Below are 121,896 nucleotides of genomic sequence, written 5' to 3'. Positions count from 1 at the left end.
CGTCATTCTGACTACATAGTACCGTCCTTGAATCGTCACTATGTTGTTGTCACCCATAAATCGCAGTGGATTCATTTCGTTCCCTGCAAATTATAAATCTAATCAGAATGTCTTAGAATTGGGATTTAAAAAATCAGACAAATTTTGTAAATAGTGCAATAATTTAATTTAGGCAAATTTCTTCAATAGATATTGAAGGTCCGAATACTTATGAGACTGACTTTGGGGGTCCCAATGGGCCCGGTTAATCGAAATCCCTCTGTATACAATTCTACCAAGCCAGGATTTTCAACGACTAACCGAAGAATTCTTTTCACAAAAAATGTAATTTCATCTTAAACATTAAGAAAGTTACCAGACTCCAAACCAAACCGTAAAAATCGTCGAAATTCTTTGAAGAAAAACTCCCAAAAGCCGAAGCGACGGAAAAACAGTTTCCCGTGCCACTTACTCGTCGCTCCTAACGAAGTTGAAGGCTACCAAGAGGAGAGAAAAGACGACACCGAAAAATTGGCTTAATTATGGGTCGCGATTAAAGGATGATAATGGCCGGAGGAGGACGCGAAAGCGCCGCTTCGGAGACGGGTAAAAAGGGAGGCCAGGCAGGAGCGTAAACAAGGAGAATGCAACGTGGGAGGGAAGGTGGCAGTGGGTGGTTGAAGGAGCAAAGAGCCAACACACGCTCATGCGCGCCTGGAACCCCGCCCTGTCGCTTCGGACGAAAGCTTGTCCCGTCGAGGACTCTCGGCTGAGGTTCGACGAGTAGTCACGCTTTAACTCGCGATCCGCGAGGCGGATGGTACCGGGAACGCGAGTCGTAGGTGCAGGTACCCGATGTAACAAGGATCGAGACTCTTAAGCTAGGCGAGTTCTAGCTCCTGCACTCTGTGCCGGATCCCGTGGAGCACGGTGGCACGGACGGCATTTTTCGGGGGGGGTTTGAACCTCGAGGAGAGCCAGGTGCAGGTGTCCAGGTGTTTCACGCGGGGGAGAGTCCGTCCTTGCGCGCCCTGTGCCCGAGTGTCGACCGAGAACTGTTAAACGAGAGAGGAATGTCCAGTGTGCGTGGTCTCTAGGTCGAGGGTGTCCGTAGGATCGAGGATTCATCGATCACGGCGTGAACGTGTCTCCAGGTGTCCGAATGTTTGAGGTAAACACGAATGCCGCGACGTGATCGAGCCAGATTCCGAGATCAGAAACAGTAAGCAACCAGTTGCCGTACGGGATTATCCTTGGCGATCGAGACCGACGAAGGATATATTTCTGTTCTTCGTGGGCTGGGAAGAAGGAAGAGGAGATGTTCTTCGCGGTAATCGGACTCGACCAATAGCGGAAGGATTTATCCGAGTCGACGAGGAGCCGCGTCGAGAAGGCGGCCCGTCGTTCGTTAAGATCGTGTCGCGATATCCGATTTCTTCGATTATAGTAATAGTATCGACGCGATAAAGCACCGCGTCCTTCCGCCACGGGGAAAGAAGAAGCCGAGATCGATTTTTGACGCCTGACACGAGCGGCGTTATCCTTCGTTCCCGTCCAGGACGCGGCTCCTGTTGATTATAAGCGCTAATGGCAACGACGGTCGATCGATCATCGACCTCGTTAGCCGCTGGGATACTTGGTCGATGATTGTGCTCGCTTGATCGATTCCTCGAGCCGGAAGAAGAAAACCTTTCTCGATTCTGGAGAAATGCGTTACACGGAATATTGGAGATATGTGGTGCGCGTAACGTCATAGTTTTTAAATCAACCAACCAGGCCTAACTGTGCTTTGTAAAAATTTCTCATGAAAATTGTTGGTTAGCCTAAGTTTCCGACAGTGGGTGAATCTACTAGGCTTAACTTAGCCTCCGATCGACAACGAAAATTCTTCGAGTGTCTTCGATTTCAGCGACAGAGTTCAGTGATAGTTAGCGGGGGAGTCGTACGACGGTGTGTTTAGCGCAAGAAGATAACGACCTTGAAACTTTTCCACACGGATCCGAGAGCTGACTCGAACACCGTCGAGATGCTCCACGCTCGACAACGTGACTACAGCTAAAAGGTCGTGATCGATCGGCTCGCTTCGATGGCCTAAGAGAACTTTAAACGTGCAAGGTCGTTATGCATAGCGAGAAAAGGGGGACGCTCTAAACCGCGTCAAGTTCTCGTCCGACTAGAACGGAATTGACCGTTCCGTAGGGACAATTTGCGAGGCCTACCCGACCTATTTACTACGAAGAGAACACAGTAGCGTCTCAACGGAAAGAGAGCCCTTCTCGAGACAGTCCAGATGACGCGATAGCGGAACCCGCTGATCCGCGCGATGCCGTGTCAAGGACATTCGCAGAAACGGGAACGTACCGGCACTAAGGAAATGTGGCACGCGGATCGCGGAGCCTCCCTCGAATTTTCACAGGGTTATCGACAGACCGCGAAGTCGCGGACGTGTCTCGCCAGGCGACGATAACGGAGGATCTTGTATCGCCTAGTTTCGAAAGCCTAACATACTCAACGAAATCGTAGACCGGGTACATCGTTCACGATACGCTTCAACGACGCCTTCTCATCGGATTTCCACGTGGTCCCGAACGGCTCACGGAAGAAGATTCTCATCCATGGAATCGTCTTAATCCCAAATCGATATCCATCCTAGTTGATAGCCCGACGCGGGGAACGGAGTAGAAGATTTCGGTGCCGCCGTAATCCGCTAAATGAGATCCACTAAGGAAAAAGTCGATCAAGCGGCCCAGAAAGCTACCTCTGTTCCGTGCAAGAGGAACCTCGTCAGTCGACCTCGCAACCGATCCAGCCTCTGACCCCGTCGTCAGCATACAAAGCAGCCCCGCCAGCACTCGATGAGTCCTAGTGGAGATAAGGATCCTCGAGCACTCTCGATCGTTCGCCTCGAAAGCTTGAAGAAGCTCCGGTTGGCACCTCTCTGAGAGCGGTTGGGTGATGCGCGGGAGTAGCTCCGAGCTCCTGCTGGAGGCGAGCTGCGTCCAGTGCCAGAGCGATCATCCAAGCCAGCATAGGCATCAGCAGCATCAGCTGAACGAGAAGCACGACTTCCAGGAGCGAGAGCTACGTCGTCGCAAGCTGTTGGAGCTCGGGTTCGGCGCTTCGCGGCGCCGACCGCCACGGCGTACCTGCCGTCAGCGGTTCAACTTCTACGCCACCTCGGCGTTGGCCTTCGTCGCGACGTCTGGCGGGGCGGCGCTCCTCTTCCTGGTGCCCCTCTACGTCGATCCGGCGATCAGCACCTTGGCAGCAGATTTCTCCCCCGAACCGGTTATCTGCACCACGTCCAGACGCGAGGAGCTTTACGGTTTGTTCAACTGCACGTGGAGCTCGTGCCGCGAGGGATGCACCAGTGACGTTTACAAGTGCACCCATATATACGTCACTTACACACCATGGAGCAACACCAGTATGAACAACGACACCGGAGGTAGAGGGAACAACGCGAACTCTACCGGCGTCGCGCACACCTCGACCACTCCGGGTAAGGATTATCTTCTCGGCTGTGAAAGTTTCTTTAGTGAAATAATAACGTAGAGTATGAGAATGAGTTCGACGAATGCACGGATCACGACAACCTCAGGTGCGAAAGAAGAGCGTTTGGACCGCGCGACAGTTTGAAGTGTGGCTAGAATGTTTAGGCTAAGGATGTCTCTTCTGAGGGGACATCGTAAGTCCTCGGACGAACTTATAGAATTCACGTACCCCAAGAGTTAACATCTTCAAGGATATTCCTATAAACGTGTAGCAACGTGTAACAACTACATACGTGATTGTTAATTTATTTTAAATACTGTCATAATGAAACGACCACCGAGAGTCTGAATAGATATTCATAATTAACTTTCCTTATTATGTTACACGTCAACGTCGTCGCTAAGCTAATAAATGTCATGGGTTAATAACAGTTTGAAGTTTCGTTTGTTTCAAACAATGTAATTCGTCCCTGGAGAGTTTAAGGTGGAAGAACATTATGACCACGTCACGTTGCGCACACATGGATTATCGCTTCGCTTAATTGTGGCTCTATTTTCAACTAAGATTCTGAGAAAATAATCAAATTTGGAGAATTTTTTCCATTTTCTTAACTTTTATTAAGTTTTATTATCTAATAATAATATATTTGGAAATAAATTGTAAGTTAAGAAAGTTGAAAGTATTTTATGAGTCATCACAATAAGTTTCTAACGCGTGGCAGTTTATCAAATATATAAATCTGTATAAACTAATTTTTTTTCCTAACTAAGAAACTCTGGCGACGAGGTCATGTAAATGTCCAATAAATAAACTCCCGTTCGGAGTTTGCTTCACGGTCAATTAGAAGTTTCTACATTCCTAAGCGTACTAGTTAAAAAGTACTTTCAAGTTCGACGTATATATTAAAAGTGTGTAAGACGTAACTATGCTTAACCCTTTGCACTCGAAGCCATTTCGTTACAGAATGTGCAAAGAGGAATTATGTCGCATTACGTAATGTAACTTATAAAGCATGTAATTTACTGTAACTATACTCGCGCTTACATGAATCTTTAGACATCGAGGAAGATATTTATATGTAAAAAATCAACATTTTATACTATTCTAATATGTGATAATTTACCATTTTTTATTTGATTCTTCGTGATATTTGAATAAGAGCCTTTAACGAACCATATACACTTTTACAAATTTTACGCTCCCATAAGTTTATCCTGTGTAATTACTAATAAACGTTGCTTGGACTTACGATGTCCTCTCAGAAGAGACATCCGAGCGCAAAGGATTAATCGGTCATGTTAAGTCAGCTTATCCAATCCTGAGAATCTGTTTGTCGATAGTCGAGGTAAACACCCAATGATCGTCACATCTTTAGATTATTTACTTTATCAATTGCTGTATTAAATGTTACATTATATTAATGAAAATTAGACTGTGAAAAGTGTCGAGGATTGGGTTAGCGTTAGCACACATTATTTACCCTATTCCTTGTGCCTAAAGCTTCAAGACAATACAAGAAAAACGTTTTCAGAATTTTAGATAAAACAACCCCTCTTACGGGTTAAAGACAATTAACTTCAGGTGAGGTCAAGTGACCCCGTGATAACGTGTTTTGGCTGTTACGGTGCGGGTGCTGCTTGGCCGATCCAATCATCGCGCACCCAAAATCAACGCTACCTGATTGTTTTGAAACTCATTAGAAACGTTGTTTGAACAGTGCCAACGCCAGGTGACGTCGAGGCGGCGCTCCTTGTGAACATCAAAGGGTGCGGCTATCCGCCGATCGTCGACTGCGACAACTTCACCCGCGAATTGGGCTACGAGGGCGCCAAGTTCCCTTGCCATTACAGCCGCGTGAACGGCAGCATAGTGATGGCGAACTATAATCGCGAGGCGCAGGTCACCACCATCATACACTTCTTCGCGGCACCATTCGTAGTGACTCTCGCGACCAGCGTCGCTCTGTGTGTGATGCACTGTGACTGTAGGTGCAGTCCGCCGCCTCGACATTCCTCACGCGGGATCAGAGGAGCCAGGGGTAACGATCTCAGGTAACTAACGCTTATTCTTCTCCTTTTTCTTCTTTTGCTTTCGTCCGACACGTCGAAACCGGAGTTCTTAGAGTTAGACAGGTGGTGAGACGAAATCGTAACCACTAGAGAAAAGAATGAATTTACTTTTCAACGTGATCTACGTGTATTTATAGAAAATGATATCTTTTTGCACCTGTTGGTTTGAGTACCACCACCTTCTTTCTATATATTGAATTAAGTAAGATATTCTGTCTATTAATATACTGTATCAAGATATTGTTGCGACCATGGGTTCTACTGTCGCGTACATGGCCAGTTCCCCAACATTAATTCTCAGGTTGTTTGAATAATTATTGTTGTCTCAATCGAGTATTGTATTTTCGACGGTTTCGGAATAGTCGATTAGTTGCCACGAACTAATAGTTTGGAACTCTCGCGTGAGAGTTCACGCATGTATAATTCGTCAAACACAGCTGTGTACACGGTAACAGCAACATGTCGTATAAATTCTTATTTTTATCAGAATGATAAACACTGTGCGGATTTAAACATTTGTTACCCTTTCCTGAAACTTATTACCCATTACAGTTTGCAGTGTTATATAAACACAACATGTTTCATAAGTACTTAAAAAATTGAATTCCTAGAAAGCAAACTATTTTATAATCTCTACAAATCTCAACGAATGAATTTTCAAACTCGATTGTCTCGAAACCTTCGAACGATCATCTCGTGTTTGCTCGTACGTATTATTCATGTATGTTTGTACAACGAGATCGTCCCTTTGTCAACTGTATTACTGTCGCACAAATCACTGTTAGAGCATTAGAAATTGAAACACGTTTACGATGAAACTCTACATTTCGTTTAATCGGGCTACAGTTTCCGTAGGATTGCCTGAAACTGTGTTAGCTTTGATATTATCGTCCTAATAACGAGGGAAATTATTTCCCAACGATACCATCGAACATACCACGTAATTAAATTCCGTTTAAAGTATAATCCTATAAGACGCGATTTAAAAGCTTCTTTAACAGCTTATAAAATAATACCAGGTCGGGACAGATTATTCTGTGCCCCTCTAAAGATCGAAAAATTAAAATAAGAAATATAGAGTGCGTTAATACCGACGTGTTACCTGTCCTCCATCTTGCAGTTGAAATCCGTCCATCGTAAAATACAGCCGTCAAACAGGTCTGCTAGTCTAAACGGGATGTAAAAATAACGAAAAAAAAAGAATAGGAAGTCCCTTTTGAAAGGTATCGATCGGATCGGCCGATGGTGATTGAGTACTTGGCGATAATCTGGAACTTCGTCGATCTGCAGTGCTCGCTACGTGATCGCATCGATCATAGAGTAAAGTATTGGAAAAGGATGTCACAACAGTGCTGCTTATTTCGCGGAGAAAAATACCCAACAGCAGGGGGTTGTCATTTTTTTAACGGTAATTGAGAGGAAAATCAATTTCATTTCTAAATGTCAGGAATAAGCTGAGATTTTTTCTCTACGAGGGGCTACCTGTATGTATACAGTGCAGTTTTCATGTATCTGTTTAGGCTCTTGGAAACTGCAGGAAGAGTCCACAATGGGACTTGAGAGGGCAGGTCATATCCTAAATGTTCTCGTTTCTTATTCTGCAGTGACATAGATACAGGGTGTCTCAGAATTAGTGTAAAAACCGGAAGTGGGGGGTAGCTGAGACGATTCTGAATATTTGATAAGAAAAAGATACGCGTCGTCCGTTTCTCTATTTTTATCATTCCCGCTTGCGGCCGTTGTTATGCAGCATCCGCAAAAAAAAATACCACTCGGAGTTTCTGCTTTAAAACTCGAGCCTACTCCATTACAGGCCACTGCGTCACCGAGGCCACTTCCAGGTATCTTTTGACTTTTTCCGAGTACTTTCATTTGCCCGTTGCCCTTGCCGTGGCCGAAATAATTCAACGAAAATAATTAATACACAACCGAGTCGCGTGCATGCGTGTAAATACGAGAAACATTTACACACAATGGATAAAGCCAGAGCCAAAACCGCGGACACCACAGGAATCGCTGAAACGGGGGTTGGCATACTTTTGATTTTACGCAAAACGGCTAACGCAAAACAACGCTAAAACAACAAAACTGGTAAAGCACACGCTCGTAAAAGAGAGCTTGGAGTTACACCCATGGGCCAATGATGCCAAGATCGTGGAAAGATGGAGAGGTTGCGATTGGAGCCCCATGCAAGGTATACGCTCATTTTAAACGTCGTGATCATTCGTTGGCGCTCTTCACGGGCTCGTAGATTCTTATGTTTCTGTCTTGGACCGTTAGTTATCTTTACAACGGCTGCTGGCACGGTATCGTGTCGCGCTGAGGGGATCAGACTAGTCGTTCTCGAGAGTGGGCGGCTGAGACGAGGAATAACAACCTTGGTCCTCGTACAGGGTGTGATGTTAAGACTGTTGGGGGAGAATCTGCATTCGAGTGAGAGCTATGGAGACAGTTAGACTTCTTTAGAGACTGGGTTTCATCTGGGATTGGTATCTTTTTGAACGAATATTAAGTCTCATATATTTACATTTTGCGTAGCCTTATTGTGAACTGTTATCCTTAGAATTTCACCTTTACAAATGTTTTTCTTACGATATCTTTCGCAAAGTATCAACTACCCCTTACCTTCCTCTATTCAGATAGCGACAATTCTTATCTAAGTCTGGCAGCCTCGAGACTCGAAAGAACCTTTGTCCCGATACATTTCCACCTCCTCCATCGAACACGAGGATCGAATGCAAAGTCCCAGTGGGCAACTTTTATTAGTTTGGAATTGAGTTCTATTTGCCTCGCGTACAGCGATGTTTGGTCGGTCAAGTAATCAAGGTCTTGCTCAGTTCTCCGGCAAACGTGCGCGAACACACTCGACATGCGAACGATGATGGTGGTGGATACCAGAAAAGAGGCGTAAAACACTCTCGAACTTTTAATTGGAATGCCGCTCCAAAGGATCGCGCTACGTTCCACCGACAAGCGGAAGGAAAAAGGAGCGGGGGAGCCAGGAATTCATTTTACGCTAGACCTGTACGTTCGACTTTGTCATCCGCGGTAATGCGGGCGGGTAGGAACTTCAAAGCGGTGCAGCGCGCCGCGTCTCGTCCGATGGTGTTTCTTTGAATGCGTGAGATCGACGTCGTCGCGCGAGATAATATTTTTTCCCCTTCGTATATATTCGAATTTCCGTCCAGTTTTCGCCCCCAGGCTCGTTTGGCTCGTTTGGCTCGTTTGACGCCGTTTAACCCGGATAAACGTGATACTTTTCAGTCTGTTTTTGCCCGTTTTCCATGGTTCGTCGATGAATTTTTTGCACAACGCCAACGGGGATAATTGGGAGCTCAATTTTTGGAGGATTTTGAAATTTAACAGAGGGGATGTTTTTTGGTAATAAATGTAATCTGCGCGTGGTTGAAACATCTTGCTTAAATTCTTAAAAGCATTTTCATTATGTTTAAACGTCCGTGTATACTTCACAGCTTCACAGCTGTGTACTCGTGCATACACCTTGAAACATGTTTCGTACACCGAATACTCCTTGATAATCGCGTTGTAAAATATACCAAGGAAACCACGTCATTTTCTTTCCTTATCGTTATTCGATATTATTCATCCTGTCTATCGATTTATGATAATATGCTTTCTGTTCGCGCCAAGTATTCGGTGTAAAAGACTACGCTTCGAGATCCCATTCTATATCATGAATTTACTTAAGGATTAAGGTGAAATTTGGAGCGTAACAGACACAATTACCAATTGTTTTCAACAAACTTGGCTGTCTCTGTAAATATGAAGTTTACCTGTTTGTAACTCTGAAACGCTCGCAATAAAGATGTAATAACTATGAAATACAATACTGGAATACTGGCACACAGACTGGCAAAGTGTTGTTGCGAATTTAACTTCGTAACCGCTCCCATTCTGCTCTGTTTTGCAGTGCTTACTCTGTTTTTCATTAACATTATCTCCGACGTAAACTGTCTGTTTTCAACCTGTTAGGAAGAAGAGTATTGAACATCGTGAACAGCGTTACACAGATGTTTAAACATAATGAAAATTATTTCAAATATCATTCTTTCTATTTTTATATTTAGTATTCACGTGTATTTTACAATTTATTCTAATTATATAAATATTTCTATGCTTTTAAACGTAATCGCATTCTTGTAAAATTTAGCTACTCAAAATCACATTCGTATAGCTCCACTTTGAAATACGAAGAAATAACGAAGACGTAGAACGTCTTCGAGAGCTTGCAGGATTGCTCAAGCTCGTCTGGCAGGTTTCATCGCGTTTCTCTCAAAACCATATTTCTCGACGAGAGTGTCTATATGATATCTCGGTTATTACCGAACCGATCGATTTGAAATTGCGTGTGCACGTAAAGTAGATATCTGTTTATATCTCTTACGAGACTCAAATTGATATCTCGGAACGTTCCACCTTTTCATTCTTTTAAAAGGTCAACAAAATCAGGACGATATCGCGATTCTTCCTAAATCCATCATTTGGTTGAAGAGTTTCAACCAAACCTAACCAAACCCTCAATTATATTTTTCACTCTGTATCGTAGGGGCGACCGTGCAAGTTACGTTGCTTTATAGCCGTGCCATTGTCGACTGCTGCAACCAACTCGACGGCCACGTATACCGACGAAATATGCGCTTGAAATCGGTTGCATTTTCAATGCAGTCTTAACGTAATCTCCAAGGGAAAAGCTCCTTCGGCGGAAAACACGAAACTCCGTTCAGGGTGCTTTAAGAAACGTTGCACTGGCTTCAAGCGTTCTATTTCCTACGCCTGCCCGTATTCACGTTACACGTTACAATACGAGCCACTCGATATCGTTCATGTATACCTCTCAGCTTATGCCCGACCCGCGGAATTACGGTTTCGATCAAACTGAATCAGTCTCATGGCGCGGTTTCGAGGCCGCGCGCGTTTCCACATGCACACGGGAAAACGCGGGCCAACATTCCGCCCACACGACGTCGAAACGCAGTTACAGACGGTGCGGCGTGGCTCGATACGAAACGTTATGGTACCGATTATCTAGCCCGCCATTAGTCACGATTGTAGTTTAATTACTTTTGCGAAGCGCAGTTTCGTTCGAATAAGACAAACGCGTTCGCTTATTTAAGGGGAAAGTCACCTGGATGCGTGAAAATCATAATTATATTCAAGAATTTTTTCAAAAAAACCAAGACAAATAAACGTATCGTTTCAATTTTCCAAAGCAACAAGGAGATCGACTGAAAATAGGCCAAATTTGATTTACACCGACAGGATGGAATTCAGTTTCAGACCATGTCTTCTTCTCTAGTTAGAATCGAGCGTTTCCGCTCGTACGAACATCGAGACTTCTTGTTACACGATGCATAATACGAGTCGAGTCAGAAGGATGAATTATGTGGGTTAACGAGTCTCTATTGAGATTTCCGCGACACCCACTCATTGTCCTCGCCGCGTGCAGCGCGCGTTGTTGTTGTCTACCCTCTGAGAAAACATTTCCGCGATATTGCAACGCAACCCCCTCGGTAAGTCCGTTGTCGATCGACCTGTAATGAAGAACGGCACCCGTGCCGGAGACAATACGAGACTCGAAATGCGGATCACGGCTCCGTCTTTCTCGGAGAGCACAGTTTCTTCTCCCAAGCTCGTTTCGTCGTGTTTTAAAATTGTCTATCACGGAGAAGGTTCGCTTCGCGTGAGTTACATCAGTCGTTCCTTTCATGAGGTGACGTAATGCTCGGAAGATTTCTGCGCCATCTTGAACGAAGCGAGGTAAGAAGAAAGAATAAATGTTAGTTGTGGGAAACTCTCAATAAATCTGGAGAAGTGATCCATTGACCTATTTTGCCCTGATGAATAGTATGTTGGAGGTACGGGGGTAACAACTGGTAGACACTTGAACACTTAATGGATAGACACTTGGCCTTTCAAAATGAAACGATGGTTCTAGAGCGGTCTGAAAGATGGTATCTCTAATTATTTAGTTTGTTGGCCAACCTACAAAGTCCCGGTTATTAATTCTTTGCTCACTGCTTTTGATCTACACGTGCCTACCACAAAAGTTTTGACGATTGACATTTACGTAATTTGAGTGTTACGACGATTGGAAGAGAGGAGATGTGCTGAAGAGAGAATTATCAGTTCATTATCGTTATTAGGGTGCACGAGATGAGTAATTCAGGCAGAAAGTCAAGTGTTCGTTTGTGAACACGAGGAGGATGAAAATGCAGGTCTGCTTACACGTGTGCCGATGCACACAAGGTCATAAGAAGCTAGTGCCTCCATTCGATAAATGAAACTTTAATCTCCGTGGAAATAAGGTCAAACTTCAAGTGCCAACGTAAAGTGGATTCATCTCTGCTTTGGTTAAACAGTCGAGCGCTTTTAATAATTACAAGCTGTGACATATTGGCCGCCTTTAATCATTCCTTGAAATATACGTCTTCCGCTTTGTGCAGTAATTGTATACGGAATATTAGTTCGTTTCCTTCGAGTCACATATTTTTACCAATTTCTTTTGCAATAATTCGTGACTCAAAAGTAAAAATTAACATTCGTAGTAAATCAAATTAATAACCTCGATGTTAAATTTTAATCCTCCAATAGTGTTAATTGAACCTAGTTTTACATGAATGCGATTTACTCTGCGATGTACCAGGAATCCTTTTCTGCACGCGACGGTTAATATTTGAGAAAAAGAAGCTTCCATCATTCTTCATTATAGAGTCGAGCAGCTGCAGAAGTAAAGTGCGCCGGTGAAGTGTCTTGGATGTCGTCCAAGAAACTAGCGAAAACGCCGTCATTAGTATAATACACGAAGATATCGGACAAACAGGCCCGGAACAGAGTATCAGCTCGAAACGATTAATCTTCGGCTAATATATCGATTGCCTGTAACCACGCACAGGCTAATTATCGTCGCTCCATTAGTTCATCGTTGCCTCGAAACTTCCGTTTTGTCGCTGTCAGCAGCGTATTTTTTCAATTAATCAAACTGACAGACGCGAACTGTTTCATTGATAAATATCCCTGAAATTGTTGCCGAATGAGTCGACAAAGGTGTTTTCGTTGTTTTCTATTAAGGGGTTACTCCACTCTGGTTGTTTCAAAGTATCAAATTTTTGAAAAGTTGATGTCTGCTTTGGTATTTTTATAACAAATTAGTATGTTCAATTCGAGATCCTTGAATTATTTTACTCGTGGTAAAACTGTACTGTCTGTAGGCCTTTTAGTTCTACAAAGGTTTCGGAGGAAGAATCTCTTGTATCGTGCACGCTTATAGTTAGCTTTACACTCTTCCAATTACAAATAACGTCTATTACCGTTTTGTTGTAAAGACAGCTATGAACATAGGATTTCACTGAAACGTAGAAAGTTGGAATAGCTGGTTAGTTAGAAACATTCGTGATTTCATATGCAAAATTACCAAAGTTAGGCGAATTATAAATTCAATCGCTGACAGTAATATACTTTCTTGATCGAAAGTTACTAAACGGAGTCTCAGTGGAATATTTCAAATGCTTCCGGGTTGAATACTTTTGTTGTCACTTCTCTGTCTTCCATGTTTAATGTTCAAGGTCCATCGTTTATATTTTCAGAGAGTTATTAATCGAGAGAAGAATTATTAGTCGGATGAAATAAATCGAGCCAAGACGTGTTATTCTGCAAAACCAGGAAAGAAATCGCCCTTACTTTGCACGCGAATGAAATCCATCTGCCAACTTCTCTAATTATTCGACATTTATTCATGCCGTTCTGCTCGCCGTTTTAGCATGAAACATTTTGCATCATCGATCACCGTGGCGGGGCGCAACGGGTAAATGAAATTTTCTCTCACAAGCAGGCGCGTCGTTCGATTTCCTTGAATTGCGTTGATGGAAAAACATATTTTCCCGGATTTTATTAAGGTATCTCTCGACGACGGACACCATCTGGCCTACATTCCCAGAAAAACAATGTTGGCTGAGAGCTTACAAGAAAACAAGCTTCTTGACTTTCAATTTTCAGATAATACTCGTCTCTTGCAGTCATTTTGCGATGTCACTGTTAACGGCACAAGGCAATTTCATGCGATAAAATCGTTTCTCTTGCAATAAAGAACTCCCGAAAATAACTTTCTTTCGGGGCCTGTTACAGTGTTGTACTTCTTTGAGAGGTTACTGTAATTGGCGGGACATCCCGTGTATTAGCGATGCGAGCAGATCGAGTTAACAAGTCGACGCTTCCACCTCTTTTGCATTTCGCCTCCGTAAATCTCGCGTAGCCGGCTGGGTGTAAAAACGCTTCTAATGCAGTTCGCGGACTGGGCCGAGTAAGTTATGCGCCGAGCATGGAACGGTGAATCGAGTTTCGAAGTAGTTCAAGAGAACAGATGGCGAAACGAGACTCATCGATCGTCTCGCTTGTCGTCTTACCGCCTACTCGCAAACGGTAGGTACGATTGACAGAGGGGAAAGTATCGCTGAACTTCGGTCCGAAGCTGCAAATCGCTTGTACCCATGCTGTACGTGAGCCCTCAACATCGAACCATTGTCGAACCACGTGAAATTATCCCCAGGGTTTGATCACGTATCGAAGAACTGTCCGTCGAGGCTTGAAACTTCCAGATATCCGGGGTATAGCTTTAGAATTGCGGGATTGTGGTTTTCGAATATTGCAAGCTGAATTCGAGAATACATTCGACACGAAGGAGCCATGATCTCACGTCTACTCTAGGATTACGAAACATGATTATGTTGACCCTCAATATTAGATTGAGAGTTAAAGATATTGTTCACATTTTTTACCGTTTATTAATGTTGACTAGTATAAATGTAAAGAGACAAGAATGTATCCAAAATTCATTTTTGTTTAGGGTTTCTAATTAATTTTGGTAAATTGACTTGAGAAAGCATCACTTCAGTAATAGAAGTGATCAGGGATGTAAGCATCCCTGCTGTTCATACGATCGCATTCATCAAAGGCAGCACGTTTGAAAACCATAGAGAAAAAGAAACGTGCTCACGCAAATTGGGTCGTTCGTTCAGCAATTAAAGTTTTCGTCATTGGTCAGCGGGAATAATTACAAAGGTGTACACGGCCGCGGATGGCTAAAAACCGCTGTTAACCACTCGCTGCTGCGTCTAACTGCCTTTAACAACTCGTAACTACTAGCATGAGGGACGTGGTGCGACCCGCCTTGCGGTCTAAAAAGCGCGGAACTGCTCTAAACGAGTTTAACAGTTGTGTCGGTACAAAAAAAACTTTCGGTGGTGGATATAATATGGTGAAAATGTCGGCTCTGTTAGCGTCGCGACGGTGTGTTAAGTAGACATTAATGTACGTTTCATTTATTTTTTTTCTCGAATAGAGCCTCGCATTTTTCACTTTATAAAGTCACGGCCATTTCTAAGATGAATTCTAGAAACCATGCCAGAAGGACATTCCAGGGTGTCGTGAGGATTTAATGAAGTGTTTAATTGAGCGTAGAACAATCCTCGATTACAATTATGTTCAGAGAACATTTCATTTTTGTACAAGCAGCTTTTTACCGTATATATTAAAAAAAGAGAGAAATGATTGTTTCTAAATAATAGATAAAAAGGTGGTAGCAATAACTTTGAATGAAACTCCAGTTCTAACACGCGCTCGTGAAACGTGGCCAAATCTAACGGTGTAACATGTAGAATGAAAAGTTCCCAAGCAGAAGAATCTCTTCCACGCGTAAGAGACGGAATAAAGTTGAATAAAATTCGCGTGAAAGTGAAAAGATCACGATCTCAGACACGGTGTTTCTTCGGCAAAAGCTACAGAGTAACCATTTTTCCGACGTCTCGCTGATAACCGAATTAGAGCGGATGTCCTCGACCTTAGCGCTTTTTCCTGCTCCGTGCCAAAGTACCCGAAGAATAAAGACGAAGTGTACGCGGTCGTGGATATTTAAGGGTGCTGAAAAACACCAAGTGGCGAGCTACGATGGCGACGGCAAATAATATTCCCAACACTAGGTAGACATACAGTGGTTGGAAATTCCAAAACGTTTATCAAAATTGTAATCTTACTATTTCTAAGTTAAATAAAAGAATGTTTCTTTTGTGACATTAATTGGTAGTTTACTGTTAAGTACATCAAAAGCAACTTGGTCTTCTACAAACAATCAAAAACGATTTAATACAAATGTCAAGTAATTGCTGTTTTATTATAAATGTATATTTTACTCTCAATTATTTTATTTATTTTATTTATACATTATTTTTATATAAATATATTTATGTGCACACCAGCTACGCTGTAAAATCGGAATATGAAGTTTAGAAATGTGCGTTTGGCCAGCTTTCTGAGATCCCTGACTACTGTGAAACGAAGAAAGTTTTCAAAGGAAGATATCCGCCGCTTCACGATTAAGTCTTGGATAGCGACGAGGGTCGTCGATTTTGATAACGCCGAATTAGCTTAACCTGTTTTTTCTCGCGAGACGAAACTTTTAATGAAGGAACAATTAGTAAACCCTAAGCCCACCAATGATTATCGTTGGATAAGCGAGAAGTTCGCTGTAACTCGAGTGCTTTTCACAGAGTTGCGAAGAAACGCAATCTACTCGACTGCACCATCCACGAAATTCGCAGGTTGCAACGGTTTCCATGGTACAAACACGTACAGCGCAACCCCTCGTGTTAAAATCAATAGAAATTCTAGAGTTTGTTGCAAATCCATTGTTGACAAAAAATGTCAGCATTCGAAAACTGTTTTTTAACCTCTTCAAAATCTAGTAAATCAGTTTCATATTGAAATACTTCAATTTATGATTCAAGACATTCATTAAATATTCACAAACGAACTTGTTATACGAGATTTCATTTCGTTGAGGTGACTGCGAAAAAACAACAGTGTTTAACGATTTGATCGGTCACTAATACAATTTCTTCTGAAAGCGAAGTATATTTTATTTCGACAGGTTCTCGTTGAGAAATTTCACGATCGTCGACGCCGATTACGTTTTTATTCCACGGGCACTTTGGCACGAAGCGAAAAGAGGCACGAGAGCCCAGTAGAAGTCTTTCTAATTCGATTACGAGAATTGTTATGTTCATTGCACAGTTAAATTGGCGCGCTTACTGCTGTTGGTTTTCTTTTACGCTTGCAATGCATTGTGCAACCTTACAGTGAAAGTATCGGTCTCCTTATTGATTTAACAGACTCTAACTGTTTGGGTTTCCATAAATTATGATTGCAATGCAAATGAAAAGAACGTTTATATTTTACTTAACTACGCCTCCCTTATCGTCTCAATTTAGGGTTAGAAACAGTTTTATTACTCGTATTATCAACGAATTAATCGAAACTTGTCTATTTCCCCAAAAAGAACATCCCTCAACGTGATAATGAAATAATGCTCATTTAAAACGATTCGCTGCTACTCCGTTAGCGGTTCCCCCTTTTTCGTTCCGCTCGACGGAACAAGAATACCACCTTTTTCCAGTCTTTTGGATAAGCTGCTGGTTGTTCATTCAATGACTTTAGACGTTCACCGGCACGCGCACTTCGTTTTTATACGACGGCTACTTTGGCACCGAGTGCAAGAGGGGTCTTGTGGAACAGAGGATTTCTCGTTAATGTCGACTATCAAAAGGTCGTTAGAGAAATTGTCTCTTTACTTTTCGTTTTTTCCTTCCTTTTATTTTTTTTTTTTTCGTTAACAGAAAGCGCTCGTAGATTATAATAGCAGGCCAGAGGCCCAAGCCAGAAATTCCTGGCATAAAGGGAACAATGGAATTTTTTAAGCTTGTCTAGACTTCCGATGTAATATTTAATCTTGCGATACCGCACGGAACCGAGGAATTTGTACGATTAAAAGACGGCTCCAGAGAATACGAAATGTTATTTCATGCTCTACAGACATTTCATGGTTCGTTTCGTTACGAAAGATCCTCTTTCCAGATTCCTTTATAACGTTGTACTTGAGCAATTTACGTGTTACTTAAGATTATCCTTTTAAAGGGATGTTTGGAGGGAAACAATTGTTTTTATGGTGGATACATTATTCATAAGGAATGATTTATCAGTCGTTAATGCTAAAAAGTGAATATTCTTTTGTTGTTTTTGGATATCAGAATAAGAGTGGGAATTTATTTTAATTTTTACTGCCACGATATTTTAGTCTTTTGTATGAGGCCTTCTTCAGGCCAGACTCAGTAATCTCATAAAACTGTATAATATAAAGCAACTCGATTGCTTCTCATATAAATTCGACAATTGGATCTTTGATGCGAAACTTTTTATTCGTATTCCGCCTCTTCATAGTTTAATATATTTATTCCCAACGCAGACACTCTCGAGAACAAAGGAAATAGGTCAAAATCTTGCTCTCACACGTGGCTTCAAACGGACGTCTCCTTCCCTCGAACAGAAATACGTTTCTCTGTTCTACCAGACCTAGCGCGAAGACTAACGCGTTTCGCGCGACCATTCTTTTGTTGTAAATTTTAATAATCACGATCATACGAGGGAATAAATATCGTTCATCGCCAGCAGTCGCTTTAATATGTTCCAGGGAATCCGTAAGAGTTCGCGTATGCTTTATTCGGAACAGTCTTTGGCTCATTTCGCCTTCTTTTCGCGTCTTTTTAAAGAAATAACGACACGCGTTCGCTTATACGTTTTCTGGGTCACTTTGAATACAAAAGACAGGTGCAGAATGCATTACTTCCTCTTTTTTCACCTTCCTTTGTAAAAAGAACGCCATAAATTTTACGTCTTCCCTCTGTTTCCGTGAAAATGCAGTTTTATTACCATCTAGTATTACCTACTTCCGGATAAAATGTCTTTAAACTGAAGAAACTGTTTCCATAGCACCTTTTTGTCTTCGAGACGATGGTAAAATGTTTGTCGTGATTGATGCATTTTTTCCTTCCTAAATTCGTTAAAATTATTTATATTATTCTACATTTTTCAAAAATCTACTACTGTATACAGACAAACGAATAGTATATGCTTGAAGAAAGTAGCGGCGAAACTTTGATTACTGTCAAATTGAATACGTAATATTATACACAGTGGTCAAGTTTCAACGTGTCAAACAACAGGAAACTGTTGTTCGTTAATTAGTTTCGTTTCCGTAGGTTCCGTCCGATGGAAATGTTCCACCTTTGTACACATTTTATAGGCATCGTCTACCGGTCTCCGTTAAACGAAAATATCTACACGTCGTTGGTGGACGGTTTTATACCTCTATAATTGCATCCGCTTCCATTTTAATTTCGCGTAAAGTGAAGGAAGATATAGAACGCTGGCGGATTCAATCTAATCTAACTGAGAGGCTGCAAAACAAATTACATCCATATTTTTGTTCCCTTTCGCCAATTTCTCTTCCCGTTCATTAACAAAATTTACAGACATCTCTCACGGCGTCGTTACTATTCCTTACTTCGAAAATGAAAGCGGCTGAAAAACAGTGCCAGTATACTTTCCAATCTCGAGAGTAGGTACGTTTGGTAAAAGGTGTTTCTTTAGGGACATTGGAGTTTCTTTCAAACAGCGTCTCTGAAATTTCTTAATCACTTCTCCTATTTTAATTTTGCATTGTTTACAAGAGGAATGTAATCGTTTTTTAGAGATGAAACTAACACACTTCAACCACAGGCCTTACCGATGAGTTTGCTATAGAAAGCTCAACACAAAACCACTCTATTCGTCATAACTTCCTTTTTTCTCTTCTCCACCTCCCTCGATCCCATAAAAACCTCAAGAAATTCTACATCGAAGTGTGCATCGTTATTATCTTAACATCTATTCAACTTCGTCTTTACCCCTGGGAGTAGTGACTTTTCCTCGCTGATTCTCATTGCCTCGCCATTTTTGCTGAAAGCTTCCAAGAGTTAGCACAAAGGCATCCGAGCTTTAATTCGATCACGGTCAGGTCGGGTCACGAGCTTTTCTTCAAGGAAGTTGGAGCGCACTCGGAAAACCACTTGCTACCGCCACCCTTCGCGACATTTTATTCTACGTTGGAGGGAATCTGTTGCGTCCTCGGCGACGAATGCGTCTGCAACGTTGAAGCCCTCCTACGCTTGGTATGCCCGCGGCACACGAGCATCGACAGAAGGATATTCCCAGTCCGTGGGTGGAGCGCGTGGGCGGCGAGAAAGGGCCAGGAAAAATCGGCCAACCGGAGTTTCGCAACATCTGCTGCGATCCAGTAATTTCAAGCCGCGCTGCCCGAAGGAACGCGAGCTTTCCGTGTATATAGAGTATCTCCAAAGAGGATCGGAAACTTTTTGTATCGTATCATGCTGATTAAAGTAAGCAAAAACTTTTAATGATAATTCTCCGCGAATGCGTTACCAAAGCTTGAGCAATTATACATACATGCCGTCAGCTTCGGCAGGTCCAAATGTTTTTTCTACTTTTGATTGTTGAATACTTTGACCCAATTCTTTGTAGCTGGAAAACTTATTTAAATTTTGAGAATGATGAAGTTCTTGTAGAAAGATAAAGCGCGAAGAATTTCTTTATATAAATCGTTGATGCAAATAGATCCTTTTGTGATCTCGAAATCCAAAGATTAAAATAATACCTTTACGTCATACGATGGTTCTAAATAGATTAAGTGAAGAATTCCCCCATATGGTCGATTATTTCGACTATCATGCATTTATCGTTCTTTTTTCGTTTATCTTTATTATTATTATTATAGACTCTCAAAATTGACGATGCTCCTTCAAGGTAAGACCCTGTATAAACCATCGGAATAAAGCTCACGATAAAGAGAATAGCTAGGTACCGCGGGTTCCCTTCTTACGTTGTTTTCGCGTAAACCTCTTACATTTTGGTATCACGAAGGCTTCCTTGAATGGTCGATGATTTTTCTAAAATTTTTCTCGTGAATTTCTTTGAAAGCTCCTTTCAAACTTGTTCTTTGAAGAGGAAGTCTATAGAGGACTAATAATAAAAGACTTTTTGAAGGATGGAGTCTCATTGATAAGGATTTTCACTGTCGTTTTGCGTAATTTCGAATGAGCGATTGAAATTTAATGCATTTAGATCGATTGCAATATGAAGTTGATGATCGTTATGAAGCTCATTTGCTGTAACAGTTATAAATGGTAATTCTGCTTTTCATTAAATTAATCGATATCTCCCTTTGATTCTAACATGTGTTCAGATCAATATTTATTTCAATTCCAAATGTATTATTTAAAAAATTTGAGGATCTTTAAATACGAATTTGCGTAAACATCGCGGTATAACAATTACATTAATATAGTAATATTAAAATAAGTATACTGCTCAATTATACTCGTGACTATAACTTACCCCAATCTCAAACTATTCGGAAATGTAGAGGTATAATTTATGTTCCACTTTTCCAGAAGTACATCTAGCTATATCGTTCAATTGTAGACACACAACATCCATCATTCTAAGAAATTAATTATTTAGTTCGAAAGTATTACCTGAAAATCCACGTGGATTATAATGTACAGGAGGTCTGAATAAGTTAATCAACGTAATAGCTATTTCGGTCGACGAACAATGGAGGAGTAACTCGCGCAGACGTCACGACTTTTGTTTCATTTTACGGAAAACCGACGAAGGGAACAAAGAGTGGAATATTCATTAATTTCGACGTAACTGCTTTCGAGTGGCGCGAACCGATGAGAACTTATTAACGAAGGGGACAGAAACGAACGGGAAACGTGCGTTGTTTTTAATCGGTCACTGTTTGTTTGCGTTTAGGAAGCTTTTCGACGTGTTTCACGGAATCGATTTCGTCCTACGAAGAAAATTCGTTTTCTTTGGTAGTTAAAGGTAGAACCACGCCGAAACTTTTCGATGATATTCAAGCTGGACCCTTTAACATTATATCTCTGTGACACGTGACTGGAAAAGAGCCCTCAGGGTCTTTGGTCTTTGTACTCCACTGGCCGGAAATATTGGCAAGGAAGCATTTTAAAGGGCAGCCTTTGACACCGCTCGTAGGTCGCAGGTCTCGAAAGGTAGTCTGCAAGTCGGGGAAAATGAACAAAGCGGAATTTGCAACTAAAATTGTGCCTGTAATTCGATAACCGTAAATATTCGCGGGGAAAATCGTGCTTTCCTTGCTTCTCGTATCACAGTGTTTCCCGTTTCTGTTTCTGCTTCGTGTGCATTACAGACCTACTTTAAAAATTTATGAAAACGTCGCCGTTTAATCTGATTAACTCTGCGTGAAGACGTTTCACTCAATCTTTCGTTAATGATAAATCATGCTTTCTTGGTTTTATAGCTTCGTTTAGATTTATTTCTTTTAATAGCACTTTTCGGTATCTTCACCTTGCATTGTTATTACGTATTCCACTTTCCTCTCAGGTAGCTCCATTCCATCGATTTTATTGCGGTATCACGTCACTCGTATAGCGCTGGGCACTTACGTCGAGCGTAAGGGCGTATCGTTATCCTGGCCTGAAGCCTCCACTCGGTCCAGGATACCGGCCAGTTTCGCTGCTAATAATCGCTGAGCAGCGTTTCGAGTTTCTGGGCGATGTCCAGCTGGTGTAAGCGACGTTTCGTCAACAATCCAATGTTGCCTCTATCGAGCTACTTCGCGGACGTGTTCTGGCCGTTTATTACACTCGGGACGTCTCAGACTCTGGCCTGTAACGTTGGAAACTCTGCTGGATGTATCAGCGCGTAGGAGCTGGATATTGGAAACGCTCCTGACGTTTCTAACGTTGAAATTGTCGGTCGATATCGCGTATCGTGCGAGAAAAATCGCAAAGATTCACCGTGTGACGTAAAAATTTTCGAAAAATTCTACTCCTGTAACGGAATACATTTCCGAGGATTACTGAGAGATCCTTTGGACGTATAGGTCAGGGATTCTTTTGAGTAAAAAGTGTAGTGCGTAGTGTGTAGTTTATTAGTAAATATAATTTTGGATGACTTTAATACGAAGCTCTACTAAGAACTGCATTTTCTTGACAACTTTTCTATTATGATCATGAAACAAAATGTAAACATTTGTAATCTAAAATTGGTAATTTCATCCCCTTAACCATGATTGTATCTTCGATTATACAAGTACACATTCATTTGGAAAATGTTATATTGAAAATCAAACGGACCATGAAATCGACTGGTGATTCCATTTTACGATAAACCGAGACTAGCAATTCTCACCAGAGTGTCCCTTTGGGACCTATCAACCCTTTACCAATTTATTTCCAAAGGTATCTCCACTGGCGTAAGTTTTGCAGCAGGTTTTACAACGAATCGCATAGCTCGCGTTCCTTTCTTCTTAACCAACAGTCCATTTTCTCTCGTCCTTTCCTCGTCTACCCCTGCAGTATTCTATACTCTTTATTCATTTCTTCGAGTTTCTGCATCCTTCGCTGAAAACACGACTTCTGTATTCTCATTTGTCTTTGTCCCTCCGTGAATTTATTTCCCATTGTTTCCATCTGCTACTTTTTATGGACCTACATTTCTGAACTCTTTCCACTCTTTCCCACGAATATCCAGTTTCCGCGGTTCCATTTCCTCGCGTAAACTGTGTTAGTTTTCTACAATTATGTTGTGTTTAGAGGCGTACCGCATGCTCCTCTTGCTTAGGGTATCTTTACGTAAGGGTGACGCGTGAAAAATGTAGAGTAATTTTTCGAGACTCTGGCTCCGGAGATAGAGTTTCGAAACAGCAGCCAGGATATACGCGAAACGTCTCCCGTATATAAATTACTATTTTCTCAGGAATGTAACTAATGTAGCAAGTTACGTAACAGTTTCGGTTCTCGGCATCCAATTACACGTAGTTGATGCGTAATTCCCTAATGACGATTTTGTTCGTGAGATGTACTCGAAATTATATTGGCAACATAATTTTACATCTTCAAACACTATCAATGTCTAATTTCGCCATCAAATTATTCTGTATTCCTAAACAGAATTGTTAGAAGGTAAAATATCCTACTTACCAGATTGCTAGAAAATCATCTCAGCCTCGAGGAACTTCCATCACCTTCGCGGACGTCCTTCGCAGGGACTGGTATTACTCGAGTCGTAAAAACAAGCTGAGAAATTTAATTCCGCTACGACTGATGCAGGGAAAAGGGTCTTACTTAAAGCTCAGACAGTTACGACTCCTTGGAAATCCAGGACAGCAGGGTTCAACGCTGAGTCGTATTGCAGGATTGAATCCATCGGAAATTACGGCTGCAGGTTTCAAGAAAATGTGATATAATGCCGATAATCATCGGGTACATTTCTCTTGGGACACCGTTCATTCGTTACAGACGTTTCTTTGCAGAGCTGCCTTGCCTCTTCCATTTTCCAGAAATAATCTCCTCTCCCTTGTCAACGTAAGCGTTCCAAGGCACGACGGAGGCATGAATATCGTAGTTACGCGAACAAAATAGAAACGTTTTCCCTTCTTCGATGCAAAATCATACATTCCAAACAAACTTTTCAGCATGCAGACATTCTGGATGCACTATTGTCGGGAGTCGTATCGAAATGATGATCGATTGCATAAATACTGCGCTCGAAGCTACGAGGAAGTCGTGCTTGTGGAATCTCTGGAGTCTTTTATTTACTTATTCGTATTCTTCGGAATCAGTCTTGTGTGTTTAATGTCGTGATCTTCTTGTCGACCACGTAACTTGTGCTGTATTCAGTTTTCAAGTACTGGTTACATCATACATGCTTTAACGACTCTTTAATCATAGTATTGTTAACGTAATAATATACTCCTTATCTATTTGGAAGTTTCGTGCATCACAGTTGGGTGAAGCTTTCAAATAATAAATTGCATTACGTTAACAAAGTTTCAAACAGTTGATTGACGTCGATATCTAAGGAACTGATAAATCTGAACCTGAGCTATTTCAGTCCTAATTTTAATTTTGTATAAATTGTGTATTTTTGGACTGTTTAATATTATTTAATAATACATTAATTATTCTAGTAAACTAAATATGTTGTCGATAAAAATATAAACCTTTGTAAGATACTTTTGCAAATAACTAGTTCGAGTGTTCCATTTCATTACCACGGTTATCTCTAACTATTCTAAATCCAATTGCATTTAGCTGAAAGGTATATGCAACAATTTCTTATGACTTCAATTACCTAATTTTTCTTTCTGTTTTTAATATCTTAAGTGAATCTGGTTCTAACGAAATTAGCAGATACACCTTCAATCTTTTCATCGACGAGTTTACCGCGTTGTCCCATTTGCAAGAGATCGTTTCAAAGATTTCAATTGAGCTTACATAACGTCGTCGTAATATAGCCGAGCTAATGGATTACGTGTACTCAAGAAAGGAACTATAAGGAAACCTTTGCAAAATGAACAATGTCGAGCATGTACGTAACCTCGATACAGTTTTTCATATTTTAGGAAATTTCTTCAACAGCCTTTTATCTTCACCTTAACGATACAAAGTGATGTCCAGTTTCAGAATTTTATTATTTTCGTCAGTACTCGGCATTAGAAAGGTAAAATATCTACCGGTCGCGAATGTGTTAAAAAAGGCTATTAGTAGACTGCGGATTTTATGCTTTTGGGATGTATAGTAATATAAATGTGATGTATGGTATTGACGTTATACTTGATATTAAGATTTAATCGTCGAAGCATACTGTTATATTTTTTTAATTTATTCACTCCCAACGCAAATATTCCACCTCGCTCTCACTCCGTGCCTTTTTTCTTTAACACACGTTTCACTTTCCCAATCGACGTTCCTTTTTTTATTTCAACACTTTCCACTCGGCGAGAAACATATAACTGTCGAGGAGGGCCAAGTTTCGTACTCGATGAATAATGCATCGAGGGAAGATAAGCTGTTGCCCGGGAGACAACAGCGTCGAAGGGAAACAAATTTTCGCTGAACGATTTCGCGAATAAAAAAAAATGAGGGAGAATAAAAAAGGGAGAGAAGCCGATCACAGTTTACCCATGGCACAGGTTTCCTTGAATCACGCTCGCCTTAGGCTTCATTAAATCTTCGTGACAGAATGGATGTCCCAGATTGTTCTTATCCTATGAAATCGCGATTTCATTCATGCAGTTTGCATGCAGCAACGTAACGATGTCCGAAACTGTCGCATTCAGAGTCCGCCTACGGCAGATTGAAAATCATTTCCAGCCGGTTGGACCGTAATTTTCCAAACGAGAATTCAATATCTACACGTCACTGATCGCGTTATGTTCGGCAAATTATTAAATATCGTTCTGGCAATTCGGCGAATTAATCGACGACGAATAACGCTGCTAATTTACCACTGCGAACGTTGTTTCGTGTAACAAACCACGTGGAAAGCGTGCTTAGGTGAATTGTGCGTGGGATGGTCCGATAAATGAGCTGTTCGTTGCAAAATACAAGTCCATTTATCTTTACAAAAGGTGGTAATTTTCAATCGAATGAGAAATATTGATGAACTGTACCCGAAAATGTGTTAATTTTAAAAGTAGAATTTAGCAACAACAATTTGCAAGGTGGTCAGACGATAATGCAATATTAAACAAAACGCTGATGAAATTCTGAACTTTGTCCCAAGAGGGGCATCAATGATTTCGACAACGTCGAGAGTTCAGCTTGTACGTAAATTTTTTACCATGTTTTCGACGAGGCACGTCCTTGCTCAAGTTAACTCTGGTCTTTCATCGTTGTCCATTCGAGGACTAAACAAAGAATTTAAAGAAAAGAAATTTTAAATACATTGCAAGGCGTAGTTGAACAAACGTGTATTCGTTATTTGTGGAAAACTTGTTGAAACAAATGTTTCTATCGGGTTCACGTTCGTCTTGTTATCAAACGGGAACGGTTTATGTCGTAGTGCGCGTGAATGCACACGAAATAAGTGAAAAATTAATCGGTTGGCTAGAGTTAGCAACGTTGAAATTATTGATGAGCACGAGACTTCCTTCTGCGTGCGAGGAGTTAAGCGACAGGAAATGGAGTTATTCCTTTCTTGTTTGCTGTTCGTGCAAGTTTCACTGTGCTATTAGAAAATTCACTAGGATTCTCAGAGTTTTTACTCTATTGTCAATTCTTTTTTATGAGTATTATTGTTACATCTTGAATAATAGTTTAAAGAATTCAACAGTTAAATTATTATGAACTGTTCCACTAAAAATGTATATCAAAATGCATATTCCAAAGCATTGTATTCTTGTAATTGATTAGAGTCGATCGATCGAAGTCACCCTCTCAATGTTCATCCAAATCGAATGAAAAATAAATGATTGTTTTTATCGGTTGCGCATACGACAACGAGAAACAATCGTCGTTCGCGTACCTATCCCACACACAACGATCGTAGATAGTAACGTATAGATAGTAACTTTGACGTAATATAGACTCATTTAGAATTGCATACCCTTATAGTCAGACTAGAAAGTTCAAGTACTTGAATAAAGCAACAGTACAAGTAAAATAGGATAAGCGTATAGACGTCGACAACGGACACACGTTATTTCCGGAAGACGACCTCTACGATGAATCACATTGATCGAACTGTACGGAAACCTGTAAACACTTTCACACTCCAAGACGGGTGATCGTTAGAATGCCGTGGCCTTAGTCCATATCATTTCCTTCAGACATAAAATGTCAGACACGAAAAGAATAATCAGATAAAGACTATATCATTTTTGCACAGATTATATGTATCCAAGTTTTTTATTCGTCAACGTCATTTTTATTCACGCGATTTTTCATATTGTAATATTTTAGCGTGTCATACGAAGACTGCTGAAACGGTCGACACGCGTAACGCAATTCAGTCGTTAGTCGAGCAATGAAACCTCAGACTAAGCCCGACGTTGATAAACAATCGATGTACCACTTCCAAACACTATATCGCGGAACGTTTCATCAAGTTGCTGTCCCAACGACGTCACACGATAAACCGTTAGCTCTGGTACGGCTCTCGCATGGCTTTGCCGAATCTATCACTTAAGCGCGCGAAATTTGGCGAATACGTCGAGATGATCGACCGATCGGCTCGGTTTACACATGATTTTCCCATTATCACGATTACGAAGCCTGGTATTTGCAGAATTCATGCACTAATGTGGAACTGATTCGATCATCGGCGGCCCTGTTTGCCCAGAACGATGACGATCGTTAAACAAAATTATTGCAACAAATATAATCGAAGCTAGGACAGCTTAATTGATATAAATTTTTAATTTAGACGATCATTAATCCTCGTCCTCTTCGATAGAAAAATGTTGATTCGTAATATCTAAAGATTGCATAGAATAAGTTTGTACGTTTCTAAAATTTACTTTATTTTAAAGCGAGGGATTATTTATCCAATTCCTTGAACAATTTTTTTTCAACTTTTCTCAAAATTCTCATGAATAAATATGAATATGAATAAACGCCAATCTGAAATGCACGTTTAATTTATGTTTCATACTGAGAAAATGTTTAATTGAATAAATCCTACAAAAAATTATTATTCTTCATCTATTATTCCAATAAAATTCGCCCCATCTCTGCTCTTCACCAAGGCTATATATTTTAATTTTCCTTAAACTATCCTTCTCGTTTTTAACACTGAATATAACTAATGTTAGAAACGACAGAAATATGTATGAGGCCGTTTTCAAAGTGGGGCAGTGGAGTTTCGCGAAACTCAGGCTATTCCTAAATGAAATTCTGCGGTTTGTCTGCTAGATTAATTGTGCTATCTGCCTTGTCTCGGAGTAAGCATCGGTTGTAATGAAAGGAATAACCGTTGAGTGTTGCGCGTCATCCAGCCACTCTTGTTTTCATTTAATTATGTTGTGTTGCCAGCGAGCGAACCAATTGTGGATTTTGCCATTGTTCCTTGGGCGGTGGTAAGTTCCTTGGCGAACGGATGCGGTACGTATCTGTCCGCTGTTTCTTTAAACCAGTGCGTTCCGTCGTACTTGAATTAATTGAATTTCTTGCGACCGAACTGGTTTCTTGATTACACGCTCCTACGTAAACAGAAATCGGAGCATGCAGCGTTAGCGGATGTTAACACTTCGAGTCAGACGTTGATCTGGTGCTCTCTTTATCTATATTTACTATTTTCAGATGAATTTAACAATTTCTCCTTTAATTTTCGCCTTTCGCAACCAAGTGGTTAAAAGAAACCAATATCCATGCAAACAAAAATGAATAAATTCAGAATAAAAATTACGTACGAATAATTTAATGAATAATTTGTCGCGTGAAAAGGTTGACATTGATCGATTCAAGAGCGTGTCGATCGATCTCGAGAGAGCCAGAAATTTAAACCCGTCGAAATACGTTTTCAATAGTGCGAACAACGGCATTCGCGACGATATTTCCCGATCTTCGTCGTTCGCCTCGCTTTACGACGCCGTTAATTTCAGCCGAACGACGACTCGTGAGCGTCGTAAGTCTCCCAAAAGATATTTATGTAAGTCCATAGTGGTTCGAGGCTCCTAGATTTCGTCCTGAGTGTTTTTCGTGATTCCACGGGTGATACGAGTATTTGCCGTTGTAAAGACATTTCTTGCGGCGTTTATCATCTGCCAGACAATTTTATCTCTAATTTTCGTCCTACAATCGACGATACGATCCTGTGGGACGCATAGTGCGGGACTATGGACATTTACCACGTCTTACAGCTTATTTAGTACCGTTTGATATTTTGATTATTCAGTAGTCACAATGAAAACCCGTGAATGAATACGATTGAAACAACTTACTGGTTAATCAACGATTCCAGCACCATATAACAATCCTGTTTCTTCTTCATATCCTTCGTTTTGAGTTTGAAACTCTTCTGTTCGGGCTCTATGAGCCTAAACCTATTTTCTCCTTTAAACGACGAACGAAACCGATTGCATCTTCAGCGGTCAAGACGGGAAAATTACTCCCGCTGATGAAATAAACTCCGATTGGCAGCCAAAGGTCTTCCCAGCAGTTGTTATTAGCCGAAAGTTCCTGGACAGGTTCCAATTTAGGATCAGCGTCGTTTGAGATCCAACTTCTTGTTACGTTTGCGGTCCGATGTCGGGACGCGAGCCACTCCGGAACACGTAATTATCTCAAGTTTTTCGCCGATCTCTTTTTCCCCGTTCGCTTCCATTCCACGGTTCTACGTGCATCGCATTATCACAGAAAATTTCTGGGGGAGCGGAGCACGGCCGCGGAGAGTGATATTACGTGGAAGAATTTAACAAGACCGATTCCAGTTTCCTCTGGCAGCCTTGCTTCTTCTTTTTTTCTTCTTTCCTCTTGGAGGGAAAAAAACGGCTCATTATTGAATGGAAACGGTTCTTGCGGTGGGATTGTTTAATATATTTTTCTTATTTTCGGTCTTGTCTGCAGAAGCTACATGGAACTTTGATTTCTTTTACTTTCACTTGCCCTCGTAATTGAGTTCAGGCGTCATGTCTGACGAGATTACTTGGAATAAAGTGAGAATTCAGAAAAGATTCAGGAAAAAATCTCATTATTTATTGATTTGTTAGTACAGTTGTTTTTAACCTTCAAAATAATGAAACGGTAAAATTAACTGAAGAATAAACATATATATTTCCTTTCAAAGGAGTACGTGTCTCCTATCGAGTTCGGTTCGTCAAATTCACCACGAATAGAAAATGTGAGATCTCATTTCGTGGCATATTAGCAATGGGCAAAAATTAAACGCGAATTCCGACTAGGAAGTTTCAGTCAACGTCTTCGTGAAAGCATCAAGAACGCTCATAAGTGAGCCAAATTGCCGTTGTTGAGCTGGGATTAAGCTTCCACGGAGTACGACTTAACTGCAGCCCCTTAAAAGCACCGCTTACTAAGCCACGAAAACGAACGCCAAATAGAGAAGAAAAAGGCGCGCGCGAACGTTCCCACAGCTGATTCTAATTCCTCTCATCAGGCCACGGAGGATACGGAACATTTCTACAGAAATGGAACCCGCGAACGCGGCTGAAATCGATTTTTGGTATCAGGTTTCACCGCGAGAGCAGTAAACATTTTTAATCAGGGAAACCCCGAAAGGAACGAATAGCCACGATTACATTACGTGCAAAGTGAATAGACTAGCCTTAACTCGTCATTGTATGTCAAGGGGTTAATTATTATCTAGGCACATAAATGTAACGTTTGTTAAATTTTTATTATTCATCTTACACGCGCGTGAAAAATAGAATTAAAAATTAATTTTTGTGGCTGAGAAAAATACCAACCGCAAATCAAGTTTCTCAGAGGTCGTGACATCAAAGTATAAGGATCTGCTTTTGTAGTATGCCAGCCACGAACTTTTTCAGCTGGACTTTTATCGAATTTCACCGGTGGCCTAGCCGTCTTTCCGCGGCGGAAGTCCCCTTATCCGTAAAGGAAACGAGACTTCTTTACGACGAAGCGCGATTTCGATGAACTGTCCTCCGAGATACCAACCACACACACATAAACGAGGGTGAATCTGATAGTAAACGATAAATTATTATTAACAAACGTTAACGCAATAGAAATCCAACCACTCTAGAGTTAACTCTATAATAAATGTTTTATTTACATTTGAACAATTACCCTGTCTCTTTTTTTCTATGCACACGCGTGTGCAAGGCCCACGTAATGGCGATATGATGTTTTAAGGGATATAGGTCAGGGATTCGTCGGATCCTCCGTGTGAAGGCTTTGAGACTGTTGCTCTATATCAGCGGTTAACCTAAATTTTCTCGAATCTCACACCCTTCGTCCACTATCGAAATCTCGTTGCAAATAAAGAGGTTATTTTGAAACCAACCCTAATCCACTTTTTGGAAAAATAGAGATTATGAGCTCGAGAGATTTACATAGCTTCCCTGAACGTATGGGGTTGTCATCGACAAGTTTCACCCATAAACATAGTTAACGGAAAAGATTAAACGTGAATAATAATACATCTACATTTATGTACCCACACTTTCCTACAGAATCCTCTCCGTCTCTAATATCCGTAACTGGATAGAATTTACTTACACGCCGTATTTATGTGATTTCAGCACGCAAAAGGCGGCGGGTGTATTCCTCGGTGAATCGATTAAATGTTCCGTCTATTTCTAACGTCGAAGAATGACGAAGGTTATATTCGACGATAAGCGAATTAATTTACATAACGTCGACCTTCACGTTTTCGAGACATAGGTTCGTTTCTGCGTGAAAGAATGCGATGCAATCGTCGCGTGCCCTGTAATTTTCGTGCCCGTTTCGTAAATTCCACTACGTTTGCTGGGACAAGCCTGGATAGGATCTCGTTCTTACTCGACAGTTTAGAAAATTATTCAGTCGATTACGTAGTGAGCTTAGAGGGAAAGGTGGAAGTTTACTGTGAAATCCGGTGTTTTTTTCGTCGCCATTGTCTTATGCATATTAACTCTTTGCACTCCAAGCAATTTGGTTATAAAATACATTGGGCGGTACAGGTGGCATTAGAAGTGCTTTACCATAGATTTGAATAAATTTCAAAGGAGGATTTATATTAACTGGTTTATGCCAAAACTGGATAACAATATTTCTTCGTTCGATTTTACGCGACATCCTTTTTTTCCAACGATGTCCCAGAATCGCGATTGAGAATGCGATCAAACGATGGAGAAAAAACTGTCGCTCGTTATTCAACCGGGTTTCCAATCAATCAAATTCCATTGTCGCATGCATCGACAACTCGGTGTCGGCTTAACACGCGGTTAAAAATCGTTAGCGACCACGTGAATTTATTTGCATAACGCGGTGCCCCGTTTTGTCGACGTTTCGGAATAAATTTACGGAACGACACGAAATTATGCAAAGCGAAGAGAAATAATAATGGCCCGCTTACTGAGATCGGTGATCAAGAATAAAACTACTAGTTTGCAGACGAAATTGAAAACGCGCCATTCGTTTTCGGTTTACAATGAAGAAATACGAAGAAAAGTATTTGAACATCTCATAAATGAGTTATGGAATACTTGTAAATATTACTAGAAAATGTTATGAAAATAGTTAAAGAACAAAAATTTTTTCAACACTCATTAATCCATGCAAGTAATTTAAATAAATCTCTAATTTTTCTAATGTAATGTCTATAACAAAATGCTTGGAAATAGTACACATCATAATGGCCTTCACCAAGCATTAGATTTATAAATATATATTATAATGATCGTAAAATTATGCGAATACGGTAAAATTCTAATCTCACCTGTACCAAGCGACTAATCTATCTTTCTTCTAATTTCGAGGTTTCTCTCTCGTTTCCTCTATCTCATTTAATGTTCAACCCAAGATTACATGCTGTGTTAATGTTTCTTTTCAGAATCGAGTTATGTAAATTCTGCAACATACATATCGGCGATTAGAACGTCACTGTTAAACTCGGTGTGAGTATACACCAGCTCGGTGTGAGTATCACGTTTTGTGAATTCGTTTTGTCTCGTCCAGTGAATATGTACGTATGTACAAGCTTCGTGTGCGTTGCAAACAAAAATGGGAAAATAAACAAAAAAAAAAGAGAGAGAGTCGCGTACCAAGCCCCGATTCCAAGCAGAGAATCGTTCCAGCTGTGTACAGAGTGTTTTCGATATAGTTGCTCGAATGTTTCGGTTGTAATACTCGCTCTGAGAATCAACGAATGTTCTACGAGCACGCGTTAGTTCGGAGACGTTTCTCATCAGACTCGTGTTCACTTTTATCGTCACTCGTTTGCCAGAGTTTTTAATTGTCTCAGAAAATTGTTTAGCAACAGATTCATATTTATTTTTATCGATACTAGTTTATCAGAGTTCAAGTCCTGTTATTGTCTTATTTTGGACCAGATTCGTGTTATAAAAAATAAATTGTTGTAGTTTAACAATGGTTTAAATTGTTTAAAAAAAAAAAATATTCATCATCGTGCATATTTCATGTTTTTCTTTTTAATTCTCATTAGACCTCTGATTAATCTTCACTTAGATGGTTGTAACTCGGGATGGAAACGTTTCTATACTCGACGCGTTTATAGAACTTTCTGCACCCTCGAGACAAATGGAATGCATTTTCAAAATTTGGCCACCTATTCTAAAAGAAACACCCTGTGTATGGCCTTAATACGTTCAGCGTTACGTAAATACGTTATGTGCTTTTAAGTGTGCCGCCTGTGATATTTGTTTAATCCTTTCCCTCTGGACTGAAAAATTCGATCACTTTATTCGGAGTGCCAATTACATTCACAAAGTGGAAAATGAATGGGGAATAAGCTGCGACCATATTCTGGTTCGAAAAGTAGGAATTGAAAATGATCGAATACTCGTATCGAAACAAATATCTGGTTTGAGATATACAAGTATGGACACTCCAGTGACGCTGTTAACGTGTTAACAATAATAATTTTAATATTGTACTTAAGTTACACTTATTAGAAGAAATTTAATTAAAAAAATGTCCAAACTCAAATGTCAGTTCGTTTCAAATTTATGCATTCTGTTTACAACCCAATTCGTCCAAACAATATAAAATAAAATCACACGAATCTGGTTAAAAAGAAATGATATCCCATCGGCGCGTTTGTCAATCGTCTAATGTGCGTTTCTCTTTTTAGCAAGGTCCATTGTTCCATTTGATTGAGAAGTTCGTTATCGAGCCAACGCGTGGCGACCACGTGAAAGGCTGTTCGGAAATTTTTGCTTATCGCTGATGAAAGCTTGTGTGTTGTACCACTGATTGTCGGGATATCGGGCATACGAAATCCACGAGCCATCGACGAGACACGAAAATGGCTCGTCCCGTACGTATTGCGAGAGAGTTTCTACTATTCTCATCTTGATGGGGGTATCAATGTCCCGGGAAGTCTTTAAATTCCGCCGATGGAACGTTTCCAACGACGGGAGTGCGAAATGTTTCCTCGACGGCCGACAGCTGTCACGTTTCGGGATATTATATCGGCTGGCCAAAAAAGTTCCTGCAGTTTTTAACGATAAAATCAATGCTCCGGCAAAAACCCGGAATAAAACGAGACTGTCGCTTTATTCTGTCGCACTTGAACTTGATATCGTGCCTGTTTACATGCATTGATAGTCCGTGGAAGCTTGTCTTCATTACAATCGAGAATTTTTATTAAATTCATTTCCGAATTGAATTGTAATGCTTCATGAGAAGCGGGGACAATATTTTATTCATATGGATTTACTTGAGGAGGATATTTTAACGTGATGTAAATATAAATATGTATGTAGGGAGGAAAGTGTACTTGGAAGTTTTTCGATGATGTGAAAGTAATGATAGCTCTTCCACCATCATTTTTCTTTAGATAAATATAGTAAAATTAAACAAAATATTACGCTGTAATCCCGAAACTGAATTTCAAAAGAAACGCGTGCGCGAAACAGTGTCAGAATCGATTTTCCCAGCAAAAGGAATATAATATCGGAAAGTTTTGTTCTATGTTTTCCAATCTACTTTTACACGTAGACTCGTTACGTTCTGGCCTGTGCCACTCGTTGCGGGCTACCTTGTACATCTAGGCCATGTAAACACGAGCTTCGACTTGCAATGGCTTGATTAATGTTAAATACGACTGAGTGCTCGTGACTAAATTGCTTGCGATCGGTTTAATAGCGAAAGTGCAATTCGCGTTTGGCTTAATGATCGAGGGTGCAACTTGAATGCAGGTCGCGTTACAACCGATTCGTGGTTTAATGTTTCTACTTGTAGGTCTCGAGGAACTTGATCGTTGTCAGAAACGTAGGACAAATGATGTTGTTTATAGTCGGTTGCAAGAGTCTACATCTATCTACATACTTAATATCACATGGTGAGCCAAAGGAATGATACGTATTGTCATTAGAGGACCAATAAAATATTGATGTAATATATATACATTAACGATAAGGAGAATTTTTCCATACTGTAATATATCTCTAATATTTTAATGTACGTTTTTGCTCCATCGTAATTCGTATATTTTGTGTGCTTTTTCGTAAATGAGTTTAATAAATATACGACAAAGTCGATGATAAACTTATACGATGTATGTAGATATTTGTGACTGACTGTATTTTCGAGAAAAGAAAATATATTTAATTGAAGGATTTATTTAAAAAATGATTTTCTTAGGATTTTTTTCAACGTTTATTTAGTTTTAAAACCTTTCTACTATTGCTACTCAAATAAGATTAATTTAAAGAACTACTTAACACTTTCCAAGTATTCCATTAAATAAACCTCATAAATAATTCCACATGATTCACGAAAAAGTGTTTAATTTGAGGAAACTGCACGAACTTTTCTGATCACCCTGCTGCTTGTAACGTGCGTGTTGAGTGGTTGTTGTCAATCGACGTGTGCGAACATTTTTCACGTATGTGGCTTTGTAAGAAAAAAAGAAAGTAATAAGTCTGACGCATTGTGCACATCGAAATCTTGGTCCACTTAATCGACTGAGAAAAAAAGAGATCACGGTGCGATCGAGTCGATCGATAAAATCGTGTGTATTGCTTCTTTGAAAAATTGTTGGATGGGTCGGCAGTTTTGTTTAAGTGTGTGTCCGTGTATCGTGCCAAAGCCTTTCGAGTTACTGATGCGATTTGTTTTTCAGCTACTTCCATCGACATTGCCAAAAACGTACGACTTGCGAGCACGTGTCGAGCAACGTCGCGTCGGTAAGCAATCGGGGATCACGTTCCATGTTTTATTGTCTCGTTTTGACTGGCACAATTCGAATAATGCTGCACCAATACACGAACATGAAGCTCAGGGCACATTTTTAACGACGGGCAGTTTGCATGCGTTACAACAGGGCCTCGAAATTCGTTACTTCTGGTACACATTTGTTTTGAAAGTTTTCAACATTGATACTCTTTATAAAATACCTGGAGAATAATAGAAATATGTAACCAGTATAATAAACTTCAGGTATGTCTAATTCTTTGTTCTATTAAAGTAAATGTTCCCATAAAAATTGAATTGGTAATAAACGTCATCTCCAAACTAAATCCAGATTTTGCTTGATTAAAGTTCTATGCACATTTGACTACTACTAAAAGTTGCACGTATTATACTACAGTTCTGTAACCATACGAATAAAAATATTAGATATTCTTAATTGACAGACATTGGAAAAACCCATAACGCATGCAACAACTTCGCAGAGAAAGTTGGTTCATTTACACGGGGCCAAAAATCTAGACAGTTGTAATAATACCTCTGATACTATCTAAGCGTGATCTATTTCTATTCTAGTTTTCACTTTTCGAGCATTTACAATATACAAGAAAGCTATTGATATAGTATAACCGTTTCCATTTTTGTAAGATTTAAACAGCGCTGCGAGTCGAATGTCTGGCGAGAGTAATATTAAGAGTCACGCATCTGTCATCGATGTCACTTTGCACATTTATGGTACAATGGAGTTGTCTACTGTTGGGAGTTGAAAAAAATGATTCTCGAAGGAATGTGTCAGCCATTATCTGCTGAATTCGAATGTCTTTTTAAACTACAACTATCAAAGAAATCATAGACTGGTACTTATGTCTTCTAGGGAGAAAGAAAGATCAATCCTGAAAAGGATTGTGTTTAGTATTAGGTCAGATCTACCAAGAAATCCACATTCTATTCACTCATGGCACCATATTGCTCTCGATTCAGGCCTAATCTTTTTTTCTACACACAACATATCTCGATCAACTTTTTTTCAGCTCCCAGCAGTACATGCGTCTTCACTAATGCACTCTAGGGAGAAAGAAAGATCAGTTCTGAACCCCTACTAAGAAACCGACTGCCCATATTCCATACTACCACATTCTTCTCAACTCGGAACTGATCTTTTCTTTTACCAATAATATACTTCAAGTGAATTCTCTTCAGCTCCAAATAGTACACGCATCCAGCACGCGTGGTGTGTTCGTCGACTGTGTTTTCGCTGTGCTTTGCATCGCTGCGCGTTCGGGTACCAATTTTAATCGAATCGTACAGACGAAATCGGTGGAACGCATTTTCCTTTTCTCACCAGATCAATTTCCCGGTCCTCGTAGCGATGGGAAAAATCCGACGGCGCACGGCGCCGGGGAAACGTCTGCTCGAGGATCAAAGTCCTCGCCAATTTCATTAACGCGCATGGAGATCGAGACGCATAGACGAGCTGGGGATTATCTTTTTGCGATTTACCAGAAGCTATGCGATGCACGGCTGCAGCCGGAACACGGCCACCGTGAAAATTCGAGCCTCGCTTGAAAGTTCTCGCGCGGAAGTTGGAAAATGCAAATTTCTGACGACCGCGTTCCTGCGTGGCCTCCTTCCCAGGGACGAGGAAAGGGGAGGAAACGTATCGACGAATGGCGCGCATATACTTGAACGACTGTATGTAATGTATTATTGAATATAATAAACGAATTGTACAGACATAACGTGTGGCGATCAGTTTCATCCAATTAATCTACTGTTTGATCTGTTTTTCTTTTTTTTTTTTATTGTGTGTAAATTGCTTTCAATTTTGCGTTTTGAATATTGCCCATGGTTAGTTATCTTGTATGAGCATTTGAAGCTGATTCGAGGCTTTTGAAAGTATTTCATTCTGTACCGATTCGATTTGTTCATGTTACAAGTGGTGCATTATGTTTTTATGGGTGCTAGATGAAATGGAGTTTGAGGGTACTTTGATAAAAATGAATGAGAAGTATTTTTAAATTCAATCTCATTTTATTGGGACGTTCAATTTTACGTTGAAGAAGTGGCTGATTCAGGACAATGATTCGTAATTTATTTTATTAGTCTATTACAATTAATTAAATATAAATACATTTGAAATTGAAAATTGAATTTGAAATTTGTCGTGTTTAAAACATCGGAGAGTCATAAAAGTCCATAATGGAACGTTTCAGACCTTCGACTAAATAACTTGAGTTGCTGTACTAAACGAATGATTCCTAGCAATTAAGCATTGTATTTGTTATTTTATATATTTGAACAATCCATTAATCATTTTCATCCTTTCTTATCGTTTGATCAAGTTCATAAAGTTGTCGCTGATGTCGGTAAGGTAAGATTTTCTTGACTTCATATCTTCCTGTATTTCTCAAAATCTCTAATCGTAGATCTGAAACATTGTACCGGTATATCTAAAGCACAAAGGTTGTTTCGTTCTCTTTCAATTATTCATTTTCACTTCTATTCCACTATGTGTATCACTGTTTGCTATAGTTGTCTCACCGTCTGGAGCGTATCACTGTTGGCTGCTTTTGTTCAGTTCTCTCAGACTTCTGACACTCTAAATCTTTTTCTTCTCATTCATGAGCCATTTTATTCTACTTTAACGATACTATGCTCGTGCCAGCACTTTGAAATACGATAGTTGTCACAAACTCGTAATCTACATCTACACGAGTAAGCTAAACTCTTCTATTTACATTCCTTTCGTCCGAGTAGACAGAAACTATTTCGCTGTACTTTCACTGTAGTCATTCTTGGTATGATTAAAGTAGTTTGTTAAGTATATCTCTATTAAAGTCTTGCTATGGCTGGAAATTGTCTCAACGTTCTTAGAAAAATTGAAATTGTCCCCAGATAGAACCGCAATTTACATATCTTAACATTATAGATATATTTTCGAGCATTTCATTTCATTCGTCACAGATCGAAAGTTGCCTCTTATTCACTCAATTTAAATAGTATGCATCACGTCACATCAACAATATAGTTTAACCCCAACTGGTATTCACTCGTACTGAATTAATTTCTATCGCTCCGTCATTATCCATATTCTTTTGTTCTTCATCTCTAAAGCTGACCCCGTGGACCTCGGTAATCCAACTGACAGCAACCATCCCGTTCGATTCCGCAAGCAGAATATCGGATAAGCACGGACAGACGTATCGATCCTCGCCAGTGCTTTACCCCAGGACCGGGCGCACGTTATCGACGATTCTTCTATCGAGAATAAAAGTCGCCCGTTTCTGCGCTTGCATGGTCACACCGATAGGACCGTGTACGCGCGCGGACTGAACAGATGCTGATATGACAGAAAAGAGGGGGGACTCCTATTGTTCGATCTATTGTCTACGAGATTTCGTGACGCTTTTGTCCAACGAATTGCCCTCTTATTGTTGCCACCAAGTAGGAGATACCCTTTGCGCCCTTATCGATGGTCGACTTGATACCCACCACTCCAGTATACTGCTCGCATTTGGACGAGTGCTATTAAAGATTTTTGTACGGGGCATCGTTTTGGAGGAAATCAATTATAAACATTGATGGAGCTTACTATCTTACTATCTGATAACTAAACACACAAGTATTAGATCCATGCGTGTGCGTAATATGTGTTGCTCCAATTGTAATTAAAATTGAACTTGATTAATAACATATAGATACCCTGTATTAAAGTAACAAAATATATTTATACACATAAGTGTTTATTCAACAGCTACGAACTATCATTTTATCCTTAAACGGTAATCCAATTTCGATATATCTCGTGCAAACTCCACCAGAAAGCAGAAGATGAATTACACAAAGTTTAGAGTAGACTGTAACCATTATAATCAGTCGGACGATCAGTCATAATCCGTCAAACTCGACGTCTCGAAGGAGCACCAGTCCTTTTTACATAATTGGAAACTAAGACTGTTTCATCTTTCGCATAATTTCACCGTGTCCTTATCAACCATCCCCCAAAGTTTCCCGAGCACATAATTGCCAACCGAGGAATACTCTTTTTACCCAAAGGAAAGAACACGGATCCGAAGGGGTGAACGCGTTTTCATCAGCCAACACGTCGTTCGTACGCCGTTGTTGTTTCCCTTTTAGCCCAGAGACAAGACATTACACTGTTTCGTCCTCTCGCGACATTTTCTCATTAAAAAGAGGCAACTGAAACAACCTTTTCGTCCGGGATCTCATCCAAGGATTTACATTATCCCTAACCAAGATCTTCTCGTGTCCCTCGCAGCGTCCCGCGCACGTAACATTCTGCAGCCCGTGTAACCTAAATTTTCTCCATTTGAAAATCTCTCGAGGCCTCGCTTTGTCCCAAACGTCGACGTAGCACGGGGATTCTCTAATTTGATTCAAACCGATTCCGTCTTCCGCGACGCCCTGCAGGGTCCTGTTAAAACGCGGGAACGGTTACGGCTGAAAAATTTCACAGGGATGGATCACTTTCGTCTCTCCCTGAATATTTATGAAAGACGAAGGAAGGGGGATGAGCAAAGTGTACCTTGGAGATTCTCGACGGGGAACGAGTCACGCAGGCTGAATAAAACAAGCGGCGATATCGCGATACGATATCGAGACTCACCTCGTACTTCCTTGTTCTAAGGAGGATGTAAACATGGTGGTGGTATTGATACCGCGATCCGGAGATTAAGCTCTTGGACTGCGATTTAATTGGAGACCTGTGTGCGTCGAACACGGAATTTCTCGAGGACCAAAACTCAGCTTAATCGCTGATCGAGTTTTAAGAGATGTTGTTGTAACATGGAAGTTGCTGTCTTAGAGTCTTGGTGCCTAGACCTAACAATAGATAATTCCCCATTCATAGTACGCGAAATTCCATGATGAATACCCGAGCATCCTGGTTAACGGCGCAGCGTGAATCTTCGGGGGTGTCGACGTAAGGGTTGAATTCGTGATGTCACGCGAGCTTTCATGTTCCCCGATTGCCGTGTTTGTAACCAACGAAGGGCAAGGACAATCACCTTCCTACATCGAGATAGAATTCCACCCCCTTGGCGAGTTTGTGTTTGGTGAACTTTTCGCGTTACACGCCCGCTGGTAACTGGGAGGGTGTGGACGGAGGAAACTTTGCACACCGCGAAACGGAATATCCTTTTGTGCGAGTTCGTGCTCGCTCGTTCCGTGGGCAATGTCGTTTCTTATCTTGCTTACGCCGAGGCTCTTGGATTTCAATACCCAAATGCAACTGTTTTGTATAGGTGGAAGTAGCGATGGGTTTCGATGCCATTTCATGGTATCTCGAATCGCGGGGAGCGAAACTCTATAAGTCTCTGGCAGGATTGCACAACTGTTGTGATCGAGAGTTTTGAACGTTCTTCTTTTACTTTCACTTTCATCTGAATAAATAACCTCTTCAATTCTGAACATAGAATACGATGCACCTCATGGAAACCTAGAATAGAGGTTGAGATCTATTTTTGTAAATTTATGTCTTGATTCAAGGTCTGAGAGAACGAATACCGATTTAGATAGCGATATCTTTCCTTGGATATGAATTAGAGATATCGTTTCTCCTTTTAGAAGTGTTCGATATATTTGGGAGCTTCTATTAAATTAAGGGACCATCGTTCTCGGAATTCTCACCGAAAATCCGATAGATTAGGATAAGCTGGATAGATGGAAGGCAAGGGTCGCAGCTGATGTACACGACCAGTGGCTTGTACCGCGGTGTTCGTGTGAAATTGAACCTAGAATTTATAGTTCTATCTTCGTGCATTATCGTTACTCAGTACTCGAAGGTGCATGCATTTCAGACGAAGAATCGTTAAGGAAAATAAAAACCACTTTCCACGAGGTATCACTTTCACGAGTCGTAAAAGGGGATAGTCGAGTCCTCGCGGTGGCGGGGCTGGTGAATAACGGGCATAACGACGTCTGGGACAAGGGGAATGTCGTGTCCTTGACCTTGTAAAAATCAAATTCTGGAAACACCTCCAGCCAGCGTCCGCCCACAAGAGGCCTTATTAAATACGTGCACGCCGCGCGCCGAACGGATCCAATATCGTGGGTAGGTCGTACGCGTCGCGGGGACCGACTTTAAAATTTATTTCCTTCGGAACCGCGGCGCTCGTAATCATAACTTCAATTCCGTCGAGGATACAAAACGCGACGACTGTAAGGGGGTCGTGTTTGTTCTCTCCTTCCACGTTAACCGGCTGTATAGCTTGCGTCGACATTCTGAAAAGGTCGCAGGCGAATTTAACGACCATCCTTGTACACGAGGATCCATCTACAGGATTAAATCCCCGTCGAATCGCCGAACTGGATTCCCAAATCGAATGCTTGCGGTACGACAAATAACCGTGACGGGGTAATTGCGAAATGGAGATACATTAAATTGATACGACGCGCTTGGACTCCAAAGATGCAATTTATACGAGTACGTGAAAAGTGACGTACAAGGAGATGTAACGGTGATACTTTTTATTTATTTGAGAAAGCTTACAGAAAAGCGTTAGGTTTCGTCAGAGGATGAGCGATTCTCTATTTCCTTTGATTGATAGATAGATACCATCTTGTGACTAGATGCAGTACATTGAGATGTTTACACGAAGGCGACTGAGGTTGATTGGAGATTGATTTAACTAAACTGGCCGGGGCTGACTGGTGGTTGACCGAGGTTTACTTTTAATTAACCGAGGTGAACAGAGATTCACCGAGGTTGTCTGTAGGGGAACTTACAATTAATCAAGGTAAACTGAGGACGATTACATTTTGAATGTCGTCTAGCGTGAATACGAAATTAAATCACTTTTTGCGATGTTAGAGTTTGCTTAGGTGCCACATTTTTATCGAATTCATTTAACTGTGCTACAGTTAGGTCACTGCTCATCTCGACTTCCTCGAAGATATTAATATACACGCGAAAAGGGTAGAGTGATGTTGCGAAACTGCTGAAGCCTGCGGGCTTACAGGATACCCAGCCCATAAACGTAGAAGGTAGATAGTCAAGTATTTCAATGAAATGAAATATCGTCTGCGAGATAAAGTGCTCAGGCCTGATAAAGCTACATCTCAAGCCGCGAACTTTCCTCTGCCGATGTTCGTAAATTATTCTATCTGAAGACGGATGCCGCCATTATCGTGCTACGTCATGGCGAAGTAAACATAAATTTAATCTAAAGAGTAATAAGAAACACGAATGACGTACCAGAGAAGACCCATAAATATTGTCGTTTCCATCTTATCCTTCGTATTAGTGTCGGTAAAGCTACGTGACAGGCACCGACGACATGAATACGGTAACTCCCTTATCAGTCGTTAAAAAATTCATTGACCGTAAAAGAAACGTAGAAAATTGATCATGGAGACGTCGAAGATTACTGATCGCCAAGTGTCACGATATATAATTTCAAGAACTCCGCTCACTTTCCTGCCTTTTCTCCCCTTGGATAATTACTGTAAACAGATTCGAGCGCGGTTCTTCTCGAATAAATAACACACGACTGTCCCAAGCTTGCCGATGTAATAATGTTGACACGTAACTGCACGCCAATGGGGGAAAAGAATGCAACTATTCCATGATCGATCAACTGGGTCCCGCGACAGTCACGAACGATTCGTTCCGCCGAAGGTAAACCGAAACTGCCGCTGTAATTACACCTGGCCAGGTATCATGCTGCATGCGCGGCAATATTTTCGTTGCGTGATATTGTAAAAATACGAAGGGCCAGAGCGAATCGATATCGCCCATATTTCGCGCTAAATGGAAATTCCGTTCACGGAAATCGATACTTTGATAGGAGCTGCTTGGAACCTGAAACGAATCGTACACTTACACACTTGACACGTTCACACTTACAGGACAGTTACGTAATATTGATCTTATCCTAATTTCATATCTTTTCTTACCAATTTCTTTTCAATGATTGCAGGATACTAACATTTTTAACGTTCGACGCACATTGAAATTCAATGGAATTATAATTTTGCCTAGTCGAGTTTCTTTTAATTCTTATATTTCCCTACGGCGTTGTAAAAAATTTAAATGAACAGAACGACCGTTTTAGTGCTTCGCTAAAATTGCTTCCGCATTCCGTCGCTAATGAAATTTCTCTTCAAGCAAATCGATTATTAACCATTCCATTTTCCACAGGGTGCACCGACTGCCGCGATTTTCAACTTATGCCTTTGCCTGACTATAAATTTGATAAATCTATCTGATAAATCTTGAAACAATTAAATAAAAAGAAAAGATTATTTGTAATTATAAATATAATATGAAATTAATACAAAAAAATGATGATGTACAAAAAATGAAAAGCATGACATGCCAATTAAATTTAAAATCGTATCAGGTGTATTCATAATACACGAATGGACATGTACTTTTTTTTTTTAAATTTTATTTACAGATAAATAGAAAATTTCCTTGAATTTAGAAATGTGGAAACGAATTAATCATCGTTACGATATGCCAGAGGCCTTGTTACGTGTATGCAATGTAGGATCGAAAGGTAAATGGAGCAGGTTGTGCAAATCGACTCATAAATTTTTCAATACTGACGATGATTAAAATTCGAGAAAATCCCGCTAGAAAATGCATGCGACTTAATAAGAGATATAGAAGGGAATTGACATGGCCATGACCCTCGTTATCGATTCAATGGTATCGAGGTATATCCGCGGTCTGATCATAAACAGCCGTGACTACTGGCCATCTACGGCCGACCTCATACTACTGTATTTGTCGGTTTAAAACGAATCCCTCTAAACGCTTGCGACTAACTATGGCAAAAGTTTCGTACGTGTACGATTGGGGTTGTACTCTCGACTCGCGAAGTCGAAGAATTTATTGCAAGGGTGAATAAGACTGGTACACTTTTAGTAATAAATAGTTGTTTAATGAATTTATTAAAATTTGCTGGAAATGAACACAGTTCTTTTGTCTTCTTTACAGATGAAGCATCAGTTTATATTTTTTACTATTATTTACTTGTTGTATGCAGTGTTAAACTGCAAACAAAAGCGACACTAGTCAAAAAGCCCATTAAAATCTGACAACTCGAGGAACGAATTCACCCGTAACTATTTTCCCAGGCGTGCACACAGCTGCGAGTAAATAACTTAAAAATTCCAATGCGCCGCATAACGAGGCCCAGCACGCGACTGGACAGAAGCGTCGTTGTCTGACCATTATCAGGCCGTAACTACTGCGCGAGCTTCGTTGGTACGTCAGATACGATCGGTCCGCAGCCGCTGACAATGGCCCGGCCTGTATTCGCTGTTCTTTTCACAGTCGCATCGATGTAGGTCATGGTAACATCATATTCAGAATTTTTTTTACAGTGCCGCCGCTGAATCGCTACCAGCGTTCTATTCCTACGGCCGCTTTCTTTCTTCCACCCCATTCTTTTTTCTTCCGATCACCCTTCCATCCTTCAATCCTATCCTCCCACAATCCCTCCAGTGGTTTCCCTCTCCTCGAAACGGTAATTCTCGGCGGTATTATAAAATCCTACCGCGGCGTGTACATCCGTCGGCCACAAAGGAGCCATTGAACGTCTTATCGCGATGAAACGTTCGGATATGAATATGCAATATTCTTGGGACCTATGCACGTGCTCGAGGCCGACTGGCATTCGCAGCAGCGATTCCACGAGAGGCCGAACGCGAGATCGCGGTTGGCTCTCGAATTCTCGACAATGGCCCTTTTGTAGCCGCAGTTTGGCCAACCTCTATTCTTCGCCTAGAGCGTAATCAGGCGAACCAATCCACGGAATTCGGGTTGAGGCATTTTTTTCGAGGTTGGCGAATGGATCGACGGGGATCCTAGAGAGCTGGCAAGGCCGAGACAGCGGCGAAAGTTAATTCCGACCAGGATCCACGGGCTTTCGTCCTCCATTGTCGAGACGGTTGGACTATCCGCGGGATCGCGGCATAGAAAATTATTCGCGTTTCGCCCAGCCATTGTTCGCAGAAATTGATCCCTTTGCAGTATGAGTGGAGAGTCTAACGTATTGTTCCTCGCGGCCCCTTACGAGACACGACTGCCAGCGATGAGGAGGATTATTTGCATTTTGTACGAGTGGATCGCATTGTTCGGGGAATTTAATCTTACAGAGATAGAGGCTCGCATATTTGGGACAGGGGTACACGTGTTACTAACAGGTTTTTGGGGAGATGTCAGGGACATTTTGCGCGAATCGGTATCGGGTAGAGTTTAATATTGAGATTAGAAAAAGGTCTAAAACTATCGAGGTCATATGAATGCCTATACAACTATTATCAGTATATACAACTATTAGCTTTGTAATTGGAGGAAAAAAGGAACAAACTAATTTATGAACTGATAATTTATCAATTATCAACAACACACGTTTATTCACTAGTAACTACTAATCATAACATATTCTATAATTATTTAATTCAGTAATGATCGCTGGTTGTCGGTAGTTGTTTATTAATATGCGTACGCGTTTTATTTGAAGTACAGTACAGACAAGAGGTTAGCCAGAATTTTCACAGTTTTCCGTTATCGATAATTATCCCGGAAATAATAATACGGGTAATATTAACTTTGCAAACCATACGGTGCATCGTGTTTCCAACTACCAAAATTGCTTTCGTAATATCGGACCAGTAGCAGGAAAATGACTTTATAAATTAATAAAGGTCCGAACTTGAGACACGGCACATTGTATCGTAACTTCTAACTTGTAAAATTTCCTGTTATGAAATTTCATGTATCTTGCGCATTTATGATGCCAACAGCTGTGTAAACAACAGCTTTGTATCAGGTGTGCTTCGTCTATCGATGAAAATTTTTATAGTTGCTATCACGTCTGTGTAACAGAATTATTCATTGATTCGATTGATTTTCTTGATAAAAATAAGTTTAAACATGGCTGTGAGTTAAAAATGAATGTTACGTAAAATTATACGAAGCACACTCTGCTTTTTGAAGTTGATCAAGGAGAATGTTTTATCGATGCAAATATACATATAAAAATCCTGTAACTTTTACATATTTGTACAGTAATAGCTTTTTCCCCATCTAAATAAATAAATGTAAAATTCTAGGCCTGGCGGGTCTAGAACAGAAAATAATAAAAAAATTTCTCTCTGTTTCAGCGACCATTCGATAAGCAATCGCGTGGATCGTCGAGGTCATCCAACGCATTGCGAGTGCGGGGAGGTGACGAGGCCCTTATGACGACGCGAGGAAACGGCCGAGAGTGCCCTGGCCACGTCGCAGTCCGACTTTTAGGCCCCATCCACTCTGTCCTAATTCTCCTGCCCTCGGCCGTGCAGACCTCAAAACCATTTCCCATCTCGAAACCATCGCACCTTGTACGTTACACCTGACCCCGCCCTCTCACTAGCACCCTATACACACATACACATACACACAAACCAACACACACACACACACACAAAACATATACATTCAGCACCGCGCAAGGAGCATGCCAGCAGGTACAGAAACAAGGAACGATCCTTCGGGTTTGAAATTTATTCGAACCACGATTTTAGGTACAGTGAATCCTTCAATTACGTGGATTGGTAGAGACGATATTATTGCTTCATTTATATTATTGTGCAAAGACTTGGGCGCGTTTGATGTAGCCTTATTATACTATTTTAAATGACGGTATTTTAAATGAAGAGATTGTAACGTATAGCCTCGTAGAAGCTACCTTCTTCCGTAATTCGTTGCGTGATTGTCCCGTGAGATGTTGCCCATCGCGGATGCACTTAAGTCGATCCTGATTTGCAGCGAGCCTTACCGTTTCATTCTACTTCGGTGGCTTTTTAAACGGAACCGGTCGCTTAGGTAACGGTCGCAGCTAACGCTAGCAGCGTGACAGCCGTAGCAGGAAATTAAGATTTAACGACAAAGACCAAAGACGGAAAAAGAAACAGGGAGCTCGTGCACAGCCAGTTCAATGGTTGCGTCTCAGGAATATACTCGTTGATATTAACGTACACCGAACAGGTGATTCTAACGTTCTTCTCAAGTGTCTTACTTAACGTTTACTAAGAAAACGTTCTTCCTTCTCTACGAACTCGAACCCCTAAGGGCCGTCGTGGATCTACTACTATAATAGAGAGATAAAGGGCCCAAGTGACAGTTTCGTAAATATGTAACGACCCAGAGACAGTAACGCTTCAATTCGAGAGAAGAAATGTCAAAAAGCGACATCGTTACGCCTATGGTAACGCGGCGTGACTACACGTATACATCTTAGCTTAAACAAACATCTTGAATGAATGAAATTCCATTTCTCTCGGAAGTTAGCAAACGTTACTTGTACCCTTCGTCTCTTAAATAAATCAAACTACGTCAACGTCACAAATTGCCAGTCACCCTTCGTTGCCAGTGTTCCTTGCAAAATTGAAGCAACGTGAGAACGTTCCTTGGCAGTTACCATTTTCGATCTCTAACTGAGCAAGTATAACCTTGGCAAATTCAATTAATGCTTCTGACCATAGTTTCTCGTTCGACAGTAAATTCTACATTACTCAATTTTCAAAAGAAAATTCAGTCTGTTCCAAGGGTTTGTTTAATTCCCTAAGTAAATACTACAATCATGATAAACCTTGAAATATGAACGTCAATCAACATTAGAACATAAATACATTCAATATAGAGAATTAAATAAATACTTCTAACAGACTATACATTGCTCTTCAAATAGAATTCTTCAAAAGCTTGCATCAGACTTCCCTCGCCATAAAATGGTCTCCGATATGGCAACTGTCAAAAACTTTCCCAATGGTACCACGTATGTATTTTATTCGTCCAAATCATGTTCGATCATCACCAAAACTCCCACCAAAATGACACCGTCTCGTCATTAATTTCGAAGGTCCCACGCGGAGCGGCCGTTTCGAGTGGCATTTTGCCATAGCGGTTCGTGTGGCGTTCAAACGTTGTGTGCATAGCCTGATCAACATCGAGGTATGCTCCAGCTGCACGAATCAATGCCGCCACGAGAACGTCCAGTCAAGCAATTACGTTTGATGTCTCGAAGCAGCCGGATGTCACGCGGTAATCGATTGCCGTTGTTGTTCGTGGCGTTTACGGGACGGGCATGCTTCGCCAAGGAAATGTAAACGGCTCTCGTAACGATGTAACTTCGTCGACGGAAGTCCCAGCAGATTGATCGACGGCCCGTTGCCAGGGGGCTTTTGTCCACGGCGGTGAAAAGGCCTGAAGGGAAACTGGTCTTCCACGAGCAGTTTCTTTCAGCGACGAGAAAATTAGCTGCTGATGGGATCGGTCCCCGTCCCAGCAACTCTCAAACGATTTTTCCTCGATCGGGGAAGTGGGTCATTCAGGAAAGACTTTGTCAGAAAAAATTTACTTTTCAACCCTAAAGAAATTCCATCGATCAAAAATCAGTGACTCGTTAATTTTTGCAAATAATTTTTTTCTTGATCGAAAAAATCATCGTTCGCTTTAAACAATAGCCTAACAACGGCCTAGAAACATTTCTTGTACCATTGGTATAATACTCGTAATTCGCTAACACCTTTGGCCTAGAACTTTGTAAATATTTGTTTTCAATCAAAGATGGTCAGTGAAGTAAACACGAAGAAATAATTTTATATTATAAACTGCAAAAGATTAGCACCATAACTCGATGATCAATACTGCGTACAATAAGTGAAAAGTTTATTCGACAAAGAGACCATCGGTGTCAATCTCGTTTCATGCGTTGTAACACGTGAAATATCCACCCTCGTATAGTCTTATAATATTTACAAGCGTGGATAAGGTTCCATTCGCGTTTACTTTAACATCAAAAAATCAACTCTTGTTCAACAAGACTCGTTCGAGAAAGTGGTTTTGTTTTTACTTAAAGAACAGGATACTACGTGTATTGCAATCAAATATATCGTTGATATACCGGTGGTGTTTTGTAGATACAATGTGCACGAACTTCCCTTGACGTTGATGGATCGCGCAGGAATGCGATTCGACTAAAGTGTATCGAAAAAAAGCGAGGGATCGTTTCCTTGTGTAAAGAGAATACAACATACATGGACGAAATGTCCTCGAAACTATTACTTAGAAGTTAGGTTACGAAGTAAGGGAGATACTGTAAATGGCGATAGTTTAAATGCATAACTGCCCGGTTAGTTGAACGAAAGATCGATAAGAAGATTGAAAGTTATCTTAAGATTTATTTTTTATTAGGTCGCGAGAGGCTGTTAGAGGGTTACGGTCGATTTAACTTAAAAGTACCATATTTCCCATGAAGAATCCTCTCCTCACGAAATTTTATTTTATACGCGTACAGAGTTTAAATAAATGCCAAAGTTATACAGAATACTGCGCTGTTTGAACGATGGATACGTGCGTTTAGCTTTAAGAGCAAAAACAACTTAAGCAGGTTTACCTGCTTGTCTTTTATTTTTTCGTCTCACCTAGAATATTCTCAAAGCATTAATTACGTCATATAAATGCTTCTAGGATACTCAACGTGATATTTAATTACAATTTCACCACCTCATTCTCATTTCTGAAAAAAGGCGCGCGTCTGAGATATTATTCTCGATTCGCAATGAAGGTTGATCGTCACTTGAAAAATTCGATTTGCATGATAATCTCGCCGGCTACCTAGTTTGCCATTCACGAGAAACATATTCCCGATTTAGGTGAAAAATTCACCAAGTCGTTTACCAGGCTAAGAACACTGGTCAGCACTTTTCGAGAATTCACGTGGCCAGGCGCATCGAGGGGGTTGCACGCCACGAAAAAACGTCTCGACTCTCGACCTTTTAGAGATTATGTTCATTTGCATATTACTTCGTGAGGCGAGGTTGTGTGCATACGCGTGTACATGAGGGATTGCGCACGTGTACGCGCGCATGGAAACCTGCCAAGAACGAAGAGAATCAGGGAAGTCCGCGGTTCTGCTCGAGATTGTTGATACCGCAACTTTCGATAGCGAGTAAGCAGAAAAAAAAGTCGACTTTTATTATTCGCTGCGCCACGACCAGGCGGAACCGTGACGCTCCAATTGCGTCAAAACATGCCGCCATAATACGCCAATTACGATTTGGAATGCTGAGCGGAGCTCGCTCTTTTTGCCGGACCTCGTGGAATTTCAATAGCACCAGGCGAAGTGGTGCTTGAATCGCTACCGCGATGGAGTGCTAAGTTTGAATTAAGTTTAAACGTCGAACACGTAAGGCAATCGACGGTGCGTGGCATTATGGATGAATGGAAGGAGGTTAATGTAGTTTCTTAATATAATAAACTACAACTATAACATAGTATCTACAAGTAAACAAATTAATCCAGAGTTATGTGACTTTTAGTCCACGATTCGTTATATCACGCTCGTCTCATTGTCTGATTTATCATCGTCGCTATCCCTCGTCATCCACGGATTTTTACGTTCCTCCATTTCGTTCATAAACATTTTACGACACCGTAGTTTTCTAGACGAAGGATTCCTCGGAATAATTTCGAGCGAATGGAATCATGAATGAAAGCCTAAGTCAGAGAACATTGCTGGAGGCATTAAAATGTAATGGAGTAGTTTTACCCCAAGACGTCCTGAAAAATCAAAAAGCCTTATAGTATTAAACGTCTCCGAAAGATATATTTTCTTACTGTATGAAAGTATTCAGGTTCTGAGAGTTAACAAATAAAACAATGAAGATTCTATCCCAGACAAAAGTAATGGAAACAAGTTGCTGTACAAAAAATAAAAAATTCCAGTCGAATCTTGGGTTGATTAAGTTATCGATCGAAGGTTCAAAACGTTTATAAATAAATTCAATGTTCGCTTTGTGAACGAATCAAGAATTGCTTGTCTATTCGAAAAAATGTTCTTTTATTTTCTCAAGAGTTGTGAGCTTTGAGACTCATTGATACTTAATTTCAAATTGAAAAAATTAATTCCTTTGAAGGAAGAAATTATTTTAAACTGTCTAATTTAACCTTTTTTCATCGAGGATATCGTTTGGCGGAATTTTTCCTCGATTTTTAAGGCGTTCGAAAACCTCGCCATTTTTCCAGGGGCATGTAAATACGGCGTTCTTTGTCGACAAAAATTTCAGTACACGTTCCTCGTCGGTGAATGGGCGTGAATTAATGCGCGAACGTGTTTGGAAAATGACCGCGTATCCAAGAATTAAATCGATCGTTTTGTACAGTGTTCGTGTACGTGGCAGCTGAACCGCCGAGATTTCAACAAATGCTTCGGCATTTCGTAAGACGCAGCTTCACGTAGCGTGAACTTCAGTACTGAAACCAAAGGCAAGGGAAGTTGGTTAGTTACCCTGCTTGCACTGTAACTTCCAAGCACCCAAATCTTGTTAGTCCATCGAATTACGCGAAAATCAAGATAAACACATAATTTTGAACTGCATATATAATACGCTAACTCCATTTAACGATACATTAACTGGGAACGTTTACATTCCTAAGTGAATACCTAATGGAAAATAAATTCAGTAGTTGTAACGATAGAAAACTGATGTATATTCTGAATATGAAAATTTTAGGATGTAATATACTTTAAATTAGAAGACTTCTAATTAACTTATTAATTATCAAATATTTTGATTGACTAATTTATTACAATTGAAACTCGCTTCAAAGTTCAACATCCTTGTAATATCAGAGTTACTTCTGCAATATTCAAAGGAATAGGAAAAAATCTATCCTTTTACAGAATGTGGCTGACAATGAGTAAGGCCACTTTAGGGTGAAAGTCATGGGTCACAAAGTTAGAACGGTGGGTAGAAGGAGTCTGGAAAAATGGGACGAAAGTTAATCGATCGTTACGACCATAGGCCTCTCGACAGCCAATTTATTTTCCTGCCACCGGGAGGTCATTATTCCGGAGGAATGCAAAAAATTAGAGAGCAAAGAGAACGCCATGGTATCGCGAAACGAACTGTAAGGAGGTGTCGGCATCGCGTCGTCCTCGTTTTCGATAACTTTGAGTATCGGGGCGGAACAATGAACGAAAAAAAGGACATCGACGGTGGGAGCAGAAATTGGTTTTCTCGAGCTCGTCTCTCCTCGAAGATATTTAAATTCGTTTATCGGGAGGAAAAAAAGGAAATCGATGTCTGAAGCCTTGCGAATCATCTAAAATTCTTACCGTTTCGTTGGCGTCCAGAAATCGGTGATGAGATTCCAAATAATTGAAGTGTTAATGAGAATTAAACAATCCTTTTCCAAATTCTTGACTTAATTGTTCAATTTAATGGCTGTCAATTATCAACAAACAGGACCTAGTATAATAGTACAATATTAAAAACCTCTAAAACAAACACGAATACAAAAATTCCTGCAACGTGGCTGCCATTGAGACCAACGGTAAATGAGAATAAGAAAGGAGGGCAAGGAAATAATTCGACCAGTGGATCATTAAGTACTTTTGAGTGCAGCATTGCAAGACATGTTTTCGCGTGTAAAATTCGCAGAGGAACGTAATTGTTGCCATTACAGGCATTATGCAACATTAAGGAATTGCCCGGGGCACGCGACGATATATTATCTCGCGACAGCGTTTTGTGAAAACTTGGCTAGGCTTATGTTTCACCGTGTGACCTGACATCGTTGAGAACCGACAAGAAGCCTATCGATTAATCGCGAAAGTCCTCAAAGTTCTCGTAGCAGTTTCTTTATTATATTTTGTATTTTGTATTTTGTATTTGTATTATATTTTCATTGAACGGGTCAATTAGAATATACAAGTTAGAACAACTTAGTAGGTTTTCGTTTACTTTTACACGCGAGCCAGTTTTCTTTATCAAATTTTTACGTAAACCATAAAATATTCTACACGTTAATTATTATACATATTCTTTCCTCTCAAAGCTATTCACGTTATTCCAAACATTTCCAAAACCAGGAGGTTGCGAAGCCAGTTTCAGCGTACGTGGCATACTCGAAATATGTCGAACGTAACGAAAAAACTTTGGAAATGCAAAAAACAGCACTCCACACGGAACGCGTTTTGCCACAGTGTACGATAGTTTACGAGTCAAAGGTTTCGACCTATATTACGAAGAGGCACTCGTACGCAGCCGAGGAATTCAAATTTCTATTCGCCAGAAAACTCCAAGCATCGATTAACGTCACCCAACGCGCAGAACGTCGATTATTCGCGGATTCGCGGACGACGGAGATCTCTTGAATACTGAACGCGACAAATCTACGGTTTGCAGTCTGTAAACTTTCCAATCTTCGGTGTGAATACTTGAACCGGGCGATTCCGTGGCGGGTGGGGAGGCAATCAACCCTGGCTTCGAGAACAATCAATCTTTGTTGCGATTTTCAGCTGGCTCGGGAGGTTTGACGGGACAGGAAACCTTAGTCGAGTCTTTTATCGATAGTTTGGATATTTTCTGGGTTGAAATGCATTATTTATCTAGAGGTTTTTAGGGAACACTTGTTTTTGAGAGTTTGAGATGTGATTTATGAAGTACTTGCTCTGAAATTGAGCATGTGAACGTTTGTTTGATCCATTGATGGTAGGAGGGATTATCTTCAAAAGCAATTATCATGATTTCTAGAGGAAATATTTAAAAAACTATTTGTTGCATGGATCAATTGTAAAACAAAATTCTCGATCTCTATATAATCCAGTTGAATCTCAATCTAATACAATAAAATGAAATAATTTAAAATAGAAAAAAGTCGAGATTTCCTGTCTAGAAAAAATGTTGAATCCCAAGAGGCGAACGTTTAAACGAGCTCATTGGGAAGTAGAGAAGGCAAAGTAAGCAAAATCCGGTCGAAAATATTTTTGCACGCGATAATCCCTCGCTGGAACAGTGTGCAATGATTCTGGAGTCCTTTTTTCTTTCTCTGGCTTCCCGTATCTCCGTCTTTCTCTTCTTTCCACTGACATTTATGCTTCGGTGGTTCGTGAGTTCGCGTGTTTCTTTTTATTCGCCAGCGCATAGGCGGGTTTCGGAGCCACTGAAATTCGTCCTGGCATGCAAATAATTTGTATAGCCACAGTTGCCACACGAGCGAGCACGCGGAAACATATAATTCGAAACGAAGGTCTCGAAACTGGTGCCATAGTGCATGTTTAACACGTAATCGGGAAAGATTTACCGACCATCTGTCTATTGTTGTTATGGTCCATTGTCATCTCCGTGCTGCCTGTTTCTGACCACTTTTTGAATATGTTGGACGATCAATTCCTTTGATGTCGAGGATGTAGTTTCATCTCGAGCACTGGTGAACATAGCAGTGATCGATGAAGGAAATCTCTATCTAAATCATTTCATGTTAACTATACTGGCATGCAGGCTTGGGAATCGTGAACAATGCTTTCCTTATTATTGCTTTTTTCCCTTAAATCTAGATTGAGTAAAAATACTTCTAGCTTGATTGCATCTTTGGTTGCTTTCGTGAGTTCCAACATTTTTCATCGAGCCACTTAAACGTTATAGAAAAAATTCAATGCTAGTAAGTTACTACTCCTTGTGATAATACCCAAGATTGTTTTTAATTTTTCGACTAGATTTTATGGGGAGATTTTATTTGTCCAAATTCGTTATTGATTCTCGATAGAGAATCAAATACATTTTAAAAGGTTGAAAGGTACATTTAATAAATAGAAGGCATAGCTATTTTGATATAAAAAATTTGACAAACCTCAATCCTCATGCATTAAATTTAATCTTCCTACTTTTAATTTTTCATAAAAACAGATTATTTAAACGTGAATTCAAAACACTGATTATGACCTTTTCCTTTGGCCATTTACAAAATCGTATCTATTGTTTTTTTCCATTTTGTTATAATCAATCCTCATTCGGTGGCTACGAAGAGTCGAGTAATATCAGTATCGATATCAATTTTCTTCACCTGATTTATCATTTCCACCGGTATCCTCTTATCGTACGAGTTTCATTTCCACGAGTACCATCTGTTGCACCTAGTGATGGGACTGAACTGTGTTTAAATACCATTGACACATTCACGCCAGAAAGTGATTCTCTATATAATAATCTAAATGACTACTTTGAGGCTTATCAAGCCATACAAGTGTGCTATCGATACGTCTGAATTACATCAAATTTCTACGTCAGAAGAAAATAAAATTTCACCCGTTTTTAACGACCTACTTAACACTAATGACATTTCATAAAATCAAAATAATATCTCATTAATTCATTTCTTACAAATATTCTATATACAGAATTTTACGTAATATTTTTCTATACAGTCCATAGAATTCTATAAACTTCTGTATATAGTATTTTATTCTTAACCTCAATGACCTGTAACGATAACCCTAATTAAATATTGACAACCTTCGCTATTAATTCCTCGTAAAGACTATCACATTCATATTTTCAGATTAAGAACCATAAGACCACGTTATTCCCCAAGTTAATATCGAAAACAATGATACACGTTGAGCACCACTTCGTCCTCCCCCCCCCTCGATTGCGCAATTTGAAATCGAATTTCTATCGAAGCGAGCGTCGTCGAATCGCTTTCTAGTCAACGTATGAAAAAATCTCTTCGATAATCACAGCCTCGTTCGCAGTGTCGACTCTGAATGAGGCCCGTTCGATTCTCCGATCGTTAACTCATTTATGCCTTCAATCTACCTTAAAAAAAAGAAATACTCGCAGATACAGTACCCAATTTATACATCCAGAAAGTCCTCGGGGACAAACCAATCGGTACTGTTCGCATCCTGAAGACGATAGTTTCTGGAATTTGTACTTTTTAAAAGGTCTCGAATGTTTACTTCAGGCACGAATGGATTAACTATTCGGTTTTCTCGAAATAAGCGCGTAGAGAATCAAAATAGTTTAAGAGTAACATAGGTACCATAGAGATATAGTAGATAATAAGGTTGCGGAGGTAGGCGTTCTGTTCTTTTTAAATGAAATCCTTTCAAAGGTATCAACTATACTAAGATATACAGAAAGAGGTAAATTCATGCAAGAACGACGCTTGCCTCCCGTGTTGCGTTAATTAATTATATATATATATATATATACATATATATGGGCACTGCCAGGCTTGCAACTCTAATCAAAAGGACAAACCAGCACGGCGAGTTATAATGTTCGACGACGAGCCGCGTGAACGTCGACGAACTGTGTGTCCTGTTAATAAAGAATGATGATTATTCTGAAACAAGCCCCGTCGACGATTACTCGCGATACTGTAGTATATATAATATTGTATGTACAATGCATACACTGTAGCGCATAACTATAGCACCGCCCATATTTTTAAATGTTTTAAGCTTTTTAGTTGGTATGAAATAAAATTAATTTTATGAAATGAAGAGCAATTTCAGAGATACTAACATAAATCTCGTTATTTTCAGCTCATTATCTCATGTCTTTTCATTTCTTACAATTGATTTTAATTCGTACCAACTAAAAAGCCTGAAACATTCAAGTATATAGTTGGTGCTTTAATGATGCTTTACAGTGTATGATATTATATATAAACGCCGGATGAAAGCTCCGACCAAGCTTCGTTGAAGACCACTCGCAAACGGTCACGAGCTTAATGTACCAAAACAAAATCGAAGCAGCGAGAGGAAGAGTGGAACTCTTAGGGATTAAAAACGTTGAACCTAGAGGTATTTAATCGAGTAACGAGCCGAAATTTCGTTAAGAATTTTTTACGCTAATTCGTGAACTAAACCCCGATGGGCCCTCGTAAGCTTTCTTAGAGGGATCGTTTGTATTTAATCGAATCGCGAAACGGCTTTTCTCGACGACGAACTGAAGAAGCAGTCGCGCAAGCGATCTTGTGAAGGCGCCTTTTCTAAATTAACACGTTGACGACCAGATTAATGAGGCTGACACTTTCCAAACAACTTGTTTCCAAACAACCGAAACTTATTTTTGGAGAATTTAAACTAGTACTTATTTTTTGCAACATCGCCAAATTCACGAATTCTATGAAGATTTATTTTCTTTAACATCTCACCTTCGGAATGAATTAATTCAGTTCGTTAGTGAAGATCAACGTGTTAAAGGATGAACATTCCGCGTGATGGATTCGTTTCGTCGATCGCATTCATGGATATAAATCGAAGAGGACGGCGAGTTTAAAGGAGTTGACCCTCTCCCCGTAACTACGTAGCGTTTTAAAAGTTATCAACAGGACACGTACACGTTGTCATACACGGACAAACACGCGGACATTCAGTGCCGAGCATGTGCATGGGAAATGAGAATTTCTTTTTTCAGATGATAGATATTTATGTTATTAAATGGAAAAGGAATTATTGCCTTGCTTGGTGGAATTGATGATGGTGACAGACATTATGGAATTGTGGGAGTTTTCAAAGGAATATGTGTAGGCTATATATATAGATATGTGTATATGTATAATATGTATAATGTATGTAATATAAATTGTTATATATACATGTATATATAGTATATCCAACAATTATGATACGATGTCATTAAGAATATACATGTGTATGTATATTATGTATATTATACATGTATGTGCATATATCTAACAAATTATACTATAAACGTACATGTTTGTTTGTATGTTTATAATATAAATTCTTAGATGTATATATTTAACAATAATAATAACAATAATAACAATAATAATAATAATATATCACTATATATATGGCCAACACTGCTCTGGAAACTCCATTAATTTCACAATGTCTATGTATATATACATATATATGTATATATAGTTTGTCATACAGACGTTACATTGAAATTTCTCTCCTGTTACATCAGTTTCAATGTAACATCTATTCGACGAAATATGTTACACGAGCTGCTCCGAGACTCTGCTTGCGAATTTTCATGTTTGCTTTAAAAGGTCCGCAGTGGCTATTGTTAATGTAAATGCAGGAATCATTCGTAGAAGATTACAGAAGGTTATCTTTCCGTCTTGATAAATTAAAATAGAGGTTTGGGATGCGAATCGTAAATCGTCAATTTTCATAACGAAGATAAAAAGAAAGCTTTCGCTATAACTCACAACGTCCTCCAGTTCATTGCAATTACACTACAGATTTTACGCGTTGATATGAATATGGAAAACATGTGCAGACATACTAAACTTACGCAAAAATGAAATATTAATACTATTATATTATTTTACGAGATATATTCCGCGTACGTTCCGTGCGTATTTTCCATATTGACGCGAACCCATAAATACATATACTCGGCTGTGTAACCTTCTATAATTTTCAACGAATGTAACTACACGTAATTGTATCAGCGTCGCGAATTTCTCGGATAATTTATCGGCGTTGACGAATGAAAATGAGGCCAGTGATAATGCCGCTAAGTTTGCTTCACGAAAATATGCGATAAATTCCGTGCATGGAGTCGTTCCCATATTCGTGGTCGGCAGTGTAAACGTGCACCCCTCTACAGACACGCCATATAAATTAGGCAGAGCTGTAGGCTAGCAAAAACCAAGTTGAAATTCGCTGAATGGAGTTTATGATAAACGCGATGATATGTTATCAGTCGAGAGTTAAGAGTATTCTATAGCCGCCCGATGTTGGCATTTAGCTGGTCTAAATCGCAGAGGGTTCGTTTCTACTAATTATACATAAATATATATATATATACATTATATATATAGCGCTGTTGAGTTTTATCGATTGTGAGAGAGACACTTTATTGTATGCGACGTTACGTCGAGAAATCGACTGTTAATCGATGTTTCTACCGTGGCGGTTCTGAGCGCATATGTGACAAGATAAAACACGCGAGATTCAAAATCGATCGAGCCCCCGCTCAGACCAAGAACAATCTGAATATCCATGAAAGTCAAATTACCAGAAACGCTGGGATTGAAATTAAACAGGTGCGACGCTCGCTCAACTTCTGATTTACTGCAAATTGGAAGCATTTGTTTATACTTTATTCTCGAGTGTGTACCGCTTCAACTGCGATTCAATTTAAACGTCAATCTTTTCGGGACAAAGTTGCCTACTGGTTTCGTTTCAATTTAAGGTACAACCTGGCTGATGAACAAGATTTACGTCTACTAGTCTTGTCAGCTTTTTCGTGACCGAGGAATCAAGTTTTCTGCGGGAAGAGAGGACATACGGCTTGAGTCTACTTAAATGAAAATTAAGTTATATGTTAACAACTTTTGTGTTGCTTTACGTTCATTTGAATGGAAGATTGGTTTCAAATGAAGCATACAAATTAAAACACATATATATTTATAATTTATACTCATAAATGTAATTATAGATATAAATACATATATTTATAGATATATTTATAAATGTAAAATACATATTTATTTTACGCGGAAAACGTTCACGTAAATATTAATTACCACTCACGAAAAGCGATAATGGTGAAAAAGATGCATTCATTGAGGAAATTTGATATCTGGCGACCTAAACACCTGCGAAGGACGATGTAAGTAGCACATTGGCAGGGATATCGAAATGAGAAACTAATAGATGGCTGCTCGATTTCTCAGCCATCATCGATGTGTATCAGACCCGGGATCTTCAAGCTCTCAGTTAAACACGCATGCACGTCGGCGCATCGTTCCATCGTCGAGTGGAATCTCTGTTCCGGCGCTGTCTTATTTCGAGCGCTGTTCCACCGTCGTGACCTTAATTGTAGAGTAACCCAGATTACAGAAGCCGAGAGGGAAAACTGAGACAGGGCTGGAAGGGGCGGCTAGACGAACGAAGAATCTCAGAAACGAAATGGTCGAGCAGCTCTGTCGTTATGGAACCCGTATTCCCGCCCATTACTGCGGGTTTTCTAATTTTCCACTCTGCCCCCTGATCCTTAAACTCACGAGTTTGATAAGTTCAGAATTCGACGAAATTTAAAGCTTTGAAAAAATGGAGCTCGTGTGGTGTCAGTAAGGTGATTGTTTTTTTTCATGGTGGTGGAAAATCGCTTTCCGTGAGTGTACTTTATATAAAATTAACATGCTTTTCAATTTACTGCGATCCACGGTTTAATTTATGATATGGAAATAAACTTGGTGATATTTTTCGTTTTTTCAAAGATATTATGTGAATATATATGTATTTATGAATTTATGAAGATATTCATTTAATATCTTTTGAAATAGAAATAATATTCATAAATATATACATATCTTATAAGAAAAGAATAATATTATATATCGTTAATTTAATTTACTTCCAAATATCATGCACATTGCCTGCAAGTATAAATAAATTCAAGTACTATCGACAAACGCACACAGTTGTAAAAAATATCAAAATTAATTGGCATTGGCGAATGTTCACGAACTCCATCTCGTGCGTCTGCGCCATGAAGAAGTTAATTGGTCATGAAAATAAAATCGAAACACGAAGGCGCGGACCATACGGTAACAAGTTTAATCAATCTTTCATCCAGTTTCATCGCGGTGCTTCTCGTTCTCCGTAAAATGTAAAATCAATTAAAGATCAAAAGCTGGAGAGAAGCACTCCGGGAAAATATTCTGGGAACGTGCGCCGCTATCGAAACGAACCTCTCCAAACCATTCATCAAACGCGTGCTTTTTCTCATTTTCTCTCCGACCCAAGGTTTTTCACTGAAATCGGCTCGAAATATTCATAGACGGATTCTAAACATTTATGAAAAGAAACGAAGTTGATGATAACGTTGACGCGTCAATTTACCTTTATGCATATTTCTGATTCTGAGATTGAATTGGTTCGTATATAATGGACGATTTTATTTGTCTAGCCAGAAAATTGCTCCAAAGAGAAATTTGTAATGGTGCAAAAACTTAGAAATTTCCTTTCTGTGAAAATATAGAATCACTTATCGATTCTAGAGTGTTTTTTTTCTGTCAATCACAAGTAATTCTAATTAACGTGGTACCATAATATCTACTCAGGAGATCACATTAGTTATTTAAATGCATCACTTCGAAATCGAAATGGATTTCTGTCGTTTATAGAGAATTCGATGCTTCGATTTCGTCCTAAATTAATAAAATTGGGCACGAGTGCGCCGGTTGTCCAAGTAAATATTGTCGATAAACAGGCCGACGGACGAGTATAAAATATTCGCGCTCGCGTTTACAGCGAAACGGAATGAAACATTCGTTATTAGCATTTCGACGGAGGGATATTGTTTTCCGGTCGCAGGTCTGTGTGTTCGTAAGAGCTAGTCTGTGCGCGTGCAGCGGCGGTTAGATGGCTCAATAACGAGCATTGTGCGATTCCCGTGACCCGCGTCGCATCGATCACATCGCGCTTCGAGCGTTATCATTCCCTCCTTTCTGATAGCTGCGCGCTACCAGTACATTGAAAACTGATAGAAATGACTCGTGATTTTCAAAATCAATTCTGTAAAATCTTCGTTCCTGGTTGTTCAATTTTGATTATGATCACTTCGAAGGTGATCAAGCATTATCATTCCCCATTTCTTGATAGTTCTATACGACGAACATAAGAAAAACTGACCGAAAAGGCTAGTGTTTTTAAACGTTTAGATCATTTTTCACGTATCGAAAACCCTAACTTTCAACATAACAAAGTTGCCAAGAAACAATTTCTTACAAGAAATAACTGATTCCTTTCTCACAGAAACATACAATACATTAAATGAATTTCCATGCGTAGGTTTGGACTTGTATTGAAACGTTCCAGGAAGCAGTTTATTGAGAATCGATGATACTCTGTGACAACGTAGTATTTTCCAGGTAAAGTCGTTGAGCAATTGTCACGCAAGTCCGCGAATAAACATTTTCGATGGTATTTTTCGAGAAGAAGTATTCAGAGAGTTTTGTCGAGCGAGCCGGCGACTGATTGTTACCTCAGGTAACGAGAATGTTACATAGAAGCGTATACATGTTGACGCAAGCGTAAAACTATTATATGTAAAGTTATACATATGTACATGTCCGACATACGAGATTCCTGATTTTGTAAAACCAGCGACACGTGTTACATAGAACAACAATAAAGGTGATCTGTGACGTTTTATAAAAGGGAACTCGTTCTCCGAGATACGTGATCTTTATTTCCCTCACTTTCCGCTCCATTTTCGTTTTGCCTTCCACGCCGCAAGGAACAAACGTATATATGTCTCAATAAAATCCTCTTCTTTTTATGAGTATTAAATCAGAAAATTATATGGCGTATATTCGTCTTTTGGTTGAGATTGTGGTATTTAGTTTTATTTCTCTTGTTTATTTGTGTTTATATGTATCGTACTTGAGCAAATATAAAATTGAATAGTAGGGAATGTTTTGTAATTGATGGTACGCTTTTCTTTATTTAAACTATTGATATTCACTAGTAATAGATGAAGATAATATTGTATAATAATATAATTAATATTCAAATCGATTCCATTCAGTACCTACTTTGTTTCACCTTAAATATGTAAATATAATTAATGGAGAATTATTATTCTAAACTGTGCCCCGCACTAACGTAACAATTTAATATCAATGAAAATAATTTTTAATTCCACGTGAACACATTTTTTGTACCAAAAGAATAAAACTTTTGCATCAAATGCTTTCTTTCTCAGAAAATCAATTTTTCATATTTATGAAATAGATTACGACTTGGCTTACGTGTTTGACCATCGCTCGCTGTTTCTACTTGCGGTGGTGTGTGTAAACAGTAATGAAGGTAAATTATCTGTCTGCTGTCGGTTCTACTATCTTCTACCTAGAACCAGTTAAGACAAATAATATCATGCCACCGTTAGTGTTTACAGACACCAACGCAAGTAGAAATAACGAATGATAGTCAGACACGTTAGTCAGATCGATCTGTGTCGTAAAGATGCCAGAAAAATTGCGTCATTCGACGCGCTATCAGTCTACGATAAAAATACGTAAACAGATCCTTCATTCCTTGAGTAGCTTGGATAAATAAAATAGTCGCTGTTCGACTAAGAAATGAAAAGCAAACGTTCTAATATTTGACGACAATTACCAAGAAAATTGTCTTCTGTTTATTAAGTTTCATTTGCGCTTTGTGTATTCTTCCACTTGTTTCAATCACCTTGGCTGCGATTCTGACACTTTTTGTTCTTCTCTCATACTACAGTCTGATTGTAAATTGATATGTTTTTAATAACGATACAGTGCTTCGTTATTATTTATATTATTCTTAAATTGTTAAATTAGGTGCTTTGACTTTTTTTGTTCCTCCTATATTTTTGGCAGTAGTTTTTCCCGCATTCAATTACCTAGCGCTTCCGGCGTGGGCGATACTTCAAAGTAAAAATAAATATTTGGACCGCGCAATTGTGTCGTTGTTTAAACATAATTCCCGCTCGTTCATGGTGCGTGCGTGAAGTAAATCCAGAAACGAATTGCTCTACCACTGGCAGTTGTTTGTTCTTTCGAAACTGTATTTGATTTGCTGAATTCTACTAAAATCAATTGTTTAACCTTTGGCATGCTTTAATTGATATAATTCAAGAGGAATTATTCTTACGGTTGAGATATGGAAAATTTGTTCTCTTTAGAAAACCAGTGACGATGTTAGTATAAAGGATGGCAGTATTCTCAGAGATATACGATTCGTTCCGTCGAATTTTTCTTTCTTAGACCCTTCGAAAATTTCCAATGGAAGCATTTTATCTATATGTACGCTGTGAATTTTCCACAGAACGATTGCATATTCTATAGACTAGCATATAGCCTTTCATGCTCCTCATTGTTAGGACGAATCCCAAGAGTACTATGAAATGTATGCCAACTGTGAGAGTTTCGTTCCCGATGCAATTCCAGGAGGAGTAGGATGATCGTTGCTCAAACAGTGTTTCCGACACTTGCAAAATTTTCTATCGACCGCTGGAAAATTTCATCAACGCAATAGTGACCTCTCAAAGATTGCCAGTTACATATCATGTTTGTGTCAATAAATAAATTAATGGTTAAATAAACAAATAAACGAAGAAATCGATGAATTACTGATTGAATGAATGAACAAATAAATGCATAAACAAATGGACGAATACATCAAGAAAATACAAGTTCAACTTAACCAGTTCTTGTGAATCCTGATCAAGTATAACTGTCAAATGGAATCGATCAAATACCGAACACTTTCGGTTCACCAGATTGAATCTGTCTCCTCCGATTCCAATTCGTGTCGCGAGAAAAATGAAATCCCCTGATCGAATTTCAAACAAGTCTCTCTACCCCTAATCGCGTCTCGAATTCGCCTCTCGTGGATAGCAATCCCGTTTGAAATTACCTACTAGTCGCGGTCTCGGGCGTTACACCGGCAATGTATTCCCGCCCCCGTTTCGATAATCGTTCTCCTTTCATTCAACGTGCCGCCATTGATCCATCCCTTTCTAACGGGTTTCGTTCACCCTCGATCAACAGCCGACCGACCCTTTTTCAACACCAGATCCAACCTAATCGCGGGGGTTTGCGTCACTGCCCGGCCGTTTACTTATTTGCAAGGGTGCGGCAGGCTCACCTCGTATATCCCATCTGGCCATTCAAGTTTCTGGGCGCGGCGGTGGAGTCTTCAATGAACCCCCATCACTCCGTGCCAGAAATGTAAATCCATAAATTATGAGCCGACCGTGAACTAGGAGGCAGCCGCCTAAATTTGGATCGTTCGACGATTGGTAGACGTAGATACTATCGATCCTTCCATTCACCTCTGCTCTCGATCGTGACAACTAATAGCAGATGTTAGAGAGCCTTGGAGATCCAGGAAAAAAACGCATTGGATACTTTCATTTGAAAAGTCTCAAGTGTGAAAATCATTTAGGAAACATTTTATTATTTATCGTTATAAACATTAAACATTTTAGTTTTACTGTTTGAAAGTGGAATAAATTCATAAAGTTTTCCACGTCGCGAAAATATCTTTCGATGCAATCAAAAGTCGACAGCGCGGTGGATCGATTCGCGGCTCGTTTTTCCGCATTACAAATGGCTTCCTGAACGGATGTGCAGTAGAATACTGGCCTATTTTGTTCTGTCGACTTCCTCTTTAACCACACCGAGCCTCCGAACTCGGCACGCTGAGTATATTCCAAATGGAAAAGCTTTCGCACTAACTCGAATCCCCGATTCTACAAGATTTACGTTAAACTAATTGCTACAGTCCCAACCAAAATCAATCTCCACAAAATAAAATAATTTTATCTACTGATAAAAATAACAAATATTAACCTTAATATTAAACATAATTATTGTTATTTCTGTTAAAATGGACTGGTTAAACAATGCAAATTTACCAATGTTCCATTTATGACAATGGATTTTAATGCAAATGAGTTTCGACGTTGAACAAGAATTATCTCATTTAGTATAATAAATAGACGGTAATGAAGTTGCATTAAGTATCGGAGGGTATATTAGCAGTACCGAAGAACAACGGGGGTTTGTTTTCGTGGGAAATCGGTAATAAATTAACGGCTCGGAACAATAATTCAGGTTAACTTATAATAAAGTCTTCCAGCTTCAAATAACGCGATACCTACAGGCCATTTGGATAATTAAATTTACCTACTTTGTTTCAAATGTATTGCTACAGTCCTTGTCAGAATTGAATGAAAAGAGCCGATGAAAGGATTCGTTGATCGATCGGGAACACGGATGAATGGAATAATATTCATACAAAAAAAAAAACGCTGCCTAAAATTTCTCTCCTTTTCGATGGAACCAGAACATCAATTTGGCAAAAACAATGAAATCCGATTAAAATAATTTCTGTAATTTTCCTGATTTGAATGAAGTTAGTTTCGAATGAAATTATAGTAGAGACAACCCTAAGTAATTTCAAGTGAACCCTCAGTTATGATAACATTTGTCGAATTTTTATATTGAAAAGATATTGTGAAATAGCCATAAGAATAAAAAAGAGTTGGTCTGTTTTGAAACAAGACTCGTCCAATAACGTAACGAGGAATCGTTTAAACGCCGCTGAGCTTATTAAAACTTCACAAGCGAATGCTTGTTCTCTGAACGTTTTTCCACCTTGTCCTCGAAGCAATATTTCATTCCCGTACTTTTTACATTACTTTCTGTTTATAGGACTCCATCACGGCGGTGGAAAAGTACAGAGGAAACGCTTCGAGGTACACTTCTTCTATGGCGAATAATTTTTATAACTTGTTCAACTGCAACTGATTGACACTTTCCAAGTACATTCATTTTATATTTTTTTTTCCGCCGTACGATAGAGTGGGAACGTTCGGGCTTTATAACTGCTCTTCAATTTGAAGGGGTCGAGTGCCTCGCGCGTGGGTTCATCGAGTCGTTGAAAATTTTTACAACTTTATAGCGAAAATCTCCGACGTCTTTCGCGATTGATAGAATTTGTTCAGGTGTCGATTGTTATTTGTTTTCGTATTCTGCATTTGTATTGCAACTGAACGAATGAAACTCTCGACACATTATTTTAAAACATGGTTTGTTGATGTTATACTTATTTTATTGTACTTGCATGGTATCTATGATACTTTTATTATATAAAATTTTAACATATGTAGTCATTATAATATTGACTATACATAGAATCCTCTGGAAAGCTACAAAGAATCTTTCTGTGTATCAAAATCAAACAACGTTCGTGAATATATTATACTCATCTATTTTAGATCCTCGCAGCACAGCTCTGAAATGGAGTAGCTTCCTCCACTCGTCGCTGCTCCATTCATTTTTGCCTCTAACTGGTCTGTGTTTCAAATTTCTTTCGGTTTTCCTAGAATCTTTCAATAAAGAAGTCGACGATGCTAGAGTCTGAATGGGAACGGTTCGCTGAGTTACCGACCAAAGATGAACAACGTTCAAGGCAGCTGCGAAACATCATCACAAAGAGTTTTAAAGCAAGCTTTCCAAGAACCAAGAAAACAGTAGCATTCCTTTTTGGCGACGGAGGCAAAAGCTAACCGCGTGCCTTTGTCCGTGAAGGCTAGAAGAATTGTCCCTTTCATTCGTGGCAAAGGGAACTAGGCAGGGAAAAGAAAGCCAGAGTCTACGCGACAGATGATTCTGGATTATATTCTTATCGTCACTTTCTTTGAGGCAGTGGTTTCTCTTGACAGTAGATGGAAATATGGTCGACACGTTGAAAAGTATTAGGTTTCATGTTAGAAAATTATAAATAAAGTGGACATATACAAAAATTAATAGATAAATAAAATACATGGAAGTAATATACGTGAAAGTAATATTCCTTTCTCAACCATACGACGATTTCAAAACAGTTCATACTTTACATTCTTCACGTACTTTCTGTTCTTCGAAACCTAGTTTTATTTAAAGTATGAAACGTAATGTACTCTCTAGAAATCGGCCAATAATTTTGATGCTCCAACGAAAATTCGAGTCACGTCTGTCCCAACTGGTCATGTAAGAATATTTCTCCATTTTCCTTTATTCTCCAGAAACTCGTAGAATGTACCACGATAACCTGTAAATTAAGAAATACATATGTGATATGTTGGGTAAAGTTTTAAATAATATACATATGTTTACCAAACGTATTTAATTAAAGTGTCTCTAAAGGTTGCACACTTTACTTTTAAGAATGTTACTGTACAGTCACAAATACTAGTTTTATTTACATTATTCGCTGCAGAACCATGTCTCTGTCACAGTTACGATAGTTCTCAACGGGGTCCTGAAAGTTTCCTCGATTTACTTCCGTAATTGAGTTATTTCCAATCTGAAATTAAATCTCTTTGGAACTAAGGCTGGCAAGGGAAGCTTCCAACAATACGAACGCTAAAAAATTTCAATTTATCTTATTAAAGATAATTTATTAAAGATCTTTCGATTTCGCTGGGTCATAGGTATTACAGTAAACTGCCGATGCTCAATCAATCGAAGATTGGTTGCGATTAATAAAGTAAACGTAGTTTCGTTTTTCAGTGTTTTGTTTCACGTTCACTTCTTCGTTGCTTCACAGAATGTAGAGAAATCGGAATATCACTTTCTAGTTCTGTCATAAGTTCAAAAGTTATGTATAATTTCAGTATTTACGACTGTCATTATCAATATTCACTTTCTATTTTTTCAATTGCATAAACGAAGACCAGTAACATCACAACACACAAAATATTCTCCTACCTAACAATTCCCTGTTTGAACATGTCTCCCGATTAATTCGAATTGTCAAGGTTCTATTGTATTTAAACTTTGAATTTTCCGACGCGTCTAGGTGAAAATGCAAATAGAGATCGCGATGCGACGGGAGGGGTGTTGATATCGCCTCTTCGGATTTAAAAGCGGGTCGTTTCGTGACACAAAAAGGGTGACGAAAGTAGGGTTCCGAGACTCATATCGGCCGACTGCTTTATAGTTTACTGCCACGATGGGAATAACTTTGACCTGGATCGCTTGCATTGGCCGCGCATAACTGCTGACCGCTATCACTTTCCATCGTAAATGCCTCGGTACGCGCTGTCTGCGACATGCACCCGAACCGTGAATGCGCTTACGAGCCCCACGATGTACATCAAAACATCACGTTACCCGTGGAACGTATGAGCACGCAATCCGCGACGAATGTGTAATTGCCTCGCAATCTTTCCACGAACTTGATCAAATGCACCTGGTCACGACGTCCGCGGATTTATTCCCCGACTCGTCGTCGCTTATTTTCGGAATTACTTTCTCCGCCAGCCGAGATTATTTTCGGAAGTAATGCCTCGAACCAACAAGCTTTTTTCATCACCGTCGTTAGTCGCGAAGTTGGCGTGAATTGGGTTATTAATTATGTTTAGCGGACGGGAAAAGTGGATCGACAGGAACAAACCTAAATAACTTTCTTAAAAAATAATGTGTTCGGTTAGAAAGAAGAAAAAATAGATGAAAATTCATGTACTAGAAGAGCAATAAGAATCTACAATAGTAAAAATGCGAGGTACAACTTTATACCATTATTAAACAAAATGAAAAGTCTAATTTATGTAAATTTCATAACAAAGAATGTAAACAATTATGTCGTTACCATTTTAGTGTATCTTTGAAACAAAGTTATTTACAAGTTCTGATTTATGTGAACCCCCCTGTATAGCTGTTCAATAAACTCCTATCAAGAATTGGAAATAAATTTTACGGATCGTTAATTTATCATTTCAATTATCATAGAAACACTTTCGCGCTAATTATGGAGTACTTCGTATCGGTAAATGTTCTCCAGGAGTCGATAATTTTCGAACTCCAAATAATTTTACTGATAAACTACGCTAAGAATCATAAAGTCGAGGGGTCTGAGAGTTTGTAAGTTCAGCACTGCAATTAACTTCCATCGCACGGGAAAAATTTTATGAAACTTTTTCAGGATATACACGATCGTGCCATAACCTAGTGGCGCGGTAGATGAGTGTGTTCATGGGTGATATAAATTTGTTGTTACGAGTAGACTATTCTGCAAACTGGTTAACTATGTAGTTAGGCCACTTGAAGTGCATATGCTTGGAACCTTCAGGATATACTATTTTTATATTAATTCACGATGAGCTTTGTTGGAAGAGCTTAATTAAAGTTATAAGTCATGAGGAAATTAAAAGAATTTACAAAATTGATGACTAGCCGAAAGTGTAGTACAATTAATGTAGTCGTAAAAAATGTGTAATTTATGTGGAAATAATCCTCAATAAAAAATTGTTGAATAAACATAAAAATTGACTGGTTTACTTGAAATGTCTTATGGCAAACTTCATGTATTACTGCATGAGTAATTGTACACTCGTGTCGCACATAACTTGCATTCGTGTTACACACGAGCCACATTGACTACAAACACGTGACAGGAATGGGAACGCGACGCAAATATAATGCGTATTGAATTTGCAATCAGAAGCATAGTTAGCTTAGAACCGTATAAGGAAATAGTTTCGTTCATCTGCATAATTACAGTATAATTTGATTGCAAGCTACACAGCAATCTAATTCGAATCTAATATAATACGTTGCTGATGCATGCAAATAGACGTTTATTCTCGAACCGATGAGCTGTTAAATATATATCGTAATAAAATTATTCTCTATGTTAATAGAACGTGAGTATGTTACACAGCCTTATAGCCCCAATATAAAGCCACAAAGTTTCGTTAATAAACTACATTGGTCTTAACGTACCATAAATTCGGATCGATTCTCTTCAGACTTCTTATTAATATAGATAATGGAGGGTGTTGTGCTTCTACTTCGTGGAACGATCGCGTCTGCCGCCCACTTGAAATTTCCAGCGATCACGTAATTGCGTCGAAAAAAAATAAAAATAGAACGGAAACGTCCTCCGGATAAAGAGACGGAGACGGAGACGGCTCCGATACGATGCGAGATTCAAAGAGGCCTCGGCGGTGCCCCGTCGATGGCAGAAATCTTTCTTTCGCTTTGATCTTGCTGACAAGGTTCCGAAGGCGGGCACAAATACGCGAGTTTCGCGAGGCCTTCGGAGTATATCGATTTCAGATTTTCTGCTGTCGCGCAGTTACGACTGATGCTCCACTTTTTAAGGGAGGGCTACCCGCGGCACCCCCGTCAATCGAGTGTGCATGAATTATCGATCTCGGCGAAAGCGGAAGCGCGAAAAAGGAAGAAGCGCCGTCGACGCTCCAGTTTTCGCGAGCCCGCGAAATATTGGGCTGATCGGCCGTGCGAATCGTCGCTGAAGCATTCTCGTCACGCTCGCGCCGAGGACCGCTTCATTTCTCCAGCTGATCCAGCCATTGCCTACGCAACCTTGAGAAATCATTAATTGCCTCTAACGGCACTATAAAGTTATATCACGACCAAGTCGATTGGTCCAACGAATATACAAATACACATCATCTACCTGAATTCGTAAGTTCACACAAAACTCTCTACAGAAAATTGTATCGAGTCTAGAATCCTGTCTTACGTTCTCCGAAACGCAAAATGCTGTTCGAGAGGCAGTGGCACAGTTGGCGAACCAGTGACCGAAATATATTCCGTTGGGCAATTTTTCCGTATTTTTCCGCAACGCTTGCCCACCGTTTCACGTATGATCTGCAGCTTCGCAGCATGGAACCATTCACCTAAGTCGTTGGAACTCACGCCTAACCCATTATTGTCGTGTTGCAAACTCTTGCGCCCAATTGTAGAAACCAGAGGCCGGGTCAGATCCGACCGAAACAATGGAGGAATTTAAAAATCCTGCAATCGTCGAGGCATGTCCGCAGCCTCGGAGCCAATTCGGCTGAAAAGTCCATCGATCTCGTTGAACAGGACGCCAATAACGACACTCTCGGGCGAAAAGCGATCAATCGTAATTCTCTGGTGGCGTGTTACGACGTCCACGGACACGTGCCAAACACGTCTGTCCTAATTATTTCCCGTGGCATACGACCCTTAAATCTTTCCAGGACGAAGCCGTAGGCACGAGGTGTATCCTGACCGGCGACCGAAGACTAATGCAGCAGAAATCCCAGTCGTCGTTGCAAGATTCAGTGGCACGCGCGGCCGGGCGTGATGCCAAACCAATTCAACTGCGATAATATTTGCATAAACTGGTTTCATCGTATCTGCCGCATAAATCACGCCCTGACACGCAGTAGAAACGCTCTGTCCTCTTGCATCACGACTTTGAAAAGGTAGGAATCGACTAGGCCTCGGGGCATTCGCGAAGAGCAGTAGCAAACGATTCCAGAGATTGGAGAACCCGCGGTCTTTTCAGGTATTCCATGTAGGTGTTTAGTATAGTTTGTCAATTGTATAGGCTAGCGGATCTCATTGTCATAGTAGACATGCATATGTATCTTTATATATACATATAGATAAATAAGTAGTTGACAGAAATTTGTGAAAGTAACGAGGGGGAATATTTTTTTTTAACAAAACTTTAAGAGATACCCCAAAAGAAAGTTTTACATGGTGTCAATGAATCGATGCATTTGAGAAGGAAGTCTCATCACGAGATAATGGAGATAATTAAATTCTACTTTCCAACCACAATTTGTTCCTTTAACTAGAATTACTCTATATTTTCCATGACAATTATATTTCTATTTCTTATTGTATCCATGAATACACAGATCAAACTTTAATTAAATGTGAATTATCTTGTAGTTTCAGACTACCAGGTACACGTCGTGAATCGTTAATTACATTTGTGCGATGCAAACTATGTAGTTGGAACGACGAATGTTCGGGCAAAGAGGATAATAGCTCAAATAAACAAAGGTGTCTGTCATTCCATGTACTCTCTGTCCAACGGTAGGTGTTGAGTCCTTTCATTTGAATGTACAATGGTTAACCTTGTAATCCCACATTATTCGCTAGTCACTGCTGAAACTAAATTCCTAGTGTGCGAGAGGTCGCCTAATGGCTGTTATCGTTACGGTCACGGCGTCTTTGCGAAGCATTTGTTGTAACACACATCCTGAATTATAGACGCTCATCAATCGTAGCATCATGATTGAATGTACTCTGCATATCAAAGGTAACACGACAATTACTTTAAAAATATTGTTTATTATATGTAGTTTATATTGACGTATATCATTTTCTCAGAATTAATTCCCAAAGAAAGAATACTTTTAAACAATCTCACTGCCTCAATCCCGTTAATTCAACTACGTTTATCGAACTAAAAATAAATCAAGACGTGTCAAGAATTTGTTCTATTCAACAATTTTCTGTAAAAGAATTAGGTATACGAGCAGGTTGAAAGCACCGAGTAGTCGCAAGCGTGACAAATTCTCGCGAATTTTTTGCGCGATGCGCCAACGTGTTTTTTCTTCGTCGACGATCGTATCGTATCGACGGTTTTATCGCCCTGGGGAAACAATGCGGCCAGGTTGGAGCTCTCGATGGAAATCTAGTCCGTCGCTTGGACACACGTCGCACGCGTATGCTCGACCGTTCGTCGTCGTGCTCGACCATGACGCGGATTTTTCAGCAGTGAAACTTCGTACGCGCGCCCGTTTAACGTCAGTTACCGTGCGATTTATGGAGCGTAACGACGCCGTAAAATCATTAACAGCTGGCGTTTTTTCGCCCGTGCGAGGGAGGACCTTTCATTGGAACTGTAGTTGGCTGCATGCATTCGTACACCGCCACACCGTTTACTCGTTTTCCTTATTTAAGGCGTAAAGCGGTCGCGCTGAGCAGAAGCGTTGCCACAGCTTAGTTTCTGGCATGAAAATGTTCGTAACTATTGGATTAAATGAATTTCTCGGTTCTCGTTTTGCAGAAAATTAAAATGGCCACAATATATCATCCAGTACATGATACTTTATGTTTAATAATTATTACAAATTAAGTATCTTATAGCAAATTTGAACTAAATGTTGAACTATAAATCAAATAAAATCACTTTTTTATTAATCGATAAGATCGTCTTATAATTACAGTTTTGTTGAAAGTATTCGCAAATTAATTTATTGCGAAAGGTCAATCGAAGACAATCAAGAATTTACCGAGAGGGGTGATCGATGTATAAAAATTGGAAGTGGTGATAAATTGTTAGGGTGAATGTGAGATAATTTAATTGGAAATTTTATTCTTGGTTGTTATTGCCCAATAACGAGGATTAAGGCTACGCGTCGTTTGGATTGCAATTTCAGCAGAGGATATGAAATATCGGAATTTCGAGAATTGAGAGAGTAAATGATTTATATAACGTGATTACGCTGGAAACGTTGCGTTCATAATCAATCAAACGACAGTGATGGCGAGTCGTGCGAAACAGTAGCGTGAAATGCGAATTGTTTGATTAAAAATAAATCTGTTTAAGCAGAGCGTGACAAAAATTACAGGCTTGAATTGTCAAACTAAGAGTCATGAAAAACGCATACACAGTAATTATTTGATGTTAAATAAATTGTGGAGAAACGTTAGGAGAGGTCTGAATGAATACGGGGAAAAAACGTTGCAAATTAGGGGTGCAAGCGTCCGCTGTTTTGGAAATCAATCAATAAATTCCAGCGTAGCAGTGTCACCGTGCTGAGTAAGGTGCTGACAGGGATTTCCCTGTATCGTTACAGCACCTCTGTCAACAGTGCTGACTGTTCGAACGGCAGTTTTCAGTTGGTACTTTGCTCCTTGAATGTACGAATTTGTCGCAATTGAATGTGCTACAGGGTGCATCGAAAAACTCTTCAATGCTCCTTCAAAGAGTCGACAAGAGCACTTGATAGTATTCTAAGACTCGAAAGTGGATCGAAATTCTTTCTCATTATTCCTTCCAAGGTTATCGAAGATTCCACTCGCTTGACTACAACGAGTCCTTTATTACGGACGAGAAACTTAAATCGTCAATTTATCGTTCAGGTACGGTATTCCCCCAGGTATATGAAGGGGATCGAATTTCATATTACATACAATGCGCAAAGTAGAAATGACTAGTAACTTTATGTTCTTTTATTTTCAACATCAAAATATAGAAAATACATGGAATGTATATGGAATTTCCTGACTAAAGATTGAAGGATATTTAATAATTTACGCATTTCAAATGCAACTCACTCACTGTTGATTATCATTTTGTATCGTGTACATATGTATGACACGCATACAGAAGTATACTATTCGTAGTGCAAGCAGTTTTAGATGACAATTCTAGTGCGACAATTGTAATCAATTTGTTCCGATCTATTATCAGATAATCGATCATTCATGTAACTGGTATTCAGGTAATTGGCATTCTCGTTAATCGACATTTAGATTATCGACATTTCACTGTATGTCACTCTGTATAGAGAGAGGGTTTAAAAATTCACTGTTGTATTGAAATCAATGAATTTTAAATGATATCTCACGTAAAAAGAATGCAGTTAAAAATGTAATACAGCAAGTATTTTTCGTACAAAACGTCGTTTGGAATGTACTAAAGTTAAAAAGGTTGTGTAAGATAAAGTAAGATATTTAAAACATAAACACGGTTTTAAGAAAACTAATTCTATTCAATTCGAAATTTTGTTCGTTTATTCGAAAAGACCGTGAGTGTAACGAAGTTTAAGAAACACTGTCCTAGACTATGCAAATAACACGAATTATAAACCTCGCGTTATGCGACGCCGACGAATTTTTTTATTCAGTCCTCTTTCAGAGCTTAAAAATCAGATTACGAGCAGAGCTACGAATTCTCGTTCGGAATTCCGTTTCGGTCAGAAACTTTCATTTCCCTTTGCCGAAATTGTGCGCTGTACAATGTGCTCTGCAACGCGGATTTTGTTGAAATTTCAAAGGCACTTTACATTCACTCTGTAGCCTCCGAATATTTGTATTATCCGTGGGAGTTACTGAAATTAATTTCAATCCTGGCGTTTTTCACATCAGACCCTAACTCCTGGGAAATACTTGCTTTCGCTGTTACAATTAAAAGAATCTCGTAACGCCGAGGTATTCTCTGAAACGCAATCTACATCAAAGACAGCCAAAATACTCAGATGGATTAAAATTAATTAGAAAATGTATTTAAAAGAATTCGAATTTGATATATTAAAGAAAATAAATTTGGTTGACATTCATGAATTTCGATAACGTCGTAAAAATAAATACAACGAGAAACGTTAAATTCTGTAAGTCTCAATCGACCCGAAACAAAATTTGATCCTCCTAGCAATGTTCGTAAATATTCACGTGGCGATGAACGTGTTACTTCGTAGTAGAGTGCCTGGTAAGCAGAGAACCGTGAGAATTGTTTCGAAACAATGCCAGAAAAAAAAGTGTATCGACGCTCCCTCTGCTCTCCTTTCCAACCGTGGCGCTCCGTCTGCGTCCGAATAATTAAATAAATAAATTCCGACCGAAACTCTCCGTGGACGAATTTCGTTACTATTAAAAAAGTTCCCGACGAAAGAAGGTCGTTGGAGCGAAGAGGGCCGAGGGGGTCTCGAAATTTTTTTAATTAATTCATCGGAGCCACGGGGTAACCGAGGCTCGTTATAGCGCATGATCCCGATATCACCGTGACTTTTAATCACGATGAATTTGCGGCGACGGAATCAGTTCATCGGCCTGTTATTCCCTGTCAACGTGGATACGGCTGAATGCACGGCTGCGACCGCGTCATAATCTGTCACCAAACCGCAGCTGACGCACGCACAAAGGACGAGGCGCTGTCAAACGGGTCGTGTTTGGTTTTCAGCATGGATTCTCTCCTATCAAAAGAGAGCCATACGGCCGGTCTAATGATAACGCAAGTGATCTGCGGCGAGGGAGAGGATCAGAGAACGGCATTCAACGGGCCGATGAAACGTTTCAATCAGTCGCGAGGTAATGATGTGCGACGGTTTGATAAATGTTCGTGTAACGGTTCCGTGCGCAAGCTTTTTGCGAATTTACTGTTTTTGAAAAGTGTGCTTCTGATGTTGTTGCGTTGGAGAATTTTGTACTCGAGGTTTTTGTATATGTACATTGAAAGTGGGGTATCGTTTGGCGCAAGCATTTCTTTCGGTCTGTTCATTGAATATTTTGGGAATCTTGGTATTATTTTAATGAAATATATATGCTGCATAAAAGAAGGTTGCTTGTATCGATTTCAAGCTACTGGATGTACTATTATTATATTTTGTACCTGTGTACTATGTGTGTATTGAGTACGTAGTCAGGTTATATTCACAAAAAAACCACAGAATTCTTTTAAACCAAAATAAAAATGATTTAAAAGGGTTTGGGTACCCTACTTTTACTAAGCAAGTATAGCATGAATTATAAAGCGAGTTCTTCTTCTGTGGGTGGATGAATGTCGTAACTGACACAGTGGCTTCTCGAGACGTGACAATTTGTCAGGAATGAGAACACGGGACAAAGACGAGTATCGAACCACTCTTCACCTCCACTCGCTCGAGAATACTCGACAGTTCATATATTACAATCGATGACTATTTGTCCCTTTTTTCTCGTATTGCGGCCGAGGACTCGCCTCTTCGTTTCACGTATTTCTTCTAACGAACATCGTACAAACATACCCAAAAAATGTTTCTTCGTCATTTTCCTTATTCATGTATGTAGTCACTATGTTTTTTTACAGACTTGATGTGTGCAAAGATAATTGCAAGGTCAGTGTAAATAAACTACAAATAATATATCTAAACAAGTGAAAATGTGTATACGTTGATATAAATTAACGTGGTGTTTGTTGTAATTGAATGCAAATGATACAAAAGAGAGGCTAGTAGAATCCTCGGAAGTCTTCGCAGAGTTGAGGAAGATGAAAATGCCTCGTGACAAAATGAGGTTCATCCGGTGATGCGCACTTATGCGACTGAATGTGCTGTATCCAAGAGTCCTCGCATCAAATTAAGGCCAGGCCCACGTTATAGTGCGACGGGATGCGATCAACGATGAATCGACGTCTCCGATACGGGCGTCACTGTAAAATGCAGCAAAGTGCAAGGCATTGGTCGTACGTTGCAGAAAATGTTACCTGCCATTTGCCGCGAGAAATCGGAAAACAAGATCGTTCAAATAAGCGACTTGATCTCATTTCGAATCTTAGGTGACGTTGAAATATACTACAGCATGATATTACCCTAGTTGTTCTAGATTTTTGTATATACTGTGCTACAATCGATACCAGAGATCGTCCAGTTATTGAAAATATTAAAATTAAATTAAAGAAGATTTAATGTACTAGAGGCCTTTATATCAAACGTAATAAGCATATTCGAGAACGGCGGAGGATGACACGTTTCATGGTTAGAAGGTTATCTCTAATCAATTCTTGGGCGTCCTTCTCGCAGATCTGTGAAATTCAGAGGGATGAATACGTCAGTCGGTGTAGATAATTGAGACAGGGAGGATCTCGTTTTAAGCATTAAATGCACTGCGCTGGGTGGATTCGTTGCATACCAGAGATGCGGCAACTCGAGGCTAATGCACGCTGTAACATATTTCCCGCGTACTTGAAATTTGAAGCACGCGCACTCGTCATTTGATTATGGCGCGAGGGCTCGATGAAATCTGAATCTCATTATATCTTTCGTGTCCGCAAAGTCATTATTTTCATCATCCATCCGCGTGTAAACTAACGAGCAACGAAATTTTCTACGCCATTTAATAGAGAAATAATGTTGCGCCAAAAATATATACAATTATTAAATTTTACGTATATACGTAATTTACTTGTTCAGTTGTGTTTACCAACCCTAGAATAACTCGAGGTATGCGGGAAATGTTCTATTTACAGAAAGAAAAAGATTCAAGAGGTTAAAGAATTTTCTGGTGGTGCATGGGAATTTTCGAGGCAAACACGAGCGCCGAGTGGTTGCTCTGCCGTAGGTTGTCGTCTCGAATTAAGGTCAATGCACATTACATAGCAATAAAACGCGACAGAATGATCGGTTCCTGTCTTTATGTAAATAGCGTGGCGTCGCAAGAGGAATTCGTTTCTCGTTGTAAAGCGCCGAAACGAGCACGTTGCCGCGCGGAGAAAATAATAACAGCCGCACTCGTCCTAGAGACTTCGGATCTGTGTCAATCGATCCTTCCTTTCCTCTGCCCATCATAGCCTCGTGTGAACTCCATCTATTGCCATGTGGGTTTACGCTGTTCCTATATATTCGATCGAGTTCTTACAGATTTTTTTTATTCCTCGTAGAGGTGTAAAACGAGTTCTCAGCCGTTTAAGAAACTTCTGTTTTATGGTATCGCCGCAATAAAATCGTAGAGAAAAGGATTTCTAGTAGGGAGCCTTTTCAGAACATATACCGTCGCGTCTAGGTTGAAACTGAAATCGAGGTCGAGGTCGGAAGATTTATAGTACTTCCATCGAGACGGGAGCTTGTGATACTTGAAACGTTATGTTGTAATTGGACGGATGTATTGGTGAATGTGAATTATTAGAAATTAATTTGGGTATTTTTTTAAGAAGCATTACAGTGAATAATAGAAGAAAATCTACAGACAAGATTTGTTAATTATTGCGTAGAACTATTAAAATAAATTGAAGAATTAAACATTGAAATATGCTTGTTAAATCATACGATATGTCTCAACATGAATGATCACTAAATATTTTATTAATATCTATTTATCAAATAAACAAAGGAAACCTAGAAATTTCAACTGATCCAAAACACTTAAAATCGTCTACACTACAAAGTGGATCGTCCTCAGATCAGACGTTCTCCATCCAGCGAGGCGCGATAAACAACAAACTGGTGATCATCCGCGTGTACAAATACAGCGTTCGCGTCATAGCTCGTACCAGTAACCCGTTTTAACTGTATATCAATATTATCCCACGGAATCAAGGAGACACGCTCGTGAGCCTTGAAGCAGCCAGGAGATTCCCAGCGCAGCGAATTAAAGTCGATGGCTGGAGTGTCGAACTACCCTTATCATTCCTCCGACGACGTCGCGACTGCTGGAAAAACAACTTCTTCGTCGTAAAGCAGTTAAAACGACGACCAGCGTCGCCCCGTTGGGATGAAAATGGTCGTGGGTGCATTCGTATCCGGCAAGATATCGAGTCGTTCCACCCTTACGCGCATCCCTGTTCCTTCGCTTTATCTGACTTTCCGTTTTCATTTTGTCCCGACGTATCGTTGCTTCGGATCATAATCGGCCACCGGCGCACTTTTTTCTCGTCGTTAATTAACTTTCCGCGTCGTTACCCTGTGCATAGTCGTTTCGCGTAAATGTCCTGTGTAATTAATTTTGCGATTTAGCCCGATTCAGCTGAAATGTTCCATTTTTGCGATTACAGTTGGGGCGAACCATTGCGGTTATAGATCTGTTTTTTTAATACACATCGATTGGTTGGTGGGAAATTTTTCTTAAAAATTGGCACGAACTTTCTGGACAATCCAATACTTTCCAAAAAACCTAATAACAAAAACATACCACATCATCAATGAATAAACATTACAAAAATAATCGCGAAACAACCACCAATTAATAATTATCAAAATCTTCATATACTATAAATTTGATAATATCCTAATTAATTGTTCGAAAAAATTTCTGACATTTTCGCCACGAGGATGCCCATCACTTTTAATTGGGGTTCCAAAGCCGTCCATTTCGATCGGTCGTTCAATTATTGGCCGTCTTCGGTTATTCCCAGATACTCGCACTGTCGGCGGTTGATGGAAAACCAAGATCACAAATTAGACGGACTAATTGGAGCCGAGCCTGCGGTGCCAAGTACTTAGAAACCGAAGGTGGAACCAGACTGGCTGCATTCATCCATGGCTCCGGTACAAATCGGTTAACACGCATCTCCTTCGACGCTAGACGAACCCTCTGCGTAGGCGTGACTGCGGAAAACACGAGGAATTACGTATTTGAACTTCCAACGATCGTTATCAGGAAATGCAAACGTGCTTTGGCGGCGTGCTGTGGTACCTCTGACGTAGAATAGCGTTGTTAAGACACGATGAAGGATACGTGTATATTGCAAACTTTTCCAACAAACATGAATGACATTCCTCTGAATAAGAACGTGTCACCCCTGCTTCTGAATACTATTATAATCTAGTCAAAAATATAAAATGTAAGAAGTTCTCGAGGACCTCTCCCCCGTAGCTGTTCAAAAATTGAAACTTTTTTATTGTCATTGTAAATTCACTGTGGTGTAGAACTATTTCATAGTCCCCTTGAAAAGAATGATCCTTTGGGAAGGTTCTAGATGGCACGCCACGTGCACAGATATATTGGAATATCCGAAAGAAAAAGTTGAGCCATAGATCATCCCCGTATATCGCTGGAGTTCGTTGATAACGAGTGGCACGTATTCTGTTACGTGAATTTTCTAATCGGGGCTAAATGAAATTTCCTCAATTTTTCTTTACACCTCGAACGATCGAATTTGCATTTCAGATTCTCGAGGCGGAAGGCGAACGGAGATTTCCTCTCGTTTCTCGGGCAAAAACGTTCGCAACGTCGTTATGCTGACCTTTATATCATTAAGCTCGCGTAACTGCTTTTATTATTTCACGTCGAGCCCGTTGCATTTCGTTACGCTCGGCATACTCGCGAGAAATCGCGTGCCAACAGCGAGCTTCAGATTACATTGCAAACACTAGCCAGTTCCTCTAGGCGAACAAATGGAAAAAAAGGAAGAAAAAGAAGGAACTAACTGAACTATGGGCGAGTACATATGCTCAAAATTGATCATCTCATCGGGTGATTTATGGCTGCTTTTATATTAGGAATATGAAATTATTTAAAGTGATACAATAATTTCTTGTTGAACGTAGTTCACAAGAAATAATAAGTAGTTAACTCTTTGCACTCGAGAGATGACTCTCGGTCACCACTAGGTTTAACTAGGTTATTAACAATGGTTTTATTACAATTTCTTTGGACAAATAGATGTCCTCGAAAAATTGTAATAAAATTTATCTTTTGCTTTTGTGAGTAAAAAGAAATCAAACTCAATTATATAATAATATTGTTTACTATTGACTACAAATCTAATAGTCGAAATTCAATATATTCTTATGTGTCCTAGTTTTACTATTGATATACCGATATTCTCTTTTTTCTATTTCACACGGCTCACGGAGTTATTTCGCAATCATCGCAATTGCCATAGTTTCATAATTACTTCGTCGAAGTTGGTTCGTTCGCGAATGTTTCCCGTTTAGCAGCAATTTGTACAAAAGTTCGTAATTTTTCCGCACTACGGCCATGGAAAATGTTGAAATGTTCAAGCGTGGATAACTTTCAAAGCACTTTTCGATGGAGCGTTCTTATGAAATTGGTTGACACTTTAACTTGCGAATTTCAAGCGGCGTTAACTACTTTCTAATTAACTTTCGCGGACGATTTTGCAGCTCCTATCGAGGGTTAGTATCTTCCTCGATGTTACTTTAAACGAAGTGGCTATTAATAATTTTTGCTCCGAGTCGCTGATTATGCTTGCAATCTATTATTGCTGTAACAATTAAACAACAATTAAAGCTGCAAATGAAGTTAATCATTTATTAGACCAAATAATACCTACATATTACATAAAAGAAGGAGTACGTACGTCTGAAAAATTCACATTACTCGGAATAATTTTATATTTTCTTATACGTCTTAACTGTAGAATGGCAATATGGTGGATAAGCTTTCTCTTGAGACTAGATTCAATGTAGATTCACTAAATTTGCGAATAATAGCCGTATCCGATAGCCATTGAATGCAGAAACCTGATCAACTCCAGAGGTATTCACAAGAGTATGGTCGTGCTTTCTCCAGATGTTGGTTGTCCCCTAACCCCCTCCCCACGAACGCAATTAAATTGATTTGCATTCGGCCATCAATTTGCTCGAGTTCGATGCCCAACGTGGCCCGAATCGACAGGCAATTATGCAATATGCAACCGTTCGCCGTTGGATCAATCGGTAATTTAACTTTCGTGAAATGTTTGAACGTCCACGACCATAATACAATCGTATATTTACCGATCGGACAAAACGTGCCAATGTTTGCTAATCACTTTATAAATCGATTTTATCGTTAACATCTGCAACGTGTTTGATTACCGATAAATCATTTATCCATCCAGTGCCGCATCATCTATTATCGCACTCGTACGTTATCACTAAAAATACAGTAATCAACGCTAATCACACATTCACACATTCACAACAATCACAACAACTTTGCAAACTTGGAACTATTTAACGTGATTCTTATCAGGCGCCATCATGTTTTGAGTTACGACGTTTTACATTTTCTTGTAATGTGTAATATTATACATTATATGTAATATGGAATTGTAAAATGAATATAAATAATATAATAATTGTGATCATGTTTCAATCGATTCTAATAATTTAGATCGAACAAGTAATAATATATCAGATATTATCTCTCCTTGATTCCATGTTAGGCTTTCTTATTTAGGTATGAATATTCTAAATGATCTAGGTAGACATTTTCTAGGCGACCAAACTATCAATCATTATCAAAATCATATCACATTTTGTTTCTCCAGAAATGAAATTACGATAAAAGAGACAAACTCTGACAAGCCTCAAACAGAAGACACATCTTCCTCCGTCCTCTCCATTTGCAGGATCACGTTCCGTGTTTCAGGACCCCGTTTGATCAAAAGCAACCCTACGTTGAATTTTCGATGCATCGAATGGAAATTCGCGGATCATGTGACGATCCGCTGTATAATTTAACAGGCGTGCACCTATCCAACCACGACGATAGTGGTCACGATCGGCGGATAGCGTTCCGTCGTCATTTTTCTCCGCGATAATCACGTCGGATTTTCAGCATACAACGAATCCACCAGAAAGAGAGAAAATAGGAAATCCCGGATTACATATCCGCCTTCCGTTCTACGTGTCTGCCCCGATTGTACCCGCAGACCGCCAAACTCCGGGCGTTCTACCACAGCCGCAAAATCTGCGTACAGAGCCACGCAAGTGTGGCGTCCTGGAAAGCCTGCCGTAACTTGCGAATAACTTTCTCCTAACTTGTGATCCACTTTCCTGTATGGTACTTTCGAGGTGGAGATGTGGGGGATTTGGAGATATGGAGGAGGACGAGGGAATCCGATTCTGCGATACACGAACGTAGAGATAAAGGACATTAAGGGAGGGGGGGGGTGTGTTCCAGTCTTTCAGTGGATAACGAAAAGCTTGAACGTTTACGGAATTTTATTGATTGAAAACTATTTTGGATTTTGGTTTGATATTGCGCACTGTAATTGATGTGTGAATTAATGTGAAGTAATTGAAATTCGCATTATTCTCAATTTTACTGCAATATTGAATCAAGATCACTATACATATACGGTGAGAAATATTTTTTTGATCGAAATGGTAATTGAAATGGTATGGTGAAAATCAATTTGACGCGTGCACGTATTCAATCTCGGCTTGAAATTAATTTTATTTTTCAATCACATCATGCCTCCCTCGTAATTATTTTGCAAAATTTAGAATCGATAAGCTCCTTGAAATGATCTCCCTCCTGGGTCAAAATTTCGTTTCACAGATCATCCTTTGGAAAATTGTACTTCTGAAATGAGGGGAACCTGGTCGGAGTTGCAAAACTGTTCGAGTGGAAAACTGCTTCCTATAGACGATTATTCCTTTGTAGACGCATGGATTTCGTTTAAATGGGATATCGAGAAGGGCTGAATTCAGCGGAAGTGCACAGTCTTTGGTCCAACTACCTGGGATTGGTAATCAATGTGAAAACTAATACACGTGACTTATTAACAGTATAAAAGTAAATTAAATATCGATTAGTTTGATTATTTGCTCGATGAGAGTGTAAGAAACATTTCAAAGTACAAAGTAACAAAGTGCAAAGATACAAAGTAAAAGTAACTTTTAGATATCTATAGCCTATTATTCATATAAAATCCTCCTAAAAAATCAAACAGGCCGTTCGAAACGTCTGCCAAATTACATCCTTCCTTCATGGACCAGTAGCCTTTCTAATTTCCCATAATACACCAGAATCTCATTTCCTTATGGTATAATACTACACGAGGACACGTTTAACTTGTCGTTCCTCAAACGACCCTAATATTTGCACAAAAATCGCTTTAGGTAGACGGCACGTGGCATAATGCGAACAGTTTTGCACACGTGAACGTTCATGCGAGCTCGGGTTAGAGATGTTGGACGATGAATGGGGATGGAGGTTGACAGAATAGTTGCGGAACCAGAGTTCAGATCGGTATATCGACCCAGTGTGTACACATACACCCACACATAACTTCGTGTATGCCAGTCGTCTCGTTTATGTACGCACGTATGTATACGGGAAGAATGAGGGAGAGATTGACGGAAGACGGGAGTCAGGAAATTCAAAGGGACTTACTGGTTCACCTCTATTCGTCATTATGTCGCTACCTGGGAACCCGTTAATGGTAGATTTCGTAATAAGCAAACATTTCAAACTGAAGGTAACTTAATCAGTCGAAAGTCACTGCTCGCAGACGCAAGAACGTATTTCTAAATAACAGATTTATTGCGGTTTATATTTGATCGTTAAACTAGATGTTGATACCAAGAAATTAAATATAACATGCAAAACAGTTGCGAGGAAAGTACCATATGTAGACTTTGTTTTTTCATAAAAGAACCACTCCAAAGCCTCAATTGCGCCCTTAAATTATCTTTAATATTATTATTAACAAAACTTGCATACCGTGGAGATAGTTTAGAGGATACAGGAAGTACGAATGTGATTTCCAGCACGAGTGTCTATACGTGTATGTAAGTGCAGCCTCGTGTACCCTTATGAAATCAACCTCCTTCTACAACTAGCTCCTTGGGGTGCGAGTAACAGTGGTTTACTCACACCTCCCCTGCATTCTGATGCAACTCCATGCAAATACGATTCTTGGCTACTCCTTCCCTCCTTATCTCCTTTCCACTCATCCTCATTCTCCAGTGTCGCGCTGGAAACCCTCTTAATTGAAGATTCTATTGCTGAACCGGTCAGACAAGTGGACATCCTTACGGATATTTGCATGGCTTTTTCATTTGGAAGTTTGTAAATGGCCTTGATGACACTTTTGAACGATGTCTCGTTCACTGCGTCAATGATCAGTGAGAAGTGTGGAATTTTATTACGAAAGGTTCATTTTATAGAAGGAAGAACAAAAAATATTGTATAGTTTGTTTACAGAATATTATAGATGTTGTTCTGGGCATGTTGCATTTATACGATAAAAGCTGTAACACTGCGTTCGTGATCATTTTATCAACAAGACGATTATTTGCGATATTTATCCAGCAATCCTTTCCGTTCCATTTTTATGAGAAGAGAAATAAATTTTTAATTAAAAATACACCCGTATCAAAAAAAATCCGTAAACTAGCTCGCAAGTAGAAAGTAAAACTGCTGTAACTACATACTACGACGTTTATGTAGCGCTATAAACATTTTTAGTGCCAGAATTGTGTGTACATTCCTTATGCGTAAACGTAAATTTAAAATTGCTGCGATAAAACGTTGCTTAAACATCGTAAATTGATTTTTGTAAGTATAGAAATATTTATAATCCACAACACTGATATAATTTTCTTACAATTTTGAAGTTCATTCCATTACTACAAGGATTTCATTTATTTTAAATACTATTTTATTTTTTACAGGGACATTATTGACAACTTCTAAGCAGAAAATTAAAATGTCTTTTTGCAAAATAACTTTCAGTCTTACTTAGTGATTGGGAATTAAACATTAGTCCTAGAACGAACCGATGTACCCTCGATGAAATACGATGAATGAAAGTTCTTTCGAATAGAGGACGAAGATCGTGCCCTGCTTAAAGGTAATCCTTGAGTACATTTCTTTCTCGCTTTCAGAAAGAGATGATATATATATATATATATACATACAAAAATACATATGTACTTATAAATGAAGAGAAAGATAGATTACTGGGCCTTTTCATACTCGTTCGAGCTTTCAAAGCTTACTATCTTGCGTCGAAAATTAATCCCAAGAGGTCAGTTGTGAATAACGAAATTCGCTTAAATCAATAATGGCTAAAGTATTGTTCATATTTCATTACTTTGGAGAAATTTTACTCAAATTTACTTTGTTATAAGAGAAAAATCATCAATGATCATTTAGCTAGATTAATATAGAATACTTTCGTTAAAGTTTCTCAAGTTTCTAAAGCTCCTTTCGAAAAAGCCTTTGCCTCCACCAGGTTATAGTTTGACGTAGCTAAAATTCTAACAACGCCAAACTTCCGGACTGGTAATTGTGAATTACAAATTCAGGGGAGCCTCATTATTCGGAAGCTTTAATATTTACGACCAATTAACCCCAGTTCTAATTCTATCCTAGTTAACAATCTGAAACGGTTCACAGCTCTGAAACATAAAATAAGTTCGTTGTTAGGTTACCGTTATTTTCTGATACTTAACAAACTTTATATTTATATAATTCGAACGTGAAGAATGTTAATAATTTGAAACATCCATAACAGTGATAAGGAATTACAGATTGGAAGCTCGTTATTCGAAACACCCTTAACATTTACGACCAATTAATTCCAGCTCTAATTCACCCCTTCAGTTAACAACCTGAAAAGGTTAATACAGCATCGGGTAGGATGAGAAGAATTACTTAGACGGCCTTTCATAGAATTCTTTTCTATGGAGCCTCGAAGCGCGAAATAAGGTCAACAAAGGACGAAGTCCTGAAATTGATTTGCATACCATGGCGCTCACCTGTCCGACCTAGTTTCCTGTCTTTGCGGAGCCCTCTGAAAAAGACGTCGTCGTTATAAATGTTTTATTCTAGCGGCGTGCAGCCGTGAACGAACGTGCAAATGTATAACGCGATGCGATAAATGAAACGATGTCTTGGCTTTGCTCCGACAAGCGTAAAGACGTGCAATTTGCGTCAATGATTGTTGCAATTAGCGCAATTAACGTGTAAAGTTCTCAGCGGTTTTCGCCGTGTACGCAGGCTCAATTGCAAATTCACCGTAATTGCCGCGACTATAAACAAAGTCTATTGGCATTTCGAGCGCTGCATTCTATTCGTCGTGGAACGTTCCAGAACAAGGTAAATTAAATCAAATCGTAACGAAGAACGGTATTCAAAGAATTTTTCCCGGTGAACTTATGGATTTATCTTGTTGTTGAATGCATTGCAAAATGAAGATCCACTACTTTCAAATTACCTGAAATACAATACAACATTTAAATGATATTTTAAAATCCCCCTGCAGCAAAGGAACTATTTTATTTTAATATTTAAATTATCGATTTAAAACGAGATAGACTACTTACAATATCCTACTTCAAACAACATTTTACTCAGTGTTGCTTCAGTACCATTGTACCTGGTAAGCTATAAAAATCAACAAGTATTCCTCCACGTCATCAGAAATAAAACGCGGTTGCTTCGTTAAAATGGCGATTAAAATAAACGATAGCGTTTCACGGGATGAATATAAAAACAGAAATGCAAGGGTAACGGGCGCGACAATGATTTTCGGTGTCCATTTTGCATAGCTGCCAATTTATGGGATGAATGGGACATCTCGACAAGGTCAGAGGACCGCAAATTACAGTGGAGCGCGACGTTCCTGATTAACAGAGGTCCAACTGTTGACGGCAATGGCACGTGACAGCTCAGCGGGGACGCCAAGTAAGGGTGAAAATAGCGAGGCAACTTTGAGGCAGGAAATTGAGGAACACCGGAACAATCGCGAAATTAATTATTACCCACCCCTCCGATCGTTCTGGCTCAGAAATGGATTTCATACGTGGCTTTAGACTGCAAGTGAATATAAAATACGAAGCATAACTTGATAATATCGTAGATTCATCTCTGCTTGTTGGAACACCGACATATCAACAATGCAAATCACTCGTTCAATTTGTCATCGCAGCATGGACGCATTGGCGACTGGAAAAAATAGCCGATTTCCTTATTGGAAAGACCGTCTGGTGGAAATATCGATTGAAAAATAATAAAGGGAGCAGGTGATAGCTGCGTATATACGACGAACAGTAATGCCTTGTTAAAATGTACGGCTCGAGTGGCGAGCAGTTTCCGCTCACCGGTTCAATTTCACGAGAACACTGGCAATGGAAATCCACGTCACTAGGACAGCTTGTTATATGGCCAGTGAATTAATCGGTAGCGCAGACATTGTGATCAGACGAGGTTCGACTATCGAACGTTTTCGAATAAAAGTGTAAGACTTCGAGAGACAATTGACGGAAATCACGAATGGAAGCAGAAATGATAATCTTAAGCGTGGTTTGGATGATGGATGTCCTTTGCTCGATTGTGAGGATGATGTATCATCCGCAAGGAAACACGTTGAAGGATGATTTTTATTCAGAATATTCGAATATCTATTTATATTTATATCTTTGAACGTATTTTGAAATGAAATAAAGTATATGAAGCATTTCTTTTTTATTGGTAATCTACGGTTAAAAATGAAATGTTGAGATTCGTATGTAACAATAACAGGAGTTTATGGTAGTATTCATACATATAAATTGTTGCTTGAAATTAGACAATACGACGATAACGATTAAATTGTTAACGCAACTTGAAATTCCAGTTTGTTGCACTTACAATGGTTAATCGGTGCAGCTGTTGGCTCGTTAGTTATTATATTTCTGGCAATTGTACGATCAAACAGATACAATATCTTGTTTTACATTTCAAATTGCGCCAATAAATAATTCATTTCTCACACTCGTGCAAACGGACGCGAACTATTGGTCAATAGTTAAACGCGGTCTCTATTTCATTTATAGCTAAGCTATATAATTTCCATAGATATCGCCCGATGAGCCATTAGTTATTTACGGTTTCGATGGTGCTGAAACGATGACACGGATCGTTTGAACATGTTTACTGCAATCTGTGACCGTTGAAAATTAATTATATTTACACTTTCATGCTTTATGCAAGCGTTGGAACATAGAATATTCGATTACTTGCGATGCAGTTGATTGGATTAATTAATTTCAGCATTTAGAAGATAATTCGGACTCAGTTGAAATAACTTAACTTGGATATGCCTCGAATTTGAGAATAAAATACCCCAAGAGTTGGGATGTGATATAAATAAATTCATTTGAACCTGAAAATGAAAGTAAAATGTTGAAAAACTTTATTAGTATTTTAATTTTAATTGTTTTTGCTCTATTTACTTGACAATTTTAAATTAACTTAATTAGTAAATAAATAAACAGCTCGGTAGCGCTAATAAATAATGACTGGTACATTCAATAGTACCAGTAATACTTTACTTTTCCACAGAGAAATGTTCAATCGGTTGCCGAGGCTGACGAATGCGAGTCGCGGACGCGATTACCCTAATTATCAAGTAATTTGCGAGTAATTAGCGGCTGAAGCAACGAACCAATTGCAAGCTTTGACCGCCATACGTTATCTGACGGAAGTATACCCACGGGGGCAATAGGACTCCACGCGCAACACGTTTCCGCATCCTGCGCGAAACTCTTCATTGCTGACTTCTAAGCTCTAATTCGCCACTGATTAAATCACAATTTATGCGACTGTTTAATGGAGATCGAGTGCCCCGCGGGGAGAATCATTTGAATAGCAGAAATGCGTGGACCACTTGCCCTTTGGAATGAACTACTTCCTATTGCAAATAAAAGAGAGACGTAAATAATAAATAGGCATTATTGTTCATTTTTGAACGTTTTTGTGAATTTGTTCACCTCGAATTTATAAAGCTGATTTCAATAAATTTTTTTTAGTAATTTACAATTCATAAATATATAGTATGCTACACAATAACAATCTGTTTGTTCTCTCAAGACATTATTCCACGTTTCCAACATATTCGATTACACAATGGATTAGTAACCTTCCTTTTGTTTTTCCATAAATCACACGCCATACGTATTGATTAACGCAGATCATGGAAGAGTGGAGGTAAAAGTTTAACAGAAATCTGAAAGGTTTTAGTATTTGTGGAAAGGGTCGTGTGGGAATCTGACGCGATTCGAGGAAACTTTAGAACATTTTGTCCCGAGGTGGTGGGGGAAAGGAAACTGTATTTATTATCGAGAAAGCGTTCGAACGCCTCGATCGACTGCACGGCGCGCGGCGCGCGGCGATCAAAAGCCGAGAAACAATGGGGGAACGAATTGTAAAGGAGAGAAACTATCCGCGAGGAAAGTTTCAACGACCAGGAAATGGGAAACATTATACGTTCCAAGCTTCCGCGAATCTAAGAAAAGTGCATTATTTTGGTACAGTTCTCTTTATTTCATAACAAAGTAATATTCTCGTAATATTCTCTGATGCAACCTAATAAAAACGTTGATCCAACAGCATTATTCTCTCAGCAAAAGTCTATTTCAATTTCGGTGGCGTTATAATCTTCGGAGGATCTAGATCCTGAAGCCACTCGAAATCCCTCGAATTTCAACGAGGTCGTGAACCCTTCAGTCGCGCGTTTCCGTCACGGAATCTCGTTTCCCCGCGTCACGGTAAATCACGTCACCGTTCGTGCATTACAGAGGACACTGCGACACGCGTGTTCCCTTAACCGCCCCGAAGGATCCGTTTAATGCGAATTTGCATTTCAGCCGCAGGGTTGGCGACGACGACGTCGCGCGACCGTACCGTCCTCGGAAATGCTTTTCGATGAATAATATCAAGCCACCTCGTTTCGAATCGGGTTATTTGCTAATAAAGTAATCTAGGAGCTTGAAAACAAAGCCAACAGGCGAGAAAATATTAAATTTTGGCAAAGTGAGTTTCTTACGACGTTCTCTTTTACAGAGTTTGCAAGCATGGTCATTTTAATGGTGACCACGCACTAAGGGACAGATATTCACCTGTTGATTTCATATTGTAAATAACGAATATGTTCTCGAGTTTTATTCAAGAATAACGTATAACGATTGTATTAAATGAAATTTTATTCGTTATTCTTCAATAAGTCAATCCCTCCAGGTGATAATTAAAATTTTGCAATCTTCACGTATGATCAATACAAATGTATTGAAATACAAAACGGTGATATAATAACGTCTATACAAATAAATATAATATAAAAATATAAGATAACGTGAAGTGTTCAAATAAATGTTAACATAAGTCGTAAATCTGGAACGTAGCATAGGAATTAAATTTTTAAGGTGTTCAATAATTACTAAAACATGGAAGACAGCAAGCTTCGTATCTTAAAATTATCGTATATTATATGAAAATTACATCCTTGTAGCACATTGTTATTCGATAAATAATTAATGTAAATTCGTAGAAACTGTAATATAAATATTTCATAACATAAATCGGTAGTATCCTTCGAGTATATACGATTTTACGAATGATTTACAAACGGAAGTAAGTTGAGAGTTAACGAAACTAATACATATAAAATTGTAACTTCACTTCTGAACCCCTTAAATTACTTGTTTATCGATCGACGTGTAATAATTTCTCTTTGGTACTGTTTATACGCTTTCTTAGTAGTGTATAGTGCTGCGTGCGAATAAATAATCACTCTTGCAACGTTGAAACCTTAAAAAAGACAGTCGTAATTGCACGTAGATGATACAAACTGTCTCGTGTCGTGTCGTGTCGAAACGTTCTGATAATTTACAATAATTTAAATAATATACTCGTGGTGTTACCAGAACGAAAAATAAAAATTAATCTCTTTGGCAAAGTTAATTTTTAAAGTTAAATAATTTTTTAACGAAACGTAGAAGTATTTAAACTGTGTTAAATTATAAGACCTTTGATAATAAATAAAAATACACGATCAAGGTCTCCGATATTAGTGTTAAATTAGAAATTCGTCCAACAACTTGGACACTCGCAGTGACGTACGAATATCGAAACATCGATGCCAATATACACCACTAACGTATCGTACACATGTTAATACTTAAGATTTATTTATAAAAACAAAATGCTCACTGAATATCTGGTGCGGTACGTAATCTACAAACGATATTAACCCATTCACTCTCGAAACATCGATATATCATAATATTTCATTGAATACATTTACGTCATTTTCACTTTGTTGAGCCTGCACCGGTGAGACGTATCGGACCCACTGCAAATTATTATGAATCAAGTGTACGTACCCCACACGTGGTTCAATTTAGTTTACAAAAAGGTCGTAAAAATGACCAAATGAAACACTCACTTGGAGAAACTCTGGCGATTTGCTGGAATCGCAAAATACCGAGGAAGTTGAGTCCCAAAAAGTGGTTATTGTAAATGAAATATATCTAAATATGTATATATCAATTATGACGAAACGGGACCAAAATGAATAGTTGAAGAAAACGAAAAATTAAAAATAGAGGTCTTATGGTTAATTCATTTTTGATCAAGCAAATTGAATTCTTTATTTCAAATAGATTTTCTTTTCTTTTTACTTCACTTGCAGTAAAATAGGTAAAATATACGCTATATTGCGTATGTATTTTCATACGCATGTATATTCATGTTACAAAATTTTCTGAAAACTGTTGCAACAGTACCGAATCTTAATTTTCTATTTCCTAAAGGCATAGTAATGAGGGCTCAATTTAGAAATCATTACAATATCGATTAAACGAGTAATGAAACTAACCGCTTTGACCTTCGCGAGAAAAGTGAGAATAAAAGAAAGTGTTCATGTAGCTAGTGAAATTAAAATAAAAAAAGGGTTAGGTTTTGTGGTGACGAAAGGAAGGGCACGGGGTGGCGCAAAAAAGTACAAGAGTAAGGAAGAAAGAACTGGAGAACTAGCGTTCTTCCGGCAATTAGAATTTTCCAGGAGGCCAGCGGGACTCGCTACAATTCCGCACGAGTGCCTTAATTAAGCCGGACCAATTAAAAACACGGCCACGTCGGATTATTCCACCGCGGGATTTAATCAACAGAATGTCGCGACTCTCCTTCACGCTTCTCGAAGACGTCGAATTAATTGACTGGCTCACTGACAGCGCACCCTCGAGGTTTGCCATTTCTCGCCCTTGAGGAGACAGTCTGGTTATTTCGGATCGAACGTTATTAATTAGGCGCGTGCAACATGAATTAATCCAATTTCACGTTTAATTTTAATGGGACACTGGGTTTCCTTGAACTTGAGAATCAATCGTTAGATTTTGTTTGCAGTTTCTGGAAGACTCGACTCTTTAAGTATTCTGTTCTAAAGATAGTGTTGAGATTTGAAAAAGTTGGTAATGTTTCCTCATTTGTTCTACGTTCCGTGGTAATAAATTTTATATGAATGATGAATCGTGAAGCTTCATTTTAATACTTCATGTGAATAATAATCAGAATTTACAAAAAGTAAATCAGGCAACCCTGTCGATTTACGGTCCTTTAAATAAAATTAAGAATTGAATAGGAAAAGATTGAATGGTTTAACAAGAACCAACGTCACATGCTTCTGTTATCCATTTTATGAGGTGCAATCATAAGCATAGCTAGTGTGGTTACACTAATTTAATTTAGTCGCGTAATTCTTCAAATAAAACAACTTTTTCCTCGCTTCGTTAGTTGACTGTTAATATAAGTTAACATTTGGCAGTGCTCATTTGGCGTTCTTCGTTACTTTCATTCCTAATTAATTTCTGTGAGAACAGAACAATCATCACGTTCCTGAGCAAACAAACGTTTGATCGTGTTTCAATGGTATACCGCGCTCTTTCAATGAGTCACTCAATTACTGGAATATTAAATAAACAAACAAACCATTAAGCACTAAATATAATGCTTCCTCGTTATTTGCGATAGTGTCCAGGGTGAGTAGGTGCAAAATTACAGCTTACATAAGAAGTAATGTACAAATCGGCAGCATTAATATTATCATCTATTACGATCTACGTATTAATACAAAAAGTGAAGAAAGTATAGATCATGCGCGAGAACTGATGGCACTGAAGTATGTCCACGCAGCGTAAATGAAATTCATTCACCTCGCAATCGCATGAATTCAATTAAAAGTAGGCTACGCTACGAAGTAACGAATAAATTCACGACACCGTTGGCCGATTAACCATACAAAATGGAGAGCTTTTCGTTCTTACACATGATCGTCGGGACATCGGTGAAATTCTTATGAAAGAGTGTTGTTGTCCCGTCGCGCAACACAGTAACGTAAAAAATATTAAACGTAAGTGAGTCTCGGAATTAGAGCTATTATCGGAACGTACGTGGAATCGATCCCAGGTACTTTCTACCTTAAATTTAACCCACGAACAATCAGACTGGACATTACTGTTAACGGCTAACGATCGTGATCGACGAACCGAGCACGCCCAATGGCGCTGCACGAAGCTATAATGATTGCCTTTGAGCAGGGCTGGGCAGAATTCTTTTCTGGATAGAAATAACGAGTAAAAGATAAATTATGTTTATTGGAATGGAAATTAGAGTTTGAATTGTGAAAGAAAATATTTTATGATGAATTAATAAAAGTGGTAAAATTTGGTTTACGAATTTTTCATAAGATAGTTACAAATACATATATTGCAAATTTATGTATGTCTTCGACGTACTAGATGATAAAGAACTATTAGTAATAAAGTTTCGTTGCTTGATGTTGTTAGATAATTCACAACATTTTTGCAGATAAAAAATTAATTGTTGAATGGAATAAATCACTGTAGGTTGTATTTATTTTGCAGAATAATAATCCTGCTCATCCCTGAACAGTCGGTGCGAATGTTGTAGTAGTGAAATTCAATAATCGTCGAATAAATATTATAGTGACAAGCAGATATTTACTTACAGTTTCAATTTGCAAATTTTAGTTACAGAATATTTAAACCTTCATTTATAAATGAGAATTTCAAATTCTACGAAGTCGAACAATTTGTTTACTTTTGCTACGAATATGTCAGCATATCGAGGAAAAACAATCTTCTCCAGAACAATTCTTAAACAAACGGAGTTTGCGAAGCCAAATTGATAATTGCTTCTGATAATCTAAAACGTCTGAATGGCTTCGTTAACATTTGACTTGACGCATATTTAGATCCTAAATAGGATCGTCGTCCATTTTCGATCACGATCGATTACAGAAGACGCTCGTGAAATCGATTCGATGGCACAGAGAGTAATTCTCGACTACGGACCGTTTTTCGATGACGTTACACTCTCGATACAGATGCACACTCTCAATCACTCTGTCTCTTTTTCTTCGTTCCCTTAACAGTTACGGTAAATTACATTGTTCTTATTTACAGCGTGATATACATACAGATCGTTTCTCTATAAAAGTCGTTTCGCTGTACGTTTTCTGGTTTGTTTGCGTGTACATGTGATGCAAAACCGCTGTAACTTCGTTGAGATCGACCGATTTCCTGTTTCCTTAAGTGCTAATAGATCCGATCGCGGCTACCACGGATCTTGAATTTATTCGAAATCAATAGTTCCGTCGATCGCGCACGTTTCTTGATTTCTCTTTTTTTTCGCGTTTTCCTTTTTTCTGTTTTTGGTACATTTCCTTCATACGAAGCTAGTTGGTAGGGATTGTAATTAATCTAGGGAGATCGATCGATCGTCGATTCGTTTCGATCGTGTCGTTTTCGTTCGTGTGTGTCGTGTGCAGCTTCGATCATCGGATCGCTGTCATTTTTTTGTTTCTGTCAACTGACAATGAGTTCCGATCGAAAGTAATCTGAGCTGTGCTGCTGACCACTGGCGTTGTACGATGAGAAAAATATGGGTGACTTGATATATTGTGAAAATAAAAAAGTAAAGACAATCTGCTGGTCTTATTGTCTTTGCCAATATTTAATCCTTTTCAAGGCATATTTGACAAAGGAAGGTTAATCGAACAAGAAAATACTCGTTGTAAGTAGTGTACAGTTAAAAATAAATATTTTCAAAAATTAATTTTAACTCGTGACGCTTAATAATGCTTATGATTATTTTCTTAAACTTTAAGAAATGGCGATTTCATTAATTCTACAATAAGTTTTATTTCAGTTTCCTTTTCGAGTCACTCATATTTTCCCATCGTCCACGATGCTGTTCTTTCGATGAGAAAAAATGTTCCCAAAAATTCGTGATGTAAACAAAATTATCATCGAGGCGGCTAAGTTACCGGCGTCCTCTGTTATCACGAAGAACGCAACTATCCACGTAATAACGTCGATAACGCCGCCTACACGGTAAGAATGCATAACCAACAGAATACCTTGTACGTAACAAAGTACCCACAGCAGAGTTGGGCAACGATTACTTTCTGACCATAATATTTACTTTGTAATCAACCAAATTACTCTGTGATTACTTTCACCATTATTATTTCCAATTGTTAGATTAAAAACTACCTTTACAATCTGCAATTGTAAACCAGTAATTTGTAACCTTTCAGGGCTAACCGTATTAATCATTAATCGTGTATAATTAATTGCTATGTCTCAAGTATTCATTAATCGTTGATCATTAATTATGATAAACTATTCAGAAATTGTAATGATCGTGCCCAACACTGCCAAGGTCCGTTTTCTCGTAGATTAAGCAGCATCATTTTGGCGAACAGTCTTCATGATTATTCGACAACAAATCATGATTCGTAATCGTAAAGGAAGCACGATATAATTTTCAATTTATTGCTGTACATCGTTTTGTGCGGATATGTATTTCTCGAAGAGGCAAATTAATAAACGTTCTCCACCGCAATCGTGTGCGTGACTTTTCAGTGATTTAAATTATTGTATTCGCGTAGGATGTCGATATACCTTGGCAGACATTTATTGTTATTGTTATTACCGTTGAACAGGCAGTGTTATTATTTTTGTTCGTCCCACTATGCTGTTACGTTTCAATCTCTACGCTTGTGATCGCAACGATGCTTCGTAAATTAAATATTTTTACAAATTTAAAAAAAGAAAAGGTTTTGCAGCCTGAATTAATAAAATGGAAGTCATTGCGCGTATTAAGTATAATGAAAATATTTGTAGGCTATATAAATACTTTTTCACGAACAAGCATCCGTGTGAATTCATTAATTACATTAATTACAGACTTTCTTTTTTCACGGTGACAGCGATAAACAATCCCCTTTCCACTGGGACAATTTTCGCTTAAATTTATTTTACAATTAATCTTCGACGTGGCTTTTACATAAACACATGAATTTAGATTTAAGTTAAACAAAAGAACAAACGCCTTCGATCGTCTATTACTCATTCTTCGACCATTTCGACAACTCTTCAGCATTTGGCTCGATCATTCGGATATTAAGCTCTAGTGTACAATCGTAATCGTCCTTACAGTCTGAACGACGTTTCGGGTGGTCGCTTGCCAGTAATGGTCACGAGGCAGACCCTCTTCGCATAAAATATTTTCTTCTCCATTTACAATCAACGTGCTTATATCTTTTAACCCAGAGTCCAGCGTTATACAGTCGCGTCTCTCGATTGAAAACAATATTTCTGAATAACAACAGCTTCTTCAACAACAATAAGAATTCCCAATATCCACTTCCGGGCATTCGCAAGACAATTTTTCTACGCGAGAAACGCTTTCGCGTTTCTGACTCACCAAGTCCAACATTAATGTACATCCGCCCACGGTCTTGGCTTGCGTTAATCTATAGCTCAACAAGTCAAATAACATTCCTCGATAACCCTTTCTGCCAACTTTCATCAGTTTTACTCGCTTCGAACACTACCAGGCGACACTAGACAGGCTACCAGGTTCGTTAGGCAACAGTCTCATCCCTACTTCTAATCACTTTTCGACTCACCAGTCACCTACTCAGCAGAGTTGAGCATTCATTCTCTCAGTACTCACTCGCAATTGTCAGATCGATCAGCAATCACAAGGTACATTCGTCATACACAATCGACAAATTCTTAATCCCCCAAAGCTACCCAGGACTTCATTAATAATTACGAATAGAGATTTTTCATCAACAATCATCAACTACCCCTCGCCCAACACTGCTAACCAGACCCAACCTTACACTTGTCGAGCTACATACCTCGCGTCACATCCGTTATCACTACCGCCACAAAGTTCTCTCTCAAATTTCAGGACTCTTCTGACACGATTCTTCAGGATTCCTCGCGAATTGTAAACGAAAGTCTCTCCTCGAGCGTGGCTCCTCGCGCTGGGGACGAAGAAATCGCGTGAGAAGCGTCACAGGGTGCTCGTTTCCGGTACCAGGCCCGAGGACAACCTCGCTCGAGTCCCGATGGGAGCAAACGAATGATCGAAGTTGAAGATCGCGGCTCGAACGCAGTTCACAGCGGCTTCGTTCGTTGGGCGCGCTATAGAAAATCGGTCGCCACGATTAAAAGCAGTACTTCCGCGTACTCACTTCCGGTACCGGGCTCAAGGACGGGGGTCGTCCCTCGCGCGGGACAACCCTTTCCTCCTGTCAGCCGTAGTAACTTTTAGTGTTGAGACTCCGTGGATTCTCCTGACGTAAAATCGTGTGTAAACTATCTGTGCCGACCATGTGGTTGCCCAGATCCACCCTCACCCCCGTGGCTGGGGTGTGGAGGATGGGTGGTGGGTGCATCGAGGTGGGCGACAAAGGTATCCTTGTGTCCGCGTAATAACGGTCGCCGTGGAGTCTCTCGGCCAGCTGGGTCTCTGGAATCCTGGAAAAAAGAATTTTAGTTAGTGGAAAATGAATGTTTGGGCTGGGCTGGGCCAAAAAGGGACAATTTGCCTTTGCGTTGGATGATGTTTATTTTTTGTTTACATACTATAAGTCTTGTAATTCAGTCATATATCAGTCTTCGATATTTAATCCTACAGATGCCTGTGTAACTTTCAGATCACATACTAATATATATATATCGATATTTCGTCAAATAATTTCGTCGTTTTTTCATATGTATATTGATCGATTGCCATCTAGCGGTGAACAGGCCGAACTAATTTCTGTGTTTGGTCAGCGCCTCTATCGGGAAAACGCTCAAGTTTGTCCTCGAATAACTCTTTTTTTCACTACTAGATGGCGCCATTTACACTGTTTTTACCGACACTATCGGTACATTACCATCATGTCGGTAATTACCATCCATAAACGCCATCTAGCGGTGAAACAAAGAAACTATTGAGGACAAACTTGAGCGTTTTCCCGATAGAGGCGCTGACCATACTCCGAAAATTAGTTCCGCCTGTTCCATCGCTAGATGGCCATTGCCTTATACGTGGGAAAGCGCGCGCGTAAAGATTGTAATTTGATTTAGTTATGTGAAGAACATTAAAAATAATATCTTCAGACATTTATTAAATAACTATGAATACGGTCAGCCGTGTAACAATTTTATTTGCGTCTATTTGTAAAAAGAAATACTTTGAAGTTCTGATCAGTAATTCACTACCAATTAGAATTTTGGAATTTGATTTCTCTGGACAAGCATAGAAGATCTCAGAACCAAATGGAATTGAGACAACCAGTTAAATGTTCCAGAATGCATCCAGTAGTACTTTAAAATGGTAACGGTATTAAGAAACTGCTAATGGGATACTCAGATATTAATAAATTATTAAATAAAACACAAACCTCGTGTCTTGCATGGGAACTGGCACCGGTGAGGTGAGATCGATATCAGCGTCGATGTCTGAAATGTCATCGTTGAATCCATGCGGAAGTGGTTCGTTATTTGCATGAAACTTCGCATCCCTTTTGGCCCGATGACGGCTGACTAGAAGACGTCCGATCACCAAGCCCAAGAAGATTAAAATACCAACTGACACCGACACTATGATGTACAGGTAGAACTTTTCTTGATTCTCTGTATCAACGAGAGTAACAAGTGAAATTTACCACCTTTGCTACCTTCATTATTTTCTTATTAGTTAATATACACTACGAGCTAAGTTGAAACTCGGACATTCTGGAGTTCACGAGAGCGTCAAGTCGCATGCAAAACTACTGAAAACTTTTGCCACGGGATAAATGCAATGCCAAACACAGTGCTCGATTTTTTCGACTGCAGACCAGAGATGGGCAAAATTTGATTAGAATACTAAATAAATAATCGTGAGATTTATTTAATTTTATAGTTGAAGAGATAACTTTTTGTTTGTTCGATGTGATATACCACTTAGAATTTAATAACTCTACGATTTAAAATCATTTATCATTCTGTTCTGTAGAGTGTAGTTATTGAACGATTAAGTTCTTAAGTTCATTCACATAGTCTAAATTGAAGGTAGTTAATATTTTGTTAATCGGAAGTTTAATCTAGATAAGAATCTTGTCTATCACTGCAGCAGATCTTGATAACTCACGTTTCGAGCAATCGGATGCACCCTACTTCTCAACTATGCATTCCTTCGATTATATCTACGCAAAAAAAAAGAAAAAAAAATTGAATTGGCGTGGCTTTCAAACTCTGTCTCTACTACATCTACCTACATCTACGTATTCAACAAACTAGTTTACCAAGTATTTATTCACTTATAATAATAAACTCACAGGTCTTCTAAAAGTCCTTGGGAGAATTTACAAATTTAAAATGTGTTTGACACACATTCTGATTCACGTCAATGCATAATATATATCTTAAATTAAGTTCCCTCTTGCTACAAGTTAAAATTCATTTAGAACTTAGTTTCTAGAAAAACAGTTCAAGGAATTAGAATCAGACTATGAGTTGACTATCAGACTAACGTTTTTCAATAATTAACATATTGATTTAGAGACAATAAGTAAATAAACGAGCAGCATTACCAACTGACGAAATAACGGGGTTTCCTACTAACTTAACGTAAGTAAATTATATAATTTAAATAATATACCGAGTGTGGGTAATTTTTTCAGCAGTCAGGAAGAACGAAAACTCATTTTACTGACAATTTGCAACGCAGCGACCTTTGATTAAAAAGAGTCGAAACCAGGATGGAAAGTCCATTGAGCGTGTTACCAGCCGATAGAATGGGAGAAGGAGGAGGGAAAAGTGTAATACTTACTCGATATGAACGAATATGCATTGATCCATTCATTGATATATCCAACAACGACACGATCCTCTTCAGGATAGGCGTAGACTACTGTTGTGCAATTAATCGGCGACATCGTACTGGTGGAAATGTCCCTAGTAATATCGGCCACGTTGTTCTCGATCATTATCATCCCTTGAATAACCGTGGGCGTTATATCTTTCGCTCCTACACCGACCGATTTAAAGTTCTTCGATCGTGTGTCCACTGTGTAGGCGCGATAAACGAATGAATTCAGAGATCTGGTGAAGGAGAGAGTTCGTGTTCGAAAATAGCGATGGGAACGATATTCAACGCTCTATTAACTTTGGAGAATGTATTCACGTTTTTTTTTTGATTTATATTAATTATTTATGAGCGCTACAACCATTTTACAGGGTTTTTAGTGACTCATTCATTATTTCTTGCTAGTATTTTGAGTAAACTAAAAAAGGGAAAACTTTGATTGCCCTTTTACAAAGGTAATATTTTTTTAATTTCATTGATATTCTGTGCAAATGTTTGGAATTAACTTCTGAAAATGTATATATTATGTAGAGTGATCTACGTAATCTTTAAAAAGGTTTAGAGTAGTTTTCGAATTTTGTGGAAGGCTTATCCTTCCTCAAAAAACAAGAAAGTCTTTCGGTCTCAGATGTAAACTAAATAAATTTTATTTCGTTCACTTTATGTAATTTAAATGCAAGTTGATGGAATATGGCATAGTTTCGTCCTCTTTGACACTAGAAAATACTTCAAAGGGCTAATTGAGCTTAACTCGACTATAGAACTTGCCGAAGAACACATCAACGTCACAAAGTAAATTGTTCCCATCGCTACCGAGGTGTACGATCAGGTGAGTTGCGGTGAAATGAGATCGCAATGCGCGGACAGGTGCCAATATTTCACATTGACCATCCCCTGTTCGGTTATTTACAAAAAGCCAAAGTCGAGCTGATTATTTGATAGACGACAGAGATAAATTCGAGAAATTGACACTTCTATTTACAATTCGTTATTAGATGAAATTTACAGGAAATTCGTCGGAGAATTACGCGAGACGATAGCAGTATTCTTGTCAAGGCGACGGTGAATTATTTAGAGTTAGGTTATATACAGAGAATTGATAGCGAGAATGATAATCCACCACCAAATTGCAATCGTGTCGTTATTATACAGTTGCGATTAATGCGAGATACAGGGGTGCTGTGTGAAAGAAATAGAGGATATCCAAAGAGAAAATATTCACACAAGGGCTGATAATATATTTTTACTAACAATTGGACCATTTTCGAAACAAATTTTTAGAATTTAGAATGACCTGGAATTAATAATTACGGAGCGCCATTTTAGAGCCGATGTATCAATCGAAAATAATTTTACGCTTGTTATTACCACGTTTTTATTATTATTACAAATTGCAAATTTTATTATTATTATAACTAAAATAGTTAGAAATCAATTTAATTTCAGTTTGCTACTTCTGATTTAGGGTGTAGGTGAAATCTAACTTTCATAAAGACGTTTGGCTTGCGTTTGTGTTGTTCCTCAAACACGAAGCGTCATCGAGCGAGCTATTAACAGGTACCAGGGGTAAAATGTGGGTAAGTCTGCGGATAACCCGCGACATGTCGTTCACCCCGTGTTTTTTTCACGGATCGATGGCTTTGCGAAGGAGATACCGATACTACAGTAGTTTTCGACAGGTTTTCAGACCTCGAACAGCCCGAGGACGGATATTTTTCAGTGAGACGGTGCGCGGCCCTGGTTGAATGCCAATGGGAATGGAAATTCGAAGTTCGCGTATTATACATCAGCACGTTGCACGGAGCTTTGTCACTCATGCCGCAGGACTACGTGCGGTACGTGGCGAAATCGGTATGCATTGTGCCTCTCCAACACCGAACTTCCACGAAAATGTCCTTGCCACTTTTGGAGAACGCAAAATTTCACGCGATCCATTGTCGCGAGAGCAGCTAACTAACAATTACGCCATTTTGGGAATCTAGATTTACTTTATGTCGAAAGAAACTAATGACTTCATCATCGAGGCCCCACGATAATGTCTCTGTCAATCTCGGACGAAGCATAATGCAGGTAAAAATCGCGATGAAGTAGATCTATTTTATTGAAAAAAAAAAAAGAATAATTATTGCAATCGTAGTTTCTCTAAGGCTAAATTTGATTTTAGTTTTTCTAACAATAATTAGATACATTGCATTAGGTTCATTTTATTTCAAAACAGAATGATAATTGCAATTCTAGTTTCTTAATTAGTAATTATGATTTCAACTCGTCTAGTATTAATATTATCATTTTGGCTCCACTTAACGGTAATTTCATCATTCTAGTTCCTCTGTTAATAATTTCATTACTTTAGCTCCACCTAATAATAATTTCATGGTTTTAATTCCTCTATTAACAACGATACACTTTTAGCTTCAATAGTAGTAACAGTTTTATAATTTTAACTCCACTAATAACAATTTATTATTTTATAATTCTAGTGGTCCAATAACATATACATATACTTATTGTTAGTATTAAAACGTAAACTCACGACTCCAAAACGAAGATAAGAATGAATGTTCCTCTTTGGATTAAAAGGACCGAGGCACTCGATCGTGGTTCTTTACGAGAACGTTTCGATGGCACTGATTTACATGAACGGAACCGCTTCGTTGCGCAATTCTGCTGACGCGATGGAATTCTCATGGGAATCAGCACATTAGCTGATGCGAGATTTTGAACTGGCATCGACACCGCGACGAAATATAACATGGGTCGAGTGGAACTTTTCATTCAGGCTTAATTCCAAACATTTCTCAGTCTCCAATTCCCTTCTCAACCTCGGTGAAACGTGTCTCTTGGTTCTCACATTTTTTAAGAAGTAAACGAAGACTATATTTAATTATAAAAATAATAAGTAAATAAATATCTCAACAACTTCTATCATGAAATTTTCCTCTCGCTTTGTTCATTCTCGAAACTTTAGTAAAAAGAACATTAGAACACTGACTCTGTGATCGAATATTTTCTCTTAAATTTTTCATACGAACCGGCTGTTAAGGCAAGGTTCGCTGAACACAATTTCGGCCATGGGATCGCGTTATTTTCACCGATCCCCTATTTTCCTCTAAATTTCACCAAGATCCAAGCTTGCGGAGCAAAACACTGTTTCCCTGAAGCGGGACGATCAACTTTTAATTAAGTGCGGCCCGGCCGTGGACCGATTTCCCTGCCTCTTTTTCGGTGGCGTACGTTAAACGGATCGGTGCTCGATCTTCGCTGCGAAAATTCAACGAAACGACGGTGAACTCTCGGCAAACATTTAAAACGCGAACGCTATCAGCGCGTCTAGCGAATTTGCACAGCCGACCAGATAGTGTCATTCGAAGCGTGTTCACAAATATTTAGTTATGTAACCAACCACGAGCGATAATAAGCATCGGTTCTGCGGTTTTCGGATAATTATTCGACACAGTCATATTTTCCTCGACGAAATCCTACGGTCGTTCCGATTCCTTCGTTTCAAATCTTGATTTCACTGGGTCAGGAAATATATGTGGTGAGAATGCATACATTTTCTTGAACATGAGTATATCGATATGTGTTGATTTAAATTGGTATTTAAATTGGAGTTTTAGTATCGTCAGAAAATATAGAGAATTATCAACCCTTTTTTTTTGGTTTGAAGAAGAGTATTTTTCAAAGGACAAACTGTAATGGTTGAGTTGAAGAAATTGGAAATTTTACGAGTTATTAATTAGAACACGAATTGATTTGTCGGTTTAGAATAGTGACGAACTATTCCCATCTTCAACAGAAATGAACTATTTCCATTTACGAGTTCCAGAGTTCTGTAAGGGAGTTCAGTAATGTTTTACTCTATTAAAACAAAGCATTTATTCATGCTATTTCGAGAATTTAAATTCGGTAAGCTGCGGGAGGGACCCTGTGACATTCAGGTCGGTCGCCGATTTGGCTGAGACTTTGCACATAGTTCGCACTGTCCACGGAATGGTATCCTAAACACGTAGGGTATCGAACAGGGCTTGGAACGGTTGGAAAACTTTTTTAATAGCTTCCATTTAAACAGTTCGAATGGAGCTTTCTTGGAAATAATTTCCACGTTATTAAATTCTGACAGGAACAGAGAAATGAAAAATCTTGAGAGTAAACAGTTTCGATTGAATATAAATTATGATAAACAAAAATTGAAAAGTTCTGAGCATAGCATTGCATTTTCGTAAAGATTATTATTTAATAGTTCAAGACTTCAAAACAAACTTAAGCGTAGAATAGAATGTGCGGAAATATGCTATCTTGTAGAAAACAGTTTCATCTGCAATTGACTTAGTTTTAAGTATAGCCTTGATAGTTGCATAATCGTTTGTTCAATTAGAACAGTGTTCCTGTATTGTGTGATAGAAATGATACTGCACTATGGAAAAAGAGACGAGCCAAGTATAAATACGTATAATTAATATTCGTATTTCAGCCGTACAGCTGAACAATTTTCAAGAATGAAACGCAACGAATGGGAGGGAAATGGGGATACGAGAAATTGATAGAAGTAAACGTGTAACTTCCGATCCATTGAAGTTACAACAGTCGATTAATTCTCGGCTTGCTGAAGAACTCTGTTTACGCTTTCCAATGAGTTCGCTCGACCATGAAAGTTTAATCAATTGGGAGATTCGTTCCAGGTCTCTATTTGACGCTATTAAACAGTTTGCTAAATACGGAAACAATCGTGACACAGGCAAGAATATTCACCACGTTTCCGTTCCCGGGTCAGTCGAGACGTTTCTTCTCGTCGATTACAATACTATCTGTCAGAGCAATTGGAAAAATAAATGCTTCAAACAATGCCCGCATGCGATTTCCTATCGAACGTGCATTTCTCTACACATGCGATTAATCGACGGATCGCGATATATTTTTGTCAACTCGATATTTAGCGAAATCGCAGGATTTAACCGCGACATACATACACATATAAAAAATGAATATGACGTATCGGGACGACACGCAATTGCGGTGATTCAGATTCGTTTGTTTGTTGTCGAGCTATTTATGACCAAATATTTTTATCGCTGGATATTCAGTGAAATCCAACGCGATAAAATATTTTATTGAAATATTAAGTTCGCTAAATATTCGTCAAATGGTGTGCGTTGATAATCGTGCGTGTTTTCTGCCTGTCTGCACTGACACATGTTTGCATGTATTTATTTTCTATTCTTACCTGGTCAAGTCTAATTTTTGTATACTTGTGTCAGAACTATTTTATATTTTCTTTCGTTATCTATGCCATAGAATGGCAAATGTGAAGCTATTTTGACGCTAACTGAAAAGGATTGTCCTTTCATCAATTCTTGTTCGTTAACTCACGTTAATAGCATTTGGCACGTAGGCTTATCGACGACAGAACCATCTGTATTGGTATGATGTTGCACCGATGATTGTTCCGTCACAGATTGGTCCATCGGTCAGCGATTCACTATCCATACATTGGAACACTATAGACGCAATCTGACTCTGATTAGATCCATAGGACTCGCTTAGGAAATCAAGATTCCTGACCACACGATTATAGAGTGGAGAGGTAAGTATATACGATGCTGTCATTTAGTTAAATAGATCAAGAACTGAGAAAATACTATACTTTAATAGGTATGAAAAGGTTGTATCACCTTCTGATAACATAACATTGTCATATCATTCCCTTTCTATTCGCTAATTTTATGTTAAGCATGGAGAGTCACAATGGCTCTCGGTTCTTTGCACACCTCTAAATTGAATCGACGAATTTTAATTAACTAATTTTACTTCTCCGTTGTATTTAATGTTCTTTGAACAGACATAACTTAATAGCGATCACACAAGACTTATGAACCCAAACGATAACATAATCCTGAGAAAATGGGTCACATTTCCGAAATTACATGAATTTAAGCGGTAGTTTGTCATGAAGGAAGCGACGTTGTTCGACGGCCATTTTATTAGCCAATAATTGTACCAGCGGCACGTTCCGCAGCATGTTTCATTAGCAGATTTACGCACGAATTTATAGCGCTTGTTCCACTGTTTTCCTCCCTTGCTTCCTTCTTTTTCGAGATTAACTAAGAGCCCCACATCGCGTTAACGCGATTGTTAATTAACACAGGCTATCGAACGACAGAACCGTAAAATTAATACTCATAGCACGGCGGATAAATCTTTGATTAACGCAACTTTTATGACCCATCGGAAACGTAGCTGATTTAACGAAGCTGATTCAGAAGGAACAATTAGCGTTTTCACAATTTTTCTCATCGACCCGTTTCCAAACGAGAGCAGCTCGAAACACGTCGTTCGAGGAATCGACTGACTGTAAAATACGCGCGCAAAAACAATTCATTAATCTTTTTTTAATTTCCATGGGCGTTACATTTGCGCGTGAGACATAATCAAAATGTCTATAAACAGGGTTTCAATTAGCGTATTTTGCATATTTTCGTAACGCGCATGGGAAACTATTACCGATGCAAATGCGAAAACCGCGGCTACGTTGTATGCAATAAACAGAATATTAAAACCCTCTCGTTTCGACATTAAAATGTTGCATATTTTAGCTACAATTTACGCCTTGGGGTAATCGTGTATGTTAATAACGAAGGAATAATGAGCGCGGGCCATTTTTAACTTCATTTGATAGTTGTGTAATTTATAGAACATTACTTCCTTAAAAAACGTTGGAATAACACCCTGAAACTTCGAAATGCAATTAAAATTAATATCTCCGGTTCAAAATTAGTATTTACTCAACACAGTAATTGTGAGGAATTTTTCTATATTTTTATATCTATTGATTTGACTAATTATAAATTAATTTCTGAAAATAGTTAAATTAATTATTAACGATACTTGTTGAAGGAATCGTGGGGAATATGATTTCTTGTGTGAATCTTCTTATTGAGACCAGCTCCATAGATACAGACCTTTAGACGAAAATTCTAGTTTCGGTTTCTAAATTAAGAGTTACAAGTTGAATGAACAATTCCGTGCTGGTGTTTTCCGTTTAGGGGATGACTCGTAGTTATAGCACGTTCCCTCGGCAGCTTCGCAAAGTTCATCGACAGGCTTGACCCTTATATTGCAACAATATGCAAGTTGCGCCTCGAGGCTCGCCAACTTCTCGACGCTTCGGAACTGAGTTATCGACGTTGCCAGTTCGGTTAACAACTTTTTCGTTCGACACTTTAGCGAACACGAGTACAGCTATCTCGTATTATTGTAAAAAACATTTCACTAGCGATTTACACGACTACAAAAATTGAGCTCTTTCAACTCCATTACAGCACTGTATAAATTAATATTATTATTATTAAGTGTTCGTATTAACATCCATATTTATACCAACAGATACAAATACACCTATGCATATTTGTTGTATATTCTGTTCCAAGTGCAATCTGTGATTTCTTCGACGACTACGATGATAGTTGACGAGACAGAGAGTGAATGCGTGGAAATTTGGCAAACGAACGTCTCTCTAATCAGAATTAGATTACACCTGCAGCATATTAGTATTCTCTCATTACTAACGTCAAACTTGTTATCTACAGTTCAGTCTCTAGCGCAACGCCGATGCGAGTCTTAATTGCCTATGGCTTCATTACAGTTGGGAACAATTAACAGGAACTATTAACGGAGTCCAAAGATAACCAAATAGATATTTTATTCGACGATTATCAGACAAGTAATTCAACTATGCATCGATTGCGTTGATATTACACTAAAATCCATTTCAATCTAAAATTTTTGTTTTTAAAAAATTGTTGTAGAAGTAATTAATTTTAATTTAGTGACATAATTTTCTACATTAAACTGCATAAATAATTCTAATTTATGTATTGATATTATTTGAATTGTAGACTCAGTTCCATCCAAGCGGTCAGAGAATCTAACATTAATTTCAAAGATTTCAGAGTAATTTAGATTCGTTTTACAACGATGTTCCAACAAATCACAGAAACCTTTTGACAAGTGTTCCAGATTTTATGTACATCTCCCTTTCAAAGATTTTTCTCGAATTTCGTTTCGTTTCATCGAATTGCCAGTGCCAGTTCCCAATTTTCGTAAATGAGATTTAAAGGGACATAAACTGCATTTAACGTTGATTACGCGTAAATTTCCATTTTCGCAGTAATTAACGAGTGACCAGTGAAATCGACGAGTGTTCGCGATGTAACCGTATACTGCAAATCTGACAAACCTAATAAATAGAACACGAAAGTATAACACAGGTGCTTGTTGGTATTCTTCGTGGAAATTCGACTGTATTTCCAGACGACGATGTCGTAAAGTTCATGGACGATCACGAGTTCTGGTGCGAGGGATGCAGGAATTGAGGTCTGAAGGGTTTGAAAGTTTGCGCAACTGCATCGGCCAACTTGGTAGACATTGACACTGCGACAGCTGTTCGATAATTGCTTCTTCATCGATCTAGTCTGATTTCCACCCAGTCAACCACGCCGTAATGCGTACTTCCGTGTCTCGTGGAATTCAATCAATTTTGATTAGGATGATCCTTTAACACTCGGCATTTTTATGTAGCTCGTAAAGAGCTACAATTTTTGGTATTTTGATTGAATAAAATTGACAAATACGTGGAAAATTTAATTGTGAATATTTATTCATAATTTTCATGGTTGAATTCTGTGACTGAAGAAATTAAATAAATTATAGGAATATACACACATTGTTAGACAGGATTTCCAAAATCACCAACAAATTGGTGACCACCATCTCCTACCCTCCCCAACAAGTTACTCCACTACCAATAACAATAGCATCTAAGATGGGAAGGTCGTTCGCAATCAATGATCCTCGCTGCAATTTTTAATCATTGGCCGAATCGAGTCGAGGGGAACGACGCCGACGATGGCGAATTCTTCCCTCGCAACGATCGTCAAAATTTAATTTCGCGACGGTCCCATTGACGTAGGTCCTCGTTCGGCTCTGTCGAAGGCTGCCAGAAAAGAGGGATCGATTATTAAATCCGCTTATCTAATCGCCTGCGAGAGATTACGCGAGAGACGGGGCGTTTTCGTCGAAAACTTGGCCAATATTTTCTTCCTCCAGAAATGGAACGGTAGGAACCCCTGATCCAAGTTCGGGTACGATGTTCGATGGAAAAGATAGGATCGACTTTCTGAGGGCTACAGAATCGTCGACCATTATCTTTAATTAAAAGGTTGCTGCGATAAAATCCGCGGTAATGTAACGACGCGATTGTATTAGTTTCTTGAAAAGGAAACTCCTTATTAATCAATTATCGTGAGTTCCAATTAGAGACTTCTTCTATTTATTGTTAACGATTAGTCATAGTCAAGTGTTTGGTAAATTTTGAAAGTAAGGATAGGGGTAATAATTTGCTTCGAAAAATATATTTAATATATATATATAGTTTAATGTTTCAACTCTATGATGTAGTCAGGCTAGGTTATTCATTTCTCAAGCAAAATAAATTCAGCAATAAATAAATCAATAGTGAAAAGCATAATTACATTATTTCTCAATCACTTTTTATGTTTTTCCTAAATTTGAAGTTTTAGTCTCAATCTCCCTCAATCATACCCTACATCAGAAATCACGGTTGTCCCATTGTAACCCAAATTACAGTTTCCCAGTCAACGTTAACTAGAATAAAAGAGTAATAACTACCTATAACTCCACGCTAACGGTCGCGACAAATACCCCGACCGCATGCGCTGCAATTAGAGGCGCCCACCAGACCACCCCACAGTTTCCATCGCGGAAGGCCTCCTTTGCCAGTGAACCCATCCTCTCCCTTACCCTCGTGCATTAAAGCAAAATCCTCAAAATCGGCCATGGGAATGGTTCATTCGACCGCACGCTGTAACGACCGTTTCCTCTCGCGACTAAGCGTCCTGTTACCAGCCGCGTAGATAATTCAGGCTTCTAATTAAAACCGGCCACCATCCACCCCCGCCTCCTTAATTTCTGGCTAGGCACGTAATAGTTTGGGAGCAACGTTGGGTCTAGGCTGGCCGCGGAATCGCGTACCGTCCAAGACGCACCACCGATCGCGATAGAACCGCGTTGTCAACGATCCTGTTCATTATCCGCGTTTTGAATTGCGTCCACGACAAAAGAATTCCTCGACTTTATGGGACGGCTTTGTCCAGCGCATCGCAGGCGCCGGGCGTCGACGTCGTCTGACGTCGAATGCAATATCCCTCGGACGTTATATCCAATTCTGCGAGACCCCATAGGAGAGCTCTGTCCTTCTTTCTTTGCGGCCTCCTTCTTCATTATGTTGACTGTCAGGCTTGTCTCTTGGTGGTTGAATCTTGAACACTGTTATCTAAGTAGCACGTCTTTCTTGTAGGATTATCGAGCTCGACAGTGACAATATAGTGTCATGTATGAAGCTAGGTAGTAGATCATTTTCTGTCACTGTCGTTTATGGGTTCAGTATTGATACACTTCTGGTTTTCAATGAATTCTGGTTCTCTTGGAAAGTATCTCTCCACGCACTCTGGCAGTATCAGTTTTTCCGACGTTAGATAGTTACAGGTTTTTCAAGCACACCGCGAATGCGCTCGTTTTATTCGGGCGTTCGCTTGATTTTCGGTTCACTTTTACGCTAGTTTGCGCCAGCCGTTTTTACGGAATCCTCTTTTCCAGTGTTCTTGTTGTTCCTTTTCGTTTTATCTCTCTTTTAATTAGTTTGCTTTCTTCGTTACCGCACCGTTTTCATTCCCATCGTTTATTTCTTTCTTCGAGTGCATTACTCTTTTCGTGCGTTACCCCCCTCTCCCCAATTTTCTTTTTATCGCCGGCTTCTACACGTCTCAAAGTTGATTTTCAACCAACATTTCAAAGTAGTAGCTTTTAGTTCGGTCTTCGTTTTTTTTTCCACGAGCGACCTATTTACCCGTTTCTTTATGCAAATATCCGTTTGTATTGTTCTTTTGAACCGAGTTCTCGGGTTCGTATCGTCTTTCGAGTTTCTCCAGCCATTGTTTTCGTTTCGAACATTCTTTCCCTTTTTTTTTCTTCCTACCTACTTGATAAATCACCTTTTTTTTAATTATTCCCTCTGTGTCCCCGTTTCTGTTCGTTGTTCTTTTATGGCCAATTCTTCGAGAATATTCTGACTTTGTTTACGCGTACCTTCTGTCGCATTTTCTTAATCTTTTCTCCAACTAGAGCAAACTGTGTGAAACATACAAACATTTGATGCATATCTATGAAACCTACTATCATTAACAATTGATTAAAATGAATATATTTTGAGAATTCCTAGCAATAACAACTCGAGTTCACTGATTGATTACTACTATTTATTTTCAAATGAACTCCTTAATCCATACGTTACGTAAGTATGGTAAGTTGCACAAGACAAATTATTTTTTAAACTGACCTGTTTTCGTTTCAATTCTTCTCCTAGACCCTTCGTTCCTTTCTGATATTAATCCTGACCTACAGAAGAGAGAAATGCGAGTGACATCAAGCGTAGCATCGTTTCTCGATCATTTTATCGCGCTGACACGTGATCGGCGTTCCCTACGGGAAGGGCGATAAAAAAAAAAGCATCGCGGCGCGTACGTGTTCCTAGCTGAAGGTACATCGGTAATTCCCTCTTGCAGAACGTTCTCTTTCATATTTTAACAAGGTCGAACGTAGAATTTTAGGAACTCTCGACGTGGGAGGCATTAAATGGTAGCGCTTGGAGGAAATTGGATTTTGAGAAGGTTTGATTCGATTAAAAGCGAGCAGGAGAGACACGACTCGTGAAAAGTAATTTTGCTCGACAAACTAATAACACCCTGGTTTTTACCTTTTTTCCCCAGCAGGATGTATAACACTTTTTCATGAAGTTCCCTTTCCAATGTCCAATATGGAAATTTTGAACGTAACTTTTGACGTTAATTTTCTAGGGTTTTCCCTCGAGAACGGAGGGTAGAATTTAAATCTGAAGTCACAAACGAACCCAAAAGTCAAACTCAGGAAATGTATGTCTACAATTTTCAACATAATCTCTCAATTAATTAAGAAGGCAAATTTATATCTCGAAATACGATCACTTTCGCGAACTTAAATTCTATGGAGTGCCATAATTAATATCAGCACGTTAATCAGTTTCTCGACAAACGTTTGTCTGTAGTCATCGGCCTAACAATGTAATCCGAACGACATTTTGGCGAGGTACTCGCTACAGAGTGAGAATCTATCGTAACGTAACAAACACGACCCACAGATAATTACATTACGTTCAAGTAACTAACATTACAACAGATTCGTGAATAGCTTGGCCTAGTCGATGCACAAACAGACGGCCAGTATTCGACGATGAAACGTAATACCGTTTGCCTGTGATTGTTCTAATTACTAAGCAGAGCACTAAAATTCTGTCGCTTTGATGCGCCGCTTTTGTCAGGAGAGCTTTGAGCGTACCGTTTAGAGACATCGGAGGATGCATTTTCGAGTTAATTAGACGCACTGAGCGCAAATTATACGTCCAACACTTTATCGGCTGCTTGATAGGCATTGTTGATAGATATTGAGGATAACTGTAATCAATTCGTAATCAGATCCGAACGTTTGTCGCGGGAAACACCGCGAAAATTTTAGTTTGAGATTCGTGGACTATTATTTGGTTGTTAGGGAGGGGAATTTTTATTTGTTTGACCAGTTCGTTGACTGAAGTTGATTAGTTTAATCAGTCAAGGTTGATTACATCGAGAACTAAGAACCCGTTATTTTAAAGAATGCATAAATCGATTTTAAATACGCCAAGCATCAGAAACATAAAATGGAATCATTTTTCGATCCAAAATAAAAGCGTATCCCTTTAAAGAGGTCCACAGCGTCCCAGGCAGAGGAAGCTGCCACTGGATCGTGTCGCTAAAACGACGGCAGACGCTCGTAACGGAAATAGGCGACAAACAGGGAGACCGAGAAAGACGTCCGCGAGTTACTCGATTTACTCGAAGATAATCAACATAGACGTTGCCTGTGGAAGCTTCGAGGCGCGTCGTATCAGAGAGCCACGTAATTATGTAGGTGCACACACCTAGGCTTCTCGAGTCCTTCGAGCCTTCTCCTTGGACGAAAGCTCTCCAAGTTTCCTAGAGGTAGCTTTCGAAGCGCTATTCCCGGTTTCGGTTGCGTGACTTTAACGAGTTAGTCGCCCAGCCGTGTATAATGCAACGCACGAAACTACAGGCTCACTTTTGTCATCGTGATTAAGGGATGAGGGTTATCTGGGAAATCGAAGAAGAACACTGCTTCGCCAATTTTCTTCGGCTCGATTGATATATTACATGATCATTATTTTTCTATTCGAAAGATGTATGCTTGAAGATAAAGCACAAAAATAATTCAACAATATCGAAAATTCGTTTACATACAAAGAGTCCGATGAAACATTATGTCACCTTGACAGGAGAAACACGAACTTGGCGAGAGGAAATATTTTCTTCTCATCGTTTGGCTTGTTTGTGTTTCTAGCACTAGGTGAGCATAGTGCAGTTTGTGTTTGCGTGCTTAGTTTCTGGAAACATTGAATACCTACGTGGCATTGTTTGCTAAATGTCGAGGAATTAATGAGATTGTAATTGCAGTGAGATTAATGGTATGTGCGTTCGATATTCTGAACTGATGTCGCAAAAGAAGAACAATATTTTAAAAGTCTTAAAAGAATTGCTTTCTTGGTCTCTTCTAATTGTAAGGAGTAAAATAATAAGAAAATTTTCTTCTGTTTTATTATATAATACCTTTCTTTTCAGTACACGTTTATTTATAGCCTTACAGGAAATCTTCTACATAACACTGTCATCATATTTCCATTTTCTTCTCGAGAAACAGACTCTACTATTAAGAAAATTATTCAGGATATTTGCTCTCAATTATCACTGTGTACACACCTTGACCAAAGTACACAGAGCGATATCAAATTTCTGATTTTTCATGCAATTTTCAGCTTGGAAATGTCCCTTGAAATTAAAAATGTAATTCAAGGATTTCAACGGTTGCGCGCAACTTCCGGGTTTCTTTTTCGGTCACCCGTTTGACCATTTACCTGCCAGTCTCACGGGGAGAACTTTTATTTTACCGCTAAAGTTAATTAACATGTAGTTACCAAGCGTAGCGGAGACATGAATATGCGAGACCTTGAGGACGCAATTACGTAATTTTGTAGCCGCAGGCATTACTCCTCCGCGTTCCTGCAAAACCTTCTTTTGTGGCACTGGAGTAAAAAGTAAGAAAATGTTCTTGTTAATTACCGAACGAGAATTATCAATTAAAAGTGCCCACAGGAATCGCACCATCTGTAGAAAAGTAAGTCTGACAGAGAAAGTATCGAAACACTCCATATATTTTAAAAGTTCGAATGTAACAATATTAAATAACAAGATTGATTAAAGATGTATACAGAAAATTAATTCTGTCACATGATATTGAAATAATTTCTCCGTTTAAGGTTTCACTCGAGAAATAAAATAATTTGAAATGTAGGTATTTAATATATTTCAATCTCTGAGAATAGATATGTATAAATCAAGTCTTTGGGAATAATTGCGGTCCAGTGTTTCGCCCACGCGGGAAAGACTATAAATAATTTATCATAGACTGTAGTGTAGCATAATGGGTTTAAAAGATTCACGACTGCGGCGTCAAAGTAAATGTAATAAACATAGTTTGCCAGGATAATATGCAAAACGCTCCAAGTACGAAGTTATTTAATACGATATTCCGAATACTCTTCTTCGCATTAACGTATTCAAACGAAATAGATCGAGTTGCGAAGAAGTGGCTAAACGCAATAAAAGAGACAGAACTCTCGGATAAAGGAATCGCTCGTCCCGATTTTCTTTTTATCTTCGAGTCGGCGCGGCATCTGGAAATAAGTGGTCAAAGCAACGCGGAAGTCGCGACTGGAAGTGTTCGAGCGAAAAGAATTTCAATTAGAGCATCTGGACTCGTAAAAGAAATCTTTGAAATATAAGTCGAAGGTTTAAGTAATTCAGTAGCGATTTGGCGTTTTAAAACGTATTATTTATAAGCAATTTTCATTTTTGGATGATCACTATCGGGGTAATTTTTGAGAATTAAATATGAATAGCATATTATGATAAACTAGAGTTATAAATGATTCAATGCAAAAACACAGAATTAATATCTACATCTTATAAATATAAATTTTGGATTTGATTTAAGGGTCAAAATACAAATAAATATTTCTACCCAACTCTTCTAACCTAGCGAATGTCTCGCTAACACAATACTCCAACAAAACTACATAGTAATAAAATTCCTCGAAGTATCCTTCCGTCGATGGAATGAGATCAAGCCCAATTAACAGATTCATTCGACACAAGTGGCAGCTGTTTAAATTATTAATAAAGTTCTGTCAATTCGAAGTCACCTCCCCGAAGCTGAATTTTTTGCGAGTTCTTTTCTTTGCCATTCTTAAACAACGCTCTCCCTCATTTTTCACTCGCCGCGACACGAGCCGAGGCAGGAGGCGTTTAAAGGAATCACCAGACGGGAAATTAGCTCGGAAATCGCTTTCGGAGTTGCGAACAACGAGATTTCCCCCTCTCCACGGGTGACGCGCCGTTTGATTACTATGAAGTTACGCGGCCCGGAAACTTTTATCTGTCAACGACTCGCCCATTCGCGTATTTACGCGTTATCAGACACCGAGGGATCGTCACTGTCCGCGCGTCGACGAGCGATTGTCGCTGAATTAATTACGCGAGCGACGTAGTCAATATTTGAAACGAAATACGACGAATCCCTGGGTAAATGAATATCATTCGCGACACGAAAGCGCTCCGAGCGTGTCGAGTTAATTTACAGAACAATTAATTAAAGGGGTGTTGGAGGTGAGTCGTGTAACATGCGTGGATCTGTGCCCTTATCGGTGACGGGACGGAATTCTTGAGTTGATAAGGAAGCTTTTGGAGTATTCGACAGGTGCCTTTTAGAATATTTGATGAGTATTAATTGTATTGGAATGGACAAGAAAATGTAGACTATTTCAGAGTAAGCTTACGAGTTTTTGTTATTAATTCAGACTTCACTTTTGTACGAATACAACGATATTATTCTTAAGGTGCTCAAGATAAAAAAGAATTACGCGATTAATTCGTCAGGTAATTAAAAAGTTTCGTCCGTAGTAGGACCATTGTAAAATTTCCTTTAAATGATTAATGTTGTCGAGCCACAAACTCGATCTACCGTTTCTACTCGAATTTTCTGGCAGTGGTTTCAGCGCCAGTAGTAACGTACTGTATCGGTCAGACCTGGCGGTGAACTCTATATCTGCTTCAAGTCTCCAACGTCCACCACTACTGTTAGTAACACCAGCACACCGATGACACGCTCCATGTTTCTGAAGTAGTAAACGCTACACCATCCCAGACAATAGAGATCAGCGTCTGCCAAATACATACATAGTTCCCTAGCATCTGCGGAGTTTCAATGGTACCAGATTGCAAATCTCTGCAGGGAATAGAATATTCGTGGTCATGTGCAGGATATAAAAAAAAAAATCACCAAGACCAACAATTCGAAGGGTATTCAGAAACTGATGCACTAATATTTTTCAATATTCTCGAGTTCTACTGTTTTCTAAAAATTTTCTTGACTGATTCATGCACCTTTGTTGTAAATACATTTTACTTGAAAAGTTTGCACCTGATCCGAAAATAGATTTCCAAAGTAACTTCACAACATCAAAAAATTTAGCGTTACCTGTTCCGCGATCATAGACAAACTGAGAATAATTCAATCCAGCTTGAAAAGAAGTGGACATACCCCGAATGGATCCCCAACGAAATCAATTTTTTTCGTTCAAAAAAACAACGAAGCTCCGCGTGCGGTATATTCGCTTCGTTCGTTCAGTCTATTCTTTTTTTTTCATTTTCACAAAGAACCGTGGGGCTTTTGTGCTGTTACGACCCGTCCCGCGCACAACAATAAAACAATGGTAGGAAATTATTAGAACGTAGCGACGGTTCATCGTTTGCGATCGTTGACCGGATTTCGGAAACCGTATCACGCGCCCAGGCAACGACGTCGACTGAATTTGGACTCGTATTTCCCGTGGCCGCAACGCGACGAGCGTCTCGATTCACAAACACGACGATATCGATTTCCTATTAGCGTCAGGTGAACCGCCGACGTTACCAGCCACGACTTAGAAGACGCCATTAGTCGTCGACTGGAAGGGATCAACCGTAAGAATTATACAGTGTGATTCTTTAGCTAAATGTCCCGGAGGGGCAGCGTGTCTGACCCAATACGAATCACGACTACTTTCAGGACTGATCTATCCTTCTCCCCATAGTAGACAAATACCTTAAAAGAAATTTGTCAATTTTTTAATTTTTATAAGGTGTTCATGATATGTTTCTCTGTATTCATCTATAAAACTTACAAATGTTTATTTCAATTGTAATAATTAAATCTTTGAGCATGACTAAAATCCACGACTCAAAAAGCTGTGTTACGTAAATCCTCGTAAAATCTTATATAGGCAGAAATGTAGGTAACAAAGGCTGCAAAAATAATTCTTTTACTATCACTATTATTCTTTAATTCTGATGAATTTACAAACACAAATCACGAAGAGTCTCTTTGAAATAAATCCTTTGTGTTTCCAATCCTTTTCAAGATGGCATCAGCAATGTAACTTTGGAAGGTACTTTCACGCTTCCAGCTCAGTTTACAGCCTCTGAAAAATACATATTCCTTGGGAGGAAGGGTGAGCCATTACGCAGAGGATGTAAATATATACTGTTCGACACAGCCTCCATGCCCCTCATTCATGGCACCCTATTCTCCTTAATCTGAGACTGATCTTTCTATCTCCCCGCAATATGCGCATATAAGTCACAAACAACGATGATATCGGCGTTGCATTAACCTTAATTACGTTCGAGCATTAATGTTCGGTATGCGGCAGCTGCTAACGACTCTGACCTCCTAATGCCACGCACGATTGTGTACGGTTGTCATGTGTCAGTGCAGATTTAGATTGAAGCAAAGCTGAAAAGCTATAGTAAACATGCATGTGCAAATCTAAGAAGTCTAAACGAAGCTCCAACACACAAAGAAACGTCTATAGTAGAGGGATACCACTCGAATTGCATTGAAACAATAGGGATACTCGATTCGAGTTCCAATTCTCAATGGACATGCATAATGTTTCATAGCTGACTGATGTTATCGTGATACGGATTAAACGTTATTATGTTACACAGTGCAATTCACTTTAATTGAATATTAATTCAACAACAATATTGCGTTACACGATGCAATAATATTTGAACGCGTTACGATGCTAGGCATCGACGCTGATGGTAAACACTGTCGGAACATTCTGGAGGGAAAGGAAATTCTGTACGTTGCAGACAATTATTATCCAAGTACATTGCTAGGCAGGAAAGTAGGAAATAAGTAAAGAATTCTATATATTCGTTTAAAAAAGTATTTCTATGTGTAAAAGTTGTTAAAGGCAACCGTTCACACTTGAATTATTAAAAAACCTGTTTCACGCGCGAGAAAATTCTCGTTCTGCAATTACCTGCGTGTTCTTCAGATTTAAACATAATGAAACATTGTTAGAGAGAAGTTTCACGAGCAGGCCACGCAAATGGGTGGTAATTGAGAAATTTATATCAGTTGAAATAAAGCATCGCAACAGAGTGAAGCAATTTTAACGCGAAATAAAACTCGCGAGTTGTGTGAATTGCTGTCAAAGTGATGAATTGAAATGATAGAAAATAAAGGACGCTTTATCCGTTGCTGAAAAGTGTTATTCGCACAAGTATGAATTTTTAGTGTTGCCGAGTACTTTTTCTACCAAAAACGATTTTGTTGGTGCAGTTCATCTTATTCTACTTGATTGTAGTCTGTGCAACGCGGAAAAACGAATCAAATCATAGAACGAGACGTGTATCGGAGTTGGATTGACTCAGCATGGAGGGAAAAAGCGAGAAAACTCTCGGAAAGCAACTCGAGTGGCACCCTATGGGGATCAGTTCACCGCCAACAAGTTAAAGAAGAGGAAGTAACGACGTTCAGGTATAGTACTCACCGTCGTTGTTCGTACGGGCACGTGGCGGCGATGAGCTGGCCGTTGGGAAATTTCGGGAAACGTTATCCCTTGGTTGCGGTTGAGGCCCTTCGAGGTTTGGACTTGGACTGAATTCCGCCCTGAAATCCGCCCTGTCGAAGCCCTCCTCGAACTCGTGCATCAGGTTCATTTCGTCTGGCTCTACGTCGCTTGCAAATTGTTCTCTCAACACTGCCCGCGGTACTGAAACAAACAAACGATTCATCATTAACTACATTTGAAAGTTTAGCCAAAAAGGTGTTAAATGTACCCCTAAACCAAACTCGATCAGCGATCGCGGATTCTATAAAATTTACACAATTCGGTGGGTTTTTGTCGAAAAATTCAAACCTCGAAGAGCATTGAATTTTCACCACGTGTTGGACGGCATGT

At 39.2% G+C, this 121,896-nt stretch overlaps 2 protein-coding genes and 1 long non-coding RNA gene across 17 annotated transcripts in view; 1 reads left to right on the top strand and 2 right to left on the bottom strand.

Moving 5' to 3' along the window:
- Window positions 1-770: 770 nt before the first annotated feature.
- LOC128891111 (protein tipE) lies at window positions 771-67,898 on the top strand. Of its 13 annotated transcripts, XR_008460752.1 has the most exons (7): window positions 771-3,481; window positions 5,192-5,525; window positions 32,793-32,856; window positions 34,053-34,238; window positions 36,048-36,111; window positions 67,116-67,159; window positions 67,790-67,898. XR_008460752.1 is itself a non-coding variant. In XM_054150327.1 (4 exons), the coding sequence occupies exons 1-3, from the start codon at window positions 2,935-2,937 to the stop codon at window positions 32,833-32,835; spliced, it is 924 nt and encodes a 307-aa protein (XP_054006302.1). In that variant the 5' UTR covers window positions 771-2,934; the 3' UTR covers window positions 32,836-32,856; window positions 36,048-38,673. The 13 variants fall into 13 exon arrangements, 5 of the variants coding, with proteins under 5 accessions (XP_054006302.1, XP_054006304.1, XP_054006301.1 ...); XR_008460751.1 differs by lacking the exons at window positions 67,116-67,159; window positions 67,790-67,898 and adding an exon at window positions 37,483-38,673; XR_008460750.1 differs by lacking the exons at window positions 67,116-67,159; window positions 67,790-67,898 and adding an exon at window positions 37,461-38,673.
- LOC128891120 (uncharacterized) lies at window positions 67,318-72,452 on the bottom strand. Of its 2 annotated transcripts, XR_008460760.1 has the most exons (4): window positions 71,872-72,452; window positions 71,172-71,768; window positions 68,651-68,751; window positions 68,357-68,496 (listed from the first exon to the last, which is right to left on the bottom strand). It is a non-coding gene; the product is annotated as an uncharacterized LOC128891120 (long non-coding RNA). The 2 variants fall into 2 exon arrangements; XR_008460761.1 differs by lacking the exons at window positions 71,172-71,768; window positions 71,872-72,452 and adding an exon at window positions 67,318-67,879 and having other exon boundaries at window positions 67,974-68,496; window positions 68,651-69,253.
- Window positions 72,453-97,326: 24,874 nt separating this feature from the next.
- Window positions 97,327-121,896, bottom strand: part of LOC128891098 (uncharacterized) — a 226,616-nt gene continuing 202,046 nt past the window's right edge. For both annotated transcript variants that reach the window (XM_054150302.1, XM_054150301.1), the window contains 4 exons: window positions 121,486-121,707; window positions 102,348-102,584; window positions 100,936-101,167; window positions 97,327-100,021 (listed from right to left, as the gene is read on the bottom strand). In XM_054150302.1, coding sequence (XP_054006277.1) covers window positions 99,796-100,021; window positions 100,936-101,167; window positions 102,348-102,584; window positions 121,486-121,707 — 917 coding nt within the window. In that variant the 3' untranslated portion in view covers window positions 97,327-99,795. The remainder of the gene's footprint in view (window positions 100,022-100,935; window positions 101,168-102,347; window positions 102,585-121,485; window positions 121,708-121,896) is intronic.

The sequence above is a fragment of the Hylaeus anthracinus genome, unplaced genomic scaffold, assembly GCF_026225885.1.
Source record: "Hylaeus anthracinus isolate JK02 unplaced genomic scaffold, UHH_iyHylAnth1.0_haploid 12001, whole genome shotgun sequence".
Lineage (NCBI taxonomy): Eukaryota > Metazoa > Arthropoda > Insecta > Hymenoptera > Colletidae > Hylaeus > Hylaeus anthracinus.
The sequence above is the reverse complement of the archived record's forward strand: the minus strand, read 5'-3'. Positions and strand labels throughout refer to the sequence as shown.

Coding starts and splice junctions, on each gene's coding strand:
- LOC128891111 (XM_054150326.1), top strand. CDS start 2,935: ATGCGCGGGAGTAGCTCCGAGCTCCTGCTGGAGGCGAGCTGCGTCCAG. Junction 3,482..5,191: donor GCACACCTCGACCACTCCGG/GTAAGGATTATC, acceptor TTGTTTGAACAG/TGCCAACGCCAGGTGACGTC. Junction 5,526..47,254: donor GCCAGGGGTAACGATCTCAG/GTAACTAACGCT, acceptor TCTCTGTTTCAG/CGACCATTCGATAAGCAATC.